At 31.6% G+C, this 130,383-nt stretch overlaps 18 protein-coding genes across 19 annotated transcripts; 9 read left to right on the forward strand and 9 right to left on the reverse strand.

Annotated features, from left to right (window-relative positions):
- Positions 1–5,372: 5,372 nt before the first annotated feature.
- On the reverse strand, positions 5,373–7,187 carry LOC124916444 (histone-lysine N-methyltransferase family member SUVH2-like). The gene has a single exon (XM_047457159.1). The coding sequence runs from the start codon at positions 7,185–7,187 to the stop codon at positions 5,373–5,375; it is 1,815 nt and encodes a 604-aa protein (XP_047313115.1).
- Positions 7,188–21,014: 13,827 nt separating this feature from the next.
- On the forward strand, positions 21,015–21,992 carry LOC124916445 (MYB-like transcription factor EOBII). Its single transcript, XM_047457160.1, has 3 exons — positions 21,015–21,163; positions 21,254–21,383; positions 21,482–21,992. The coding sequence occupies exons 1-3, from the start codon at positions 21,016–21,018 to the stop codon at positions 21,990–21,992; spliced, it is 789 nt and encodes a 262-aa protein (XP_047313116.1). The 5' UTR covers position 21,015.
- Positions 21,210–24,630, reverse strand: LOC124915598 (probable folate-biopterin transporter 8, chloroplastic). The gene is made up of 2 exons (XM_047456354.1): positions 23,784–24,630; positions 21,210–23,696 (listed from the first exon to the last, which is right to left on the reverse strand). Exons 1-2 carry the CDS (start codon positions 24,286–24,288, stop codon positions 22,537–22,539), a joined length of 1,665 nt encoding a protein of 554 aa, XP_047312310.1. The 5' UTR covers positions 24,289–24,630; the 3' UTR covers positions 21,210–22,536.
- A 218-nt stretch (positions 24,631–24,848) lies between these two features.
- Positions 24,849–27,341, reverse strand: LOC124914504 (haloacid dehalogenase-like hydrolase domain-containing protein At2g33255). The gene is made up of 5 exons (XM_047455067.1): positions 26,918–27,341; positions 26,509–26,551; positions 26,049–26,109; positions 25,422–25,556; positions 24,849–25,300 (listed from the first exon to the last, which is right to left on the reverse strand). Exons 1-5 carry the CDS (start codon positions 27,333–27,335, stop codon positions 25,136–25,138), a joined length of 822 nt encoding a protein of 273 aa, XP_047311023.1. The 5' UTR covers positions 27,336–27,341; the 3' UTR covers positions 24,849–25,135.
- Positions 27,342–28,281: 940 nt separating this feature from the next.
- On the forward strand, positions 28,282–35,329 carry LOC124914419 (DEAD-box ATP-dependent RNA helicase 13). The gene is made up of 16 exons (XM_047454961.1): positions 28,282–28,440; positions 29,403–29,626; positions 29,797–30,057; positions 30,273–30,445; positions 30,529–30,726; positions 31,433–31,609; positions 32,023–32,411; positions 32,738–32,918; positions 33,313–33,435; positions 33,559–33,675; positions 33,961–34,065; positions 34,176–34,316; positions 34,406–34,471; positions 34,603–34,764; positions 34,864–34,942; positions 35,049–35,329. The coding sequence occupies exons 2-16, from the start codon at positions 29,464–29,466 to the stop codon at positions 35,111–35,113; spliced, it is 2,400 nt and encodes a 799-aa protein (XP_047310917.1). The 5' UTR covers positions 28,282–28,440; positions 29,403–29,463; the 3' UTR covers positions 35,114–35,329.
- Positions 35,330–35,632: 303 nt separating this feature from the next.
- On the forward strand, positions 35,633–38,498 carry LOC124914050 (carboxyl-terminal-processing peptidase 2, chloroplastic). The gene is made up of 13 exons (XM_047454520.1): positions 35,633–35,815; positions 35,915–36,209; positions 36,288–36,437; positions 36,556–36,638; positions 36,750–36,958; positions 37,062–37,130; positions 37,210–37,328; positions 37,403–37,478; positions 37,562–37,603; positions 37,692–37,800; positions 37,894–37,991; positions 38,065–38,158; positions 38,237–38,498. Exons 1-13 carry the CDS (start codon positions 35,732–35,734, stop codon positions 38,363–38,365), a joined length of 1,557 nt encoding a protein of 518 aa, XP_047310476.1. The 5' UTR covers positions 35,633–35,731; the 3' UTR covers positions 38,366–38,498.
- An 896-nt stretch (positions 38,499–39,394) lies between these two features.
- Positions 39,395–45,685, reverse strand: LOC124915680. The gene is made up of 16 exons (XM_047456443.1): positions 45,445–45,685; positions 44,902–45,039; positions 44,643–44,759; positions 44,462–44,546; positions 43,977–44,085; positions 43,818–43,885; positions 43,608–43,730; positions 43,430–43,532; positions 42,353–42,998; positions 41,928–42,128; positions 41,771–41,831; positions 40,552–40,665; positions 40,347–40,460; positions 40,179–40,265; positions 39,952–40,031; positions 39,395–39,779 (listed from the first exon to the last, which is right to left on the reverse strand). Exons 1-15 carry the CDS (start codon positions 45,516–45,518, stop codon positions 40,005–40,007), a joined length of 2,067 nt encoding a protein of 688 aa, XP_047312399.1. The 5' UTR covers positions 45,519–45,685; the 3' UTR covers positions 39,395–39,779; positions 39,952–40,004.
- Positions 45,686–54,449: 8,764 nt separating this feature from the next.
- LOC124913885 (beta-amylase 1, chloroplastic) lies at positions 54,450–57,165 on the forward strand. The gene is made up of 4 exons (XM_047454318.1): positions 54,450–55,264; positions 55,571–55,781; positions 55,878–55,988; positions 56,081–57,165. Exons 1-4 carry the CDS (start codon positions 54,627–54,629, stop codon positions 56,891–56,893), a joined length of 1,773 nt encoding a protein of 590 aa, XP_047310274.1. The 5' UTR covers positions 54,450–54,626; the 3' UTR covers positions 56,894–57,165.
- A 1,308-nt stretch (positions 57,166–58,473) lies between these two features.
- Positions 58,474–59,334, forward strand: LOC124915536. The gene is made up of 2 exons (XM_047456274.1): positions 58,474–59,146; positions 59,231–59,334. The coding sequence occupies exons 1-2, from the start codon at positions 58,915–58,917 to the stop codon at positions 59,329–59,331; spliced, it is 333 nt and encodes a 110-aa protein (XP_047312230.1). The 5' UTR covers positions 58,474–58,914; the 3' UTR covers positions 59,332–59,334.
- Positions 59,335–59,429: 95 nt separating this feature from the next.
- LOC124916446 (serine incorporator 3-like) lies at positions 59,430–61,140 on the forward strand. The gene is made up of 9 exons (XM_047457161.1): positions 59,430–59,592; positions 59,664–59,688; positions 59,757–59,852; positions 59,955–60,135; positions 60,213–60,286; positions 60,378–60,450; positions 60,543–60,766; positions 60,882–60,955; positions 61,058–61,140. The coding sequence occupies exons 1-9, from the start codon at positions 59,445–59,447 to the stop codon at positions 61,138–61,140; spliced, it is 978 nt and encodes a 325-aa protein (XP_047313117.1). The 5' UTR covers positions 59,430–59,444.
- A 404-nt stretch (positions 61,141–61,544) lies between these two features.
- LOC124915063 (beta-glucuronosyltransferase GlcAT14A) lies at positions 61,545–63,520 on the forward strand. The gene is made up of 4 exons (XM_047455710.1): positions 61,545–62,296; positions 62,436–62,511; positions 62,602–62,717; positions 62,819–63,520. The coding sequence occupies exons 1-4, from the start codon at positions 61,690–61,692 to the stop codon at positions 63,334–63,336; spliced, it is 1,317 nt and encodes a 438-aa protein (XP_047311666.1). The 5' UTR covers positions 61,545–61,689; the 3' UTR covers positions 63,337–63,520.
- A 6,601-nt stretch (positions 63,521–70,121) lies between these two features.
- Positions 70,122–70,493, reverse strand: LOC124916447 (POU domain, class 4, transcription factor 1-like). The gene has a single exon (XM_047457162.1). It carries the CDS (start codon positions 70,491–70,493, stop codon positions 70,122–70,124), a length of 372 nt encoding a protein of 123 aa, XP_047313118.1.
- A 3,691-nt stretch (positions 70,494–74,184) lies between these two features.
- LOC124915565 (probable pectate lyase 8) lies at positions 74,185–78,581 on the reverse strand. 2 transcript variants are annotated; one of them, XM_047456316.1, is made up of 7 exons: positions 78,388–78,581; positions 78,067–78,123; positions 77,319–77,390; positions 75,356–75,998; positions 75,174–75,277; positions 74,945–75,083; positions 74,185–74,853 (listed from the first exon to the last, which is right to left on the reverse strand). In XM_047456316.1, the coding sequence occupies exons 1-7, from the start codon at positions 78,492–78,494 to the stop codon at positions 74,632–74,634; spliced, it is 1,344 nt and encodes a 447-aa protein (XP_047312272.1). In that variant the 5' UTR covers positions 78,495–78,581; the 3' UTR covers positions 74,185–74,631. The 2 variants fall into 2 exon arrangements, with proteins under 2 accessions (XP_047312272.1, XP_047312271.1); XM_047456315.1 differs by having other exon boundaries at positions 78,067–78,126.
- A 12,719-nt stretch (positions 78,582–91,300) lies between these two features.
- Positions 91,301–94,225, forward strand: LOC124916596 (ankyrin repeat domain-containing protein 13C-like). Its single transcript, XM_047457330.1, has 2 exons — positions 91,301–93,550; positions 93,632–94,225. The coding sequence occupies exons 1-2, from the start codon at positions 91,952–91,954 to the stop codon at positions 94,013–94,015; spliced, it is 1,983 nt and encodes a 660-aa protein (XP_047313286.1). The 5' UTR covers positions 91,301–91,951; the 3' UTR covers positions 94,016–94,225.
- A 69-nt stretch (positions 94,226–94,294) lies between these two features.
- LOC124916597 (vesicle-associated membrane protein 722-like) lies at positions 94,295–95,474 on the reverse strand. The gene is made up of 5 exons (XM_047457331.1): positions 95,253–95,474; positions 95,031–95,172; positions 94,827–94,947; positions 94,644–94,706; positions 94,295–94,551 (listed from the first exon to the last, which is right to left on the reverse strand). Exons 1-5 carry the CDS (start codon positions 95,449–95,451, stop codon positions 94,402–94,404), a joined length of 675 nt encoding a protein of 224 aa, XP_047313287.1. The 5' UTR covers positions 95,452–95,474; the 3' UTR covers positions 94,295–94,401.
- Positions 95,475–95,843: 369 nt separating this feature from the next.
- On the reverse strand, positions 95,844–98,958 carry LOC124916448 (cellulose synthase-like protein D1). Its single transcript, XM_047457163.1, has 3 exons — positions 98,588–98,958; positions 98,075–98,504; positions 95,844–97,961 (listed from the first exon to the last, which is right to left on the reverse strand). Exons 1-3 carry the CDS (start codon positions 98,956–98,958, stop codon positions 95,844–95,846), a joined length of 2,919 nt encoding a protein of 972 aa, XP_047313119.1.
- An 8,394-nt stretch (positions 98,959–107,352) lies between these two features.
- LOC124915059 (calmodulin calcium-dependent NAD kinase-like) lies at positions 107,353–110,849 on the forward strand. Its single transcript, XM_047455706.1, has 8 exons — positions 107,353–107,449; positions 107,538–107,791; positions 108,103–108,161; positions 109,461–109,667; positions 109,750–109,879; positions 109,962–110,272; positions 110,336–110,480; positions 110,562–110,849. Exons 1-8 carry the CDS (start codon positions 107,392–107,394, stop codon positions 110,799–110,801), a joined length of 1,404 nt encoding a protein of 467 aa, XP_047311662.1. The 5' UTR covers positions 107,353–107,391; the 3' UTR covers positions 110,802–110,849.
- Positions 110,850–113,793: 2,944 nt separating this feature from the next.
- On the reverse strand, positions 113,794–114,570 carry LOC124916449 (secreted RxLR effector protein 161-like). The gene is made up of 2 exons (XM_047457164.1): positions 114,025–114,570; positions 113,794–113,913 (listed from the first exon to the last, which is right to left on the reverse strand). Exons 1-2 carry the CDS (start codon positions 114,568–114,570, stop codon positions 113,794–113,796), a joined length of 666 nt encoding a protein of 221 aa, XP_047313120.1.
- Between the last annotated feature and the right edge of the window lie 15,813 nt (positions 114,571–130,383).

The raw sequence follows: 130,383 nt of genomic DNA on the forward strand, positions 1-130,383 counted from the left end.
ACAAAAACATGACATGAAGAGAAAAAAATAAAAAATAAAAACGTTAATCAATAGGTTATCGAGCTCTTAAGTTCTGGAGAAGAACGATTAACTCTCCGACGGACTCTACCGGCTTTCCAGAATGAATATCAGAAAACATCATGATAATATAATTATGAATTATACGAATCGGACGGTGACACATGCGACTAACCATAATACAATATTTTTCATGCACATTCCACATATGATCCGTAAGAATTTCACTGTGAATAACGCTTCATCTAAAAAACGAGATTTTAGATGGAATCTTCAACTCCCAAAGGTTGTTCCAACAAAAATTATATGAACTCATCTTAGCGAAAACTTATAACAATGCCCCACAAAAACAAATAATATTTCATTATTATTAAATATTATAAACAATTTTAATTTATGTCGACACATATATTAAACAATTTGAACATTTTTTTTATATTCAACCAATTCCAATATAAAAAATAGGAAATAATATATTAGTTTTAATGGAACTGGATCTAGGAATTCGAGTTAAGGTGAGCTTACAAAAATAATGAGAAAATTATGAATAAAACGAAAGTGAACAAGATAAGTTTGTCTTTTAAAAAAATAGATAAAATATAGTGTATTAAATTAAAAATATTTAAGAGATTAGGGTAATGTACCATTTTGACGTAATATATATATATATATATATATATTTATATTTATATTTATATTGTCGAGCCCTATATATATCAGGCATCAGCCCATGGTTTTAGTGCTCTAACATACAGATCCGTACATTTGCTTAGTAACTCGTGTCGACCTTGATTGTGTTGGTATAGATTGTAAATATAACATATAAAACTTCACACTTCCTTAGTGACTAGTTTTAACCTCAAGTGATGGAATGAGAAATTAACGAGTAACGATACACCACCTCTTTAGTATAACGTAATTGTGTCGTTCTTGATTGTGTTGGTGTGGGTAATAAATATAACATATAAAATGCGCACCTACTTAATGACTATGTGTCTATGTCACAATCTCGATTGTAAAAAAATAAACAACACATATATGACATTACAACAATACAATACGAATACACGTTATGATGACGACACTATCCTATTTGATTTGAAATATGTATTTATTAATATATATTATATATTAAATTTTGATCAAAATATTTAAATAATAAAAATAATTCAAAATATACTTATACGTATATTAATGCCGCATACCTACGTACTTAGTGACTCGTGTTAACCTCGATTATAGAACAAAGAACAATACATTTATAAAATTACTATAGGACACCACAAACATAAAAAAACAATAAGTCTCATTATGACGGTGACACTACTAACACTAACATCAAAATCAAATTAATTTTAAATATGCATTTATGAATATATTATATATAGAAAATCGATCAAAATATATAAAAAAAATAAAATATATAAAAAAATAAAATATATTTATAAATATATTAATACCACACACATACATTCTTAGTAACCCGTGTCAACCTCGATTGTATGAACAATAATGACACATTTATGAAATGGCGACAATACATCACAATGTCAAGATAATAAGACACATTATGATGACTACATTCTTAACGTTTATACCAAAATCACATAATTTAAAATATTATTTATTAATATATAATATATAAAAAATTAGATCAAAATATTTAAAAAAAACTTAATTTGAAATATACTTACAAAAATATTAATATCGTTTATATATATGCTTAGTGACTTGTGTCAACCTCAATTAATAACAAAAACTTACATATTTATAATGTTACAATAAAACACAACAATGTCAAAAGCAAAAACACGCGTTATAATGATCGATAAAAAAATCTTAATTTGAAATATATTTACACATATTAATACCACGCATGTAAACTTACTTACTCGATCGTGTTAACTTTGATTGTAAAATATGGAACAACACATTTATGACATTACAACAGTACGACACAACATCACAAATGAGAAAATACGACGACACTACTAACGTTTACGCCAAAATCGCATTTATATATAAAAAATTATTATATACTTACATATATACTAATATCACGCAAATTAATGGTGACTCGTGTTATGACAAAACGTCAATATAACACAACGTTAATACAAAAAACAATATATTTTAAAATTATATTTAATTTAAAATATGTTTTTATTAATATGTTATATATATAAAATAGATACAAATATAATTATCGCTATATATGAATAATGTGTATCTACTTGTCGATGGTAGAACGAGTAATTAACAAGAAACAATACATTTATGACATGACAATATGACACTACAACGACAAAAGTAAAAGAAACATTATTTGCTAACGCCAACCACATCATCACAATTAATTTAAAATATGTATTCATGAATATATAATAATATAGAAAATTAATTAAATGCTCAATGAATTGTGTCAAACTCAATTATAGAAATGTGAAACAACACATTTATTACATGAGTCATAACGACATTACAACTTAACATTAAAATCAAAAAGACTATGTACACCAAAATGTATTTATTATAAAAAAAAAAATACTTGTAGGTAATACTATGCACCTATTTAGTGAATCTGACAATCTCGAATTTAAAAACAAGTAAAAAGTAAGACAATAAATTTATGACATGATTAAGACAGCACAATGTCAAATTTGAAAAACCAACTACCTAAACTAAAAAAAAATCACATTTAATTTAAAATATATATACTTATGATATACATAAAAAAAATATATATATATAAATAAAACTTAATTTAAAATATACTTACTAATATGATAATATGGAGAACGACAGATTTATCACAATATTAAATTTATAATCTGAAATTTATTTAAGCATCAAATTTATATGAGATTTTTTATGGGATATTTAATTATTTATTTTTAAAATAACATATAATTTTATAAGTTATTTTAAACTCAATGACTTGTTAATTTTTTGAACATGATAATCTACTCTTCTTTTTGAAACATGTAAAATTAGTTATTTGTGGTTGGATGTGATTTATTTATTGATTTTAATTTAAAAAAAATTAGAATACCTCAGCATAATTATGTTATAACAAGAACAATATTTCCAAATCAAAAGAGTAATATAAGATAATTAAAATTATTGTCTACATGAGGATCTAGATGATGTTTAATTTGTTTGATCCACTAACCAATAAACTCCCTGTTACCCATTATCAAACGCACGTTTCCAATAACTGCTTAGGCCTTAGGCATAATATAAATCAAGATCAAATTAAGGAAGAACACGCTGAGGGCCCAAGGGAATAATTCGAAATGATATATTTGACAATAAATTAATTAATTTGATGTTGACCAAATAATTAGGGTGGTCATTAAAGCAACAATATGATTCAGAAAAGTGGTTATATATTCAAGACAAATGCAATATACATAGCTTATAATAAATATTGGAATCCGTTGAAAGATGTCAAATTTACAGCTGCTCGAAATTACGTACATTGGCTGATCAGGTACTGGTAAGGCTTTTTATATATATGGTGTTTTTACTTTTTACTATTTACTATATAATTGGGCTGTCATTTATTATAAAGTAATAATAGCTAATTAACCATTCGCCAGGCCAGGCTTTACTGTCTCGGATTGATGCATGCATGCATACATAAAAGACACGTGTTCCCTCACCATGATCTGCCCTAAACTACTGTCCAATTATATATACATTGATCGATGGATTTAACAGCTATTTTATATTTGTCTTTATGTAACAAATAATGTCAAATCAGAAAAAGAAAGCACATTTTTTTGTTTTTTTTTCAAGGTTAATAGATTTAATAATGAGTCTGCTAAATTCTTATATTTATTATGATTTCAAATTTATAAGATTAATATTTTAATATATATAATGTTTAATGAAACTTAATTAATCGAATCTCAAGCTTTAATGCATTTGAACTTTTGTGTGTGAAAGGAAACAAGAATAGGTGATCATAGGTGTGCTAATATAAAGGTTAACATATGGATCTGTCAATTTATAAATTAACCTATTAATCACTATCATTAAAAACATATTAATTAAAGTAAAATAATATATTAACATACTTTATAATAAACTCTTAAACTGTGGGAAAATTTTGAAATAAAATTTTAAAATAAAAATATATTGAATTCTCCTTAAATATAGATAGCTTTCAAACTTTTTTCAAACAAACAAAATTAACTCGGACTCTTAAAAAATAGTTTTCTTTTAACAATCAAGGAGATAAATGTTCTCATTATTATATATTAAATTTAATTTACTTTTTAGATTATAAAATTCCTAAATTAATGCATCTACATTTTGAATGTCTTTATCTATAAATATAAATACATTTTCAGTTATATATATATTTACAAAGTTTAATTTTAAAATATTTATAATTACAACCTATGGGAGAGTATATGATTTTTAAATTAAGACAGATTAGTTATATTGAAGTTGGATAACATGATAATAATTCTACTTATAGAAAGTACTACTTCCTAAATTGAAAAAGAAGAAAAATTCACATATTCAGACCTATATAAAAAATAAATAAATCAGTTTTGTATGGTTTGAAAAAGAATTTTATTATTTGGTACAAAATAGTAAATAATAAGTAATTAATCTTCCATCTCAACTCTATTCTGTTTTGAGTGTGTAATATTAAGACTACTTATTATTTTTGGTGTTAGATTTAAATTTACTCATATTTATATCATAATATAGATTTTTTTTTAACAAAAATATACCCCAAAAAAACTAATAATAAAAATTCAGGAATAAGTGTTTCTCCTGATTGACCTAATATGGAGTATCCATATTAATTTGATTTAGAAAGAAAGCCTTCATAATCAACAGTTGTATAAATAAACTAAGTAATTAAATCAAGATCACACCATATCAAAGTAGATAGATAGATAGATACAAAAAAAAAAATACATGATACATAAGATTGTTCCATTTAAACCCAAAGAAGAAGAAATTTATCTTAGTCATAAATTTATAAGAAAAAAGGATACAACCACATTTCAGACCAGACCTACAAATTGGAGATGATAACCACTCTTAATAAGCATCTAAAATATTAGTTAAAATAGCTCTATATAGTAATTTAGTAATTGATTTATACTTCTACCAAATTCAAACAAATAGATATAATATTTTTACACAAAATTTTAAGAGTCATAACAATGATTAAAAACTCAAACAAATTGTTAAGAGTACATGTAATAGCAATAACAATAACAATAGCAAATAAATAAAAGACAAATAAAACAAATGAAGTGGTCAAAAGTACCACCAGATACAACCAAAACACGAACAAACACAGAAACATAAGAACTTCATTGATCCTAACCATAAGAGGTCCGGGTCGCTGTTGGTGTCTGAGCCGCACCATAATCAAGACTTAGCTCTCTCAGTGGAGGGATGTTCTCCAATGCAAACAACATAAGGCGTGGATATTTTGAGTTGTTGTGGTCATATAGCACAAACTGTGCCATTAGATTGGGAATCGGACTACGCCTGATATAGGAAGCCAGATTTCTTGATCTTGAAACATCAAGAACAAAGTTCAATGGCAGTGTAGATGGATGTTTTGGGTGGACATAATCAGGTATAATACTCGACAAATTGCCCCATTCCATCCATCTCTTGGGGAACCGATCTGGATGTATCAGATTTTGTCCTCCATTCATTGATAATATCTGGGCTTGCTCCCTTGTGAGAGCGATTCCAGCATATTCGCATATGAAAGACCCGGCTTGAATCGGATCCGGTGACCTAACACCCCAGCCCGTTTCCTTAGACCTGAAAATTTCAAATTTGTATCTCAACCCTCTTTGAGATAAGCGATTTTTGCAATCTGGAGGACAGGGACAACTAGGACCGCATTCAAATATTAAAGGCTTTCCTTTCACCAGAAGTTGCTCATGATTGTATGGAAAATCACCTCCATTTTTCATAGCACAGGCACAATTATCCCTACAGCCATCAACACAACCACAGCCAGTAGTACCGGCCGCTCCAGCACTATGATAAACATCATGAGAAAATAAAGCTCGGGCGATGTAGTGATAAAAAGCTGGTCCTGTATCACCGTCTATTTCGTTAAATAGAGGAACTGGCCTTTTCTCCTTCAGACCAGAAATATCTTGATAATTTTGATATCTAAGAGCTGGTCTCGCAGACAAAGGATCCCTTATAGAAGTACTACCCATTTCAGGTTGACCTTTTTTTCTAACGAGCTTGTACTTCAACACGTACGGATCTGATCTACTCTCGCCCCGCCATTCCTTTTCGATCTCGTACAAACCGTCGTATATAAATATCTTACCGTTTGGACTTCTCTCATTCTTAAATCCCCGAATCACCCTGATTTCAATTCCGTATTGCATACTTTTACAGAGACCAAGCATTCCACCTTTAAGTTCCTGGTTACCTGCAGGTTGCTTACGGCGACCGCCTTTCCCACCTAGGCCTGTGTAGATGATGACGTCACCCGAATCTTCATCACCTTCGTAGCCTCCCCAGAAGATGATACTTGTTGTAACTGGTTCACCATTTGGACTGAGGCTCGCCGGGAGATAATCCAGTCCCGCCTGGGTCTGGCCATGCAATCCCAGGACACATAGTTCCATCCTGTAGAAGAAGATGTCACCGACCTCAACACCGGGAATGGAGCCCACAACTCTTTTGTCACGATTCAGCCATAACCCACTATCCCTCATGAAAGACCCAGCATCTATAGTACTACGATTACGCTTCCGGTTATCTACATCTGAACTTGTCAAATTCCGCAAAGAGCTATACAACATTCTGGTCTTCCTCACCCTATCACGATGGTATCTCTCATCCTCAATTCCTGAAGTTGTGATCCGAACTAGTTCCGAAGACCTTCTCTCCAACTTCTGCCGCTGCCACTTGGGGAAAGCAGTTGGCAAGCGATTTTCCTCCGGAAAATGCACCGGCACCAGCGTGACGACGGACCCGGATTCCTGAAGAAAATGGTGGGTTTGAGGAGGAAGTGATTCATCATAAGGCTCGATCTTAGGTTCCAATTTGGGTACAGTGAGGGTTGGAGCTATGTGGCTACTACTACTGGCGCCAAAGGAAAAGGAAGCGGTGGGAATGAGATTGAGGTCTTGAAATGGAGTTAGGGAAGACATGATGTTACAACAAGTGAAAACCGGAATCTGAAAGAAAAGAAAAGAAAAGAAAGGTTCCTCTCCTCCTCCTCAAAGAACTTCTCGCCGGATGTAAAAGTACTCTATACATGTTCAACATTACATACTTAAATAGACAAATTTGTTTCATTCACTTTGTTTTCTCCGTCCTATTTGTTTGATTCACTCTAAAGAGTAATTAGTACTTATTGATACGATTAGTTTATTTAGAAAAATAATAATACTCATAATATACAAATTTAGATATTTATTTTTTAAACATTAACAGCTACAATTTATTAATAAATAAGATTTTAATTGTAAAATGTATTTATAAAATGAATTCTTTTTTATGTGATAATGCATACACGTGCAATATATTTACATAAAAAAAATTAAAATATAATGTACTATTTTGATTATCTTATTTTATTTTAGGTAACTTATTCTTTTTTAACATACCTATTATTCAAATTTAAATACAAATGTTATATTTTATAGGTTTAATTGATTTAAATATTTTATTTACATAAAAATAAATAAATATAAATACAACTGTAATTAAATAAAAATTTTTAGATTAGATCATGCAATGTCTCAATTGGTTTTTTTTTTTTTTTTGTAACTTATTATTTTCTCAGATTTTTTTACAGACTTATTATTTAGTTTATTTGAATAGAACATTTACATTTTATAGGATTAAGTGATTTAAATATTTTATTTACATATAATTAAATAAATATTCATAAGATGGAATGAAATAATTTTTTTATTAGATTATGAACAATTTTGATTGGTCTGGTTTTCTGTAATTTATTCTTTTGTCTGACATTTTTACAGACTTGTCATACAGTTGATTTGAATACAACTGTTACATATTTATAGGTTTAATTAATTTAAATATTTTATTTTAAAAAAATAAATAAATATGCATACACGTGGAGTTAAATAATTTTTAAGATTAAATTATGCATTTTCTCTATTGATATGTTTACATGATTATAGGTTTAATTGATTTAAATATTTTATTTAAAAAGAATAAATGAATGTGCATACACGTGGAATTAAATAATTTTTTAAAATAAATTATGCACTATCTCGATAGATATGTTTACATGATTATAGGATTAATTAATTTACATATTTTATTTACATAAACGTAAATAAATATGCATACGCATGGAATTATTTTTTTTTATTGTTATTCAATTGATTTGAATATATATAACTATTACATGTTTATAAGTTTAATTGATTTAAATATTTTATTTACATAAAATTAAATATTTGTTTAGATGAAATTATGCACTATCTCTATTGTAATTGAAATATTATTTTTTAAACATTAAATTCTACCATTTTTAATAAATAATAAAAATTAAAAAGGTATATTTTAATTGTAAAATGTATTTATACGCTTTTAATTTTTTGGACAAACTTTCATATTAGATTATTAAAACTTGTTTGATTCAATTTGTTTTCTACTAATAAGTTGTTACAGAGTTAGGACCTCATATTAGGTTTCTTAAATAACTATTTTTCTTTGGGTTTTTAAATAACTGTTTTATAACATAAGTTATTTTAAAAAAAAATAATTGATAATAATTTTAAAGAGTTATAATATTTTTAATAATTTTTAAAAAAAAAATATTAATATATAATGATAAAATAAATATTATAATAATTTAAAATAAAAAATATTTTGTATTTTGTATTATAAATTGAGTGATTCAAGAAAAATAAAGAAATAATGTTGGATTAAATTTGTTTAGTTTGATTATTTAAATAAACTCTACCAACCAAACAAGTTTATTTGAAAAAACTATTACTATTCAGTTTATTTATTTTAAAAAAAAATATTTATTTTAATACTTGAAATTTTATATGTAATCTTATATACATTCATTAACATTTTTATATATTATTTTTTTAACATTAACTAATATATATTTTTATTAAATAATAAATATTGTAAATTATTTTACTATAACATTTTAAAAAGTAAAACAAATGTTGTAAATGTGGGTGAGAAAAATGAAGAAAGATAACATTTTAATTGCAAAATGTATTTATAAAATTAATATTTATTTATTTTTATGTAAAAATGCATACACAAAAAGTTTTTACAAAATCGAACATTATAAATTATATTATTTTATTTGAGCTTTTTTTCTTTAACTAGTTTACTTTTATAGAGTTATTATTAGTTGATTTGAATAAAATTATTACTAGTTGATATATATAATTTATTTATTATTATTGTAATAATATTTAATATATATATATATATATATATATATATATATATATATATATATATATATATATATATATATATATATGATGTTATGTATATTCATTATAAATTTAAATATATTTTTTTTAAATATTAACTATTATAAAATATAAAATCAATTTTTTAATTATGCTCTAAAAATAAAAAAGATTATACTGAAATTAATTATTTGATGCTTCAATTGGGTTTTAACTTTTATCTATGCCTCTTATTCTCTGCACGTAATGTAACTTATTATTCTCTACACAGAAATAGAGTTAATATTTAGTTTATTTGATTATATTGGTTTTAGATTTGATAGCCTTAATTTATGTATTTATTTTATTATTTAATAATATATACATTCATTAATATTTTTATATATTATTTTTTAAAACATTAACGACTTTTAATTTTTTTAAATAATGTTTTAATAAATAATAACTATTTTAATATAACTAATTTAAGGGAACATAAAACTTTTTAAAACTGTAAGCAGCATTTAATTAGAAGAATGTATTTGGTTATATTTATTTTGAAATTAATTATATAATTTTTTTTACAAGTTTCTAAACTTACTTGTTATTTTTTTAATATTATTAAAAATGGTTTAAATTAATAATATTAAATTATTTTTAATTATAATTTATATAAATTTCTTTTATTTATTTTAAAATTATTTTATAATATTGATCTAAATAATTATATAATTTTGGATCATAATTTTATTTTTATATTTGAAATTTAATTAAATATATATTTTCATAAAATAATATGTTTAATAAATAATATTCATTATTATTAAATATTAAAAAGAATTTTAATTTATGTCACATATATTAAACAATTTGAACATTTTTTTTATATTGAAACAATTTCAATATAATAAAAAAACAGGAAATAATATATAAGTTTTAGTCAGAATGTATCCAGAATCCAATATAAAAAACAAAAAATTATGAATAACTTTTAACTTAAAAAAGAATAAAATAAAAATTAGTGTATTTAATTAAAAAAAAATAGAGTTGTAACTAATGTTACATTTTGTAACATAATTAATTATATATATTTATTTATTATTTTTTGGGTGAGATAGACCCGTAAACTTATTTAATACCTCTAGTGTTGTGATATAAAATATATAAAAATTTGCACTTCCTTAGTGACTAGTTTTAGCCTCAAGTAATAGAAAAAAAAACGAGTAAGCACACATTACCACCTCTATACATTGTGTCATTTTTAAATATGATATTTAAACACAGACATATTTAATGATTCATGTCAACATAGACGGTAAAAAAAAATAACGAACATATATGACATTAACAACAATACAACACAATATGAAAAGAGAGAAAACAAGTTATATATTATGACGACACTACTAACACTAACACCAAAATCATATTTGATTTAAAATAAGTATTTATTAATATATATTATATGTAAAAATTTGATCAAAATATTTAAATAATAAAAATAATTCAAAATGTATATTTATATGTATAATAATTAAGACTTTATATTCGAATTATTATTTAGTTGATTTGAATAAAACTGTTACATGTTTATAGGCTTAATTGATTTAAATATTTTATTTACATAAAAATAAATAAATATGCATACACTTGGAATTAAATATTTTTTTAATTAGATTTTGCACTCTCCAATTAGTCTTGTTTTCTATAACTTATTATTTTCTCTGACTATTTTACATATTTATTATAGATAAGTTGATTTGAATACAATAGTTACATATTTATTGATTAAATATTTTATTTATATAAAAAAAAATATGCATACATGTGGAATTAAATATTTAAAAAAAAAAATATAGATTATGCACTATCTTATTGGTCTTGTTTTATGTAACTTATTATTTTTTCTGACTTTTTTTTATTAATTTATTATTAATAAGTTGATTTGAATAAAATTGTTACATGTTTATAGATTAAATATCATTTTTACCTAAAACTAAATAAATATACATACACATGGAATTAAATATTTTTTTAGATTAGATTATGCACTATCTCAATAGGTCTTATTTTTTTGCAACTTATTATTTTTTCTGACTTTTTTACAGATTTATTATTGATCATTTGTTTTGAATACAATGATTACATGTTTATAGATTAAATATTTTATTTACATAAAATAAAATAAATATGCATACAAGTGGAATTAAATATTTTTTTAGATTAAATTATGCACTATCTCAATTGATCTTGTTTTCAGCAACTTATTATTTTCTCAATTTTTTTTACAGATTTATTATTTAGTTTTAGTTGATTTGAATATAACTATTACATGTTTATTGTCTTAATTTATTTAAGTATTTTATGTACATAAAAATAAATAAATTTGCACACACTTGAAATTTTCAATTTTTTAATATTAGATTATGCACTCTGAATTAGTCTTTTTTTTTTTTTTTTTATTGATTAGTTGATTTGAATACAATTATTGCTTAGACTTAATTGATACACGGAAATTAAATTATACACTATCTCAATTGGTCTTTAAAAAAACCTATATCAATTTATCTTGTTTTCTGCAACATATTATTTTCTCGGACTTTTTTACATATTTATCATTTAGTTGATTTGAACACAATTACATGTTTATAGGTTTAATTAATTTAAATATTTTATTTACATCAAACAAAATAAATATGTAATTAAACTAAATAAATATGTATAGATGTGGAATTAAATATTTTTTTAATTAAAATATGTAATATTTAGTTGATTTGAATATAACTATTACATAGGTTTATAGACACTATCTCGAACTCCTATAACTTCTTTTCTTGTACTTTTTTATAAATTTATTATTAAGTTGATTTAAATAACTTATTTATTTTTATACTTATAATAATATTTATACATTCATTACAAATTTAAGTATTCTTTTTTAAACATTAACTATTATAATTTTTAGTAAAGAATAACTATTATAACCTATTTTTAATTGTAAAATTTATTTATAAAATTTATATTTATTATTCTTTATGTAAAAGTGCATACACTTGGGAAATATTTAAATAATTATTTTTAGATTAGATTATGCACTATTTCAATTACTCTTATTTTCGATAACTTATTCTTTTCTCAAATGATTTTTCAAGAGTTATTATTTAGTTGATTTGAATAAAATTGTTAAGTGTTGATACACTTCATTTATTTAAATAATTTATTTATTTTAATACTTGTAATAATTAATATTACATATAATCTTATATACATTCATTATAAATTTAAACATACTTATTTTAAAATATTAACTATTACAATATTTTAATAAATAATAATTATTATAAACTATTTTTAATTTTAAAATATATTTATAAAAAAATTATATAAAATTGCATACATGATTGAATATATTTAAATAATAATTTTTTTACAAACTTGTAGATTAGATTAGGAGCTTGGTTCTTTTTGGTAACTTAATACTTATAATAATATTTAATAAATAATATTGTATACATTCCTTACATTTTTTCAAAATATTAAATATTACAAGTTTTAAATAAATAACAACTATTATAGATTGTTTAAATATAACATTTTAAAATATAAAATCAACATTTGTTATATGGGTTAAAAAGTGAAGAAAGATAATATTTTAATTGTAAAATGTATTTATAAAAATAGTATATAATGTTTTATGAGAAAGTGATTTTTTTATTACAAATTTTGAGATTATATTATGTGTTAATTGAATTGGGTTTATTCCTAACACAATCTTTTACATAGTTAATATTTAGTTCATTAGAATACATATATATTTCTGTTTGATCTTAATTTATTTAAAGTTTTTTTTATTAATTTTAATATCTTATATTATATATTTAATAGTATATACATTCATTAACATTTATATATATAATTTTTAAAACATTAACAATTATAAGTTTTTTAATAAATAATAACTATTTTAAAGAAAAATAAAACATTTTAAAACTTTAATTGAAAAGGTCTAAAAAAGAAGCATTTAATTATAAGAATATATTTGATTATATTTATTTTATGTATAAATTTTATTTTACAAGTTTCTAGATTTACTTGTTATTTTTTTAATATTATTAAAAATGTTTAAAATTAAAATTTTAAATAATACACTTTTGGTTTAAGTTCATTATTTAATATATAAATTATTTTTCAATTATAATTTATATAAATTTATTTTATTTATTATAAATTTATTTTATAATATTGATCTAAATTTTTATATAATTTTGTATCATAATTTTATTTTTTATATTTGAAATTTTAATAAATATATTTTTTCATAAAAGAAAATATGTTTCATAAATAATTTATTATTATTATTATTAAATATTAAAACAATTTCAATTTATTTCGCATGACATTTTTTCTTTAAATTTAACCAATTTCAATATTAAAACAAAAAAGATAATATATATTTGTTTTAGTACTATTATAAATAAAAACATTTACTTAATCATTAATCATTGTCTTATGTAACTCCATTCTAACCTATAATATCGCTTACCAGTCACCACCTTAATTAGTGACTTGTGTTGGCCCCAAGTGTATAAACTAGGACCGACGCATCATCTCTTTAGTAATTCGACATATTGATAGTGTTGTCGTGGATAGTAATATGACAGATAAAACGTGCACTTACTTAGTGACTCGTGTTAAAACGACACATTTACGACTTGCCGACAATATATACAAACGTGAAGAGCAATAACACACATTATAATGACGTCACTATTATCGCTAACACCAAAATCACATCTAATTTAAAAAAATATATATGTATTCATGAATATATATTATATATAAAAAGATGGATCAATATATTTATAAAAAAATGAAATATACTTATAAGTATATATAAAATCGCGCACCTACGATTTGTGTCGATCTCGATTTTAAGAATAGGAAACGACACATCTATGACATTACGACACCACAACGTTAAGAGCAAGAAGACATTATTGCTAACACCAAAATCACATTTGATTGAAAATATGTATTTATTAATATATTATATATATAGGAAATCGATCAAAATAGATATATAAAATAATTTTAAACATACTTACATGCATGCATTATTAGCTACTAGTGTCAACTTCGATGGTAGAACAAAGAACGACACATTTGTGATACTACGACGGTACAACATAACGTTAGGATGACCACACTACGTATTAACGCTAACAACTGAAATCACATTTGATTTAAATTATTTGCTTATGAATATATTTTATATATAAAAAATAATCAAATTATAATAAAAACTTAATTTGAATATATATTTAAAAATATATTAATACAGTTGTCATATTCATATGAGTAACTCTGTCAACCTCGATTATAGGAACAATAAAGGACGCATTTATGACATTACGACAGTTCAACACAATGGTTACAAACAAGAAGATAAAAACAAAAAAAGGATGAATTTATGACATTACGACCGTTCAACCCAGCGCTACAAACAAGAAGACTACACCAAAATTACATTTGATTTAAATTATGTATTTATTAATATGTTTTTATTTATTATATATATATATATTTATAGGTAATATTGTGCACCTAACTATTGACTCTATCAACTTCGAATTTATAAATAAAATAAAAAAAGACAACACATTTATGACATGACAATGTTAAAAATAAAAAACAAACACATTAGGATGGCAATACGAACAAGGCTAACAAAAAAAAATAGATTTAATTTAAAATATATTATATATAGAAAATTAATCAAAATATTAAAAAAATAACTTAATTTTAAATATGCATATAAATATATTAATACCCGCACATGTATGAAATATACTAAATTGTATGAATAAGTAACTAAATGACTAGCACAAGGATAATAAATGAAGATCAAATTAAGGAAGAACATGTTGAGGGGCATAATTTGAAATTTGATGTTGACCAAATAAAGGTGGTCGTTAAAGCAGCATGATTCAGAAAAGTGGTAACATTAATCGATGATACATTTATATATTCAAGATGTGAAATTTACAGCTGCTTGAAATTACATTGGCTGATCAGGTTTTATATATGGTGTTTTACTTTTTACTGTTTACTATATAAGTAATAGCTAATTAACCATTCGCCTGCGCGCTTTACTGTCTCGGAAGCATGCATGCATAGATAAATGACACGTGTTACCTCACCATGATCTGCCCTAAACTGTCCAATTATACATTGATGGATTAACAGCTAATATTTGGCTTTATGTAAGAAAATGAAATAATATCAGTATTTGATCAGATTATGAAGCTTTTTTGTTTTTTTTTCAATATTAGTTATAATAGATTAATAATGAGTCTGCTAAATTCTTATATTAATTCAATTATTATTATGATTTCAAATTTATAAGGTTAATTTTATATACAATTGAAATCTTTTTGTGAAAGGAAACAAGAATATATATATATATATATATATATATATATATATATATATATATATATATATATTAACATACTTTTTAAAAAAGACTAATAAATATATCATCTATTAAACTTCGTGCGAAATTTGAAATAAACTTTTAAAATATAAATATATTGAATTCCCTTTAAATATACATAGTTTTAAAAGTTTGTTCAAACAAACAAAATTAACTCCCGGATCCCTAAATATAAAATAATTTCTAAATAAATATTATTTTCTCTCTTTACATTTTTTTCTCTCTCTTCTAAGTTATTACTTTTTATATAATTTTATTTCCTAGTAATATATATTTTCGTCTTTATCTGTAACTCTATACTTTTATATTTGTCTAAGAATAATACAATTTTACTGAAATTTGTCAGAGAACTTTTTTAATCTTTTATCGCTTTCAATCATACATCTCTTAAGATTGAATTAAAATTGGAATTTAATTAGAAATGAATTTGGAGGTAATTTTAACTTGGTGTTTAATGGTTTAAAAGGTTTGTAAATTAATTTTAAAATGATCGTTTAAATTAAGTATACAAACCTAATAATAATTTTAAACATTTTTTTTTTATAAACAAAAACAGAAGAGTAAAAAAATATATAAATAAAATTTCTTTATCTAAATAAATGTGACCATAAGTAACTAAAAAATGAAAGCCTTTTAAATATTAAATTAAATATAATGGTCAACAAAAACAATAAAATTTTATTTTTGTATTCTATTTTTCAAATAAAACAAAATTTTAAAAATTATTATTTTAAATTATTTTATATATATATATAATCGCAACATTACTATATTTAAAGTTTGAATTAAATTATTGTTTGGTTAATTATAAAAACCCAAAACCCATTAGACTGAAGCCCAGTATTTTGTTTCTTGTTTTGATACTCCAGAAAATCCAGAATCTTTTATTCTTCGAAGGTCCATACGTTATAATTTACAAATTATAAGTTGTAGCTTTAACCCAGTATAGTTGTAAGTCTTCCAATTTCATAAAAAAAAAACTTTTTTTTTTTCATAATTATTGTTATAATTATTTTATTATTTTTGTCGATTTACTTTGATTGATTAGAAACACTGTGACGGATATATGAAGGGCTAAGATGGGATTTCAGCCCATCCGAAAAATAAAACAATTATTATTTAACCAATAAAAATGTAACATTTATCCTAAATATTTATTAATTTAATTTAATATTTTTTATTTAATTAAAAAAATAAGTAAAACTCAAATTATTCATTTAATTTATCCCTAATTTCTCTTTACTCTTTTGAAGTTCATCCCAATTGTTTTCAAGTCTCTTCTTTTTGGTTCTATAGTAAAATAGAGTAATTAAAATTTACAATCCTAATTGAATTTTTTAGAAAGAAAAAAGAAAGAAAGTATATATGGTTGAATATTGAATCAACAATTTGTGATTACAAATATAAAACTTTAAATCTTTACAACTTCTTTAATCTGACATTCTTCATTTCTCTATGATTAATTATTAAAGTTTGAGATTATTTAATATTTAGTTAATAATTGATTGTTATATTTGATTTTTAATATTTGATGACTGATTCTCTTAATAGGTAAATGGTTAATTTTAAATTTATTTGAAATCTAAAGAAATGGATTGATAATTTTAAATGTAAGTCATATTTATAAGATATCAAAGAGATAAATTAAGAGAAAAATAGGTAATTATAATTATAGGTGGATGACGTTGGTATTATTTTTTAAGTTGCTTTAGTACTGTTTAGACGCTGAATTAGGCTGGCTAATTAATTAATTAATTAATTACAATCAATTAACTAGTAGTGGTTGACCTGGTCAAAACGATGTTGTTAGGCATGTTATGTCAAATGAGGTCAAAGATTAAAGTATATATATAAATATATATTATATTTTTTTTAATTAATCATGCACTAATTAATCTCATACGTATGTCCGTAAATTAAAGTACTAAACCATTTTATTAATTAGTTCCCAAAATTATGTCTGTCTAATTAATAATTGTGATCTATTTATTAATTTCAAACAGCTTGTATTAACGATTTCACTATAACTATTGTATTTTTTAAATATATATATTATAGGGATGAAACAAAATAAATAGAACGTAATTAAAAAAAAAGGGAAAATTTAGAAAGATTATATGATTTTTCTGGAAAAAAAAAGAAATTTGTCGAGAATAGAACTCATTACAAATATTATCTTCAGGCTTGACTTATGCCCAATGCAATTTCAACATAAATTTGCAGATGTAATTATATGAATTAATGAAATATTATTGTTTTTCATTTTAAATATATTAATATTTTTGATTCATTATTTTTTTTCTAAAAGAACTATATATATATATATATTTTTTTAATTCTCTTTTAAACAAATTATTGAGTTTGATAGCTTTCCAAAAAATCATATATAATGATTTTTTACATCCAAAATAATATGAAAAAATAAACAAAAAGTTGCATGAATAAAAATGTTATAATAATATGACTACACATTTTTCTGTAATTTTTTTTATTTTAAATTAAATATTCTCAATTTTAGTCTCTTTTATAATAAGAATTCTCTATTTAAATTTTAATATGTTTATTTTTATAAGTAGTGTTTTAGAAATAATTTTTTCTTAGTATTTTAGTGGTCTTTTAAACTCCCATAACAATGAGAATTCAACTCTTTGGAACAAACTTTATATTGTTTGATTCAATTTTATTTATTTATTTATGTCTTCGCTTATCTCATAAGTATTAGTTTAGTACTAATAAATGAATATTGTGCTACATTATTAAATTAAAAAAATCTAATAAGACCTCCCTTAACCATGCATGGTTTTTTAAGTAATTCCATAATATTAGTAATTACGAAGGAGCTAGTTTGATATATTTTTAAAAAAATTCTTATCATATCATGTATTTTAAAAACAATTAATTTATGATAAAAAAAATTAAAATATTTTTATTATATAAAAAACATTTTAGTGATTTAACTCAATAATTCATTGGTTCTTAAATTCAGATTTTTTTTTTCTTTCTTTAAATAACTCAAGATAAAAACAAGCTACTGTTGTATCCTTTTCAACTAAAGCGACAGCTTAGTCAAATCAATATCCAAATATGAGTTTGATTTCCATTAATTGATATATCTTAAATAAATAAGTATAATAATTTGTACTACATATATAATCTCATAATTGATTCATGTATGTGGTTTTGTTGCTTTTTACCTGCCTCATAAATATCTTAGACTTGGCATTTATAATTATCTTAATTAATCTAATCAATCAAACACAATTTATGTGGAGACTTTTATTCAACACGGTTATGGGATCTTTGCATTTTATAGTATCTTAAAAAAAAAACTGTGTTTGGTTAAATAATTATAATAAAAAAATAATCAAATTTAAAATGTTTTTATTTTGTTTGGGACAAAATTGATTATTTATACATCATTTTTTAATATGTATCAGATTTTTTTGGTTCAATTTGATAAATAAAAATTATTGGAAAATGATCTTTTTATTTATTTCGTTGGTCTCGTTTCTTTCAATTGTTTATATTTGAGTTAGTTTAATATTTTGGTATTTAACATCTTGATCAGATTTATTCCTACTGATTTTTTTAATAACTGTAACACGTTTAGTAAGTAATTTGTTGATAATTATAGTTATAATAATTTATAATTTTGAGCTCTTATTATTTGTACCAAATACGAGGCATAATCCTAGTTATTCTTAAGTCCAAATTTGGTTACAACATGAGCTTGAAAAGGCATGCATGTTACAAAAGTTTATACTTTTGAGTTCTTATTTTCTTTTAGCCCAAACACAAACCCTAGTTATCTAAGCCTGGTTTACATTACTTTATTCCTGTTCACTGTTCATCGAAGAAAAGAATATAAGATCAACCTTATAGTAAAAAGTAAATAAAAATGGATCAAACTCTTAACTTCAAAAAATATAATTTCAATTTCTCTGTTTTAAATAAATATGGTTTGCTATATTTTATTTTTTATTTGGATTAATGTCGATAATACTATAGTAAATCCAACAAACTCATGGCTAGATTAGACTTTATAGGCCAATCCAAAAAAAAAAATATAATTAATAAACCTAATAAGTTAAAGTCAATTCAATATGTCAAATTTTATTTTAAATTTATTATCTATAAGAATTCAATCATTTATAAATAAAAAAAATTAATTTATATCTATTAAGTGAATTAATTGATGTAGGTTAAATTAGATAAAAATAAATTTATGACTAATGTTAACCTTTTTACCAACCAAGTTATAATTGCTTCATTATTTGAAATATATCAAAAAAAGATTATTGTAATTTTATTTTATTTGTATTCAAAATATATTAGAAAAAGGGATAGGCTAACTAGCTAGCTAGAAAAAACTTCTAGAAAAAAATGGTAATACTAATTAAATATAGTTATTAATTAATGTTTAATATCCTCTATAATCTCGAAGGTTCTTATCCCAATCTTTTTGAGGGTGACAGCGCAAAAAATAAAAATAAAATAAAAAATATACAAGGTGAGATAACAGCAGGGATTAGTCCGTCATTAGAGAGATAATTATCTCACATGGTTACTTTTTGATAATATCACTAATCCATTCCTTATTTTGCTACAGGAAAAAGAAGAAGAAGCCACCTGTCCCCCTTTCAACCTTAAAACATATATTTAACTTCTTTAATGCCCCAAAATGGCATTAATAAAGCTTAATAAATTAGTATTAAGGATTGTGATTATCTCATTTCCATCACAATAACAAGTAATCAGAAAAAAGGAAACACTTGGTTAAGACCCATTGGTCCTCTAGTGGCTTTCAAGTTTAAAAAATGAACCACCCACTATTATTATATACTATATGAAAATACGGCCAACACTTTATTGGAAGTTTTTAGCAGCAACAAAATCCAACTTATTTCATGATCAAACGAGCCCTATATGCGGTTTGATGACACAAACCATTATTTTGACAATGACATCTTCATGTAGATTATAAATATGGAGAGGGTATCATTCTCTTTGAGTGTGTCAAGGAAATTTGAGGACAAACTAGAAAAAAGAAAGAAAAAAAAAGTGTCTTGTCTTTAGGAGGAAATGGAAGAAGATAAACATTTTAGGTGGGGAGTGATGGAAGAAGGAGGGTGGAGAAAGGGCCCTTGGACTGCTGAAGAAGATGGCCTCCTCATTCAATATGTCAATCTGCATGGTGAAGGAAGATGGAACTCTGTTTGCAAGCTTGCAGGTAAAATCCAAATTTTAAAACTACCCATTCTTTAATCCAAGATTGATTTTATATTATTATAACATCTCTTCATCATCTTTGCAAGAACAGGATTGAAAAGGAATGGGAAGAGTTGCAGGTTGAGGTGGGTGAATTACTTGAGGCCAGACCTTAAGAGAGGACAAATCACCCCACAAGAAGAAACCATAATCTTGGAGCTACATGCTAGGTGGGGAAACAGGTAACAAAAAAAAAAAAAACCAAATAAATAAAAACAAGTTTTGATTATTGGGAAATATTTTATATTACTCAAAACACACTATAATTCCCATTTTACAGATGGTCCACAATAGCAAGAAGTTTGCCTGGTAGAACTGATAACGAGATCAAGAACTATTGGAGGACGCATTTCAAGAAGAAGCCAAAGGCATCCTCCGCAAGTAACATTGACAAGGTGAGAGCACGACTCCTAAAGAAGCAACAATTTCAGCAGCAGCAACAGTTTCAGCAACAACAACTAGCCAATCAAATGAACATTAAGAGGATGATGTTGTTCCTTCTCGACGAAAATGATAACAGATTGGCATATGTACCCAATAAGCAAGACACAACCACCGCCACTTACCAGAACAACACGGTTTTCCAGGAACATGGCCAACAGGAAAACAACATCTTCAATGGCTATTACACAGAAGCAGTAACAGTACCCGAGCCAAGTGGTGAAGGCATCTTGTGGGATGGCTTGTGGGAGCTGAACGATATTCTTGCCAATCAGAACACAACCTTAGGGTGCGACAAAGCTGTTGTCGCTGGCCTGGATACTCCTTTCGAATCCTCTCTTACTTTTTGATCTAATATTTAACTAGAACAAGAAGATTCCAACTCAAGAATGTTTGCCAATATATATCAGATGGTCAGGAAGTCGATTATCTGATGTAATACTACTATTATTGTTTCAAGAAGGTTCTGGTATATCTTGCATCAGCCAAGCATACAAGTATTAATTAAAATAATTAGAAATATATCACATTTGAATAGCTTTTTCGAGTCATAGATCAACTTTCATCTTGAAGAATATACCTTTTGGAATAATTTATAATTTAAGCTGCTGAATTAGATAATTGCTCCTTCCAAAATTTATTTGCAGAAAACCATCCCTCGGCTTCACTCTTTATGCCTTGTGTACATTACCGAAACCATATCCTCATAGCACTCTACCCACTATTGGTTCTCTGTTCACAGATAAAATTACATATTTTGACATGACAAAATTCAAGCGCTAGCGAACATGTCTCAGTCTCACACTTCCCTCTGCCTTCAGTTTGACATGTAAAATGGTTCACTTGAAAGAAGGCCTCCTTCTTTTGTAACTAGTTCAAAAGATGATTCCTTTACTACCTGGCCTTGGATTCTCTTTCTTGTTTGGGGGTATAAATAGAGCCAACAACCATTCTTTTCACCTTCCTCCAATTTCTTCTCGTTCTTACACTTTTCCTTCCTGAAGCCTCTGTCTCATTCACGGGAGGTGACAGGGGGAGCTGATGAATCCATCTTAGAGGTATTAAGGCTGCAATGGATTGAATAACAATCCCAATTGGAAGCATTGAATAATCACCCGATGTTATTCCAAGTAAAGACGCCAATCCAACACCCAAAACCCCACTAAAAATAGACGAGAAACACAATGCTGATGCCAAAAATGACGTAAGAGAACCCTCACAGCCTTGTGGGGCTAAACGTGCGAATAGCACAAAAAAGGGAAGAAGTTTAAATTGGGCAATGGTTTCTGCTAATCCAGAAAAACAAAGCACAAAGACTTTATTTGGAATCCCTAGTTTAACATTTATCTGCTTTACCAGGATAAAGTCAAGTAGAAGAGAAAACGCGTAAAGAGCTTGCACCATGCAAACTAGTTTCCTTGTTGGGATGCTTCTCCAAAATCTCTCGTACAGAAAAGTCACAGACAGAAGCATCAACTGACCAGTGACTTTCGATAGCCCAATAACCGAAGGATCGAGATTTAAGAACTGAGTTTGGTAGCAGAAGATAGAACCGGAGAAGATTGGCACCAAACCAATCGAAGCAACAACCCAAGTTAGAGGCCGTGATACTTTCTCCTCCCTAACCGCTCGAGTGAGGTTCCCATACTGACCCTTGATAATTTCCAACAATGAAGAGGACCCTCTCCGTTCCTTTCTTGAAGGATCAGAAAGACCAAGAGATTGCTCTCTGGTTGTCAAAGTAACTAAAACTTGTGCACAAAGTAATGAAGAGAAAACTAGAAATAAATTATTCGACCGTTGAGTTTTCTGCAAGAAATATCCGCCCAACAAGTTCCCCAGAAGCCCTCCTGCAGCAGAAGCCATGAATGCATAAGATTGGAGAGCGGTTAGTTTATGCTTATGGCCATATTCTGCAACGAGTGCATCATTTGCAACTTCTGTAATGGATGCCCCGACGTTACTCAGAAGTACGCACGCGATAAGACCAGGAAGAGCTTCATGCGCAACTGGGATGAATGTTAATGGCGCCCAAGCTAGTATCTGCAGAACAACTGAATAGAGAAACGAATTATCTAACTAACCAAACTGGATAAGAAAACTGATGAGTTTGATAAATGAATAAAAGAAACGAAACGAACCTCCAATTAGAATATAGGGTATTCGATGACCTACTCCACCAATGTTGACAGCATCAGATAATACACCATAAAGAGGCTTAGCCACCATGGGAAGGTTACCCAAGTTCTGAACAAGCTGTAATGTAGAAGGGGGCATATGAAGATTATGGGACATGTGGAAGTTGAGAACCAGCCAAGGGAAGCCTCTGAAACCTTGTACACAGTACCCAAGTCCACACAAAACCCTCATTTGCTCCCAGTGACCTGTTTTTTCCTCGTAAACCCTGTTTTTCATAATATTGGTGCTGGTGGTGGTGGTGGTGGGAGGAGGAATATGATGAAGTGGTTGTTGTTCCTTAATTGGTTTTATAAAATTAGTTCGTCTGGCTCTTGAGGAGGGATTGCCAATGGGGTTTTTAGGTTCTTGCCGGTTAGAACAAAGGAAAGGTCTCCATGGGTAAGCATGTGGCGGCTTCTGAACAAATGGGTTTACTGAGGTTCCGCAGGAAAGGAATAAAGAATTCATCTTCTGCTTGGCTTGGCTTGGCTGGTTGGTTATAAAGTAACAACTGGGAGGAGGAAGAAGACCCTACTACTGTTATTTCCCTTCGATGATGATGAATGATGATGAAGATGAAGGCTGAGGATGAAATAGAAGAAGAGAGAGAGAGAGAGAGAGAGAGGGGGATGGTCTAGAATTATGGGGAAGAGGGATTTAGACCCGGAGAGAGAAACTCTTTGAGGGTCTAGATGATTGTCTGAAAGCAGATTGGAAGAAGGGCCTACCACCATCGTCATCATCATCAAGTTCAGGAGGCAAACAACAAACAAATGTCCGTATCTGCAAGAAACAAATATTAGATTGAAATGGGACAAGCAAGGAATTGGATCCGGTCTATCAAGATTATATCTGCTTAGATTTTTATTAATTTTCCAATAATCCAATTATTATACAAATAATTAACTTACCTTTTGAAAATAAGAATACAAAATTAACAACATGAGTTTATTACTCCATCCATTGACATCACAATGAGATTGTGTCTGCTCAAAAGAAAACTAATGAAGGAAAACCTTAACACCAAATTGCCTAAAACAAGCAACACAACTTATAAAATAAGACAACAATCTGGTATCTCACCAGTTACAAGAATGGAGAACAGAGTGTCTGACTAGAAAGCATTGAAAGAAAGGAGACAGAGTGAGTGAGAATTCACTCTAATCTCTAACCATTTCAATATCACAATACTACCAAAAGTATGCAGTACATGATACAATATATAAGTAAGAAGTCTAGAATAGAATGGCTGCCTTATCCATTTATCTTGCTTTTACTGTTTTAACTGTCAAAGTCCAGGGAGGGGAGCCTGGGATCACGGATTTAGGTCAAAATTGGCTTCCAATAAGGGATAAATCTCAGCAAGAGAAGACACCTTGTAGTCTGGCTGAAATTCCACCTCGTTGTATTCAGGAGAGTTATACCTCCCCGTTTCATCAAGCAAACATGTAAAGGAACCTGCTCGTTTCCCACAAGCAATCTGCAAAATACTGACACGTTAGTTCAATTCAGTGATAAATGTCTGTAAAGAGATGTCAATTTGCATCAAATTTCAGCGAAACAATCAATGATGTAGGACTAGGAGGAAAAGAAAAGCTCACATCATCTTTCAGGCTGTCACCAATCATCATTACTTCATTCGGCTGAATTTCCCATGCCGAGCAAATATGAAGCAATGGAGCCGGGTCGGGCTTGTATGGACGGAATTCTCTACTTAGTGCTGGAGCAAAAGTAATCTGTTAACAGTTTGCAATTACACTGAGGCCCATGATTATAAGATATATATGTATTTAATATAGCTAGTATACCAATTATGATGCGTGTTTTCACAAACTTCAATATTACTCATATATGTTTTCTTTAACAGTTTTATTTTTGAAACTCAGAATGACACGACAAACTTCAATAAAACTACATTTACTCCTTATTTTCTCAAATTTCTCACAAGCATATACCACCAAATATTAAAAAATGTAAAGTAAGTTTTTCACATATATCATTGCAGCAGAAAATAAAATCCTAACTGAATATCTATTTCAGATTAAATAGCCAACATACTACACATGTGGCTATTACATGATACATGTGCAATCATGTTTATGATATCGTATGGTTTTACTTGTTGGTCAGATGACAGTTAGAAATAGAACCTAAGAAAGATCAGTTTGTAAACAGTAGTAGCATAGATGATGTGAGACACATCAAAGTGTCTAAGTTTCAAAGCTTACCCCAAACCTTGAGTGAAACAAATCAACTGCTTCTTTGACATTGCGAGTAATTAATCCTCTTCTGCCAAGATTTAAGCTTCAGGCATTAGTAATTAACTCTAGTAAACCCAACAAGTCACATATGTCTCTCTATTAGTTTCACTGTAAATTATTTTGCTAAGCACTCAAATCTTCGAAGATATTTCATCAAAGTCAGCAAATACCTTATCTTCAATCATTTATGGGGAAAACCAGTAGATATCTAGGACTCACAGGTGTAGTGGAACTAGCAGAAAAAAGTTGAATATGCATGCTCAACAGAAAGTTAAGGAATAATAAGGGAATCCACTAAAACAAAGTTACCCAATCACACGGAGAAAATACTAAATGGGGGATTCAGTATAAAGTGAGCTCTTTCATCACGAGAACAATGAACTAAGAATGGAAAAGGATATTAAGGAATTAGGGAGAAGAACACTACCTAATATTCCTTGAGTGAAGATATTGATACAGTTCCAATGCACCTGCACCGAAATTAATATATTAAAAGATTAGCCCATATGTGTTAATAAAAAGCTGCTTTCACAACAAAATAATCTGCTAATAGAATATCCGTTTAACCACTATATGTTTAAACCATAATCCCTTCCTATTCCCAATTCCTTTATCAAGAACAGTTTCACCATGACCACCAACCAAAATTGGAGACTGGATGGACCGGAACATGGCTTATACGAGGTGATCATATGTTCTACGATCGAAACACGCACGTTACGTTCTATTACATTTGGATGCATTCTTACAATTTGCAGCAAACTTAAGGGAAAAATAATCAGAATCAGAGAAATAACTTCTATGACGCATTAAGAAGCAAACGTAAAATGTCTAACCGGGCATAATCTGGAGGCGCTCAAGTCCACGTTGCTCGAATTCAGCAATTGCTTCATAGGCTCTACGCTGCTTCTCAGGGCTCCAATTCTCAATATGATGCAAAATGTCGATACCAGCTGGGCTCTTGGACCTGATGGACAAGTACTCCTCTTCACCTAGAACGGCCTTATACATTGCTGGGAAATCGATGACGGGGACGGTTAGGGTTCCGTCCATGTCAAATACTACGCCTCTCAGACGTGCCTTACGGGGAACGTTGGCAGCTGTGGTGAAAGAAGGGAGAGTCGCCATGAACGAAGGAAAGGATGGCGGGAGAAGAGAGAGGACGATGGCTCTGGAGATGAGCGATGGCATTACAGAGGGTACAGAAAGAGTATGTATGGCCAGTGGCCGGGTGAAGAAGACGCCAATACTCATCAAGAATGGCACAATCAATTTTTTGCCTTTTCCAATCAATATTTTTTACTCCTTCCAGATTAACTGTCGTGCTCCAATTTTCATCACCCTTGAAAGTGTGTACCTGGAAGAAGCTAAACCTGTTCTGTACGGAGACCAACTACTGCTTCTTTCCTTTCTTTTTTTACCCTAAATGGTTTAAAAACTGTTTTGCAATGAATAAAGACCTTTTTTTATTTTCATATAAAAAGTTGATTTTGTTGTAACTGTAATATTCTATTGCTTTATTGTTTAAGAAAAAAATGTTTTTTTAAATTTATTTTTGGGTTTTATCAGTTTAAAAAAAAACTTGTTTGTTAATTTTTTTAAAACTAGTTTTTTTAATGTTTCTTGATCAAAACATTTTAAAATTAAATTGTTTTCTCTCTTATAATTTTAAATAATTAAATAAAAAATATTTTAATGGATAAAAAGAGTTATAAAATTGATGAAGTAATAATTAAATTTTAGATAAAAATATTTAAAAAAATTCTAAGAACCCAAAAATCAAACATGCTCCTGAAATATAAAAGCTTATTAACATTTGAGATCAAAGAATATGTTACAACTTTAACAAGTAATTTTTTACAAAAGTTAATTTTAGTGGCTGAAGTTGCATTAATTGTTTAATATTAGCCTCTTGGTTTAAAATATAAACAAACAATTTTTATTTTTTAAACCGGATCCCCACCCGTTTAAGACTCCGCCCATTCTTGCCTTTCCCTTTTTGCCTTCTCCTAATCCGGTTTGTGTTTTTTTCTTAAACGGGTTGAGGGTAAAACCACGGTCAGGCCCAGCCTCTTAAAAATAAGTTTAGGCCCAACAGGCAAGTAGATTCATCACCCACTGCCCAATCTCCCTAAGCCCACTTTTTTTTTTCTTTTTTTTTTGATTTCTTTCCCTTTCATTAACTATAATCGCTCAAGGAGACAGTAGACCTAGACTTCTTCTTTCTTAGTACATCCCAACCATCTTAGGGCGTTCTTCAGTTCTTCTTCTTCTTCTTCTTCTTCAATCCTCAGTGCTTCAGTTCTTCAAGAATTTTTTCAAATTCGACAGCACGGATCAATCTCCGTCCACTCTCCAGGTACCATTTTTTACTCTCACCTATCATTTGATCTGTTTAAGAGTGAGTTTTTTGGCGCCATTATACATAATGCATTGGTTTTCCGGATTGATTTTTGAATCTTTATTATTTTGAACTGTTAGTCTGTAGCCATTTTTGGTTATAATGTTAGTAAATTTAGACTTAGCATGTTAATTATCTTAGTTTATGTAGACTGTTAGTTTAGTTTAGTTTAAAAATGCATAGATAATGCTTTAAAGTTAGATTGTTAGTATGACAATTAGGATTTCGGAACTAGGTTAAATTGTAAATAATGTGCTAGGATAGAGGATTCACAGTTAAGTGAATTTCTCTCACTGTTTTATAGATTTTCTAAATTGTGTTTAATCAATATTGTTTCTGGATATTGTTTCTTTTTGTTGATTTAAAATGTCCACAAAATCAAACAAAATTTGTACAAGATGAGAATCAGTTGTTGGAAAATATACTTAGGACATATTTCAAGAGCTCTTGTTGTGAGTTACATACTTCCCTATTTTTTTTATATTTCCTAATCAAGAATTAAAGAGTAAGAGTTGGTTTATATGAGATCTATAATCCCTGAAAGTTGCATAACAAGGAATAATGAATAGCTTTAGGTGACAGCAATGGTATTATAGTTTCAAAGAATAAGCTATGTATCTAAATCCAGCTTTAGACTACTTAGTACCTTCATGTCTCTCTTTTGTCTGATCATTTGTTGATAATTTACTTGGGAGACATGGAAAATATTGTACTTTTTTTTCTCTATTCCAATGATGAGCAGGTGCTTTTATTGTTTTGCTTATGGTTTTTAAATGTAATAAATTTGCATAGACATGAACAATAATGCATAATGTTTGTTGATGAAACAATTCCAGCCAACAAATTACTCTGTTTTTGTTATCTTAATTAATTATTTTGACATTTAAAAGTTTATATATATATATATATTTTTTATCTAGGGAATCCCTTAACGGCTGGCACTGCTTATAAACCCTGCACGAAGCAAGCTTGAGTGTGTCAATGGCTTCTCAAGTTTCACAGAAGAAGCCCAAGAAGGCAAGCCGGTTCAGGAAAGAATCAGAAGAAATCAAGCTTATTGATTCTCTTAAATGGAACTCTTCTATAGACAAAGACAACGAGGACAATTTCCATCGCTTCATTGGCTCAGACGAATTTGACGGAGGTTAGTTTTATTTAATTTCATTCTTATATCAATCAGTTGATTTACATGGATAATGTTAAGCATGTTTAATTATCTTTTAATCGTTGAGATTGCAAGTCTGTCTTTGAACACTGGGATTATAAGAATCAAGCGATGATTTCTTACGTCAAGTTAATTGTACGAAATTGCAGGCTTTCTGTCACTCGAAGAGATTGATGAATCTGAATATGGATTGAATATTCCTATTCCCAAAAGAGAGAACAAGAAGGAAAAGAAGGATCTGGCTCTCGAGTCGAAGAAAAGGAAGAGAGATGAGGCTGATACAGAATCTGACAATGAAGAGAAGTTGGAGGAGTTGGCTGGAGATATTAAGCCAAAGAAGAAGAAAAAAAATAAGAAGGGAAAAGATAAGAAAAAGAAAGGGCCCGTCGAAAATACAGAGCCCGAGGCTGGTTAGTTCTATATTCTCGGTGTAGATTAGCGCAATTCCTCTTTCAATGTCCATTATGACAAGTGTACTTATTTTCTCTTCACACTTGTTAGCTATTGTTGTGTAAACATGGATTGGATTTTTGTGGTAGGATTTTGCTGTCATTGTCAGCTTCTTCTTCTTGATAGCATTTGGTCTACAAAATGTTTACTTTTGATTGGTAATGACTCCTGACAGATAATGATGATTGCAAAGACAATGGCGAAGAATTAATCAATGAATGGGAATATTATGCATGGAATGAATTGAGACTTCATCCCCTGCTCATGAAATCAATATACCGTCTAGGTTTCAAAGAGCCAACACCAATTCAAAAGTCTTGTATTCCTGCAGCCGCCCATCAAGGAAAGGTTGTTGTAATGTTCCTGAACATGTTACACGGTATTATCATAGCATATTATATGTAAGCCATCCTTGTTGATCTGTCTGACAGGATGTCATTGGTGCTGCGGAAACGGGATCTGGAAAAACACTTGCTTTTGGTTTACCAATTTTGCAGCGGCTCTTAGAAGAACAAGAAAAAGCTGATAATTTCATCGATGAAAAAAGTGAGGATGCTGTCAAAAGAATTCCATCCGAAGGTGTTTTGCGAGCTTTAATTATCACTCCTACCAGGGAGCTTGCGCTTCAGGTTTGTTTTATTGGATTGCATTTGTCCTGAAAAAATTGCTTGGCTTTGTAATTCTTTATGTTATTGTAAGAGACTTTGGTACATAGCTTATTTACGATTACCCTTTTCTCTTGCTATTGAATGTCCAAACTGAACTCATTCCCTCCTCTCAACTCCCATTAACTAAACTACATTTCACATAATGGAAGAAAGAAAAAAGAATGAAAAAAAGACAGATTTTAAGGATCCTTTCTCATTACTGTTTATCGGTGAACTCAGATGACCCAACTAATTGCCTGATTGGCTTATAAATATTTTTTGTATTCTATGACTTCCAAGGAAAAACATGCATAGCCTGCCCTCTTTTTCTTTTCTTTTCTTAAAAAGAAGGGAAAAAGTAAGGAAAGACAGTCATCAAGAGACTTGAACTCAAGGCCTCCTGCTGGATGTCCGCCTGTTGTACCACTGCACCAGTGGAGGCTTATCCAAACACATAAATAAGCTGAGGCTGGGATTTGAACCCCGACCTCGTGTTTACTCGTCCTACTCGGCTACCACCAGGCCAACTCACCATATATCCTGCCCTCTTGAGAAATCCTAGGAACAATTTATTTAGTTGTCACTATCATTCATCATTTTATTTTTATTTTCTGTGCCTGACTTGTGTACAAATGTAATTTTTCTTTCTGTTTCTTTCTTCCTTCTAAATCTTTACATTCTTTTCAAGGTTACTGATCATCTCAAGGAAGTCGCTAAAGCTACCAATTTCAGGGTGGTTCCCATTGTAGGTGGCATGTCAACAGAAAAACAGGAAAGACTTCTGAAATCAAGACCCGAAGTCATTGTTGGAACACCAGGGAGGCTGTGGGAGCTTATGTCTCGTGGAGAGATTCATCTTATTGAGGTAAGTCAGAACGACTTGCTGCATTTTGGCTTCTCCTACACGTCCTCATAAATGCCATAAACCTCTGTTTTGGGATAAGTCGGTTGTACTCTCTGTAGAAGTTCGCCTTTCAACATTCCACTGACTATTTGTGTCAATATTAGTTTGATCTAATTTAATCTTATAGGAGAATTGTTTAATATTCTACATTTCTTTTACTACATTAGCTATACACATAAGTTAACAACTTTTCCCATCAGCCTGTTTTGGCACAATGTTTGTCTTTTATATGCATTAGAACTTCCAAATATTTAAGCAGTACTTTTTTATTACATCCACTTGTGTGTGGCGAGAGTGAGACACAATAACTTAGCTTCTATTGCTCTAGGACTTGTATCCTCTTATTGTCTTTGACTGTTCCTTTGTTCTTACAGTTGCACTCGTTGTCATTCTTTGTGCTGGATGAGGCTGATCGTATGATAGAAAATGGTCACTTTCGCGAGCTACAGTCCATTATAGATATGCTTCCTGCAATAGGTGTCTCAGATGTAAAGCATTCTGAAAGCGGACAAGATTGTAAGACAGTTACAAGCTTCCAGAAGAAGAAAAGGCAAACATTTGTGTTTTCTGCAACTATAGCGTTGTCTGCTGATTTCCGTAAAAAGCTAAAGCATGGGTCAATTGCATCAGATAAGACAAAAATTGATGGGATAAATTCCATTGAAACTCTCTCTGGGAGAGCTGGAATGAGACCAAATGCGGCCATCTTTGATCTAACTAATGAACAGATCGTGGCTAACAAACTGGAGGAGTCGTTTATTGAGTATGTTTTCTTTTCAAACTTTTCTTATATGAGTATGAATTCATGTATTCACTCTTTTTGTCTGTCTTCTTTCATGTGCTCATGTATAATCACATTATATGCATCACTTTTGTTAACGCAAATGCATAGTTCTTTCATTAATACATCTTGAGTTTCACCTAGCAGCGAAGCACCGTGGCTCAGTTTCTTCTACTCGTGAATTAAAACTGTCTGAGGCTATCTCAGTTTTTTAATTTTCTCCACCAAAACTCACTATCTGCTGTCATGTCCTCCCACCCCATGCAAGTTGTTTAACACAGCTCTCTATGCTCATTTTTGCATTTCAGGTGTAAGGAAGAAGAAAAGGATGCCTATTTATACTATATATTAAGAATTCATGGACAAGGGAGAACCATTGTTTTTTGCACTTCAATTGCAGCTGTACGGCATGTTTCTAATTTGCTGCGCATTCTTGGTGTCAATATCTTGACACTTCATGCTCAGATGCAACAGAGAGCTCGTCTAAAGGTTTGTTTGAAAGTTCACATTATTTCATTTTGAACATCTTAGATTGTCTAAGGTAGTATAATTATATAGTGAATGATCTTTGACATAGATCTGTTGGTTAAGACATGAAAGGCATTATAATGTTGCTATAACCTTAGGCCGTATGTCAACTTAAACATGTCATGGTTCTCTTTTACCTTATTTAGCTTGTAAAAAACCTAGAAAATCTAGATAGGAGAGACAGATTTTTGTTTGATAAATCTCAATTAAACAGGTTGGTCCTTGGAATAGAAGGAGGTTAGTCCAATTGTTAAAATGAGAGCTAGATGATACCTTTAAAAAGTTAAACATTAAATCCTACTTATACTATGTAAAGATTTTCCATAGATTTGAAAGATTTCTCCATCTGATGCAGGCAATGGACCGTTTCAGAGGAAATGAGCATGGCATACTTATCGCTACGGATGTTGCAGCCAGAGGTCTTGATATTCCCGGTGTCCGAACCGTTGTTCATTTTCAGCTTCCGCATTCTGCAGAAGTGAATATCTAGAACACTTAAATTCTCGTTTGTTCTTTCAATTTCCTTATCCCTTGACTAATGGGAGATATTACTGGAGTTGTTTGTGCATCATTTCATGCCTCTTTATTTGTATTTTCACAGGTGTACGTCCACAGAAGTGGGAGAACAGCTAGAGCTTTGGCAGATGGATGTAGCATTGCTCTGATTTCACCCAAAGAGGCATCTAAATTTGCTGCTCTATGCAAATCCTTTTCAAAGGTATGATTGTACAGTCAAACCCTGACGTCAGCTTACTTGATTGAACATAATATATCTGAATCTCTGAGGCACAGGCATGTAGAAGTAATAAATTTGAGGAGTTGATATAGCATTCATGTAATTGGAACACATGTAACATTCATTAAGATATAAGTCATTATTAGTGTTCCAATATTTTCTTATACTTTTCAATGAGATGGGAAACATATGGTACTGAAGTAACTCAATAACTGAAATATTAAAGTATTTCATGTGTGTGACAATTGATATTCCTCTTACACCCAGGAAACATTTAGAAGATTTCCAATAGAAGTCTCATACATGCCAGAGGTCAATAAACGGTTGTCTCTTGCGCGTCAGGTTGACAAGATTTCCCGTAAGGAATCTGAGGTAAGTTGATTTAATTAAATACCTACTTTACTTAATAGTTTTTGTAGTCGTAAACCCCAACCACCACCCCATTAAAAAGAAGAGATTATTTTTTTCCCTTTCTTTTTCAGGAAAAAGCGAAGAAAACTTGGTTTGAGAAGAATGCAGAGTCAATTGAACTTGAAATTGAGGACAATGAAAGTGAGGATGAAAAAGTGAGAAATCATAGAAAGAAGAAAGCAACATCTATTCATCTAAAGAAGTTGCAGGAGGTAGATCTCATCCTCTTTGGTTTAAGTTGGATTTTCCCTTTAGTGTAAAAGGTGATGTACATTATTTTCCTCCAAAACAAAACATGCAGGAACTCAATTTGCTAAGTTCAAAGCCACTACAACCAAAATCCTTTTCAAGTCGATATCTGGCCGGGGTAGACTTTCTTCCTAATTTTTAAATATTGACTTTTGACTGATCATATTATCATTGGTACAAAATATACATGTATTTTCTTCCTTATTATATATATGGTGATGAAATGTTTTATGTTTTGATTGAGAGCAGTCTGGTGTATCTCCCCTTCTTCAAAACCAATTTGAAGAACTAGCGAAGCAGAATCGCGAGGACAATAATAATGGAGGGATAAAGAACAATAAAAGAAAACTACTAGTTATGGGTCAGGATTGTGTGGAACCATTGGAAGCACTTAGGAATTCTGGTAAAGAGGTAATAAACTATTATTTCCCAACTTTTTTTCTTTATAATATTAATATAATAATAGGCAGTTTCTTATATTATGGTATTATATCTCCTCTTTCTCTCCAGGTCATGGATCTGAAAGAAATTGCAGAAAAGCGAAGAAACGTTGAGAATTTGAAAAGAAAGAGAAAAGAGGAGAAAAAACGTACTTACTCTTCTGTCTAATGAATGAATGAATGAATACACATATATACATCTGTTTTGCACAATAATAATAACTGATGAACATTTGTTTATTAAATGGTTTATAGGTCTGAATGAACAGAAAAGGAATAAGAAGAAGAAGCTAAAGGAAGAGAATGAGGAGGAAGAGTAATTACCCCCCACCAATCCGGTTATCTGCATAAAAGCTGCATTCCAAAATGTGGAAAATTAACTCCACATTTTCTTTTTGAACGCCATCCATTTTCTTTAAATGCAAAACTCAAGTCATAAAATCTTATTACAAAATTAATATACAGTCAAAAAGAATTTTGTTTTCTTGTATGTTATTTTTATTTTATTTTAAATGTTTACCCAAGATTTAGAGTTAGACCCAAACTTTATTGCATTGTACTGAGTTAAACAAGTTTTATGCTTTACTTGTATGGATGTTAAATTTGTATTAGGTGTTTATAAATTTGTAAATTAAAATCAGATGATAGAAAAATGAGATAACCAAAATAATAATATCCATGTATAATGACTTTACAAAAGTAAGTTCAATTTTATATATTATTATTATACAAACAATATACATTTTAAGAGTTACAGTTGAAACTTGAGAGTGCGTTCTCAGAAAATTAGATTATATAAATAGGGTTCTCTGGTTTTGCAACATAAAGAAAATTATCCAAATCGAGCGGCTGCAAACAGCGCGCCAAAAGGGAGGCTGACTGACTGACTGACTGAGTATAAGGAGCTAAAGCCGGCTGGATTCGTAAAGCGAGACGTCATGCCCCCCGCGATGGAGTTGGTGGCTGTAAGCTGCAGCTCCAATTCTGCATTTTCGTCCATACCTCCTCTTCATCATAATAAGGTAGCATTTCCTCATTCGATTTTTCAATTTTTCAATTTTTACAAACAGAAAGCTGAAGATTTCATTGCGTGCGTTGGATCTTCTTCTTCTTCTTTTTAGGCGCGGCTAAGTGATTTTCTTCCCGTTACTGCTTTGGGAACTCGACTGCGCAGGATTTCTCTGTTTTGTACAAGTTCAATTTACTATTCTTTAGTTTATAGGAGCGGGTTCTCTTGTCAACCGTTGAGAAGACTTCACAAAGGAACTAGATCGCATTGTGGTTTGAGAAGCTCTGACACTAGTGGTCTTCTTTGGAAAGGTTTTAATAAACATGTCCCTGTTCTTTTCGTTCGTATTGTGGTGGGAATGGTGCTGATCATGACTGTTTCCTTTGCTGTTAACAGGACTCCCTCATGTATGTATTATGACTGTTTCTTTACTCATAATGAAAGAAGATTTTCAATTTCATTTTACTTTTTCTATCATTCCACAGGGTCACTTACCGAAGAAAATCTGCTTTTCTTGGAGGCATGGAGAACAATTGACCGTGCATATGTCGATAAAAACTTCAATGGCCAGAACTGGTTCAAATACAGAGAGAATGCATTAAGGAATGAACCAATGAACTCCAGAGAAGAGACTTGTATGTTTTTCTTCTGTTTGCAATCATTTTACATTGGTTAAGTCAAATCCAAATCAAAAGAAACCTTTTTACCCTTTAATTATGTGTACTTTACACTGTAGTATATATTTTCACCCAGATATAGCCATAAAAAAGATGCTTGCAACTCTAGATGATCCCTTCACGAGATTCCTGGAACCTGAGAAGTTCAAAAGCTTGCGGGTATAAGGCAGTCCTTTCCCACCATTTTAATTTTATGCAGTTCTTGATCTGCAGTGTTTGGTATTTTTTTTTGTTTTTCCTAAAATGTCTTCACATACTCGTTGAAGGCAGTCAGGTACACAAAATGCACTTACGGGTGTAGGGCTGTCTATTGGTTATCCTACTGGAGCGGACGATTCCACTACTGGACTGGTAGTGATTTCAACTTCTCCTGGCGGTCCTGCTAAAAAGGCTGGCATTTTAAGTGGCGATGTTATCCTAAATATTGATGATAATAGTACAGATTCCATGACCATATATGATGCAGCCGATCGCTTGCAGTGAGTTTTTCCATGAAATCAACGTTCTCTATAAATCTGTTTTATAGGTTGCTCTATTTTCTTGTCCATGTTCCTCATTAATCATTATGGCTGTGAAACGCAGGGGGCCTGAAGGTAGCGTTGTGGAACTTACTATTTCTAGTGGCCCTCAAATAAAGAAACTATCCTTAACGTATGTTTAATGCACTTCATTTTGTGGCACCTGATGATTTGATCTACAAATTCTAATAGATGTTGTCATTGCTTTCTAGGAGAGAGAAGATTGCACTGAATCCAGTGCAATCCAAATTCTGTGAGATTCCTGGTCGAGGAAATGGTTCTTCTAGAGTAGGATATATCAAACTCACGACATTCAACAAAAATGCTTCGGGTACAGTAAACCTTTCTCTTTAACATCTTTTTGTCAAAAAAATGTATTTTAATTTTTGTACATTCCCCATTTAGTTGCTGTGAAGGAAGCAATTGAAGCACTAAGAAGGAACAACATTGATTCTTTTGTCCTGGACCTTCGAGATAATAGGTGATGCTTCTTTTCCACTAGCTTCCAATTAGAATTTCCTTGGGTGCTTAACACTAAAAGAAAGACTTATGCTGATGCTGCAGTGGTGGTCTTTTTCCAGAAGGAATCGAGATTGCAAAAATTTGGTAAGTTTCAAGGGCAGTTTTTTTTTATTTTAATTTTTAATCTTACAGTCTGTTGTTGTTTCTGATGGGTAAGTTGAATTTGATCCAGGTTGGATAAAGGTGTTATTGTATATATTTGTGATAGCAAAGGTGTTCGTGACATTTACGACACTGATGGAAGCAATGCATTGGCTGCCACTGAGCCACTTGTTGTGTTGGTTAGGCTTCTTTTTGAGTCTGTCTCCATTCATTAAACTTGACGACAGTTGGTTTTATTTTATGGGTCGTATATATGTATTAAAACAACATAGGTTAACAAGGGAACTGCTAGTGCAAGTGAAATCTTAGCTGGTGCATTGAAGGACAATAAACGCGCGGTTCTGTTTGGGGAGCCTACTTATGGGAAAGGGTAAAATTATGTCTTAAATAATAATACAAAATTTTAGATAAGGTTTTCATGTTGTTTGTTTATTAATATGCAGCAAGATTCAGTCGGTTTTCCAGCTTTCAGATGGATCTGGCTTGGCTGTAACTGTTGCTCGTTATGAAACTCCTGCTCATACCGATATTAATAAGGTTTTTTTCTTATTTTATCCGCGAATAAATTATTATTATTATTAATTTATAAAAATGCTGAATGAATCAAATTTGTAGGTGGGTGTAGTTCCAGATCATCCGCTGCCTGCTTCATTTCCAAAGGATAACTGGGATATCTGCAGCTGCCTTCAGGATCCAACATCCAACTGTTACCTCAACAAAGCTGAGCTTTTCTCAAGAAGATGAACAAGACCTGTCTGTCTGTAATGTTTAACAATGTCTGTCTTTGTATTATGTAGATTCAAACCCTTTATTGAATTGTTGTAACTTTGTTTTTATGTAACGAAAACAGTCAGCTTAAAAATTGATTTTGTATTCATTTTAGATTTTCTTTTTGAAGTTTTAAATTGATTTTGGATATGGGTAGAGTGATATGAGTTTTAAATTGCCCAAACCAAACCAAAGCTGGGCCATTGTAATTTTTTTTAACAAATCAAATTATTATTTTTTTTAGCAAATTACAAATATAGTAATAAATAAATAAATATCTGTGAAATATTTAACCATAAAAATGAACTTAATAATATTATATATATATACTGAGACGATTTGGTGGTGAGAATAGATAGAGGCGAAAAGAGGAAGAGATGAAGCCATTGCCGGCGGCGGACTACTTTGGAGAATTCGAAGAAGATCCTAATTCCACGATGGACGTTGATGATTATGACAACCTTGAGATTTTCGGTAACGGATCTATCGCCGTCGACATCAAGTTATCTGATTCCGATTTCTTCAATTCCTTCCAAGACGATTTTGACGACTCCGACATCAATTGAACTTCTTTAACTTGCTTTTACCGGTTTATGTATGTACGTATGTATGCATCGTTTATTATGTAAAATTACATTGGGATATTCATGATGAAACTTCCAAATGTTAGAAATCTTGTTTTGGATTTTTTTGCTCATAAAAAACCAGGAATCGGGATATTGTCAAATTAGGGTTTTTCTGTGAAAGCGAAAAGGAAAATCATGGTTTATTTAGATCATCTCAATATTGGATTATTTTATTTAACGTTTTATAAAATTATCTTAAATGATGAGCATAAGACATGTTTTCAATAGAGATAAAAAATAAAAATTGAATATAGACCCCCAAGCACATGATCCTTGAATTTGTCTTAAAATTTGTACCCTAGCTTCATTTAGAAATATATTTTCTTGTAAAAAAATCAAATTTCATTAACTAAACGGCAATTCAGAAACAAAGCTAAAGTTTAAGTTTGAAACCCAAGAAAATGATTTGTATTGTTGGATGACCAGGGGAGGGTAACTTACAATTTCAAACATTCATTATACAACACTATCTTCCCTCCCATTCTCCACCTTTTCCTAAAAACCCTAACTGGCTTGAAGAGGAGCTCTCTTCCTTAAAGGAAATAATAACCTCTCACCAGAATGTATATATATATATATATATTAGTCACAAAACATCCCCCTTCCTTAAATTCTTCTTGGCAGGGTCACCCTTAAAATGAAATTGCTTACTTCCAAGTTCCAAGCAATCCATCTGTAAGATTTTTTTTCATTCACTATTTTTAATTTTGACAATGTCCAAGATTGATTTGCCCATCACTTGCAACGAGTTCTTGACCTCACCCCTGAAAACATTGAAGACAGAAAATACAAAATCAGAAGAACGTGTTAACTGTAATTCAATTTCATATTTAGCTATTAAACTCAGGAAAAAGTACACCAAGGTGCAGAGTGAGTTGGAAGAAAGCATTTAGGACTTTTAGTAGAGTATTATAAATGACATGAAGAGAAACATACCATTCAATTTAGACTAGCACCTCATGGCATCAGAGCATACCTTAGCTATTTAATTAGCATTCAAGAGCATATCTTGGGCCCTAGAACAGATGATTTTATAGTAACAGACAGCAAGAGCAAACCAGTTAGTTAGCATAGATTATAATTTCTTTAAGCTTACTCATAGCAAAGAACAAAATCATGTCTCATTTTTATCAACTATACTTTTAACCAGAAAAGTGCTATACCTCCACCATGCTCTCATCAATATCGCTTGATCTAGTATCAATTATTCTATGAGATCGTTCACATTGAAGGATGCGCAGCTTCCCTTCCTGCATTATATAGCAGATCAATAAAAATGGTGAAGAATTTTTTTACCTATTTTATACCAGCCAGTCTATATATGTTGTTACCTTTGTTCCATATACAAAGCCATTACCAACCAAGGGATGAAAACAAGCTACATTAACCTCATCCTCTGCACTTGAAAGGACTCTCACGAGTTTCATATCAGAAACTCTATACACCTGAAAAATGATGAAATATTATACATCAACAAGTAAAACTACTAGACAAATATATGTGAGTGTACTACAAAAGGGGGCAATATATGCTTACCTCTAGAATTGTGTATATGGGTATTGTTGTTTCTCCATCAATCACAACACTCTTAAGAAGCGAACTATGACGACGGCCATAAGCCAGTAACAGATGCTCCGACATAGGAGAAAACTGTCAACATAAAACCAAGTGCAGATTTAACAAATGTTCCATAACGTCCTACAAGTAAATATGATTGATATTTAAGTTGATATCAATATATGTTATTTGCCTCAAGTCCAACTAGTAACACCTCAGGTAAATGTAAACCGGACAACATTTATTTCTATACTTGTTTAATCATTTCAAGCTTATTACACAACTTGTGTTGCATCAGTCAAATTGACCATTAGAAGAAAAGGAGAATTGTGAGCTTTACCCTGCATAATGACAAGGACCTCTATAATTATTACACATCTAATCTCTTCATGCATCTCTCTAGCTATCAAATGTTACTACAGATGTACGGTATCATATCTTTTATACATTCAAATAAGAAAAATGCAACACATTTAGCATGACTTATTACAACTAAAGCCAACATGATACTCTGAAATTTTGACCAATAGTATCTCTCCACAATATACTACAAAATAATAAATCAGATCAGGAAATACCAAGAATGGTATATCCACTGTATGACTTCTAAAGTTGAATAGTCCATATGATTGGGGATGTCATTGGGGTAGATCGGAGCAGGGAGTGGACTTACCATCCACATCCCGTTCTACTTCTGGGGATTTTTTTTACTACCATCCACAGTTTATACAATATTCTCAAAAATAATGTTTTTATATGATAAAAATTATCTTAAATATTTGTTTGTTTAGTATAAATAGTTTAGTATGTTAAAAATTCATATTATTATGGAAAAACAGATGAAAATAACCATAAAACTCTTGTAAAATATGAAGAATAAATAAATATACTTGTGATATTATATTTTTATGAGTTTTTGTTTCTGCTCGGAGCGGAGGCGGGTTCAGGAATACAAATACCATCCCGCACATTCCCGGTCAACTACTGGGCAAACCGGGAAACAACCGCCCCAAATCAAATGCAGATGATAGAACACTCACTTTAAATTTGAATTACATAGGAACACGCTGCATGAGCTATTCACTCAGACTCAAGGACGATACTAAAAGTAGAAAGCACGAGAGCTATAGCTATTTTCACTCAGACTCAACGATAGTACTAAAGGTAGCAAGCACGAAAAAGTGCCATAAGTAGTAACCTGAATTGAGGTTAGGCAATGAGCAGCCCTGATAGCCCTTGATACAAGTACGGAACCAAAACTGCATTTCGAAACAGCAAGCAAATAGAGCCTTATTAGAATCATAAAAGAAACTGAAGATAATTTGTATTTGATGCTAACTTGAGTTCCAGCTTACGTTGCTTTCTCGAGGGAGTATATACGAAGCTCATACATGACTTGATGACCCGAAATCGGATGTCTTGTGGGGGATGTTGGAGTCCCGGTTTCCTGGTTGACCTGGTTAAGTGGTCCATGATCAACTTCCGCATGAGGCAACAAGCATGCAACACAAACTGCTAGATATCTTCCACAAGGTGAGAAATGGGCACCCATCTCACTGCAAAAGAATCTCATATCTCAGAAAATTTTGCCGAATAAAATCTGCATCATTCTTAATTTAACAGGTAGTCTGGAAAATTGTTATAAAGATATTGCTCACTGGAATTTGAACATTGAAATGATATTGAGCGAATCAATTTTTTTATTTGATCAGTACTAACTAAGTCATGAACAATGAATGTGGAGTGGCAGAAAGAAGAAAAATACTGCGTGAGATCATACCTACAAAGTACAGCATGTGGTATGGTGAATAAGCATTTCCCAGCATCAAGAGGCGCAAAAGGATTTTTTAAGTCATGATTCCAGATTCTCAGTTTCACAGTACAAGGAAACTCAGAAGCAGCTGCTGCAAGTGTCGTTGCAAGCTCAGAATGAATCCTGCTGACAAAAATTTGAGCATCACTTTCACTCTGTATGATGTTATTAGAAACACGAGTTTCACCAGTTCCAGCTTCAAAGACTGTGACAGAACGAGATGCAAGTTGCCTTGAATCAGATCTTCCATTAAGCCTAGATTGGCCCAAGTTGGATAGCATGCCTACAGGAATGCCTGCAGCATGATTTTCAGGCTGACCAGATGAAGATGAATTTTCATGAGGACCACCAATGGGAAGATGGTTTGTTCCTTGGCCAGCTTGACTTTGGCCAATCAGCCAGCCATGTAAGAATCGCAACTCCCAGTAGGCTGGATCACCGTAAGGAAGAAACTGATTGCTCATCTCTTTAGCATGTGCTCCAGTAGTGTCCATGTCCATTACAGGTTGCGCAACACCATTGTCTATTTCTCCAGACAAAGAATTTGACAGTGGCTCATTTCGTGCAACAGACCCACCAAATTCAAGAGGAGACATTAGAAGTTGATACTGCCCTGATGGAGTAGAATATGTGAGACAAAGGGAGGCATCAGCCTCTACTTTCTGCACTGTACTATACTACTTCAACCAATTGTTTGGTCAAATTCTGCTACTAAAGCAATTGAAGAAAACATATAAATAGAAAAGTACTATGGCCTTGTTTGGTGTGATTATGATTAAGATTTCACTTTTCAGGTGATTTTGTGATGTGAAAATATTTTGAAAATATTAAATCAAAATAAATGTCTGAGAAATATGTGATTTTGTACTACAGATTTTATAATAAATCAAATTAAATGTTAAAACAATATTATTTCACAAAGGAGATGTCAGATTAAATCCAAATCAAGCAATTTTAGAAGAATCAAACTAGTGGATAGATCCAAATCATCTCAGCTCCAACGAGCCCTAGTTATGGTGCAGGCTGTCAAGTTAGAAGAATTACCAGAGTGAGCGTCTGTTAGATATACATTAGGAGGAGAATACTTCAAATAACCAACAGAAGTAGCTGTTGACATAGATGAATCTGATGAATCCAAATCATTGACCTGCAGATCAACAAGATTAAAGGTATACAAAATATTGTGCTTAAGAAAGTGCAAAGAAAAGTAATCATGATTTACCTCAGCAGTTAAAATAAAAGGAGCCGCGTGAGGATGAAAATGGACAGCCCTTAGTGATCGACGTGTCTTCAATACAATAGTGGGTGATGACGTGTCCCCTTTCTTGTAGTACCACATATAAAGCTAACACGGATTCAAAGAGTAAGTTATCATTTATTCCAAAACCGATAATAAGATTTTAATCCATTGCACTCAATGTAAATTCCTCACTTTGTGGCCTGAAGCTACAGCCAGAAGATCCCCTTGAGCATGAAAAGCAATAGATGCAATAGGGCGATCTGGCATGAAGGAGAAGGAGTTGATAAATAAGTTTTTTCTTTTTGTACGGTATCAATGATGACTGTGATGAGAAATTCAAATAAAACTCACAGAAATCGCGTGATCCTGTGCACTCAGCAGTATGCGAGTTCCATATCCGAACTTCATGATCTAAACTTCCACTTGCTAGTATCTCAGGATATAGAGGATGAAATCTAACCTGCAATTCCATCACAAAATTAATTGGTCAGTACTAATTACAATATCCATAGAAAAGAAGTAAACAAAGGCTCCAGGGTTGCTATAGTTTGCAATGACAACCAAACAAACAAGAAAAGTCAACAGGGATAACTGGCTAGTTATATGGTATCTAATGAAGGGTATGAAAAGAATACACGGTTAAAAATGAACCACGAGAATGCAACTTATAAGATGAAGTAACAGGCAGCCAAAAAGCCTACAAACTCTATCTTAGTGGTGCAGAACAATCCAATTGTCCTTGATATCTACTTGCTTATTCTTGAACTTAGTAAGATTGTATGAAATCTGTTTAAATGCGATATGAAAAAAGGAACCCTCTACAAATGCATACTTACCACCCAAGGTGTCCTCCGGTGACCTGTCAAAACCTTTAAGCATCTCCCAGTTTGGTAATCAATTATCTTCACAGTATGATCACCACTGTCAAGCATAAGATAGACCTCAGTTGCAGAAACGAACTTGATAAATTACATACAGATACATTCAAAATATAGATAGAAGGATTAGGGAAACTACTGTGTTGATGCAAGCCACTTCCCATCAGGACTGAAGGCAGCAGCAATAGTTGACCTGGGAGGAGGAAATAGTGGGCAATACTTGGCCGACAAGTGCAGCATTGACTCAGCCTCCAGCCTGATACAAGAGGAAAGATTTTCAAGTTCCAAAACAGAAAAGTGTGAAAATTTTATAAAGTAAAACATCTTCCAGTTTATCACTAGGTCATAAGACATATGATCTTAACAACAAGCAGTACAGAAGGAAGGCAGCAAATTACCACGACTGAAGACCACGTCTTGCATCATTTTTGGCACCACACTTTAACCGAGAGGTATCAACAGATAACTTTTTCGGCAAAAGTCTTGTCTTGGGCGATACCTCCCTTTGCACTAACATCCGAAAGACATTGCTGCCACTGACAAAAGAACATGAATGGAAACAGAGTAAGCAAGACGATCGAAAGAGGAAAATAGATTATGTGGCATTGTCTCCCCTTGTTAACTTATGGACATGGATTAATGTGAAATATTTTTTGTTAAATCAACCTTAAACAGGAATGAGCAATTGGATGCAGATTCCAATCCACCTATTAATGTTACTAAAATTGAAAGTGTTGGGGATCCATATAGAGGGTAGACCTGGCGAATCATTAGGGACTGAATAATTGAAACGATCTCAACGTCCTCCGATACACAAAGGGAACAAATAACAAGAAAGAGAAGAATTCTAGATCTTGACTAGAGATATACATTTAATTAAGAATAAGAAGAAGAAAAATTAAATGAGAAAACAGCGGAATTAGGTAGGGTTGATCTTCCACCTGTGTTTGGAATTCGGATGTTTTGAGGTTGACGCAGCGTTAGGGTCCTCGCTCCAGAGAGATGATGACCTCATGTTACTTGCGAAGCTAAGAAATCACAGGAAGCAAGAACTCCAGCCTCAATTTCGCCCAATTTCTTTAGAGGATCGCTTCCCAGAGGGGGGGTGATGATGAGAATATAATTTCTTGAAAAAATTAGGAGTTCGAGTTCTTCGCCCTCTCTCTAGAGGACTGATGTGTAAAATCTTATAGTTCCCCTTGTTTATTTGAAAATTTAAGATTTTATTAGGTATAAAGTGATTTTAATCAATTTTTAAATCAAACTTTTATTTTCAATTTTTTCTAATAAACATAATTTATTTTTATTTTTAATAATTAATAATAATAGATATTGTAACAAATAAATTCAATATAAAGGGGAAAAAAATATCACAATTGAAATTTATCAAAATAAATAAATAAAACAAGTTTATGATATGAAAATGAAGTCACCTTTTGAAATTGTTTCAGTTGGGTTGTGCGGATAGATTGTGCCAGTTCTGTTGGAAAAAAAAAAATCACAATTGAAATTTATCAAAATAAAAAAAAAAAGTTTAATGATATGAAAATTAAGATTTGGGTTGTGCAGGAATTTCGGGCTTGTGCGTAACTATGTAGTGGGAGTTTTGCGCTAAGATATAGAGAAGATTGTCGGGACCTTGTCTAAATGGACGTTGGGCAGCTAAGTCCGATGAGGTTTCTGGGATCTCAAAGAGATTGTCCAGGATTGTTCAGCCTCTTGTTTGAAGAGGAGGGTTAAGCATTGTGGATTGGAACTATGTAATAGTTAAGGAATAAGATGGAAATTATGTGATTTAATAGTCAATTAAATTCTCCCACTTTACAAGTTATATTTTAAGTTATAACTTATATTTTAAGTTATGCTATTAAAGTGAGTTAATTATAAATTAAACCTAATATCTTACTAAAAAAAGTTATAGGGTTTTTTATTACTAAATTTGAGTCATATTTAAAGAAAACTTCAAATATCTGTCGTCACACGATAATTCACATGAAAATGAGACATCGATTCATAATGTATCTATTTCTTTATGCATTTGTTATTCGTCAAAATTTCACAATAAATATCACTCTAATGATATAATCCTTAATAAAATTTTAGGGGTATAATATAAATGAGAATGGTTAGTTGCAACAATAAAACACTACAAATACGAGCTACCCAAGGTGTATTTAAACCTACCATACAAAAGTGATAACTAATTTATAAGCAGCAATTTTTTTTTAACTTGTATCAACACAAATTGTATAAAGACTACTCAACAAACATATTATAGCAATGCCTGCATAAAACCTAATATCTTGTCTAAATGATAACTCATTAATTTTATTGTATTCTGTATTAAAAATGGTAAAAACAATATAAGCAAATAATTTAAACTGATAAAGACATACTAAAAATAATGAAATTAATAGTATTGTTAGGGAAATTTCAATTGCATGGACCAACTTAGAGTCTAACAAGCACCTCTAATTAAAACATCGTAATTAAGGATGACAATTTAAAATCGTTCTGTAAAAATCGAACTGAATTGTCTCGTTTGAAACGTTTTTTCCCAAAATCGAGCGGAAATGGGGTGGGGATGATATTTGTGTCCCCCGCCCCGAACAGTTTAAACATAATTAAATATATTAAATCACCAATATATTTATTTATTTATTATATTTTATAAGAGTGGTAAGTTTATTTATAATAATATAAAATTTTAATACATTACAATATATATTATATTAAAAACATCGTTTATATAATTTTATTGTATACTTTTTTTAAAAAAAATTATTTTTAAAATTTTATTAACGGTGTCCCGAGGGATTCCCCGAAACCAAACAAAATCGAACGGGACGAAAATGGTAAATGCATTCCCCGCCTCGAACTGCTCCATTGTCATCCCTAATCGTATTATAATATTTATTGAAATATATATATATATATATATATATATATATATATATATATATATATATATATATATATATATATATATGATTTTCACTATTTGTTGTCTTATCCACACAATTAAGTAGATAAATAAAAAAATAGTATGTTATTTGTAAATTTATTTTAAAAAAAAATTCCAACCTACCTGAATAATATTTTTTTTTCTCTTTTATCAATTAAATCACTTAATTTATTAATCAAAATATTAAAATTTTATTTATTTAAAATTTATATCATTATATATTATCCTTTTAAATCATTTAAAAAAATACACTTTTCAAAATTTATACCATACAAAATATTAAAATAATACATATATCTATATATATATATATATAATGATGCTTAATTTTTAAAGTGTCCGGATTGTCGGGTCGAGAGCTGAGCTGTGGTTAATTTGGATATATGTGAGAGTAAACGGATACTTGAGTCGAATTGTGGGTTGACCCGCCCATAAACTTAAAATGGTTAAAAATAAAATTAAAAATGCTATAGGTATGATTTTAACTTGTAACCTAACAAAACAAATACAATCTTTTATCCAACTAAGCTAATAACACTTTATATTTTAAATTCAACCCAAAATTTGATAAACGCGAGACATTTTAACAATATAAGTTCAACTTTTTAACTAACTAATCTATATATATATAAAATGATGCTTAATTTTTAAAGTGTCCGGACCGGGTCGAGAGTTGTGGTTAATTTGGATATATGTGAGAGTAAATGGATATTTGGGTTGACCCGCCCATAAACTTAAAACGGTTAAAAATAAAATTAAAAATGCTATAGGTATGGTTCGAACTTACAACCTAACAAAAACAAGTACAACATTTTAACCAACTAGACTAATAACACTTTATATTTTAAATTTAACCCAAAATTTGATAAACACGTGACATTTTAACAATATAAGTTCAACTTTTTAACTAACTAATCTATATATATAATGATGCTTAATTTTTAAAGTGTCCGGATTGTCGGGTCGAGAGCTGTGGTTAATTTGGATATATGTGAGAGTAAATTGATACTTGGGTCGGATTGTGGGTTGACCCGCCCATAAAAATTTTACCGTAATATTTTTTTTACGGTTTTTTATATTATTACTCGTACAAATGCACGGGATACATGCTAGTTATTCTAATAACTTGAATAAAAAAATAGAAATGGTTAGTTAGCATTAATTGATTGACAATGACTCAATATGGAGAGTTGTTCGTCTTTATTGATAAAAACAATTCAAGAATTTTGTGTAATAGAAAACAAATCAAATAACGATTTGAGATAATATAAATGTGAAGATAAATGTCGACCATGCCCGTCATATGAGGTTGTTGACGGAGATATTGATCTTAATATATATTTTATTTAACTGGCCTCGAAATGAGGTCAATTACTAACATCTTATTTATATATTCATATATATGAACCTCAGCACATTTAGGTTTTCAGGTTTTCAGTAAGGATTATATTTACTGTTCAATTTCTTCATTAATTAAAGATGAGATGTTTTATTGGCTAAAGAAAATGAGATATATCATGAATCATTCCTCTGAAGTAAAATAAACTTTAAATTGTCAATATTCAAAAGAATAAACTTATAAAAGATGGAAAAAAAAGAAGTGAAAAACATTGGTGTCAAGATTTTTCTTAAAATGTTCTTCTAAATTATTTTGCCCATATGATCTACAAAGAGTAAAGCTAACATTTTTAATCTATCAAAACCGATATTTACATGATTCAATTACTTTATGCAGTTTACACTATATATAAAAGGAGGTTATAATTTAAAATTGTATATTTAGCTGCCTCAATTATATGTGTTTATATTTGAGAACAAGGTATCAGTTATTTATACCATTTTTTTGTATGAATATAAATTTGTATATTTTGAAAGTTGACAATTTTTTGTTTATAGAGATATAGGTCTAGCAAAAAAAATAAAATGGAATTATTTAAAATACTAAATGTTATAAAATTGCAATAAAAAAGTCTCTAGATTGTGCTAATTTCGACAAGTCTGACTTTAATAGATCCACCGGCTAAAGACCATCGTCCATTTATTATTATTTATATCAAATTAAATTTAAAATATATTTAAAAAAATTCTAACCAAACAAGTCTGAAGGGCAAAGTCTTGCGTAAAGCAGCCAACAAGCCTCAAAAAGCAAAAAGACAACGCATGAAATTGTTTCAGTCACGGGACTTTTCTCTCTCCTGCACGTGTCCTGAGCTCCCAGCCACACACATTGCCGCCCAAATGGAATTAGGGCACAGACATTATAATGCATTATCTATTTTCTATCTGATTAAGATTAAAAGATTACAAGTTCATTCCCAATATGTAAATAATTTGAATAGGAATGGAGTTCCACAATTTGTAAACGAGAGGGAATGAGTTCTCAGATACATAGACAATTGAAAAAAATTGTTATTTTTAAGTGAACTAATTCTCTTTCTCAAATCTCGTTCTCAATCCTTTTATAAAAAAATTATCAATTTATTTTTAGTTTATTAATAATAGTTTAGTTCTACAATAATATCGTGTTAATATAAAAATATCCCATCCCATTAATTTATTAGTAATAAGGATATTTTTTTTAAGGATGTGTATATTAAAAATGATATATCATTTAAACAAAACGATAAATTATTATATAAAAAAATATAAAAAAAATAAAAATATGAATATAAGTAAAGAATATAAATACGTTACCCAACATATTATCGAGCTCGTAAATATAAAAAAAAATGATTAATTCATTGACCGACTCTACTGATTTTTTCAGAACAAATTTAAAAAAATGTTATAATAATACATGTGAATGATAGTGATAAGAATTAGACGACTACTATAATTAATTGAAGGTTCATTTTTTTATCTAAATAGTTCACCATAAAATAATCGTAACGATAATTCAAAAGGTAAGTATGCCATATAAGGCACCTCAATCCAAACTTTCTAGAAACTATTAAGGGAATCAGACATCACTTAGTGAATCTCAATTATACTTCATAAAAGACTTCAAATACTACATTGAGGAGATGAGCCAACCACCATCACCACTCGTGTTTTACGTCTTTCGAAGAACTATCGCTTTGGCGAATCCCAAGTAAGATACGAATGAATTCATTCAAAGATGATGTGATCATCCTTCGTCTAGGTGGCTACGACATGGTATTGGGCGTCGATTGGATGCGAGACTTAAGTCCCCAAGTTTCTTATCCAACTAAGAATCAGCTACCCCTTGACAATGCACAATTAACTGAGTCGCTAATTACACCTCATTGTGACACATATGACAACGACTTGTCATAATACAACATTTTTTTCATGCATATATAAAAATAAAGCGATATGTTCAAAGTATTCAATTGTTTATGAGAATTCATGCATTAGGCTAATAGGTTTATTAGCCCATTTTCTTTCAGACGGAGATATAATTTCGTTCATATCACCCATAAAACAATTGGTAAGTTCCAAAGACTAGTCTCGTTCTTCATCTCATTATAGAAATCTATTTTAAACTATGACAGAACCGGCCTATAAACCGCCAAAATTACCTAACGGAATTCGTCCTTCCGATTTCTTTATTGAACATTAACCGAGTATTTACCCAAACTAACATCAATTTTCTCATACATGTCTTTGTTCCATGTAACAAGAACTCCACCAGACGCCCCTATAGAATCAAGAATTTTCAACCACACAACTGCCAATTACATAAATCCCTTACAATTTACTAAAATTAATATTTCGAATTTTAATCTCACTAAAACAATTTATGTCAATATCAAGGGGTCCCAATAGTGACTTAATGACTTCTTTCTTCACACCATCATTGATTCCATAAATGTTTCAAATATAATCTTTCTAATCATAGATGAAATATAATTAGAATAACCATTTCTCAACTTCAAAACACGTTTTTCTTTTTGCATATAACCATGCAGTACATCATTTAATTTTTTCAGTTACAACATTGGTAGTTGTTTGACGAAGATGGGTTTATGTGAAAAATATATGACAATGGTGGGATCTCGCACACATTGTGTCACACTTCATTCTCTAATTCAAAGACTTCCCTCAAGATGATTTGTTTTCATTCAATGTCATATTATGTGTCGAAAATTATATTAAGATATTCTCATTGACATCATAATTTGACTTAGAATTCACTAATTCCTCATCGGACCCATCTTGAATTAAACTAGCAATTCAAGATTTTTAATTTCAAGATAAAGAGTTCTAATATGACTAACTTGGATTATGTCTTCCACATGTGGCCAAAATTGATTTTCTACATAATCAATTGCTTCTTGTTTAGACAACAAATCCGAAATATGATTAGTATTGATGACCTCAATTCTTGATACTCCACCACCTGCCAACACTCTCCTTTTTCGACATTCAAGGTGGCTTCGCAACCCGTGGGTTGTGAAGACAAAAACTCGATCTCAACCTCAAGAAAATTGTTGCTTATTTAATTCATCACCAGCCTTCATGGCATCCCTCCTACTCATATCAAATCTCCTCAATTTTTTCATCTCAATAACTAACATGTTAACATCTGCAAATGGTAGCCATATAGATCCAATCAACGTAAAATGATGTTATCACTAACTCTCTCGTTTGCCTAAACAAATTCGATATCTCCAACACATGAAGATTCAATGGGTTTGTTCCCGATGAAAGAGACATGACAATATGACATGCATGTCATATTATCACCTTATACACATGTGTTCCGTTATCAATACAAATGTAATACAAATGTATTACGAGTAACAAATATGCGGATCAGACTAATGCACCCTCATTTTAACTCAATCGGTCTCCTACAATAACTGAGTATCCTCATCAAGCTCAATAAATTCCCCACAACCATTACCGTCCCTACTAAGAAGATCATGATTTCACATATTTGTTGACTTTCCAAACAATTGAATCAATGTACCCTCCATATCTATGTAGGGTCTTATTATGTGTTCGGGCACAACAACTTATGAATTTTCAATATTAACCGACTGACCATCAATGAGTAGTCAGATTCCTTCCTCGACTAATGATCTAATACATTTATCAATTGACATGATAAATATTGTTTTTAAATTTGTTCCATATAGCAACATATCTCATCCAGAATTGAAGTCATTCAAAAAATGCCAACGAATTTAAACTAACGTCTAAAGAACTAAGTGTAACAACTTTAATTGGATCAAGTATATCTAAATCACTATTCTTTTCCGTTCTTTAGTTCCAAGATAGACACAATTATAGGGTATGCCTCCAACGTTTGAAATTTAAAAGATTTGAGTCTAACATAAACCACTTTTGTCCGGTTTACCCAAATAACCCGCCTCCCACTATTACAATGGTCTGAGCTTTAGTTGCACGAGGTTCTAGTTGTACCACTCTAGACCGAGTTTGTCACCTAAGTTGTGTGTCAACCGGCGACCCCTCTCTCCTCTAGTTGTGGAAATGGAGTATAGTTGAAGACCAACTTCTTTTTGGAGTCTTCCCTCTACCATTAATGACATTCATAATACAACACATAACATTCCGGGTCTCGAACGCGTGAGGTGTCCTTAGAGGTGTTTAGAAAGTCGATTAAAGACTGGTGACTAGTGTGACCCTTCGACTCCCCGACCTTCTCACAATGTTTTATGTCGCCTTACTTCAAAAACTTACATTGGATTGTCTATCCACAAATTGGATCGCACGATCCCGTTTGTTGACCATAAAATAGTAGTCCTTAAGAACAACGGGTGCATCAGATAGAGATAGACCTCCAATAACTATTTTGAGAGTATGACTTTATATTTACCATTCTCATTTTCATTTTTTATAAATATTTTTCTTTAAAGTATATTTTTCTTTAAAGTTTACTTCGACACTATCTCTTCACCCGAAAAGAAAATCTTTTAATATATATATATATATATATATTAATAACTATTTTTTTTATAAATATTAAACATTAAATATAAAAAATATTATTATTATAACATTTTCTGAGATTTGTTTTGGAAAGTCAATAAAGTCCGTCCGAGGATAATCGTTCTTTTTGAGAACTTATAATTTCAATAACTTATTAAGTAACTTTATTTTAACTAGCATGTATCCCGTGCATTTGCACGAGTAAACATATAAAAACCGTGAAAAAAATATTACGGTAAATTTTTTATGGGCGGGTCAACCCACAATCCGACCCAAGTATCCATTTACTTTCACATATATCCAAATTAACCACAGCTCTACATCATTATATATATATATATTTAAAAAGTTAAACTTATATTGTTAAAATGTCACGCGTTTATCAAATTTTGGGTTGAATTTAAAATATAAAGTATTATTAGTTTAGTTGGTTAAAATGTTGTACTTGTTTTTGTGAGGTTGCAAGTTCGAGCTATACCTATAGCATTTTTAATTTTATTTTTAACCGTTTTAAGTTTATGAGCGGGTCAACCCACAATCAGACCCAAATATTCATTTACTCTCACATATATCTAAATTAACCACAGCTCTCGACCGATAATCCGGACACTTTAAAAATTAAGCATCATTATATATATGTATATATAGATGTCATTTGTTATTGTTGTTTTTAAATCGTATTTTTTTAATATGTATAGACTTTTAAAAAATATATAAATAATAAAAAAAATTGAATATATTTTAATTTATTCATTAAATATTTAAATATATTTAATTGAAATTATTTTCAAAAATATATTTAGTATAATTTAGCCCTTGTAAGAAGAAGCCGAAAAAAAGAAAAGGAGGGCCTGGAAAGTTCACCCGGAATGGCAAAATCTAGACCGTCCATCGTCACATAGAGCAATCAATGTACGCTGTTGCCTTGTGGGGATGAATTGCAGTGAAACACGTGTAAATGGTATACACGTGGCAAAAGATGGTGCATGGATGATAATAAATGTCCGACGTTATATGGGTAACGTTACGCCTATATAAACCCACGCTATCCTCGTTTCTCGCCTCTCATCGTCATTTCAACGCAATCTTACCAATTTTAATCGATCGATTTGATTTCCAAGAAGATATATAGATCGATCAGTCTTACCATTCCAAATTAATAAATTAATTAAGACGGATCCCAATCAATCCGGATTACTAATATTCCTAGCTAGCTAGCTAGCTGATAGGATATAGGAGATGGCTATGAGTTTGCCACACCAAATTGGAGCACTGTCGGGAACGACAATCGCGGCTTTGGAATCGGGAAACTCGAATGGGGAGCCAGTATCAACGACAGTGAGTGCTCCTGCAGGATGGAGGTCTCCAGCGGCAAGCCTCAAGTGCTCGGTGCGGAGGCATGGGGAGATCGACGGCCGGATTTCTCCTTCTCCGCCTCTGAGTCCTAGAATCGGGGGTATCCGGCCGGATCTGTCAGTGGCGTGCCAGGCGTTGATGCAGGCTTCATCCGCTGCTGCAGTGGAGACCGAGGAAGAGGTTGTGAAGGAGTATACAGAGGGATTTCCCGGTGGAGGAGGCGTGCATGTTAACGGCGAGGGTGTTCCTGTTTTCGTGATGATGCCCTTGGACAGCGTGACGATGGGTAACACGGTTAATAGAAGGAAAGCAATGAATGCGAGTTTGCAGGCGCTAAAGAGCGCCGGGGTTGAAGGAATCATGATGGACGTATGGTGGGGGTTGGTTGAGAGAGAATCGCCTGGGGCTTACAACTGGGGAGGGTATGTGGAACTGTTGGAGATGGCCAAGAAGCATGGCCTCAAGGTTCAGGCAGTAATGTCTTTCCATCAATGCGGTGGGAACGTAGGCGATTCCTGCACGTAAGTATTATATTATTATTATTAATCACTTTTCTCCTGTTTTGTAGAATCATCTTTAATTCCTTAATCGATCATATAGAATCTGTGTGGTCACTATTTCTGCACATAACTTGAAGTATCGATTAGAATGAATGAAACCGAAACTCTAAATGTTTTGAAATATGACCGATCTGAAATTGAATCAGATTCTTTCTTCTTGGATATTTAAGTTGGTTTGTTTTGGGGTTTTTGCTTTTCTTTGGTTCTTCTTATTTGTGGTTTGAAGATTGAGAGCTTGCTTTATGTGATGTATTATTTATGATGCAGTATTCCTCTTCCAAAATGGGTTGTGGAGGAAATGGATAAAGACCAAGACCTCGCCTACACAGATCAATGGGGAAGAAGGAACTACGAATACTTATCTCTTGGCTGCGACACTCTTCCAGTCCTAAAAGGTCGTACCCCTGTTCAGTGTTATGCCGATTTTATGCGATCTTTTAGAGATCAATTTCAGCATCTCCTTGGTGACACTATTGTGGTAATTACTAATCAATTTTGTGCATCTGCTGCTAACTTTGCTCTGTTTGTTTTCCGTTGATGATGATCATGGAGATGCTGTTCTTATTTAATACAGGAAATCCAAGTTGGAATGGGGCCGGCAGGTGAGCTTCGATACCCTTCATATCCCGAGCAAGATGGAACGTGGAAGTTCCCCGGCATCGGAGCATTTCAGTGTTATGACAAGGTATTATAATGCAATTCTGTTTTGTTTTTCTACATGAATTGATGATGATATTGTTGAATGGTAAGAATACTGAAATGATAATAATATTACAGTACATGCTGAGTAGCTTAAAGGCTGCAGCTTCAGCTGCTGATAAAGCAGAATGGGGAAGCACGGGACCAACTGATGCAGGGAGCTATAAGAACTGGCCGGAAGACACGACCTTCTTCCGGAAGGAAGGTGGTGGATGGAACAGCGAATACGGTGAATTCTTCCTCGGCTGGTACTCTCAGATGCTGCTTGACCACGGAGAAAGAATACTGACTTCAGCCAAGTCCATATTCGAAAAGAGCGGCGTAAAAATGTCTGTGAAGGTTGCAGGTATCCATTGGCACTACGGGACACGATCCCACGCACCGGAGCTGACGGCAGGTTACTACAACACGCGTTTCCGCGACGGATACCTCCCAATCGCGCAGATGCTGGGTCGACACGGAGCGGTATTCAACTTCACGTGCATCGAGATGCGCGATCACGAGCAGCCTCAGGACGCCCAGTGCTCTCCAGAGAAGTTGGTGCAGCAAGTTGCGTTGGCGACTAGAGAGGCTCGGGTACCTTTGGCGGGAGAGAACGCGTTGCAGAGATACGACGAGTACGCTCACGAGCAGATCCTAAGAGCGTCGGCGTTGGAAATGTTGGAAGGAGGTGGAGGAGAGGAGATGTGCGCGTTCACATACCTTAGGATGAATCCGGAGCTGTTCCAACCGGAAAACTGGAGGAGGTTTGTGGGTTTTGTGAAGAAAATGAAAGAAGTGGGGAAGAAGGACAGCAATAAGTGCTGGGAGGAAGTTGAGAGAGAGGCGGAGCATTTTGTGCACTTGACTCAACCACTCGTTCAGGAAGCTGCCGTTGCTTTAACGCACTAACTACTTTTGTGCTCTATGCTCCTGCTGCTGCTGCTGGTTCTTCACTTCATTAGAACAAGCTTAAAAAGATAGATTTTGATCAAGGTCATGTAATAAATAATAATAATAATAATAATGTACACTGAATTGAAGAAGATGAAGATTGGTTACAGGAGGAGGAAGTCCCAAATATATATATGTAATGTATTAATACTTATGACAGACAACATTATTGTATATTTTCTCTTTTTCTTTTATGGACAAACTATATATGCATCCTAAATTTGTGTTTATTTTTAGACAATTGAATTGTATGGATATCAGTCTACATAACAGCACGTCGTAATTGTGGTTTAACTGTGCTAAAACATCTTCCTTGATTGAAACTTGAATTAACTTTTGCCTCTCTTTTTTTGTAATACGGCAATTAGCTTCTTATGGCAGGTCCATTAAGCTAGGCCCAAACATAATATTTTCTTTTATGTTGAACAAGAACTAAATTTGTGACATAGGCCTAGAGAAATTGAAGGTATTTGCTTTGATTTGAAGTTTTGAACCATATCAATTGTGGTGGTGGAGTACTTACTTGTTCAATACAAGAATAAGCTTTGATAGATAGTGCATTCTTCGACTCCACAAATTGCTCTACACTTTGGGATGTTAAAATAACTAATTAATAAGTTCAAAACGTGTCCATAAAAATTGATGTACATGGGATGATCGGATGTTAAAATATAATTAATTCCTGCCCACTTTCACCAAACCCAACTATCAAATGTATGTATGTATGGGGTTTGGTTTAGTTTCAAATTCAGACACTTCACTTTACTTACTTGCTCACTCTACAAGACAAACCCAATTATCAAATTTGACAGCACATTTAATCATTTATCACTTAACCCCCCTTCACATCAAATAAAAGCAAAACAAAAAGGATCAATGAGCTAGCTGGACAAAATAACATTATTATATTCATTTTTTAATTAAATACTGATTAATCAGTCAATGTTATAGAATAAACTAATTTATATGTTCCTATAAGAAAGAAATGTACAAAAGTAAGTATGACTAATTCTGAGGTTCAAATTAGATCCACCGTCTTATTTTTTACTCTTATTAAAAACATCACAATTCATAATCAAAGATTTCCTAATTAGTGAATTTCGGTGTAACCTCTTAAAAATAATAATATTTTAATTTATTTACACGTATGAACAATTCCTATTTAAAATAGATTCATTTAATCTCTTACCTTAAAACAAACCCAAACCCTTAGAGTTATTAAAAAAAGTTTCTCGAGCACCGTTCGCAGCCTCATTGCTTCCAACGGTCAGAAAAGATTTCTCCCAAAAACGCGTGAAAGGGGGACCCATTTCACAAAAGCTTTCATCTTTATGAATTACTACTAATAATGAGATTTATGAATGAAGGAACATATTGATTAAAAATTATTAGTTGGTAAATAAATAGCAATGCACAAATCCATGATGCTTAAATAAATAATATTGGAAACAGTAAATTACAAGGAAAAGAAAACAACGAAATCTTCAAATTAATATAGACATATTGTAGAGAAGAAAGGGAAAAGAAACCTCTGGCGGGCATATTTATTTATCTTCAAAATCTATCTTCAAAACCTCTGCAATTGGGGGTGGTGGGTGTTGTTCAATTCCTTTCTTCTTTTCGTTTCTCAACACGTACGATTTTTCACTTGAATTTTACATTTTCTGCAAATGCTATATCAACCCCTTATCAGACTTCAGTAAAGCAATGTCCATGGAGACTTGATGATCTTACCAGCAGCTTCCTTTTCTTTTGGGGCATATCTTGGTTGGTGGGTTGGTGAAGAAAAAAAAGTATTTGATCTCTGCATTAACTTTTATTTTTTCTCTTGGTTGAATGAAGTGTGTTCAATTCTATCGTACCTTTCCATCATATGATCCCATTTCTTTAAGCTCCCAATGTCCTTGGATTTGTCTGTTTCTTAAAAGATCTACTTATATTAAATAACTGGTTTTTGGGATTGGGATTTCCAGAATTGAATGGGTGATTCTACTACTACTACTACTAGTAGTAGGATTAGCAATTCTCAGGTGACACCATGGCAAGAAGTAGAGGGAAGAGTGGAGAGGCATAAGAGCATCAAGGACTGGTCGATACAGAAGAGAAATGCTCTGAGAGCCCGTTATACATATGGCATTATCTTTCTCTTGCAAAATCTAATTGCTTGGTTTGTTCGTGACTATGGCCAAAATTTCTCACCTCAACTCCAATGTATTGTATCTATATATTTCATATATGTATGTTTCAAAAGACCTTGTGATTAAATTACTCAAAACCTCTTTAAAAAAACTGCAGATATAAAATCTTGTGGATCTGAGGGACGCAATTGCATCCATACAGTGGGAGTCCTTCGCGTGAGTTTGGGATGCTTTGTATCTTTCATGCAACTTGTTTAACAAATAAAATCAAGATAAAGCTAGCTCTCTTCTCTTAATTTCCTTATTATTAGTTAGACAATTAAGAAATAAGTAATTATTCCTTGACATATATTCAGATATTTTTCTTTGTAATGACTCTTACAACATGTAATTACACGAGCAAGTTAAACCAGGCCCGCAGCACATGGCATTCTGGATGGTGGTGGTTTAAGTCTGTCATTATCATTTTCTCCATTGCCAGTACCTTATTTCTTCCTCTCCAAATCATCCAATTATATGGTAATACATTCTTCATTAAAACCCTTATATGTGATTGCTTTCTTTGAATAATAAGATAATTTTTGTTGCAGGTGAACTCGCTAGAATTGGTGCAGGGTAAGAAGTTGTATTAATTAAGCTTCTTCCATCTTTTTGTGCCAATATTTACATTTTGGTACATGCAGGATATTTCTTATTCTTCAGCTCATAAGTGTAATTGAGTTTATTACATGGTGGAATAACTATTGGATGCCCGAGGATGATAAGATGAAGAACCAAAGGTGGGTGAGGATTAATTAATTCATAAATAACATTGTTTTGGTTCTTCGAATTCTTTTTTAAAACTGTTTGTTTGATCGATAATATATCTGATGTTATAACAGCAGCAATTGCTTTCTCGGATTGTTTATGTCAACATTATTCTATGTTGCTTCAGTAATTGGGATTGGAATGATGTATTCACTCTACGTCCCCAAATCCTCTTCGTGTACTCTTAACATATTTTTCATAACGTGGACCGCCATCTTGCTTGGTGTCATGATGCTAGTGTCTTTGCATTCAAAGGTAGTTGTTAAAATATTTCATCCAAAATTAAATTTCAGCTCTTCTGTTACTTAAAATTAATGGCTTTATTGTTTTAGGTAAATAGAGGTCTTCTGTCTTCGGGGATCATGGGTTCTTATATTGTTTTCCTCTGTTGGTCTGCCATTAGAAGGTTGGTTGATTGGTTGAAGGTCCATCATGAATGAATCGAACACACTATACTAAACATGTATTGAACTGAAATTGTTGTTTGGTTGTTTCAGTGAGCCAGCAGGCAAGAAATGCAGCCCTCAGAAGGAACATAACAATAAGCACGTTGATTGGACTAATGTCCTGGTAAGATTTGTAATAATAATACTATTTGATTGTTTGTTGAGATTGAGGTTAAGGTGCAAATAATGATAATAGTTTTAGGGGTTGATTGACAGGGATTTCTGATTGCCATATCTGCAATTGTTATGGCAACATTTTCGACTGGGATTGACTCGCAAACATTTCAGTTCCTCAAAGAGGATGATGAGGCGGAAGAGGAGAAGGATGATGATGATATTCCATATGAATATGGATTCTTCCATCTTGTATTCTCCTTAGGAACCATGTACTTTGCAATGCTATTTATCAGTTGGAACCTGGAAAGCTCAACCAACAACAACAAGTGAGATCAATTTCAAAACCAAATTATTAAAAAAAAAAAAAAGACATTTTGTTAGTATAAACAAACAGTACTGGTTAGTTGGTTTTGATACATTTTTATAATTTACTTAAAGGTGGAGCATGGATGTAGGCTGGGCAAGCACTTGGGTCAAAATCGTCAACGAATGGCTTGCTGCCACCATTTACTGTAAGTAGTAACTTTCAATTTCACCATATATATATATATATAATATTTTATGATGAGATGGAAATCTTCTCTCAATTCTTTGGTATTTGTTTTTATTTACAGTGTGGAAACTTATTTACCCTGCTCTGAAACAGACAGGAGTTGAGAATAACCAATTAAGGGAAAGGAGGAGTGTGATGCCTTGATGATGCAACCTTTCTTCTTCTTATTTTTTTTTGTAGTAGTTGTTATAGGATCCATTATTATTATTATAAAATATTAATACACAAATTGTAATCAAGGGTTGAAATAAAGAAAGTGAAAAGAAGTTTGTTTAGCTATGTTTGGCACATTCTTTACTCACATATCACGCAACATGTTTATTTATGTAGTCTAAAAATGATCTGATCTTCATTTGTAGATGAAACTATCTCTTATAAAAAAACATTATTAGAAACAGTTTTGTGTAAAAAGTTTTGAAATAAGAGATGATTATGTTTCATTTATTTAGAAAATAAGAGAGTTACAATTTGTGGTTGAAAAAGAATTAACAGGCGCGTATACAATTAATATTAATAAAGTCTAGTGGATTCTTCTTTCTTTCTTATAATGGGAAGCAAACACCTTTAGAGAGAGAGAGAGAGAGAAAGAGAGAGTCAAGGTTATTAGATCATTTTCATGAACTAATTGGATACTTAATTACATCCAAAGAAGAAGAAGAAGAAGAAGAAGATAATATGAATGAATGAGAAAGTATGATGAGCCAGAAACAAGCACCGGCGGCCACTGCGACAGCCTTCTCCTCCGGCGGTGGTGGTGGTTGTTCGAAAGAGAGACTACCCACCAAAATCTACTGCATTTTGGGTACCGCTCTTTTCGCTCTCATCTTTGCACTCTCCTTCTTCACCTCTTCTCCGCCTCGATTGCGTTCTCCTGATCCATACCTCTTCCCCAACAAACACAACCGCCTCATCATCCGCCGCAATCCCAACGGAGATGATCAATCTCCGCCTCCTCCCCCCTCAATCGCCTACCTTATTTCTGGTTCCAAAGGGGATTCCGATCGGATCCTCCGCCTATTGCTCTCAGTTTACCATCCTAGAAATCATTATCTTCTTCACCTCGACCTCTCCGCTCCACAATTCGAAAGACAGAGTCTGGCTCTAGCTATTCGCTCCATTTCCATTTTCAATGCCGCAGAGAATGTTCATGTCATTGGAAAAGCCGATTTTGTCTATCAAAAGGGATCCACTCCTCTTTCCTCTCTTCTTCACGGCGCTTCCATTCTACTTCGGATTTCTCAGACCTGGGATTGGTTCATAAATCTATCCGCTTCCGATTACCCGCTGGTGACACAAGACGGTCAAACTCTCTCTCTCTCTCTCTCTCTCTCTCTCTCTCTCTCTCTCTCTCTCTCTTTCTCCATTATTGTTTATTATTAGAAGAAAGTATCCTGATTTGTTGTTGTTGTTCTTTCTCTGTTTGTTCGTGGGTATTTCAGATCTTCTTCACATCTTCTCCTATCTGCCAAAGGAGCTTAATTTCGTAAACCATACAAACTACCTTGGCTGGAGAGAGTAGGGATCTTTCCTAAAACAGTAAATTCTAGACTTGATCCATTCAAGTTGACAATTTTACCTAATTTTGGTATGTTGGGATGGATGTAGGTTGAAAAAGTTGAAACCCATAATTGTGGATCCTGGTCTTTATCTTTCAGAGAAAAACGAGATGTTCTATGCAACCCAGAAGCGTGATTTGCCTCAGGCTTACCGCATATTCACCGGTGAGTCCCTTCTTCCCTCCATAGTTTGTATTTATTAGAATGATCTTGATGAAGAACTCGAACACCATGGATGATTTGTGTTTGCTGAAAAAACAAAACAGGTTCTTCCTCTTCAATTCTGAGCCGGAATTTTGTAGAGTATTCGATCCTAGGAACAGAGAATTTACCTAGGATCCTGCTCATGTACTTGTCAAACACACCTTCTTCGGATTCGTTCTATTTCCCAACCATCCTTTGCAACTCTAGGAACTTCAACAGGACAATTATTAACCCTGGTTTGATCCACGCTTCTTTTGATCCCAAACTGGGCAGCCTCCCACTTACAGCATCGGACTTGGATGAGTTAGTGGAGAGTGGAGCTGCCTTTGGGTCGCATTTCAAACCAGACGACCCTGTTCTGGATAGCATAGACAAGGAACTTTTGAATAGAAATCCTGGAATGCAGCCCGTGCCCGGTGGATGGTGTTTAGGCGAATCTGGGAATGATACTACTTGTCACGTATGGGGGGATGCAGATATGTTGAGACCTGGTTCGGGAGCAACAAGGCTGGAGAGGCGCATACTTGGATTACTGTCCAATGGAAATTATCGATCTAGTCAATGTGTTGTGAAAGAATGAACCCATTCTTTTTCTTTTTTTTTGTTCTTCTCATGTATCATAGAATGAATGAATTCATTAGGCTCATTTTTCTGTTCAATTTGACATGTTGTATGTTGAACTGTAAGTTGCCTGATTCCTATTTTTTTTTTATTAATGTAAGAGGGCGCGGAAGCATGAACACTATCTAACAGGACTTTGTGAGGATTTATCTGTTGAATATATGATTTTAATACACAATAAAAGCTCATCCAATCTGAAATATATTATTTGATATTATCATATTTGTAGAAATTTTACAAAGATATATCAGAATCCCTTTGGCATCCATGGTGCTATCTTCTTTATGGAAGATTTGGTGTAACCGAAATAAAGGCCATCTTCAGCAAACTTCATTTGCCAAAATCTCTACTCGGTTTATAGACTGAGACAGACTTGATTGTGCAGTGGTTCCACACAAAAGTTGCAGTGCAAACTTGCTTGATTGTGCAGTGGTTCCACACAAAAGTTGCAGTGCAAACTTGATCAGGACTTGTGACACTCAATATTTCAGTATTTGGAGATTTCAAGGGGAAATCTTTCAAAATATCTTCTCCATTGCTTTGCACTCTATATTGATGAATACAGGCGCTCATCTCCTGGGATGAACTTGAACATAAATAAATGAGCTAAGAAAACACCATAACCTTCTTCATCGGAATCAGCTTAGTCACAATTATGTGCATATCACGAGATTAAGGCTTGGTTCGGTATGAGTTTCAAATACACCGTATCATTCAATTCATTACTCAAAATAATAAAATATTTTATATTTTAAATTATTATTATTATATATTAATATATTTTAAATCTTTTTATCAAAAATATAACATCCAAATAATAAGCCTCTCGTAAGACTGATTGCATCAGTATTCTGTTCAGATATGAAATGAAACTGTCTACTTATTTGTACAGTCTCTACTCCTTAGAACTAAATTCAACAAATCTAAGATTTACTTTCGGGAAGAATGTTAATTTTAGGTATAAAGTTGGATAGAGGTGTCAAATTTATTTATAAAATTGTAAAATTCTATTTATGTATATAAACTTAGAGAATATATCATATTTATCGACTTAACATAAACAAAATTAACAACTTAACATAAACAAAATTAACGACGTTAGTTTTTCACAAGTGTATTTGATGATTAAGATTTTATATTAATTTTTTAATCAAGACATCATCCACGTGTTATGTTCAAAATCTCTCAGCCTCTTTTATTTGCTTTGCTTTCCTTCATAGTAAAGATCTTGAAACTTAAGGCACCGACTGATCCACGACAATCAGAAGCTCATCACCAGTTGTCGATAAGAAGGGCAATTGCAATCCCACATGGAACGTCAAATTCGTCTTACGCGTCGTGGATCCTAATTCACTAAATAAAGCATCAATCGAACCCCTACAAGTGAACCGAGTAGGGTTTGGACGCTAACTGGGAAGAAACGTATCCCAAGCAAGCAACTCAAGCACAACTCGTAAATTTTACACAGTTCAATACTTGAATGATCATCTACAACCCTTGGATTCTCTAATAAACGCTTAGGGTGTGTTTGATGAGAGGGAATTGGAATTGGCATTGAAATTGAAATTCTACTTCCAATTCCATGAGAATTGGCATTGAATTACAATTCAATTCCTATGTTTGGAAAATTATAAAATTGTAATTCAATTCCAATTCCTATGTTTGGGAAAATGATAGAATTGTAATTCAATTCTAATTCCTATATTTGTAAAATAAAATATCGGTTTTAAATTTTTAATTTTTTAAATATGTTTCCACATTTTTGGCACGTTCAAACACGTTTTTGACATGATTAACACATTTTCACATGTTTAACATGTTTTTCACGATTTTGGTATGTTTAACACGTTTTTGACATTTTTAATACGTTTAACATGTTTTTCACACGTTTTAACAACTTTAACACGTTTTTGACACATTTTTAACATGTTTAATACGTTTTTCACACGTTTAACATGTTTTTCACGTTTAACACGTTTTTGGCATGTCTAACACGTTTTACACATTTTTGACACGTTTAACATGTTTTTCACGTTTTGACACATTTAACACGTTTTTCACGTTTAACACGTTTTTCACATTTTCACACGTTAAACATGTTTTTCATGTTTTTGGCACGTTAAACACATTTTTGGCATGTCTAACACGTTTTTCACACGTTTTACATATTTTTGACACGTTTAACATATTTTTCACGTTTAACACGTTTTTCACGCGTTTTAACATGTTTTTCACGTTTTTCACACATTTTTACATGTTTTTCACGTTTTTACACGTTTTTCACAGTTTTCACACGTTTTCACATTTTCACAAGTTTTAACAAGTTTAACACGTTTTTCAAGTTTTTCACACGTTTTAACAAGTTTAACACGTTTTCCACACATTATAACAACTTTAACATGTTTTTCACGTTTTTGGCACGTTTTTAACATGTTTAATATGTTTTTCACACGTTTAATGTGAAAACGTGATAAACGTGTCAAAAACATGTTAAATATGTGAAAAACTTGTTAAACGTGCCAAAATGTAAAAAAAACATGAAAACGTGTCAAAAACGTGTTAAACGTTCCAAACATGTGAAAAACTTGTTAAACGTGCCAAAACGTGAAAAGCGTGTTAAACGTGTCAAAAATATGGTAAACGTGTCAAAAACGTAAACAAATGTGTTAAATATGTCAAAAAAATAAAAAACGTGTTAAACGTGTTAAAAATGTAAAAAAACGTATTAAATATGTCAAAAACGTAAAAACGTGTTAAATGTGTCAAAAACATGTTAAATATGTGAAAAAATTGTTAAATGTGTCAAAACGTGCAAAATGTGCCAAAATGTAAAAAACGTGTTAAATGTGTCAAAACGTGTTAAACGTGTTAAAAACGTGAAAATCATGTTAAACGTGTCAAAACGTGTTAAACATGTCAATGACGTGTTAAACATGTCGATGACATGAAAAACGTATTAAATGTGTCAAAAATGTGTTAAACGTGTCAAGGACGTGAAAAACGTATTAAATGTGTCAAAACATGTTAAACGTGCCAAAAACGTGTTAAACGTGTCAAAAACGTGTTAAACGTATTAAAAACGTGAAAATCATGTTAAACGTGTCAAAAACGTGTTAAATGTGTCAAGGACGTGAAAAACGTATTAAATGTGTCAAAACATGTTAAACGTGTCAAAAATGTGTTAAACGTGTTAAACGTGCCAAAACGTGTTAAACGTGTCAAAAACGTGTTAAACGTATTAAAAACGTGAAAATCATGTTAAACGTGTCAAAAACGTGTTTAATGTGTCAAGGACGTGTTAAACGTGTCAATGACGTGAAAAACATGTTAAATGTGTCAAAAACATGTTAAATGTGTCAAGGACGTGAAAAACGTGTTAAATGTGTCAAAACGTGTTAAACGTGTCAAAAACGTATTAAACGTGCCAAAAATGTGTTAAATGTGTTAAACGTGTCAAAAACATGTTAAAAACGTGAAAATCATGTTAAACGTGTCAAAAACGTGTTAAGCGTGTCAATGACGTGAAAAACGTGTTAAATGTGTCAAAAACGTGTTAAACGTGTCAAGGATGTGAAAAACTTGTTAAATGTATCAAACGTGTCAAAAATGTGTTAAACGTGTCAAAAACGCGTTAAAACGTGAAAATCATGTTAAACGTGTCAAAAACGTGTTTAACGTGTTAAGGACGTGTTAAACGTGTCAAAAACGTGTTTAACATGTCAAGGACGTGTTAAACGTGTCAAGGACGTGAAAAACGTGTTAAATGTGTCAAAAACGTGTTAAGACGTAAAAAACGTGTCAAATGTGTTAAACGTGCCAAAAACGTGTTAAACGTGCCAAAATATGAAAATATATTAAACGTGTGAAAAACGTGTTAAACGTGTTAAAAACATGTTAAACGTGTTTAATGTGTGAAAAGCGTGTTAAACATGTCAAAAACATGAAAAATATATTAATTTGAAATTACAATTCCGACCTAAAAAGATTGGAATTGAGAATTATCAAATTATACTATATTGAATTCCATTGAAATTCTAATTTCAATTCCAATTCTTAATATTAAAGTGTCTATCAAACATAAAAATTGGAATTGGACACTACAATTCCAATTCCAATACCAATTCCAGGGTTATCAAACACACCCTTAGGGATAATCGAAAGAGCGGTATTAAGGAAGGGGATAAATCTCTCTGCAAGGGAAGGAAGATTTGATTGATTAGCCTCTACAGCCTCCTTAGATGTGTTCTTCGGTTTGATAGGCTTCGTTACTGAAATCTGCAAAATGGTTAAGTAACTGAAGGATAGCTTATAGATGTTTTGGAGATTAGACGGCCGGAGTTTGGTTACGGGGTGTGATGATTCAGCAGTGACTTGATCAGCCAGAGACAGTAAGGTGTGTGATGATTCAGCAGTGACTGATCAGCCAGAGACAGTAAGGTGTAGAATCGAAATATGTACGTTGCTAATTTGATCAATAGAGAAAAAAACAAGAATAATGTTGCTCGCAGCTCAAAAGAAAGTTTTTGAACGATGGTTTTCCGGCATAATATCAAATAGCGAGAGCTTATATCATAGTGGCAAACACAGCAATGTTGTTAACCTAAAATGGGGTCAAAGGTTAAAATGTACCTAACTTTTGAAAGATTTTGAATGATGCTTTGTTTAGTTAATTGAACATCGGAGTTGCCCTTCTCTTTTCTTGACGGATCCATGCGGAGCTTGCCTCTATATCGTCAACTCAGCGCATGCGCCGCCTGTTACCGCGATCTGATGGGAAATGAGGTTTACGACGAGGATGACGATTACAACGACCAATCTGAGCTCGGAGGCCACAAGCGAGCGGTTCAATTTTGACGATGTAACCTCCTTCGATACAAATTTAAATGAGATGAGAAACTGCTAGCTGTTAGTCAAGAAATTAGGGAGGAAACTCTGACTGCCCGTGATGAGATGAGAGAGATGCAATCGTCTAGAAAATCGGAAAAATGTATCGTCGTCTGGCCGAGAAACGAGAGAAGAGTGATTTTTGCTGAAGAAGAAATTCAAATGAAAGAGGGTGAGAGATTTTGAACATAAGACGTGGGTGATGTCTTGATTAAAAAATTAATATAAAATCTTAGTCATCAAATATAGGGGTGTTCAATATTTGGTCTGAACCGAATATCCGACCGAATTCGAATTCATCGAATTCGAATAAACCGAATTCGAATTATATTTTCGGTTTTCGAATCGAATTTTAAACCGATTCGAATTCAAATACGGTTTTCGGTTTGGTTTTCGAGTTTAGGTTTTAACTCGAAAACCAAACCGAAAACCGAATTCATTTTTATTATTCATTATTATTATTTATTTTTATTATATAACTTATTACATATTATATATTAAATTATCATGCCCTCTTACTAAATCTCTAAATTAAATTCATAATTCCTCATTCATTTTCCCCTTTCTCTAGCTGTCCACACCTGTCAACCGCCATATATTGTTGTTCTCGACACTGTTTTACTTTCGTCGTTCAATTGTCGAATATATATTGGCGTTAATCACTAAGCTAAGTTTGCATGATTTATATTTTTTTATAATTTAAGTAGATAAGATCTCTTTAACAACTTATTTATTTTGTTAACTCTTTTAAAAAAATTATAAGTATGGGATGTTCTTTATTTGGTCTAAACCGAATATCCGACCGAATTCGAACCGAATTCGAATTCACCGAATTCGAATAAACCGAATTCGAATTTATTCAAATCGGTTCGGTTTATAATTTGTTTAAAAAAAATAAAAATTCAAAGAACCCGAACCGAAAATTCGAAGAACCCAAAAACCGAACCGATGAACACCCCTAATCAAATACACTTGTCAAAAATTAACTCTGTTAATTTTATTTCCAGAAAATTGATAAATATGATACATTTTCCCAAGTTTGTATACATAAATAAAATTTTACAACTTTATAAACAAAGTGTAATAAAATTTTACAACTTTATAAACAAAGTTGACACTTCAATCCTATTTTATACCTAAAATTTACGGTCTCCACTTTCCTATTTATTATATATACTCTATTGACATATAAACAATGAATATATTTGTTAATACTTTGACTTTTGATTGTGAAGACACTAAAACTGTCCATTTTTTATAATAAAAAACACTGTATAATTAATTATTATTTTTTTAACAAATAAAATATTCATTTTAAGTTCAATCTTTTTCGCAATAAACAAACATAATATTCCCATTTTATTTTTCTAAACTTAGAGAACATTTTTTTTCTTTTATTTTACACTCAACTTTTACTAAAACAAACACACTTTTTTTTCTTTTTTTTTTCCCTCAAAAGTAGTTTCAGATTTCACAATATTATTATGTGTTGTTTAAATACATCCCAAAGAGTTCTTACAATAAATTAAGTTTAAAGCTATAACTATGTTTTGATTATTTGACACAAATTGCTTTTGCATGTACTAAAGTAGTCTACTTGCTAATAAGATTCAAGCATAAAGCTGAAGTTTTATTTGATCTTCTTATATGCATGTATGCATGCATATGTAAGATAGATAGATAGATAGGAAGGAAAAATACAACAGTACGTACGTACGTACGTACGTACTTCCACAGTCACTAGCTGAGGATTTTATATATTAAGCAGGAAATTAAGTAACACAAATTAATTATTAATGTCCACTGAAATAAGCTAAGCTAAGCTAATTCAGCAGTATTGATGATGAGAAAAGTACGTAGTTAAGGATGATGAAGTCTGCCTCCAGCAGCTGCTCCTCCGCCAAGTTTGCCCAATCCTCCTAAGCCACCAAGCCCTCCAGCTCCACCACCAGTTCCACCGAGCCCTCCTCCTCCTCCCATGGGTAAGCCAACGAGTGGGATCACTGCTCCAACCCCGGCCGCAGCGCCAACTCCAACGAATCCGCCCACGATGCACTTCTTGTCCTTGAGCTTTAGTGCTGGTTTTTTTGTATTACTAATTTCATCATCATGTGCAGCAATAATAATATTAGTATTATCCTCCCCTGCAGATTTAGTGATCTGCGTCGACTGCTCCTGCTCCTTAATAATATTATCGGGCACATTTCTTGCCGTGGCATGCACTATGATCATTAGTAATGAGATAAGAATTAGACATGATGAGATTAATACACCATACCATTTTGCCATCTCGATCGATCACAATTAATCTCAAATAATGACTAACTATATAGTTATATATATTAATAATATGTGTAAAATAAAATTGCATGAAAATTAAAAGCTTGGTTTGGATGGTATTTATATGTAAATTGTAAGAGGTGATGGACAGTTGTAAAGCATTACTAATCAATTAATGTCCTCAGTTTTAATTCTGCTATGATCAAACTCCCCAACCGCCTCCAATAAAGTTTGTCTTCTTCCAGCTTGCTTGCTTATATAATTAATTAATTAATTAAGAGATATTTTAGCCATGAGCCCATATATGTATATATATAATGCATGTCTCGAGAACAGTCAACAGTATGATATTAATTATTTGAGGTTCCTAGCTAGCTAGCTAAATAAATAAATAAATAAATTGGAGTTAGGTGGGAGCTATATATTATAGCACACGAAAAACAATGTATTTTAATTACAAATCTCACATAGTATTCTCCGTCATCTGAAATTTTAATTCTCCCAAGTCCCAACACCCATGCAAATTTGGGAGCTTTAAATTAGGTTTTCCATTCAAGCCTGATCAAACCTTATTAAATGCATTTTCTTTTTCACATAAATGCATGTCATATTTATTATTTAGAGTCAACACTGAAAGGTACTTTAAACTTTATGAAAACCAAAATAATTCATTAATCTAATTAATAAATTAATCATCACAAATTAGCTAGAAACTTCTGTCTATTATTGAGTTGAAGTTATTTACTATATTAAATTTAATATTTAATTAGAAGTAGGCTAAAAATAAAACTCCAGATTAATTGATTTATAAGATGTTTTCTAGGAAAAAAAAAAAGATAGATAGACAAGATTGTAGTAGCTAGATTTAATATGAATAAACTTTTGAAGTTTTAAGAACATATTTGACTTTAGAAAAAGTTTATTTTTATTTGCGTGTATAAAAAAATAGTTTAAATTAATTTTATAATTTTACAGGAGGGTAATTAAATAGTTAAATTTATTTATATTTTAGGATTTTATAAAAATAAAGTGAATTTATATCATCACTTACTCAATAAATGAAAAACTAATTTTTTTTACAAAGATAATAATAATAATAATTGATTTATAAAAGATGATGACATGGTTGATGAATATTTTGATTGTTTATTTTAATTTTAAAAAATTAAAAGAATAATTAATATTATTTGCTTAAAAATAATTTATATTGCTCTACCACTAAATAATTGATTCCAGAAGGACCAAAACATATATATATATATATATATATATATATATTTTATTACTAGAGGCCTGTAATTAATGGGCAGCCCAAACCAGCTTTTGTGTATTGCATTTGCTATTTCTTGTAAGAAACTAAAGTTTGTTGTTACTAAGAGAATTGAGCCCAAGACCACAATGCCTACACAGACTCTATTCATTTTTTATTTTATTTTTCAATTATTTGATCCATAAAATTGTACCTATTAATTTTTTTACTAGACACAGATAATTCACTCACAAATACTGTGGCTAACCTTTCTAAAATTGGTTTTCTTAACAATTTTTTGACTTGTAACCTTAATGAAAAGTTTAATTGTTAGTTATTAATGAAATATAATTTTTTTATTTGAAAAAATACATATATGATTTTATTACTTGAATTGTAATTCTCACTTTACAATTTATTTTATTTTTAGGAATCAGAATATGTTGACACATACCATGGTGAAAAATATTAGAATTTTTTAAAAATAAAAAAGAATTATTAGTATTTTAATTTAAATTACTTAAATTAAATGTAACTATAAAAAGCATGTAAATGTTGCAAATAAAAAACGGTGGTGATTTTAATATTTTTTTAAGACAGGTTGTGGTAGCAGTCTATTTGTTGCTATTTCTTTCTGGGCCATGAGGCCCATTAGAAGGATATGTATCACAACAATTATATTGAAAAATATAAAAATGAAAAGGATGATATTTTTAAAAAAAATGACAATGTGATTTTATTTAGAATTCTGAAATTAGTCTTATAGTTGATTTGTTTTTGTATAATGATAAATGTAAATTAAATTAAACTTTTTTTCTTTATTTAAAAATACAAAAAAGAATATAATGAGTTAATTAACTAAAAATGGTTCTAAAAGAGGTATGAGGTCCCAACCTACTAATAAGTTAAGTACTGGATGAAAAGAAACCTGTCCAGGATGAGCAACCAAGCTGAAAGAAAGAAGTGTTGGTGAAATGAAAACAAGATTGTGTAAATTGTAACATGTAATGGAGTTTGAAGCTAGCTAGGATAAGACTGAAAATTGTTTCCAATTCAATGAAGGCCAATTAGCATGTACACCTATAAACAATAAACAATAATGCAAGTTTGGACTATTTATTGGATCCGATCCATCCAACGGATGAAATAACACCTTACTAGGTTAGGTACGTATGTACGTACGTTTGTTTGATCAAAAGCAGAAACTGGCACGCACAGTACTACTACTACTACTGTTACTTAATAATTATAGAATGTATATCATATATGAATGAATGGACGATGATGATGATGATGATGGGATTGAAGATCTAAAGTGGGATGTTGTTAATAGGCGGAGGAGTCGAAAGAGGAAAAAATGGGTCCTTAATTGAGAGTGACATTTCTCCAGTTATGTTAATGGTGTGTGGACAAGAGTTACTGTTTGTTTCATGATCGAGTAAATAAATAAGAAGCCCATATCAATCCATCCATCCATGTGCAAGTTGAGGTGTGGTATATATATATATTGTCATTTATTTAAGATGGTGGATAATTCATTCATCCTCTTTGAGTGGATGTGGGAGACTCATCCGTCGATCAAGAAGAGTATGAGGAAGAGGAAGAAGAAGGGATCGATCTACACTCTCACATGGCAGATGGGTCCCTTTTTTTTTTTTTTTTTTTTTTAAAGTTGAATCCAAAAACTTGACAATTCATCACATTCACATCGCACATGATATCCCCCTCCCCCATTGTCTGCACTGATAGTTACTGCTTGCTTTCTTTCTGGGGGGTGCAGGGTCGACTCAAAATTTACCATTTTTATTTCATCTATGAACCAACATAATTAATTACTTAGCCCAATCGCATCTCCCATCTCATCATTGAGAGAGAAACCCTCCATCAGATCAGGATCAGCTAGCCTAGCTTCAACAATTACCCACTAATGACGGAATTTTATCTAATTAATTAGTTAGACATATTTATATGGATGGTGCTAGCTTTTAATTAGTTGTTGGCAGCACATGCTAAAGTAATGACACGGCAAAAAGAAATATCTGCTCAACATATATAATAAATAATTAATGAAAGAAAGGGACACAAATAATTAAAAGCATCATCAATATTACATTGACAAAGCACCACCACCACTCACCACTCACCAGCAACAACAAAGTATTTTACCAAAACAGATATGAATATATGGCTGCCTGCCTACTCTTCTATATTCTCATTAATTTATATGTATAATAACAGTCATTCATTCATAGTTAATTATTATTATTATTATTATTACTATATATATGTTATTTTAAGGAGTGCAGCCCACTTCCAATTATATAATATGCTTTCAAAATTAATTAATATGCTTTGATACTCATGAATCACTAATTAAATCCTATGAGATTGAGAAGCAATAAACATATATAAATTATACTAAAAAAAAGGATAAGAAAATTAACTTTTAAGGAGGTAGGGTACAAGAAGAAGAATAGCAATAAACATGGATTGAGGAAGGGTAGAAACAACAACAATAATAATAATATACTGAAACCAACAACACTTCAGCTAGCTAGCTAACTCTACACAGTTGCAAAGGTCTTCATGAGTTGAAGCTCGTGCCGAGGTTGCGCAGCAGATCTCAATTGTTTGAAGAGACGATCATGGATCATTGATGATCGATGCGGATGGAGAGGAGAGGAGATGTGAGGACATACAAATGTCATTTTGTTTGCTTGCTTCCTTCCTTCCTTCCTTGTTTGGTGAATGGTGATATAATAATAAGGTAAAAAATAAAATAAAAATCATTCTTTTGTTTGTTTCTTAATTTGTTTGGATTGAATTCTTCTAGCTAGCTAGCTAGCATTGTCTTCCCCTGCGGCATAAAAGAGCACCGGAATTGGCAGTAATGGTGCCGACCATGGAAGAAGACTTGGCTCCCAAACTAGAGGCTCTAGCATAGCTTGCTGAAGCTCCTGCACCCGATGGAATAAAATACGCCCCATTTAGAAGAAGGTCCCCTTCTGATCTCCAATTCCATCCCTTCCATCGGCTATGAGCCGTGTCCACTCTTTTAGTCACCTGTTTTTGTTTTTGTTTTTTTAATATCAATTATTAGAAAGTGATCCAAATCAATTAAATTAATTAGCTATCTATCTATCTAGAGACCTACCTCCTTGGCAAAAGGATTGAATGGAGCAAGGTATCTATTGGCCTGGCTGTTGATTGTGGGTTCAGCACTTCCACCTATAGCATACATTTCCCAATGAGTGTAGTCGTTGTTTACGACGTGGAAGTATCCATGTCTACACCTGCATGCAACCACACCACACCAATTCGATTCCATTCCATTTTTAATTATATATATATATATATATTTGCAGCAGAGATCAAACAAATACCTCGGCATTCTCTGGATAAGACCCTCTCCGAAATGGTTGTAAGCGATAGTCACTTGCATAAGCTTGTCTCTAGTATAGGAATCACTATGACCCAACAGCATTACCTATATATATATTCGATCAAACATCTTAATTAGTTCTTCTTCGATCATATTCTAAATTAAAACTTAAAACAAACAAACCTCATTGTGGTGGGTGAAGTAGTTATTGGAGACAGTAATCGCGGTTGAACCCATCACAGCATCAACAAGCCCGTCAGCACAGTTAGATAGAGAATTATGATCAACCCAAATGTGACTCGACCCGAATATGGAAATGGCATCCCCATCTGCTATAGTCCTCCACCCAAAATGTGTAGGAGAACTCCTAACCATGGCATTACCTGTAGGCTTGCAGTCATGGATATGAAGCCCATGAATTATCACATTAGTGATGAACTGAATTGTAATGCAGGCGCCATTTGCAATGTGAACATTGACCCCACGGCCGTCTATTGTCTTGAAGCTGTTCATGATCAGTTCCTGTTTCAGAATGATCACCATGTCCCGGTTGAACACAATCCACAGGGGCTCTTCCTGGATGACTGCATGACGGAGTGTTCCGGGTCGGGGATTGACGGGATCGTCATGGCCCGGGTCTGTAACCACGTAGTAGCGCCCATCACGTCCTCCAATGGCATTCCGGCCAAACCCGATCCCACAGTCTGCCAACCGCTTACGGTTACGTTGCCAGTTGGGGTCACAGCGCCAGCAGTCATCAATTGGGTTTCCTGTTCCGCATGAGAAATACCCTAAATTCCTCCTCTCCGTGCTGTTCTTAATGCTCCTGCGCGCTCAATCGATCAAAATTACACATTATTAATTCAAGATTAATCCACATCTCTCTGTTATCAGAAATATTACTTGTTTGTCATTAGCATTCATGATTAACATGTTATCTAATTAATTACATTCATAGATAATAATAATAATAATATACTTCAAGTGTGTCGGTGACGTTACTGTTTTCTCACTTTTAATATCCGTGGGATTAGGATACCTATCCTATCCTCTCATCTCATCTCATGCAAGGACAAAGTCGGTCACTGAAGACATCTTGGCCAAATTTCCTATATTCAATTATTGGGGAGACAAGCCAACATGCTGCATACTTTTCTTCTTTCTTTTTTTATATCCGTCCATGGCAAAAGAGAACCCAATACTAAATGTACATATATGCTGATAAGACGAGTAGTATTTCAATTAGGCTTTAAATTTTCTTTTTCCTAGCGTTTGACCCACTTTATAATTGTAAAAGCTATTTGATGGTGATTACAACTATTCTGGAAAGTATGAGTGAAATGACAGTAATGCTAAAGGGGCAGTGGTTCCATTAATAATGTAATGTGGTATGATTATGAAGGAAGGGTATATGTCCTATTGGTTATGGGTATCGAGAGTGCTTATGGGCATCAGAATAAGTCTGAAATTTCATTCGACTGCAATGGCATGTGGAAAAAATAATCATATTCAGGAAATATGAATTGTCAGGAAATAAATATAAGGATAAAATAGTGGTCAAAGGGTAGAACGAAATACCAGTTTGACTGTTAAAAAAGAGAATGGGTGTCATTAAAAGTCAGCAAACTATTCAATGTTGATGTACAAGTACTATATAAATATACTGTTAAGTATTCTTAAATTTGAAGTTAATTTTAGCAACTTAACTGTTCTTGAAGGCGCCATTGATTTTTAACCACACACATCAACTTTCATAATGTCAAAGAATTAGATACCAATTATGTTTGTTCACTTTTATTATTATTATTATTCATTATCAAGCATTCGATATTTATATCAGATTATTATAGATATACATTATAATACAAGTTGGTAAGAAAAATTAGTATGTTAGACAAAGAAAACACTCTTTATTTCAAAGGAGTAAAGACACAAAGACCCCTTTTATGTAGGCCTGCAATCAAAAGTCTGGCTCGTAAAATGGCTGGATAAAAAATGCATTACCCACAAAATTCCGCCATCATCAATAAATGCTAGAACAAGTTTTGGTCTAGAAATCAGTCAGATGCTAGCTAGCATCGTATGCTCTCTTCTTTTTCATTGTTTTGTTATAGATGGTTCATCAGAAAGGAAGAGAGAGACTCACATCATAACCATGGATGCGACCTCCTCTGGATCCTGCACAGCTTTCTCATTCAAGGCTTCGATCTCTCGTAACCTAAAATAGAAAGAAACTGTCAGGTTGTGAGAATTGAGAAAGAAATCAATTCCCGACAGTGACAAATCCCACACAGTGACTGTCAATCAAGGTCATTTATCGAACCAATTCATAATTCGTCGGTCCATTCACCAACACAAATAATCCAGTTGGGATAGTTTTCTTAAAGGCGTACGCAATCCGTTAAAAGTATTTCTCAGGTAGCAAAAATTTACTTTTACCGACTCACAAAAGGTGAAAATGGTTGTACAGTAATGTATGTAAAAAGTTATAAAAAAAAAAGAAGAAGAGAGAGATTGGGAATGGCGCGTACTTTACTGCAAGTTGATATAATATATCAATGCAGGAAGAAGGAGAAAGAGCAGTTTAACGTGGAAGGCCACTCAACTGAATACCGTTAAGCCGTGAACAGCTTAAAAAAAAAAAAAAGTGTTTCTTCAATAGAGGGAAATGTGAAAAGGTGAACATAAAACTGAAAAAGTATATAGATAGATAGATGAAATGAGTCGTAGATTCAAAGCGACAAGTAATAGAATGACAAATTAGTAACCTATAGTCGCCGTTTTAATCAACATTTGATAAATTTCCAGATCTGACAGAATTTTGTATCTCAAGTTCGGCAGATGGATAAACATGAATGCATAACAGTAGAAAAGGTCTTAATAATATTACGCACCTGTTCGTCGCCATTGTTGTGTTCTCAGAGGTCTGCAACTCCTCCTCTGTTTCACCACTTCTGAAATAGAACAGAACATATAAGGTAATAACAATGAAAAATGTGACAGAAACAACTGCAAAATTGAGAAATTAACTTTTTCTATCCATCATGAACATCGATGAGATCTGGATAAAACCGTTTCACGATACAATTCGAAGCAGCGTTTGGTTTAGAAACATGTGAATAGTGAGCAAAGGGGTACGAAATGCAGTAAACTGACATTTTCAAAATTGTAAGCTAAGAGAGAGAGAGAGAGAGAGAGAGAGCTAGAAGATGTACATTGAAGCGGAGATGCCTTTGTGTAGTCCTCCTATTGCAATGGCTGGTACAATCAGCACTAGAAGAAACAATGAACACACAGAAACGAGCTTCCTGGAGATCACCATGGCCGGTTACTCGTTTTGGAGGAGGAAAAGAGAAGGAGAGTGGTTATGGAAAAAACGAATCAGAGAGTCTCGGAGCTGCTCCAAAGGGGCAGGCAACGGCCACTTTATAATGGGAAAGAAAGATGATGATGATGATGATGATAGCTGCAACCGGAAGCTATGGATTAAACGTAACGTCCGTTAATTTCAGCTATGCTTTCTCATCCTACTCATTTTTTAATCACCTTTCTTAACCAGTTAACCGCTCTTCTTTTTTACATTTTGATTAGGAGAAGACTCAACTCAACATTTTAATAATAATAATAATAATATATTCAATGAATGTTTAAAACTGGGAATAATTATTTTATGTAATTTATTTGACTCGAAATTAGCTTCTCATTATTATTATTAAGTGAATATTTAGTTAGTCATAAATATGTTATACTTAGTAGTACCACCGACGACACTGTTGCTGCAACAACGCGTAGTCACGTGTATACTTTTTTCCTATTATACCCTTGGTTATCTTGTTATTTACAATTGTGACCATACAACTAAACGGGGTTCAGGACACGTCAGAAATCCGTGACAGAGTCCTGGTGTAGGACCCGGTATACTCAGTACGGACATTCCAAAATCAAAGCTGAAGAAGAATCAGAAGATTGATTTTGTAAATTAAAAACAACTCTGTTAAATAATCTATTATTATAAAATCATTAATTAACGCGTTATACCGAAATTCTAGGCGGAGCTCACTCAAGCTTACCTTTTTTTTCCTCCTGAAGGCATGTTTCACAAAATTATCTGTTTTTAGTATGATATATGTTTATTTATTAGGCCTGAAACTTTTTCAGTAAGAATTTTTTTAAATGAGTGAATAACTCTATATAAATCATATATTATTTAACTATTCTTTTATTAATTATATCAACCAATTTATTATTTGAAATATTAAAATATTCTTTATTTTAAAATTTTATTTTTATTTTATTTATATATATCAATATATTTAAATTTTTTTTACTAAAAATAATAATTATTTTCTTAAAATTATTATTCATCATTTAATTTTTCTCCCTCTAATTTGTTTTTCCTTCTTATTTTATTTTATTGAGATGAATGAACATATTTAGTAGTATTCCAACTCATTTTTATTATTTATAATATTATTATTATTATTATTATTAAAAATTTGGCACTACCCTAACCTTAGTTTTGTTTACCCTAACCTTAGTTTTGTTTAAGCATTTTTGAACAAGCATTCATTTTATATATATATATATATATATATATATATATATATATATATATATATATATATATATATATATATATATATATATATATATATATATATATATATATATATATATATATAAATGTATTTTGGTGATGTTTTTCTAATTTTTATGCTTACAATTAATAACTAAGGAAAAAATTTCACAAAGTGGTCCGATAAAAAGAGTCGACCTAATAAACTAAAATGTCACGGGTTTGATTCTGACTATAAACTTATGAATATAATCGATAAAGTGTCATTCTAGTTCTCTTTAATTAACAAAAAAAAATGAAAAATGTATAATCGATTTGAAAGTTCACTAATTTGTAGGATTTTCGTTTTTATTAAATTATTGGTGTTCATGATTTTAAATTTTTGATTTGTTCTGATATATTTTTAGTTTTATTGTATTTAAATAATTACTCTCATTTCACATTGTATATACTGATATACAACTTTAAAAAAATAATGATGAAGGGAGAAGGGTTTGCATTAGAAAAAACAAATTTGATTAATGGATACTTTATTTATAATTTATATTAAAATGGAATGCCCTTAATGGCGTAGAGGATGTTATATTAAAATTATAACTTCCAAACTGAGTAAAATCACAATTCACATCATAATCCATATTTCACGCCCGTAAACATTTAACTTGCCTCTTAAGTCTATCCTCCAATTTTATGGAGAATAATTAATAACCAAGCAACATTATTATTATTATTATTACTATTAATATTACTATCTTGTTAAAACAAATTGGTACATTAAAAAAAAAAATTGATGGTTTAGAAAATCGATTAATTATTCAATAGTCCAAAACGCTATTATTTTTAAAATAATATTATATTTAATTATGTATAAAAAATATCACATTAAAATTTTTTATACTTAAAATAATATAATTTTTGTTTATATATAAAAATATCAAATAAAAGTAAGTAATTGTGTATTTATTATTATTATTATTATTATTTAATTTTGAAAAATAAACATAGTTAAATTTAAATAAATTTTTAGTTATAATTTTTCATTATCATATTTTAAAATATAATAAAGAAATTAAAATTTTAATAACTTTTTATAAAATTGAAGGGTGAAAGAAAAATATATATTAAAATTTATAATTGGCTATCCATTTTGTAACTGATGAAGGTAGATATTATTATACCTCTTATAAAGTATAAGTTATACCTAAATAATAATGTATACATAAATATTAATTATCAAACAACCATTATAATTTATAGTAAGTATAATTATACTTTATCTACATTATTATATCCCGTAGTATCAAACATAGCCTAAAGTATAACTATATAACTTCAAGATAATATAGATATAAAAAAATACTAAACAATGATATTAGTTTACCCTCACAGTTATATATACTTCTAGAATCCCAACCAAACATAAACATAAACATAGTATTATTTGATGGAAAATATTGCCTAACTAGTAAGTAGTAGCTAGCTAGCTACCTAAAAATTAATTGATCAATGAATTAATTGATGTACATCTCATATATACGAGTTTTGCTCTTTTACGAGAACATATGCGAGGCTGGAATACCAAAAAACTCTTTTAAATAAATGATTTAGTATATTTTGTTTTAGTTAATTTATTTTTTGAAAGTATAAAATAATATATAAGAATTTATTAAGTTGTTAGATGGAAGGTGGGAAAAATTAAAGATTATAATTTGAGGGAAGAACATAATTGTGTTATTATATAATATAATATAATATAATATAATATAATATATAGAAGACAAATTAATGTTGTGGTGGATGCGATAGTTGATCAAACTAATTCACAGGCTGTGATTATGCAAGTTTTGCCACCAACCTCTCACATGGAATTTAATATACTCTATGACTTATTTATAATTTATTTTTTAGTTGTGGTTATCTCTCACCTATCTAAAAAATAATAAAATTATTTTGTGAAATAATAAATAAACAACAGAATCCAACTCATAAATATATACAAGTCATTTATATATATATCCAAGACATTTGCTATCAGGTGACAAAAAATGTCAGATTTTATTTGGATATGATATTGATACGTGGGTATGGTCAATTATTATATATTCTTTATTAATTAATTAATAATAATATTGCATAAAATAAAAGAGAGAAAAAGCGAAGTCTTGATTAATTTTTCTTTTTGAGTTAGATGGGCGACGGCAGGCAGGCAATGGACCAAGCATGTGTTGTATGCTCCCATCCCATGTGCACTCAGCTTCTTACGAACTAGTTAAATACCCAAATGCACATATATGATCAAACTATATATTTGATTACTTATTTTTTTTCTTCATTTTCATACAAAATTATAAATAGATAAATACAAACAATTAATCATTATTCAAGTCGTTTTAATGAATGTTTTTTCCTTAAAAAGAGTTATATTGAAGTTATTGAAAGAAACATAATTGATCGTGAATAAATTACGTACTACTACTTACTTTTCACATTAATGATGCATGGTAGGCAACTTAATTACCAATTATAATGCCAGCAAATTAAATCATATCTAGCAATAGAACAACATTAATTAACCATAGGTTAGAGTCTTGTCTAAAAACCTTGATCCATACACATAAATTTTGAATCATTTGAATTTGGACAGAAACTTGTGACCAAAAATATATGATCAGTAGATAAATGGGATGATTAATTAATTAAGATGTTTTTAGTAATTTTTTTCTTTCTTTCTTTTGTATGTAAAGATATGTCATGCAGAGGCTTGTCCAGGGTTAGGCGAACTAGCAGCAGCGGCTTAATCCCCCACCTCCTTTGGGCTCCTAATTTAGAAAATAATTTTTTTAAAAAATATTTGAACCCGTAACTTTAATGTTATTATAACATTTAGCAACTAAACTATATTATTTTTTAAAAAACTAAATACAAAACTATTATAAGCTATTACATGTTTTTAATATAAAATACAAGTTAAATTAAAAACAAGCATAATTTTTTTCTTCGTTTTAAAACACCAACAAAATTAGGACCTGCCCCCCTGGTCGTACTTGGTATGACAACTATAAATTGTACTTCATTTGTTTTTGTTTGACGGTATAATATATATATATATATATATATATATATATATATATATATGGCATTATTAATTATTTTTTAAAAAATAGCATAATATTAGGAATCATACTTTTGAAAAGTAGTAGTTAAAACTTAAAAGATTAATATATAAGAACCAACATGCATATGTGAATTGTGAAGCGTAGAGAGATCGGTGCATTTAATTAATTAATATTAATATTTGTTGCGGACACTCTATATACAGCTAGCTTTAACTAGTGTAATGGTGTTTGTGTTGTTGCGAGGCCGCCAAGTCACTCCTGCTTTGCTTTTGCTTGCTTAATATATATAGAATTGGAGAAAAATCTATTTTTTTAAAATTAATTATCATTAATTCAGAATTATATATATATATATATATATATATATATATATATATATATATATATATATATATATATATATATATATATATATATATATATATATATATATATATATATATAATATTTTTGTAAAATAACATTAAATTTATAATAACTAAAATGAACAAAAAAAATCAATAAATATGTAACTTTTCAATAAAAATTATTTCAAATGATTCGTACCAATGAGAAACCCAACAATCCAAAACAGTATCGAAAAAATTTATACCAAATATAAAATTGTTCTTAATCGAGGTGAAAATGTGTGCAAAATTATAATTAATAACATAAATGTGGTAAAAAGAAGTGATAAATTAACTCATATAAATGATGGGATGAAATATCAATTTTAACACCTTTTCATTGAATAACAACTCCATATTTGATAATTTCAATTAGTCTCTTTTACAATTAGTCTCTTTTACTGCTAAGTAAGAAACGGATACGAACTCGAAAAATGATCATTAAGACAATGAAAATAAATAAACAGTAAACAACGCAACAACAAGTGAGAGTAATATTTAGATTATAAAAATTCGATATAAAAAATTATTAAACTAAACAATATGTCGCACAAAACAAAATTTGATACCAACTCAAATTTGAATTATCGATAAAAACACGAATCATCATCGTATACTAAATTAGTCATATAGACAAAAAAATAAATAAATAAATAAATAAATAAATAAAAAATTAATGAGAGTTTTTTTTTAAAAAAAAAACACCTTATCAAAATTTTATTACAAACAAGTTATTTTGATTTTTGAGAAGAATCTGTTACTTCATTTCCTTCTCTATCATCCTACATTCTATCATAATACGCAGGACCCGACCATCCACATCTCTTAATTTTATATATTATTCCTTTTATTAATTACGTAAATTTTTTTTTTCCAAACTAAATAATTAAAATTCATTTTATTTGAAAAAACAAATAAAATTAATTGTGATACAATACCCCAAATCACATGTTCCTTCATATGAAGCCGATTGAAACTAATATTATAGATTTATTATTGTAAGAAATGATATACCTCTACTATTATAAAATCAAAATTTAAAATCAAAATTAAATTAGATATATTTGTTGTCTGTTTAACACTTTTATTACTTGAATTATATATCCTAATAGATTATCTCATATAAAAGTGAGAAAAATCAATATTTTGATAAATAATTTAAATATAGAATCAATAAAGTGATGATTAATTGGATGGTAGAGGATTTCATTATGGCAGAGGAATCTACATATCATATTCCATTATTTATTTTAAATAATAAGAAATTAAGGTGTATATTATAATTATTACTTATAAGAATTGGATTATTTGAGAATAGTTTTAAATAACTTATTTTTGATATATATACTTTTATTAAAGAAGCCCAAATTAAAATATAATATAAAACAAATTATTTATTTGACAACGTCCAGTTAGAGTCTTATATATATATATACTTAGGAATAAGTGACCTTAATTAATTTGTAGGTACGGGGGCGGGTCTAATTAAAAAACCCGGTTTGATGGATCAAAATGGGGAGGGAGTGGAGGACCCAATCATATAATTCATATATATATATATGTTCACCAATCTCTCTCCCCGCTTATTTAGGAATCAAAATTTATTGATTCATCTCATCTATATATAGAACTACACTATAATTTTCTACTGGGGGGAATATTATTATTATTATTTAATTATAATGAATAACATATCAAGGCATCTAAGTTGTATTTTTAACGGTAAATTAAACTCTCATTTATAAAATTATGAATTTGAATATAAATTGAAGTACTACACTAAAATATAATAATATAACTTTCTTTTTTTTTTGTTCAAGTAAATAAAATTTATACCGCACAACGAAACTTAATAAAAGGCATAATCATTATTATTATTATGTCAAATGTAGAGGGGTAGTTCAATGCAACATAAATAAGCCATTATTGTTGTTAATAATGTTGTGATTTTGACTTTTTGAACACAAATTGAGTGGTAAGAAAACAGCTCATTTCTCCATTATTTTACTTTTGTTTTCTCACCCTTAATCAAATTTTATGATGAGATACTAATTCATATTTGACTTAAGTTTCAGCCGACCGGTAAATGACAAATGGAAAAAAGTGAATAATGTTCACTTTAATTCATTGATTCCCCAAATTAGGAAATCAAACGAGCCATAATTGTAATGTATAATAATAATAATAATTAATTGGTCGGTAGAGTGATTGGCGGTGACAGACAGACAGACAGTTAATGAATAATTTACACACCACCCATCCCCATGTGATGGATGATATGTACGGTCAGTCACGATCCTAACGGAACAACACACAGCCGTTTCCTTATCCACTTCTCTCTCTCTATATCACCTGACCTGATCTAACATCCGTGGATCACTTTGTACCACTTACCAATACAATTTTTTTTTTTTTATATATATATAATAAAAGTCATTTTAAAAACAACTACATAGAAACATGCTTTTAGAAAAATAAATAAAAAGTCACACAAACATATAAATAGTAATAAAAACATAAACACCCGGCTTTATAAATTATCAAGTTAATAGATCTTTATAAAATTAATGCATCTTATTAATTTTAATTTGATATTAAATATATATCAAATTAGTGTAACTCAATATTTTGAGATCTCCACTTAATTAATCAGATAAGATGCTTATATATAGCTTATTGATTATTCAACAAACTGTCAAATTTTATAATTCAATACCAATTCCCAGCCAATTAATTTTTTTTTTTTAGAGATATGAATCTCTTTCTTTCATTGCTCACTAATCACTATTTTGGGTTTTGTCACTCCACCTATTTGGTGTGGGCTAGGCCCTCTATTTGGTAAAAGGCATTATTCCAGAATCCATTGTTTAAGTTGTTTTTTAGGCAGCCCAAACAATTCTTCCACATTGATGGCCATCTCTCAGACCATAGATCTCATTATTGAGACTGCTGAGTACTCTCACTCATAACTTGGGCTTAAATCTTGGCCCATTACATCAGTTTATTTGTTTATATTTGTCTTGCCAGAATAAAACTTGGATAGAGATTATAAGGTAAGTTTAATGTTTGGTGAACAAAAATAATAATTTATATTATTGAGATAAAGTATTCCTAAAGACATTTACTCCTCAAATAAAACAAGTTAGAAAACATTGCATTTAAATATCATCAATTAGAGAATGTTTCTAACTAAATTATAATATTATTGATTTTTTTAAAGGAGGTTCTAAATTAAAGTGGATAGTCAGTGTGATTAGTATTAATTTTTAAAAATTAATATTGTAGCCCCGAGAACGGTTCCCTTCGCAGCTTAGTACGTGTTAGGTGATGTGTGGCAATACAGGGAGAAGTCATAAGGTGGCTCGAAGTTCGATGCGTTTCAACCTTAATTCCGGTGTCAAACATCTTTTAAAATGAAACATTTAGTTTTTTTAAAAATACATGGGATCTTTAGAAATTAATTATGTAAAAATAATTATTTATTTATTCAAATTTTAATAATCTGGGGACCAAATAATAATTTGATTAAAACCCGATTTAAATTAATTAAACTTAATTAATTTAAAATATTATTTATTTGAAAATAGAGTCGCCAAATGATTTTAGAAAAATTAATAAAAATGGTATACATGTACAAACATATTTTATATCAGAGTTTCTATTAGGGGTTCGATTTTTGGTAACGCTAAAAAAAGGGCTTTCACGCTATGTCTTTCTCGCACGCCTTATAGCGGTTTTATTTTTTAAACAAAATTCTAGTTATACAAAATTTATTTATAACTTTTATTTTTTAATTAGTAGTTTGGAGTTATAAACAAGAATATGTTTATATTGCGTAAGTAATTGTACAAAATTGTTTAAAAGGGCGTACATCCGATTGCGTTAATATTAAACTGAGTAACAACCCTCAAAAATATCATAAAAATATTAGAATTTCAAAATAAATCCAAACGGAGCCTTAGCCAAAATATTGATTTGTGAACCATCTCGAAAATATTAAAATATCATTTTCTAACCTTTCGAGATTATTTGAAAATGTATTCGGGTTTCAAAATTATAAAAATAATTTTGAATTTTGAAAATTGGAACCAAATAAGCCTTAAGACCGGAGTCCTAGGGTCCGGGTCCGATTTGACAGATCTGGGCTCGGATGGGCTCGGTCTAAACTGGGGTGGTCTAGACTAGGGCTCGAGAGCATGGGTCCATGGATCAGAAAGCTTAGTTCTGGGTATCAGAGGCTCGGTCTCAAACTCAAACTCCTCGGTCTCGAACTCAAACTCCTCGGTCCTAAGTCTGGGAGGCTCGCTCCCAAGACTTAGTTTGTTCGATCCTAGGTGTGGGAGACTCGGTCCCAAGTCTAGCTATATCGTTCGTGGGACTTAGGAGGCCCAGTCCCAAGTTAGACCTCTCGGTCCGAGGTTGGAAACCTCGGTCGAATTCATCGGTCTTGAGTCTCGGTCCTAACTCAAGAACACATACACATGTACTTTGTCTCGATCCTAACTCAAGAACATTGGTCCTTAGTCCTGGTCCGAACTGAAAATCCTCGGTCCTATTTCTCGGTCCCAGTTCTATAGGACTCGGTCTTCGGGGACTGAGTGTTCTTGAATTGGTCAAGAATTGAAGAAGCTATAACATTTGATATAGATAATAGAATCATGATCTATAAGTTGTAGATGATTCATATGATTATGGGAAAAAAAAACCCTAACCCTAATCATGATCAATCGATCTTTACAAAGATCAATTTCTAAAAACCATTTTAAAGTCAAATTTTGGGATCTTTTGAATTAGACCATTTCACGGACTGATTTTTGTTCCATTAGTTTTGAAATGATAAACATAGTTGAACACAACTAAAATAAGAACATCATAACATCACTATAACAATTTTTGAAGATGAAATCAAAATTCATTTTTTCCAAAAACACAGTTGGATCAAACATGACCGGGATGATGTTATAAACATTTGAAAATCAGTTTTCCCAAAAAAAAACATCTGGAAATCATCCTAACATGTTTACAAACATGTTGAGTAGCTATTTGAATAAAAAATTTAAGAATAAAGCTTAAGAACATGAATTTTACAAATCCATATTTTGAATTCAAATTTTTATTTTTTTAGTTTAAGGTTGATTTGATCAAAACTCTTTCAACATAAAGTTCATATAACAACTAAAGATTGAATCTAAATAAAGAAATTATACAATTAGACCCTAGAACAGATCAAACCGATCAAATTAGAAAAAAAAATCTAATTTTCAATAATTTTCAATCACAATTTGAATTACAAGGGATCTAGATGCTTACCAAAAGTTGGAGAACACTCCTATTAGCTGTTTGAAGCTTTCCAGAAGCCTGGATCAAAGCTGGGATCGCCAGAGATGGTTTTCACAAAAATTAGTTTTTGACCAAATCTGAAATCTTTGATTTATGTTGTGATATGTGTGGATTGTTTTAATGGATTAATAGAGGATCACTTAGAGGGTATTTATATCCTTGTTAGGTCGGTCGAGGAAGCTGAATTCAAGTTCAATTTGATGATTTGAAATTCTATCCTATTAGTGGTAGCCTAGTTCTAGGGTAAGGTGTCGATCCTAGTTATAGGGCTAATGATCACGAGGATCAGACGAGCAAGTAGGAAGAAAAATGAAGGGATAAAGTGGAGAAATGACGAAGCTATCCCTTCTAGAAGAAATGCCGGAGTTCGTCGCGGCCTACTGTAGTTCGCGAAGAAGACGATCAAAACGACGCCGTTTTGATATGTATAAAACGCTATGTTGGCGTTTTGTGGCGTTCCGTTTGTGTCCGGGCGGCTGGGCTAACGGGCGTCAGCGTCCCGTTAGTTGATTCCATGTGGCTCAGGCGCGCTTTGGCTTTGTTACATCTGGCTGCGTGGATGATTTCTCGGCGCTAGATGAAAATTCAGCGTTGATTCAATGGTTTGGGATCCGATTTCAACAATTAAACATAATTATCAGTTTAATTTTTAATAAAAAGTTATTTAAAATCGAATTTTAACTAAAAAAATTTTTTTCCACCAAAAATTCAAAAAAAAATATATTTAATAACATAATCAAAATTATGTTTATTATTTTTATGTTGGTATATTTTGGGTATTTATTTAATTGTTTTAAGTCATAAATTAAATATAATTTATTTTTAAAAATCATAATTAAATAGTTTTAACTCTTCTTAGAGTTAATTTAAGTAAAATAAATATAATATTTTAATTTTAATTTTTTTTTTAATTTTTTTTTTAAATTAAGATTTAATTATTAAAAACTCATTTTTAAGTTGTTTTGAATATAAAAATTCAAAATATTATTATAAACTTGGGTATATCAAATTTTCATGTTTACAAAAATTAAATAAAATAATATTATTCATTTATAAATGAAATATATATTTGTGACAACCTACTTTTATTTATTTTTGTTTACAAGTTTTAGTTAGTATTAATATGTAATAGATTAATAATTTGGGCATGCGGTCAGTTAGTTATTTGTTTGTTTCAGAAAGAGGTATATCATCCATGTGTGATGTGTCGGATTATTAATTATTTCAATCTAATTATTGCATGCTTATATTACTATTTTATTTTTGTTAAAGAGAATATATTATAAACTCTTCTCTCATATAATATACTGTTTTTTATTTTTATTATTTTAAAGGCTTAATAGTGTGTACAAAGAAAAAATTGATGTTTCATTTTCTTTTTAAAATTTTGAGTGATTTGTTTATTTTACAAATTTGAGTGAATGTTGACAAAGGCCCAAATGAAAGATTTAGGCCCATGGTCCCCACACCTAGCTCTATAATAACACAGATCCCATTTGAACACTTTTATAGCTTGATTTGAGTATGAGAAAAATTAATTTAATTGAATAAAATTAAAATAAATAAATATATAGTAGTATAAATTAATTAAATAATATTGTATTTTATATTGATATTTATTCTATTCTTGATCAACAATTGTACTTTAGTGGTTGAATATAAGAAACTTATGAACACAAATTTATGAGACTGGGTTTTAGCGTCTTGGGTATAATTTAAAAATAAAATATTGGTATCTACTTTTATAGGTTTTTTTGAAGTAAAATTTCTTGAATTGGGTTAATTTTAATAGCTTGTAATTTTTTGTAGGGACTAGGGACTTAATTAGATTATATATTTAAGCAAATCACACACCTATGAATAGCCTGGCACCTTTAAATATAAATACATTTAAAAGATTAGAGAGGTCACGTGGGCTCCTAATCCCCCATTAAAACACTATTAGACAATAAACCCTCTTTCGTTATTATTAATTTTTTTATATATATAAAAAAAACATTTTAGACCAAAACAAAGAAACTATAATAAAATAAATCTCATGATAGAGACATAGGAATTCAGTTATAGGTTCACATGCAAAACAACCATCTATTTTAACCTTTTCTATCTTCTTTTTCTAATAAAAAAGTAAAAAGTTTGTACTTGAATTTGGGCCCAAATTTTGAAGTTTTATTTTTATTAGTAAAACCAATTTATTGAAAGACACCCATCTAAATTTTGAAACCTAACAATTTTAACTTCAAAGGTGTTTTTTAATACCCCTACCATTAAGATGTGGGTCAAATTAAGACCTTTTTAAAAGATAAAAAAAGTCTATATAGAAATCAACTGAAATATGTATTTATTTTAATTAAAAGAAACAATTTAGACGGGGAATTGCCGCTGATTCTCCCCTCAAATTTCCACCAAAATTCACTCATCATCGTTCCCTGGCTGGCGGGTCCGGCCTCCCTCCCTCCCTCCCCCTTCTTTCTCTCTCTATATCTATTATATATATATATATATATATATATAAATATATGGAAGCCAAAATAAAGAGGATAAGTATCATACGTCTCTCTCTTTCTTGCTTGGTTGGTCGCTGCTCTGTTATTCCATTTTGGTGGTTATTCCTTTTCAGTATAAACAGTTTTGCCATTGCCTTTCATTGTGGGGTTTTCTGATATACTTTCCCTCCCTTTCTTTCTTTCTTTCTTTCTTCTACTCCCTTCCTTTCCTTTGATTCTGCCTCCCTCTGCAACTTGAATGAATCCACCTTTTCTTAACCTATTTATTTCTTCTTCTTATAATTATATGGGTTTTAGAATATAAAACGATTTCTTTTCACTCCTCACATATATATGTTGTATGTTCTTGGGGGTTCTGATCTGGATCTCTCCTTTCTTTCTTTCTTTCTTTCTTTCTTTTGAGGGCTCCTCCTAATTGTTTCACTATCTGATTCCTGCATATCACAAAAAAGCACAAAAGTGATTTCGGAAGAAGAAGAAGAAGAAGATGAGATTCTCTTGATCTTTTGCTTTTGGGCCCCTTAAGAAGAAGACTCTACCTTTAGTTTCCGATATAGCTGTAACTGGCCTGGTCTATGCTGTTCTCTTGCACCTATCATCCTGCTGTATTTGAAGAAACTGGGTCCAACTCGATTTCTCCTATTATTATTATTAATCTCTAGCTAGGTGGGGGCATCTTTTATTTCGTAACCCACACCCTCAACTACTGGATCTCTTCCGTATGTATGTATGGTAACATAATTCAGTGATATGGATATAGTTAAATCTCGTTTCTTGGTTTTGAATGACTGAATTTTGAAAACTAGGGTTGACTCTCTCTCTCTCTCTCTCTCTCTATCTAGTCTTCTTGAGGCATGACGACGACGACGACGAGTATCGATGTTTCCAAGTATGCCCATAGCCCTGTACACAAAGCCATAATCACCAAAGACTATGTCAGTCTCAGGAAGATACTCAACGCCCTCCCCAAGTTCTCTGATCCGGCTGAGATTCGAACCGAAGCAGCTTCACTCGCCGAGGAAGATAAAGCAGATGTCATCTCTTCAGTCATCGACAGGCGTGACGTACCTAACCGCGACACCCCTCTTCATTTAGCTGTCAAGCTTGGAGAAGAGTCTGCAACTGAGATGCTCATGATCGCAGGTGCCGATTGGAGTTTGCAGAATGAACTCGGTTGGAGTGCTCTCCAGGAAGCTATATGCAATCGTGAGGAATCCATTGTAAAAATTATTGTTCGCCATTACCAGCCCTTGGCTTGGGCCAAATGGTGCAGAAGGCTGCCCCGTTTGATCGCAACAATGAGGAGGATGCGCGATTTCTACATGGAAATCACATTCCACTTTGAGAGCTCCGTTATTCCTTTCATATCAAGGATCGCACCTTCCGACACTTACAAGATTTGGAAGAGGGGTGCAAATTTGAGAGCCGATATGACTTTGGCTGGATTCGACGGGTTCAAGATACAGAGAGCGGACCAGAGCATTCTTTTTCTGGGAGACGGGTCCGAAGATGATAAGGAAAGACTCCCTCCTGGAACTCTGTGCATGATATCTCATAAAGACAAGGAAGTGATGAATGCCCTGGATGGTGCCGGGGCTCAGGCCACCGAAACAGAGGTGCAACAAGAGGTGGCGGCTATGTCTCAAACAAATATAATCAGGCCTGGAATTGACGTCACTCAAGCGGTTCTTCTTCCACAGTTGACATGGAGACGTCAGGAGAAGACAGAACTGGTGGGTGTTTGGAAGTCCAAGGTTTACGACATGCATAATGTTGTCGTGAGCATCAAATCCCGTAAGGTACCAGGGGCTATGACAGATGAGGAGTTCTTCTCGTCTTGCAGTGAAAACGAGACTGAGAGTGAGGAGGAGGAGCGGCAGCTTAATGATATTTTGACGGAAGAAGAGAGGAAACAACTCGAGGTTGCGTTAAAGTTTGATTCTTCGGATGTAAGCAATGCTGAGAATGGAGATGGATTTGTGGGGCATCGCCATAGTTGTTATGAAGCAAGAGATATACCTATTGAGGAGGATGTGGATCATGCATGTAGTAGCAGTAGTAGTAGTAGTATGCAGGAAAAGAAAGGGTGGTTTGGCGGTTGGAGAAGACGAGATCCCAAGAATAACAAAGGGGGGCAAATAAGGAATGTCCCACCAAGAAACTCTCTTTGTGTTGAAGAGAAAATTAGCATCGACCTTCTCGGGGATTCCCCTCCACCGGCCTCACCCTCTTCAAACGCTGGCGGAGGTGGAAAGAATAAACACAAAGAGGGAAACCGTGAAAACGAGTATAAGAAAGGACTAAGGCCGGTTCTTTGGCTTTCCTCAGATTTCCCATTAAGAACAGAAGAGCTCCTGCCGTTGCTGGACATTCTAGCTAACAAGGTGAAAGCCATTCGTAGGTTGAGGGAGCTTCTTACAACTAAGCTTCCATTGGATACCTTTCCAGTTAAGGTATACAAAAAAATGATATTGTATATTGAATGTTTATTTACATCTATTTCTATTAAAATGATAATATATACTTTCTTTTAGGTTGCTATTCCAGTGGTTCCAACTATTAAAGTGTTGGTTACATTCACAAAGTTTGAGGAATTACAACCAATTGACGATGATGAGGAAGAGTTCTCAACCCCTCCATCGAGCCCGAGTGCTGCAGAGCGTATAAGCCCAACGAGGTTATCGCATTCGTCAGGGTCGTCGTGGTTTCAATGGATAAAGGCACCTTATCAACGGACAATGACTTCTTCAGGTGGTGGTGGTGCCGGTTCAAGCAATAGAATAGAGATAATTCAAGACCCTTTTGCAATCCCTCAGGACTACACATGGGTGACAGCCGAAGCAAAGAAAAAGAGGATACAAGAGAAGAACAAGTCCAAGAAAAACAAAGGTCAGAAGAATCAGGAAACCAAACTTTGATTTTGAAATACTGTTTCATGATCTATCTATCTATTCATCAATGCAACAACAACAACAGTTGTAGAAAAAGAAAAATAGGAGGGAGGGAATTCATATTTGATTAGCTTTAAATTTGTTACATTGTGGGGGGTTAGGTATAATTGAAGGTGGAGTTTTGTGTTGGAAATTGTTACATTAAATTTTATTATAGGCTTTCTTCTACTACTACTACTACTAAAATGATGGTTTCATGAGATCATTCAATCAATTGGTTGTTGATCATGATGCTTCCAGATGAGATGGATGAATTAAAAATTCATATAATAAAATGGAATGGAATGAATGATATTCAAATAAGATGTGTTATACATAATATGATTACAAGGAAGGAACTAAACAAGGCCGAGTTATTTGAGACATCTGACTCCTCCACAGGCCGAGAAGAAAATAATGAGAAATAGAGCAATCAAGATACCAAGAACAATCAATTTAATCTTCATATTCTGCATCCACATCTTCCTCCTGATCTGGGTACCGCCCCTCCTGTACTCATCTGCCTGAAAAATCAAGTTAGAAACAAAAGGTTGAGAAAGACAAACCCTGAATTTTTTTAATCATGTATCGCATACATATAAAAATACAAACCAACCTGTGTACGCAGGTCTTCTGTTTTATCAACTAACACATCAACTTTTTCTCCGCGCTCAATAACCTGCACATATGATTGATCATCGAAACACCAAACAGTGAGCTAGCAAAAGAAACAACCTTACTTATAACAATAACAATGGGTGCTTGACCTCCTGCCTGTCTGCCTTAATTACTAAATTACCTTTACAATGTTTTCCATCATGACACCTTTAACTTCAGTAACTTGAGCTTTCACTTTGGAAAGCTTGCTAATTTCTTCAGGATGCTCCACACAATATTTCATCTGAACTTTCATTTTAGGCCTGCATCAGAGTTCATTAATTAATCACTTTTGATTACTACTAATTGTACAAGAAAGGAAAGGAAAGGAAAGAAGATGAGATACCCAAAATCTTTGTTCAAACTATTGGCGACAGCAGTTGCAGCTTTCCCTCCACCATATCTCTCATTGAAGTCATCCCTAATCCTCTCCAGAAACGCAATTGGAAGCTGTCGTCCAACAGATTCAACCGCCACAACACAATAAGCTACAACAACAAAATTGGATCAGTTACACATATATCATCATGATACATATGAAGAGGATTTTAAAAGTGATGGTACTTACTGAAGCCATTCTCAGCAAGGTAGTTGAAGCTATAGCCATTGGTATTGTAAGTGAACTTGTTATTGCTAGCAGGGAGCTTCTGAAGACATTGGAAGGCGATGGTGGAGAAATTTCCGGTGATTTCAGAATACTCTGCCAGGATCACCGTTCCTCGCGCCACGAAGCTGTAGATCAAAGACTGTTGTTGCCCACCCGCCATTCTATAATTAGTTCTACAACAGAGAATTAGCAAGAGATAATATATAACAGAGAAAGGAGCTTGCTTGCTTGGTTGGTTGCATAGAAGAAACATCGCCAGTCAACTAATGACTACTTCAGAATTCATGCATACATACATAGGAACTCGTCAATTACGCGCTTCATTGAAAATGTACAAGTCCTCCGCTTCTAGAATCTCATTCATTCAATTCATCTTTTTTCTAATAAACAAAGTAAACAATTTCAACTTTGTACATAAAAAATGAATGTCATATAATAAATAGGTAAAAATGACATAAGCAAACTGCCAGCATGCGCCGCTTAGTTTGAGTAATTAAGAAAAAAAAAAAAAAAGGAAATTATTATTATAATAATAATAATAATGAATTATTATTATATATCTATATTTCCAGTACTGGTGGTGGTATTCCCGGTTGGGGGACTAATGGAAATCCACAAAAGAGAGATGGTAATGGAAAGAAGGCCGGCCCAGACATATATAATGGTGGGTACTCTTCCTTTCCTTCCCATCAATCCCTTGGCAAATGGATACATGTGACTCAGCACCCAGAAGCTGAAGAACAGCCCACCAAACAGCTTGTTCCACTGAGGAATCACACTGTACACCGTCCTCGCGATCGCCATCACCACCGCCGCTAAGTTCACCACTATTATCGTCAGAGGAACTATGAACAAACTGGTCCATTTCACAAGATACAGCTCTGCGTATGCATCGTTCTCGTCTTCCCCCAGCGACTTGCTAGTCAGCTTGAACGATATCTCAATCCCAGCTATCACCTTCAACAGGCCCTGTATAACCGCCACCAGATGCGCGCTGCTGCCTCCGATCACCCAAAACTGCTCGTTTCTCCACCACTCCTCCAATGCGATCCCCGACCATTTCACCTCCAGCAGGGATATAAGTATCAGTGTCACCGTTATGGTGAGCAGGTAGCTAAGGAAGGACACGTTCAGCCCTTGTACGATGAACTGTCCGGAGAAGAGGGAAAGAGCCGGTAGGAAGCAGTACACCACCAGGAACAGGGATGTGAAAGGGTAGACACCCACGTTGAAGTAAGCCACGCGTTGCAGGAACATAAGCCGTTTGGTGGCGAGAAGAGGGTTGTTTTTGGAGAAGAAGATCTCAACGGATCCGGTGGCCCATCGGAGGACTTGGTGAAGCCGGTCGGTGAGGTTTATAGGTGCCGATCCACGGAAAGCATCTCTCTTGGTGACGCAATAGACGGATCTCCACCCACGGTTGTGCATTCGGTAACCCGTCACCACATCTTCCGTGACCGATCCGTAAATCCAGCCAATCCTGTCCCCCCATTCCGTCTTATCCTCGTACCAGCAAGAGACGACGGCAACAGCCTCGGCGACAGTAGGAGCGTCAAGAGGGGTACGTGGCGCAAGAAGGGCGCCGGGAGCTCGGCCGTTCTTCACTGAAATGTGATCGGCCAATGGACGTCCTTGAAACTCAGCGACGGCTATGGACTCCACAAACATATTGGAGTTACCAAATCTAACCGGCAGGTTCAAATCGGGATGGTCGGCTAAGGGTTGGGCGTCCTCGAAGTCTTGATCGGAAGACTGTCTTGTAATTTCAGGCGCTTTGGTTTTGTTCTGGCCGAAGATTCCCAAGTACTCGTTTGCCCGCGGTGGATGGAAGCCGTAGAGTGCGTAACGTCGGAACATGGTGCCGGTTCCGACGTAGACTGGACCTTGGAGACCGTCGAGGGCTCTCATGTTACCGTCGAAAAAGACGGTATTGTGGTTAGCGTAGCGATCGGAGGGATCGATCCCTTCGAATCTCTGTGGGAATTGAATATAGCAAATTCTGTCCCCGCCGCGATCCATCATGAAGCACATTCCTTCTCGTATAGCCATGCAGTTGTATATGTAATGATCACAATCTAGGTTGAGTATGAAAGGTCCGTTGGAGAGTATAGCGGATGCCCTGACTAAGGCATTCATGGCTCCGGCCTTCTTGTTATGGTCATAGCCAGGTCTTTTCTCACGCGAAACGTATGCAAACATTGGAAGCCTTATATCGATTCCGGTGAAGTCCAATGTCTTCTCATCGGGCTGTCCCATTACGGGATCGTGATCAGGAACCTTGCTCATTACCTGCAAGATACCGGCATGGTCGCTCTTGAAGTGGTCGGCAATTGGTTCAAACCAAGCGCCGGGCCAATGCGTTCCGTCAGCCATCCAAGTTGCCTTATTATAACTGACGGGCTCTGACGGCGGCTCTCCTCCGTTCTTCTCTTGGGCAAGCTGTTTTTCCTTCTTTAATTCCCTCGAGTTGTACATCTTACACCTTCTGTGTATTACGTCGGTGAGACCATTGGTCCGCACTTTGAACTCGTCGTATTCTCTTTTGATCCAACGCCTGTCTTTTACAAAATCAAGGCGCTTCTTGTTCTTTGTAGGATCCGTCTTGAGGTTAAAGTAGCTGTCAGGATTTCTGGGTTCGATGTCGTGTTTACGGCAGAAGGGCACCCATAACTGTAAAAAAAAAAAACAGATGATATGAAAATATGGTATTACTAAACCACCAATAGTGTTATTGATTACTACTAAACTACTAGTAGTACGGACCTAGAAACGAACGAACGAACCTCGGCGAACCTGACGGCCTCGGCCATGGCTTCGAATGTGAAGATGGCACCGCCGTCGTCAGAAATATAGATGGATAATTTCTCGACGGGATACTCGATGGCGAGGATGGATAGGAGGGTATTGGCGGTGACGAGAGGCGGCTCCTTGTCAGGATCGGCGGTGGAAATGAAGACGTCGACTCCGGGGAGGTCGGATCGGCCTTCGGGGTTGGAGGAGGTGGGCGACTCGAACTTTTCTACGAGGGCGGGAAGATCGGTTTGGCGGTTGACTGGATTGAGCTTTGGGAGAATGTCGAGGACCCATGAGAATGCGAACCAGATCTCGCAGATGACAGACATTGCCCATAACCACATGGCGTCGGGATTAGGGTTCTGAATCCTCCATCCCAAGAAGAAGAGGAGCACCACCAGACGGATAACTATCATTACTCTGCAGTTGTTGTTGTTGTGATTATTATTTAATAAAAAAAGGGGGCAAGCATTATAATTAATTAGTACATGTCCACCACCTACCTGTAAGGGCTTAGAACTTCAGGAGGAACCTTGACTTTCCTAGTGAGGGGCTTCCATGGTTTGTCCATGAAATCAGACATGCGCATTCCCTCTCCACCATACGAGTCTCCTCCTCCGCCGCCGTCATCTTCCCAATATGCATTCCCGATCCCATATTTTCCTTTAGTCTCAAACAACCACCTGTTATGATCAAAATCCCCCGTCTGGGTTCTCATCAGCATCGATTTTGTATTACCCGTCTTCATGACCGATAACCTCCGCTCAAGCTTCCCGGACGCGCTCCCTCCTCCTCCGTCGTCGTCTTCACGTGATCTCGCCCTTTCCATCCCGGTGGTGGCACGGTTCTTGGACCCGTCAGTCTTATCCGGCATGTGTAATTAATTATTAATGTAAAACAAAATCGTCACAAGAGTCTCTGTACTATCGTTCGTCGTCGTCGTGGTGTCTCTCTGGATAGGCTGATGAAGTTGACGCCTTGGGGTGGTATATGGGATGATTATTGGGACATACTAAGGGTGGTGGTGGTGGTGGTAGTAGTGGTAGAGCATTATTGTAGGCTAGGGTTGAGAGGATATTGCATTATTATTGAATTGTTGAGAAAAAGAATGATGGAAATGGAGAATTTGGGTCTCTCCTGTGCATGTTCAAATTCGTGTTTGGTTACTAGGAGAGAAACAAATGGGGCTAACTTTAGATTACCCACTTTTTAATGGTCAATAACTTACTTGCCTCCGCCACTTTCTCTTCCTCCCTCCTCCTCCAAGGATTCCACATTCTCTCGCTTTTCACACTTAAAAACAAACATTTATTCTCTAAAATAATAATAAGATCAACAAAATTAAATTAATTTAGAATGTTAAGTTACAGTTTAATTTGGGAAACTTCCCTAAATAAGCATTTCACAAGATTTATTCTCATCCAATCGCAGCAGAGTGGAGCGTGTATTGGGTTAACTGACCTCTTTTTCGATGCTATTCATATCATAAATATTGTTGCCCGGCCAACCTGATGATTTGGCTATAGTTGGGATTCGGTTCTATACAATTATTTGTTTCTTTTTTTTAGAATAATATAAAAATATAATATATATATTTGGTTAGGATTGTTCTTATTAATAACTATTATACTTATGCACAAATATAAAACAATTATATATATATATATATATATATATATATATATATATATATATATATATATATATATATATATATATATATATATATATATATATATATATATATATATATATATATATATCGATGTGTGTCTTAATATATAAGGTGGGACAAATAATTCTCCTAAATCATAATTAACTTATTCATATTAAAAAAAAGTTTCAACATTAATAATGTCTACATAATTATATTTTTAAACTACAAAAATACTATGACTCGATTGTTCACATTTAATTATTGATTTATATTTAGTTGCACAATATTTAATGTGAAAATAATATTTTAAAAAAAAGTATTTCATCATTTAAAGTAATAATAATATATATATAGAATAAATAATTCAATATTTCATTTTATATTTAATCTTAATTTTAAATTTAACCGATTCAAATATTATGGACGAATCAACCCGCAAATTAACAACTTGACTCATTTATTCTAATAAACGGGTTGTAGGCTGTGGTGCGAGACTCAGTTGTTTAAAAAAATGTGTTTATATATTAATGAAATATGTGAAGTATAGTGAGGGAAAATAATCTATGATTTCTTAATTTGGTGCTTGATTATTTAAAATAATTCTAACTTAATCATTTCACTCACTTTTTAATAATTATACCACTTAATTTATTAATTATATATATAGATTAATTAAATATTAAAATAATTTCTAATTCTAAACTCGACAAAAAAACTATAACGCCAAAAATCGACAATTTCTAAAAAGAGGTTTTTAAACTCGATAATAGTACCCTATAACTCAATTTTTTCTCGAGTCTGTAGTGAGACGAGAAACCAAAATAGTAGACGTGACGACTATAGTGCATTTAAAATTGTCGAATTGGACTTTGACTTCTTTAGAGTCGCCACATAATTTAATTCTAAAAAAATTATGAAAGAAAATATTTTGTGTGTTTAAACGCGTTTTAGAGATTATGTTATTAGGTTCAATGTTTAGTTACACGTGAGAAAAAGCCGTAGCGTTATATCTCATGTGTTCATCAAATGATGATATCTACTTTAAATTCTAAGTCATTTAAAAGAATATTATTTTATACCTATTCATTTATTTCATCTTAAAATATGCATCTAAATGTGATTATAATTCTAAACATTTATCTAGTTTTGGTATTAATATGTCCCTAAAGCATGCATTTATGTTATTGTTCTTTGTCATAAACCTAAAATATTAAGAAAATTACAAGTACTTGTAAGTTCGAGAAATGATACCTATAAAATATTTTAGTTTAAAAATAAAATAAAATCCTTTCTCCAATTATTAGTGTTTTGTTTTAGTCAGAAATAATAATTTTTTTGGTGTTTTATATATTTTTTGGAATTTTCAAAAATTAATTAAAACAGTTAAATGCACAAAAGAAAACAAATATTAAAATAGGAAGGCAAACAGGCACTTGGCCACCTAGCAAACCGATCGGGCAGACGGATTTGAGCACGAATTGGTGGTTTTGGATGTGAGTGCAAGGGCGTCGTTGTTCGTGTCAGGACACATGTGGGAGACTAGAATTGGAGCTTTGACCTTGGAAAGGGAAGGTAGGTCCCGAGGTCAAATCCCAAGAGTTGCATTTATTTATTTTTACTTTCTGAAAAGCGCTGAGGGGTTAAGTTTTAGGTATGGTGCATATTAAAAAGAAATGTGCGATTGTATAGTGGTTCGAGGCTTGGGCCTAATGGCACGAGTTGGGAAGTAGGTCCCTGATTTGATTCCTAGGAAACATCCTTTATTATTGTTTTTGGGTCGGAAACTAGAAAATTTCTCGGTCTACCGGCTCAAGATTTCTTGGTCAGGCTCAAGAACCAAACTAGAACCAAGTTTAAGAAAACTTTTTTTTTTTTGTTTTTCTTGGCCTTGAATTAGCCCTTCTTATTCTTAATCTATAACATAAAACCAAATAAAACATTCCAAATCCAAATAAAAATGATAATCTAAACATATAAATTGTTTTTTTTAAACAACCTAACATGTCTTTTTTTTAAATAGAAGCTTAACTCGTTTACTAAACACATAGGATAAACACATAAGATGTTCGTAAAAGACATTTAGAGCATGCCCAACACATCTAGATTAGTTATGATTTTCTCAACCATGGGTCAACTCCTTCTCATTCTTAATCTATAACATAAAACCAAATAAAGCATTTCAAATCCAAACAAAAAATCATAGCTAATTTAAACACAGAAATGGTTTTTTTAAACAAGTTAACATGTCCTTTTTAAATAGAAGCTTGGCTCTTTTTTAAACACACAAGGATGTTCCTAAAAGGTACTTAGAGTGGTCCAAAACATTAATTATAAATGAGACATAATCAAAAGCTCAATAACAACACATGTACAACTGAAACTTGTATTTTTTGAAATAGGTTTTTTGATTCTAAGTTGATTTAAACATCCCAAACTATTTAGAATCATTACATAACATGTATATAAGTAGACTAAAACATAATACTAATTAAACGAAAGAATGCATGAACACAAAAATAACATTTTTAATAAATTAGATTTGAAAATTTATAACAAATTACATGATGAATCGAAAAGAGTTAACAAATTACCCAAATGAGGTGCTATAACCGAGCCCTCTAATTTCAAAAAGTCAAAATTAGAAAAAGATTCAAAATCCAATAATGGTGATTTTTGATTTCTCTCATCTCTAGCTTTGATCATTCACCCTAAATGATGGGTTAAGGACAGCCCGCCTCGATCACTACACAACCCAAATTTGTGGGTTTCCCAAAGATGGTCCGAAAGAGACCAATCCCTCCTGCCCGAGTCCCTAGTTTTGTGTAGCTAGAGTCTTAGGGTAAATGATCGCCCGTGCAATTGCAATCATTTTCCTTGTCTACAAATGTCCGTTTTAGATTTTCCAAAAAAAAACTCCTTTCATTAGTCTGTTGCAGCGTCCGGCCGTGTGTTCCACGTTCCCGCGTCACCAACTAGCGTCTCACATCCGTTGACCCTTTCACACCCATTGCCTTGGGCCTTCCGCTCGGACCATGCCTGGATGCTTATGTCGCGCATGGGTCCATGTCTTTTGATCCGGATCTGCCTTAGGTGTACGAGTTTATGCATGCGCCTGTTTGACATGCTTTTATATATATATTATAAAACACAAAATTAATTAAATATATAAGAATAATTTTTAATCCATTTAATTTATTTGATTTATTTGTATTATTATTATTTTTAAAATTTAAAATTTTAATTATAAATTTAAGGGGTAAAATATGGATACCTACACTTATTTTTACCTATATACGTTAATTGTATTACTCACCAATTTAAAACTATAAATAATTTATATATATATTTTTTTTTGTTTGAATTTAAAACTTAGTATAACCTTATCCAAACCGTATTAACTCATTTTATTTGAGTTACTATAAGTTAATAATTGGTAATAGAATATTATTAATAATATTATAATATATATATGTTTTTATATTACTAAATGACTGCAACTTGACATTATTATATACGTGCTTGATTACTGGTTGTGGCATCGTGGGTCTTGTGGCCAATTGTACTATTTCATATTATACACTATATTATATTTATTTATTTTGGTAACTTTTTTTTTTCAATTTTTTCAATTATTTTTAAATATGCTATTAGGATTTATATGAAATAATATTTTTAAATATACTTAAGTAGGTATATATTGACAAATATAATAACATCTCTTCATTTAAATTCAGTTCAACTCCTATATGTTTTTGCTCACCATGTCATTTTATTGGTGTTTAATTACTTGAATAAAATTTAAATTATTTAATTAGATTAAATTATTAAGATATATATTTTTAAATAAACAAATAAAATTTAATAGATTTGAGATCATCAAATAATTAGTTTTCTATTTTAATATTTTTTATTAATAAATAAAGAAAAATAAAAACAAGATTAAGAACAAAACAAACCAGAATAATATTTTACATACACCATTCTACCCAGTCCTATTTCAGAGATTTAATTATACTATTGTCTACTGGTACAACATGTCCTATGCAAATAATTTTTTTTAGTTATATTAATAATTTTTATATTAAAAAATATTATAATATTTTTTTTTAAATATAAATAATAAATAAATATATTAGTGATCTATTTATTTATTTATTTATTTGTTTATTTATGTGTTTATTAGTGCTGAATGAGAGCACAAGTCACAAATACCATCTCAGTTCTCAGTCAACAATCACCGATCAAACTAGAAAAAATAGTTTAAAAGAATAATTCGAATAAAAGATTGCCTAAACAATTATAAATTTATTAGAAACACAGGCTAAAACCTTAGTATATTCTATGTTTAGTTTTGGGCTAATACACAACAATTAAAGTTTTGATTTTAAATTTGGTCCTTATATTTGACATTTTGATACTATCTAGTCTTTTTAGCATAAAAAATTACTACTTTTTAAAACAGTTTTTTTTGAAAATTTATGATGTCAATTGGAATTTAACTTTCAAACTAGTCACGTCCTAACTGTAATTACAAAGCAATTTCTTGAGTTGTTCATGGACAAAAATTAAAGAAAAGAAAGATAAGCCAAATTAATTTTGTAACGGTTCAATCTCTAAATATTATTATATATATATATATATATATATATATATATATATATATATATAATTTTTTTTTTTATCACACTGCGGTCATTATGACTCTAAAAAAATACAGTTCAGGACATCAAGAAAGAAATGAGATCTGTAGAGATGAATTGCAAATTCTACACCAAGAAAATGGATAAGAAGGAAAAGCTAGATCATATATAAAAACAAACTATTTATTTGGTTAAGGTGACATGGAAAATGTAAATTTTGTATGGGCACTCTATTTTATAGAGTAATATCAAATTCAAGATGCGACAGATAGACAAACAAACAAACAAACAGGGTGCTGCGTATAAAATAATTAATCATACTTTAAGAATGAATTTCAAATTCGTTCATATTTTAAATTTTATACCAGAATATTGTAGTTATCGTTTATACTCCAAATACTATAATTTACACAATCTAATTAAAATTTCATAACAAATGGTGTCTCAACTCATAGTCCCCAGAAATAATATATAATTCACCCTTAGTAATCAAGCTTCACAAGATTTAGGCATTGTTCTCTAAAATCATTTAAGATACTAAACTTCTCATAGATATCAATTGGAATATATAATATAGTACCTAACTAGCTTTATAATTTTACTAAATATTTTGTAACTCCAAAACCTAATTAATTTTTTTTTATCAGTTATAATTAATGAACATTCAGGTATATTTTTATAGACATAGATAAATAAATTAAGTTCATGAGAATTGATCATTTCGTTAAAGTTAAATTATTATTATGAATGTCCAGTGTTTATTTAACTTTTATCGAACCGAAATTAATCTAACAACTATTATTAAATTTATTAATATATATTTAATTTTAAAAAAAATCAAAAGCATTCTTCAATAAAATATTAAAATTTTTATTTAAAATAAATTAAAAAAATATTTAATATGAAATGAAGTGAGAGAAAATTTATTTAATTATATTTCAGTTACTTTAAAGATCAACCAAATATTTCAAAAGATCTTGCAGCAAAATAAAATAATAAAAAAACTCATTTGAATAAAAGGTATTAGCTGGAAAACTGCTTACCTAGTGAGATTATTTTAATCTAAATCATCGACACACCACCTAATAATTGGAGTTATTAAAATAATCATGCAATTTGCCTCATTTGAAAATACATTAAAATAAACATGTTTTTGTTTATGTCCAGTTATAAAATAATAAATTTAACAAGTGATTCCAAGTAATTTTAATTCTAATTGACTTTAAATAACTAAATACTTTAACTTTTTTATTCCTTTGTTAAAAAAAAAATGTAAACTAGTTAATGGTCTTAAACAATTAAAATTAGCCGCTCATTTCTCAAAGGAAAATTATATATTATAATTGTTAAAAATATCAAATAATTTGAAGTCAAACAGAACCTAGACTTGCGCAGCATATGCTCATTAAAATAACAATTAAAGACCAAAGGTCGAGTTTGATTTTGAGGGTTAGATTAGATTAAATTAATTTATTGTTTGAGTAAAGAAAATATTAACATATTTTTATTGTAATCACAAATTTGTTGTTAATTACATTTATATTATTTAGAAAAAAAATATTTTTAATTTTCAATAATAATTTAATAGATCTTAGTTATTGTGTTGACAAACTTTTAATTTGAAAATTGTGGAGAAAACTTGTAGATGTCAACATTACATTTTTTTATTGCATTTATTTTTAATTGTGTGTGGCTTATTAGTATCTTTATTAGGATTTCTTATTTTTGATAAATATATTATAATATTTACGAATTTATTTGACTATAATATCAACTTTTCAAAATTTTGTATTCATAAGCTGTTTATATTTTTCTTAGTTAATGATGAAAGTTAATATATATTATAAATATTATTAAAAATTTGAGATATTATATTAATATTATTATATTAGTTTTTATATACACATAATTTAATATTTATAAATTGAATATAATATATATAACTTTATATATGATATCATACAATACAAATTTTTGTTTCTTCCCTAAATTATATCATAAACTTTTTTTTAAACACTTTCTTTGTTAACTAATATTTCTAACCTGAGATAATATTATAAAACATAAATAAATTAATAAATGTTTCTAATTTAAATTATCAGAGTTTTATCTCAATTCCACTTGCATTGTTTTCAAATTGGACAAATGTGGTACACCCAGTTTGTAGAACATCATCCACACACTTTTATACAAATGTCCACCAATTTTAATTTCTTTTTGTTTGTACCACCTTTTCTTCTATTTTTTGAAATAATTAATTTAGTGACAGTTTTTTTTTTTTAAAAAAAAGGAAATTATAAAATGTTTGTAGCATTAATTAAAATAAACAAAATCTTAACCAATTAATTCCACAATTCAACTAATCCAAATATAGTCTTAATAATTTTAAAGAATTTGGAATATTTAAACAAATATTTTAATAAAGTTGAATTATATATATTTTATATTTATAAAAGAATAATTATTGAGTTTATAATTAGTTAGTTTAAAGATCGATGTTGGGTAATATCTTAGGAGCGAATAAAAAAATAAGTATTATAAAAAAAGAAAATAGGAAACATGGGTATTTGTGGAATGGAGTCAATGGACCCATAATAAGTGATTAGAATATATAAAAAATAATTAATTAATGCAAGATGAAACAAGGGGATTTATAAATTGTCCGGTTGAGTTATTTTAATCATTTTAAACAAATTAAATATTATATATATATAAAAAATCATTTACTTTTCAAAATTATGATCCATCCATCGTTAAATTATTTTTAAATTTTAGTTTTTTAAATAACTTGATACCGAACGAGGCAAGGACAGGTAATATATGATATAAGAGCTGGTCGACCCTCTCTCTCTCTCTGTCTTTCTCTTTTCTTAAAATAGATGAGAAATCAATAAGCTCAAAAGTTCTTCCTTCTTTCATTCATTCCTTGTTTGTGTACGTACGTACAATTTACAACCTCCACTGGAAAATGACAGAGAAGACCGGAGACCACAAGAGGCTCATCCCCCGGATGGTTAGAACCGAATCCGGCCGCGTTGCTAAGATCGAGAGGTTCTCCAACTATGTTGGTAATTGATTATCTTCTATCTCTCATGATGGTCGGCCGGCCGGATCTATCTATCTATATTTCATATATGTTTGTTTGTTTGTTTACAGCAAGACACTTAGGGTTTGAAGATGCAAATCACGAGTGTCCTCAACTCAGCAAGTTGGTAGATGAGTATATGAAGAATTCTAAGGAAACAGAAGGAAGCATATACGAGTATTTTGACAAAGCAGAACAACAACAACAACAACAAGAAGAAGAAACAGCAGAATCCTTGTATGTCAAGTTGTTGGAGGAGTTGGATCGATGCATTCTATCCTATTTTGCATACCATTGGACTCAGGCTCCAAACATCATTAGCCAGGTCCACTTTCCACTTTGCTCCCTTATTTATTTGTTAAGGTCATTAGTTATCCTAGCTAGCTGCCTATAATATATATAAACTGTTGTTGTTTGGTCAATTTTATTTATTTGGTTTTGTTTATATTCTATCTCATTAATATTCAGGTCTCTTTTTAGTTTTTATGTAGCTTACAAATTTTCTTATTTATAAAATTATTCTAGTTCAACTTTAAAAATTAACTAGTATAAATATTTATTTATTTATTTAGGAACTGATACAATTTAAAAATGAACGTTATTAATTATCATGGAAAAATACTGCTATATATATAGGTGTTGAACGTTGACTCTGAACAGAAGAAATGGAAGAACTTAGTAATGGCAGCAACAAGGTAACAACTCATCAACCCTTTTTGGTGAAAACTTATTATTAAATAATATAATTTTATTTAAAGAAATAAATATTATATATGGTTTAATTTTCAGTTAGATTTAGACCGATTTAATTAGATGATGATTAGGGTTTTTAAAATAAACTTTGAATTGTTTAAAAAAAAAATTGATTAGTGTGAATATTTAGAAGCTAGTTTTTTTTTAATAATTAATTGATAAAAAAGAGTTTTAAAATATATATTTTTAAATAAAGATGAAAATTAAAATGGTCAGCAATTATTTTTTTAAGACTGATCACCATCATCATCATTGATATGAGAGAAAAAAATGAAAAAAGAAACAGAACGCTGTGTGATATTGTACGATTTGTCATTTATTTTCGAAGTTTAATTTATAAAATAAGTATTATATTCTAATTTAAATATAATCTAATTAAATATTATTTATTATCAAATTATTTAATTAAAATAATTTTTTATTTAAACAATATTTTTATTATATAATAATAATATTTTAAATACTTTAGAAAAAAACCTCTCTCCTTCAAAAAAAAATCTTTTTGAAATGTTTTTTACCGCTACTTAAATTAATGCTGGTAAAAGCAGGGTCAGCAAAGTTCTCTACTAACATATAAATTTGTGCCGCATAACAATGCGACGCTAAAAAACTTACTAACACATAGATTTGTGCCGGTAAGTTACCTATAGGCCGCTAAAAAGATTTACCGACGTATATGTTTGTGCTGGTAAGTGTCAACTTTATGTCGTTAAAAAGAATTACCGACTCATAAATTTATGCCAGTAAATGATAACTATACGCCGCTATGATTTCACTGACATATCAATTTGTGCGGTTTACAGTAAATCTATTAAAACGTTTTTCATATTTTACTGTTAAAATAATATTTAAAGTAAAAATTATAAATTATTGTAATCAAAATTATATTTCAATAATTATATTTAGTAAAAATATTAAGGGTAATAATATATAAAGATAAAAATAAAATAGTTTAAAAAAATAAAATAAGATGTGTTTTAATATTTTAATTGATGAATTAAGTGAGGTAATAAATGAGAAATAATAAACTAAAATTATTTTAAAAACCTTATAATGAATGCCTATATTAAAAATTTCATTTAAATCAAATCTGGTCATATATCTAAGTAATTTTTAATTATTTAAAATTACTATAAAATAAAAGTTTTTTTTAATAGAATTTAGAATTAATAGTTGGAATATACTAATAATGTAATTTGGCAAAAGAATAGTTGTATGTAATGTAATTTGATTAAATGCAGGAAACAAAGATTTGCAAAAGTGACAAAGGAACTAAAGATAACAAGAATGTTCTCAACTTTGGTGGATGAAATGAAAGCTATTGGAGAATCAAATTGTACCGAAGTCATGGTTCCTGTGGCTCACAGTCAGAGAAGTCCGGTCCTCCTCTTCATGGGCGGTGGAATGGGAGCAGGAAAAAGCACAGTCCTTAAAGACATTAAAAATGAGTCAGTTTAATTTATTAATTTATTAAACTCATCTTAATTAGAATATAATTGTCTGAATGATATATATATAATATTATTGCAGGCCATTTTGGTCTGGGGCGGCTGGGAATGCCGTGATGGTAGAGGCAGATGCTTTTAAGGAGACAGATGTTATTTATCAAGCTCTCAACTCTAAGGGTCACCACCAGGATATGCTTTCAACTTCTGAATTGGTTTGTATTTTTAACTTGTTGGTTGTGTTAGTGTGAGTTGCTTTATATATTTATATCTCAATTTGGGTTTGGTGGTTAACAGGTGCACCAGTCTTCCACAAATGCTGCATCATCTCTCCTTGTCACTGCTCTCAACGAAGGGCGTGACGTGATCATGGACGGTACCCTCTCATGGGAGCCATTTGTTCAACAAACAATAGCCATGGTCCGTAATGTTCATAAATGTCGCTACCACATGGGGGTTGGGTATGAAGTCAAACAAGACGGCACAATTATAGAGAATTACTGGGAAGCAGAAGAAGAAAACAAAGAAGAACCGATGAGAAAACCATACAGAATCGAACTTGTTGGGGTGATATGTGACGCATATTTGGCTGTCGTTAGAGGCATAAGGTAAACAATTCAATCTAGAGAATTAATTAATAAAGATGAAAATCAAACAAAATTGTTTTATAGGAGAGCCATACACACCGGAAGAGCAGTGAGAGTCAAGTCCCAATTGAAATCACACAAGAGATTTGCATCTGCTTTCCCTATATATTGTGAGTTGGTTGACAATGCCAGGCTTTATTGCACCAACGGCATGGGTGTTCCTCCAAGGGTAATCATATCGCTAGCTAATAATGGATCATCTATACATTACATTGGTATTAACTACTTCTAAAATGTTATTGAATTGCAGTTGATAGCATGGAAAGACGTTGGGAGCAGACTGCTGGTTGATCCAGAAGAGATAAAATGCTTGAATTTGTTAACAACAATGAATGACGAAGCTGATTCTATTGATGAGCTTTTTCAAGAGCCAAATCCATTAATGGATTCTGGTTCTGTATGGAAAGACATTGTCATGCTTCCTTCCAGGGATAGTGTCCAACTTAACCTCAAGTTAGCCATTATGAACATTGAGAAGATCAAGCACTAGTAAATTATCTACTCAATACTATTTTCTCTTGTTTCATATTAATTAAACTGCTATTCTACTTTCACTTATTTATGTCTTGATTTTCTTAATATCATTTTGTTCATGAAATGTTGTGGGATTAAAACTACTTTTATTTAATTAAACTTTGTTTTTTTTTTCTTTCTTTTGAATGTATGTCACACATTTATTATTTGTAGACATGCTGTTTTATTTCTACTTTCTATATATAGTATTAATAAATAAAAATAACATGATGTTCATAAATTTAGGAATATTTCACCAAATTTAAATTCCTAAATGCTCTAATGCTCTAATAAACCCTAAACCCTAAATAAACAACATTTCATTCCATAATAATGCATATAATCTAAATCCATATATAAATTTAATTTGAAAGTCAATTTCAAATTATCTTTATAAATAATGATTTGTAACTTGAATATATATATATTTTAAATGATACATGTAATGATATTATGAAATATATAATCGTTTAAACATAATAATAAAGCATAACATTTGAAGAAAAAAAATCAAACAAATATTAAAAATTTAACATGGGTGGAGATCTTCCAAAAATGGCAATGAACTCTCCGACAGAATTTGTCGACTTCCCAAAACAAACCTCATATAATGTCAAAATGATATAACATCGTGAGTGATCTGTAACGGTCGTTTGAGATTGTTGAAGGTTCTACGATTTTCTCAAGACAAATTATCCACCAAAAAATAAAAGGGATATAACTCAATTATTTCAGATCCGTAAATCTAGTCGCCTCAATCCCAATAGTTTCCGACATAGTCTAGTGAATACCAGTAATGCCCCCAAAAGACTCTAAATACCAGCGACACCCTTACAATGTAAAAGAAGATGAGGGGTCGTCTCCACCTTCTTAAGACACAAACAACATCGACTAACTAAGATATATAAGAACCTCGTGCAGACATCTATTATCAGTTAGAATATCACCGTGGATTGTACTCTGCCCCCCAAAAAGATGTTAGTGGGATTCCTAGACTCCTATAATTTCTCCCAATGCAACTCAGTTGGAACAACTCTATCAAAAAGAGAATAACAATGTTTCACATGAAACTCATTCAAATCTCTCCGAACCCCAACTGATAAAATCGGATCCAAGGCCTAGGCCTCCGGTCCTAAGGCCTGTTTGGTTTCACTTTTCAAAATCCAAATTATTTTTGTAACTTTGGAACCCCAATCCATTTTCTAAAAATTCTAAGAGTTGGAAAATGATTTCAAAATATTTTCGGGATGTTTTCTAAGAAAATATTTTGACTATAGACTTGTTTGACGTTTATTTCTAAACTATAATACCCTTAAAAATGACTGATATATTCTCGAGATATAATCCTCTCTAGTGATCATCAGCAACATGTACCAGCATTTAAATATTGTTGTTTCAATATTTTAAATAATGTTAAAACTTAGAACCATGACTATGACCAGAAAAATAATCAATTAAAATTCAACTGTTATACAACCAATTTTTAAAAACCAAATTTATAAAGTAGACCATTTTTTAACGGATACGAAGAATATATAACGAAAGCCTTTTCTTGAGAATCATCAAACTTCGAACCAAAACGACACTCTGGTGTAAAATACGCTTGTACACGTACAATATTTTATTGATTTTTCTAAAATCAATTGGCGACATGTTTTCATATAAATAATATTTTTTTAAATTAATTATGTTTAATTAATTTAAATCGGATTTCATAAAAATCAAATCGTCATTTGATTAACACAAATCCCCATATTATTAAAATTTGAATAAAATGAATTATTTTTATATAATTAGTTTTACAAACGGTCAGACATTATCAAAATCTTTTAAAACAATATTTTATTTTAAAACGATACTTGACACGCAAACTAATTAGGTTGAAACATCAAACCTCGAGCCACTCCACGCCCGCGACGCACTGCTGCGGGATTCCCAAGGGTTACAAGCTTGGACATAGACATCGCGTTTTGAAAATTCCCAATTTTATACTTTGTTCCGGATTAAAAAAAACAAACTTAGCGAGTCTCTAGAGAGACCTGTGCGAGTTTGAGTATCGTTCTTCGGTTGAACGACATAGTCGTTTTTAGTATCGCTCCTCAGCTTAGTGAAATATTTATATGTGAATTAGCATCGCTCCTCTATATATTTAGTGAAATGTTCGTTTCAAGTATTGCTCCTCATTTTAGTGAATAATCCAATATGAAATAGAACATCGCTCCTCTGTTTAGCGAAATGTTCTTTTCAAGTATCGCTCCCCAGTTTAGCGAAATACTTAATATAAAATAGGATATCGGTCTTTTATTTAGCGAAATGTTTGTTTCAAGTATCAATTTAGCAAAATACTTGATATAAATGAATATTGCTCATCTGTTTAGCAAAATATTCATTTTAAATATCACTCCTCGGTTTAGCGAAATACTTATATATGAATTTAATATATTATATTATAATGTTATAATATTATGCCCTATTTATTATAATTTTGTAATTGTGATGTATGCGATAGAAGCTAATGCTTTTAAAGAAACAAATCTAATATTTATAGTGCTTCAGTCTCATTTATGAGGATATGTTAGAGAGTTCTAAATTGGTAATTTGTGTAAGCTGATGCATAACAATAGTATAAGTGCACAAATCTTCTTCTAATGCGGTAAATAAATTATTTGTGGAGTCTCTTAATAATGGCAATGATATTGTTGTGCGGAATGCAAAAAAATGATGAACAATGAAGTGTGGAAATAAACAGATGAAGAGAGATTTCTAATTGTCAAAAGATAAAGATAAAACAGATTACAGCAAAAGAAATAAACTACGACTATAAAAATGCTGAAAACAAGAAACGTAAATACTAACTTAATTTTGCATAACTGTAGAATTAAATGTGATATTAATTCCTATACTAAAGGCAGATCGTTACAAATCTCCACCTTGCCTTAGTATCACCCAACAAGAAGAGCCTGATCAAACTACTTCCAACTGTCAACATTTAGCAGGTCCAAACAATGGGTGAATTTGTTAAGTGGAACCGGCTTCGTGAACATGTCAGCAGAATTATGATGTGTGCTGATCTTCTTCACTTTGATTCTCTTCTTAGTACGAAGAAAATGATAACGAACATCAATATGTTTGGTTCTATCATGATGCACTTGATCTTTGGCCAAACAAATAGCACTTAAGCTATCACAAAAAACAATTGCCTGATCATGATGGATACCAAGGTCACTGATTAATCTTTTCAACCATATACCTTCCTTGGCTACTTCAGTTAGCGCCATATACTCAGCCTCAGTAGTGGACAACGTCACTGTCGACTGTAATGTTGCCTTCCAACTAACCACAGAGTCACCAAGGGTGTAAACATAACCAGTCATTGATCTTCTACCATCGATATCTGCAGCATAATCTGAGTCAGAATAACCAGTTACGAGACACTGGTTATTACTCCCATAAATGAGACCAACATCGGATGTGCTTCTCAGATAGCGAAATATTCTCTTTACCGCTTGCCAGTGTTCTTTACCAGGTCGAGACATAAACCTGCTAACAACACTAACTGAATACGCAATATCAGGTCTAGTGCATACCATGACATATATTAAACTACCCACCGCACTAGCATACGGTACATTAGACATGTATAACTTCTCAGCTTCAGACTGGGGTGCGAATGCAGACAAATGATCAGTAACAGCTGCAGGAGTATTGAGAGCCTTTGCTGTACTCATCCCAAAACGAGACAACATTTTCAAAATATAACTCTTCTGTGAAAGAAATAGCTTCTTTTGAACTCGATCTCTTACTATTTCCATGCCCAGAATTTTTCGTGCTCCACCTAGATCTTTCATATCAAACTCAGAACTAAGAAGGTCTTTCAGCTTTTGAATCTCCGACATCTTCTTGGCTGCGATTAACATGTCGTCTACATACATGAGTAAATAAATCAAAGAACCATCACTGGCTTTGTTGTGATAGACACAACAATCATATGCACTCCTATTGTAACCATGTTCAATCATGAAATTGTCAAACCGCTTATACCACTGTCGAGGAGACTGTTTAAGTCCATACAAAGAATTCTTCAGACTACAAACATGTGTTTCCTTACCAGGAACAAGAAATCCTTCAGGCTGACTCACCAGTATATCCTCTTCAATCTCACCATGTAAGAAAGCCGTCTTCACGTCTAATTGCTCGAGTTCCAGATCCTGATGTGCTACTATAGCTAGTAGTACCCTGATAGAAGTGTGTCGGACTACAGGTGAGAATATCTCATTGTAGTCTACGCCTTCCTTTTGACTGAATCCCTTTGCAACTAATCGTGCTTTATATCTGGTCCCTTCAGCATTAGAGGTTCCATCTTTCCTTTTGAAAATCCATTTACACCCAATGACTCTTCTTCCCTTAGGTAAAGTAACCAGCTCCCATGTATTATTCTTGTGAAGTGATTCCATCTCCTCACACATGACAGCAATCCATTACGCAAAATCAACACCATTAACAGCTTCATTGTAAGAAGATGGCTCGTTATGTATGACATCTTCAGCTACCTGAAGTGCATAACTTACCATTTCTTCAATATCATTTATAGAGGGACTGATTGTCCTACTTCCAGGACCAGTTGAGATCTTTCTTCCCTCGATTGAATGAATTAACCTGTCAGGAGCTTTAACTTGCCTTCTAGGTCGTGTTGTAATGTCAAATTGACTTTTAGGTGCTCCAAATTGATAAACTTCCTCAGATGGCTTATCAGTATCGTGTGTCATGTCAGTTGTCCCTTGAACTGGAGCCACCTCAAGCTCCACCTGTTTCTCGGTATTATTAGTTTCTCCAGAAAGTGATGGCTTGATAGAGGAGTTAAGTATAAACTTCTCATTAAAGGTGACATCCCTTCTGAGGATTACTCTACCTTTAGAAAATGACCAGATTCTATATCCCTTGACTCCATCTCCATAGCCCATGAAAATACCCAGTTTTGCCATTGGTTCCAACTTTCCTTCATTAACATGATAGTAAGATGTGCACCCAAATACTTTCAAATGAGAATAATCAACGACATTACCAGACCATACCTCATAAGGGATTCTGCAATCAATCCCAGTGTGTGGTGCACGATTTATCAGATAGCAAGCTGTTAAGACAGCCTCGCTCCAGTACTTTCTAGTCAATCCCGCATTAGAGAGCATGCTTCTAACTCTCTCTAACAATGTTTGATTCACCCTTTCTGCTACACCATTCTGCTGTGGTGTACCTCGGACAGTGTGATGTCTTGCAATCCCCATATCCCTGCAGAACTCATTAAACTCAGATGAACAGAATTCAAGCCCATTATCTGTTCGCAGCCTCTTAACCTTCTTTCCAGTTTGATTCTCCACCAGTGCCTTCCAATGTTTGAAGGTCTTAAATACCTCGCTCTTATGTCTCAGAAGATACAACCAGGTCATCCTTGAGTAATCATCTATGAATGTTACAAAATAGCTATAACCTCCTATACTTTCAACTTGAGCAGGACCCCAACAATCAGAGTGAATATAATCCAGTGTGCCCTTAGTTTTGTGAACTCCCTTACTGAACTTGCGGCGATGTTTTTTTCCCAAAAATGCAGTGTTCACACAACTCAAGGTTGGTAACCTTGTGGCCAGATAGAAGATCTCGTTTGGACAGAATTTGCATCCCCCTCTCCCCCATATGTCCAAGTCGCATATGCCACAACTTGGTTACATCAGGGTGCCGATTCACAGATTTGGATGCGACCGCAGCGGAACCTGTCAGCGTCTTACCTTGTAGTATATACAAGGTATTTTGTTTAATACCTTTCAGTATTATTTTTGAACCTTTACTGATGCACAATGTTCCTTCTTCACCGCTAAACTTGAAACCTTTAACATCTAAAATGCCTAAAGATATTAAGTTCTTCTTCAGTTGAGGAACATGCTGAACGCTAGTTAGGGTCCGTATCTTACCATCATCAGTAAAAATTTTGATAGTCCCAATACCCACCGTTTTATATATGGCATCATTTCCCATGACAACGTTTCCACCATCATAATCTTCATAGGTATTGAACCATTCTTTGTTCGGACTCATATGATATGAACACCCTGAATCCAACACCCACGTATCAATAGGGTGTAGAGAAGCGTTAGCTACAAGGGCAATGTCCTCCTCCGAATCGGTGTCTCTGTCTTTATGTGCTATCGCAGCCGTAAAATATTTGCCCCTTTTCTTAGGAAAATTATTATTCCAGTGACCAGGTTCTTTACAATAATTGCAGATGTCTTTAGCATTAGGGCCCTTAGCTTTGTATTTCTGATCTTTCTTCTTTCCAGACCCTTTGTAGTTGACTGTGCTGGCAATCAACCCATATGCTTGATTGTCTACAATTTCACCGCTCGCCTTTTGACGCAGTTCTCTAGTATGAAGTGCTGACCGAACTTCCTCTAGAGTTACAGAGTCTTTACCCACAACGAACGATTGAACAAAATTTTCAAACGAGTTGGGTAAAGATACCAACAGAATTAATGCAGCATCTTCATCTTCGATCTTAACATCTATATTTCTCTATTCAAGTAATATAGTGTTTAACTTATCAAGATGTTCACGAAGAGACTTACCTTCAAGCATACGAAGACTGAACAGACGTTGCTTCAATAACAACTTGTTAGTTAGTGACTTTGTCATGTACAAAGCCTCTAATTTCGACCACAGACCGATTGCGGTATCTTCATCTGATACCTCAGTAATCACTTCATCAGCCAGACAGAGTAAAATCGTTGAGTGTGCCTTCTCTTCCAAGACCTCAAGCTCAATAGTGATTTTACCAGAGGAAGACTCCTTTGCAGGACCTGCAACTATCTTCGCCTTTTCCTTCGACAATGGTTCCCAGACGCCTTGTTGTTTAAGCAAGGCTCGCATTTTGATCTGCCATAGACCAAAACTGTTTCGCCCTGTGAATTTTTTGATTTTCAGATTCATTGAAGACATTCTCTCGCCAGAAAACAAATAGTGATAATCTGATCGGATCTAACCCGCTCTGATACCAATTGTTGTGCGGAATGCAAGAAAATGATGAACAATGAAGTGTGTAAATAAACAGATGAAGAGAGATTTCTAATTGTCAAAAGATAAAGATAAAACAGATTACAGCAAAAGAAATAAACTACGACTATAAAAATGCTGAAAACAAGAAACGTAAATACTAACTTAATTTTGCATAACTGTAGAATTAAATGTGATATTAATTCCTATACTAAAGGCAGATCGTTACAGATATTATAATAGACGAACACTCTTGTCGGGAAACTATTAAAATTGTAAGAAATGTCCTTAAGTATGATTACCGCGTAGGCAAGGGTATAAGGAAAACGAGGACGGAAGTGTTCTAGAAAATTATCGAGACATGGTAGAAGGGCACACTAAAAAAGAGAAACCATACGAAATTGATCTTATTTGGGGTGATTTACGATGCTTATCTTGTTGCAAACCGCGACATAAGGTATTTATTTCATTTTATATTAAATATATCTTATCAATTAAATTTGTTTGTAGGAGGGCTATAGAGACAAAAAGAGCCGTAAAGGTGAAAGCACAACTTAAGTCACATAAAAATATATTGTCGCGGGTGAAGTTTCAAGGTAATTAATTAGTTTAAGTCAATATTTATTTTTAGTTATATGATTATTTATTATAGAATAAATATTAATATTGTTGATTGGTAGTTGACAGGGAGGAAAGACGGTCAGAATGAATTGAATACAGACTCGGCCGGTCTATAATGTTTAAAATTGCTAATGAGAACAAGTTTACTCCATTGACAGTCTTTTCCCGGGTCAAATTTATTTGAAGAACATGTTGTGTGTGGAAAGATTTGGTGATATTTTCAGCGAGATTTGCTTACCAAATATATCTCAAATCAGACCTTCTGAATATCGAGAAATTAGAAGGATTATAGGTGTTTTGGATTGTTTTAACCATTAAGCAAAATTACTGGATTATAACTTCGGACGATTAATGACTTTGTGTGTATGGTTAATTTTAATTAGTGACTTTGCGTTTGGTTAATTTTAATTAATTACTTGTTATCTTATCTCAAGGTTAGTTTTAGAATGATGGTGAATTGAGATTTGTTTATTATTAAATTTTACTGTTTTATATTGATTTTTAGATGAATTATTACTTAGCATATTAATTGGAAGATCGATGCACTTTGTCTTTGCTGTAAACAAACAATTGCAAAGGAAGATATAAATAAATCATGGCCATGAGATAGAAATGAATGAAATGTGGGGTTTCTTACCAACATATATAATTGGAGAATTTCTCGATCTTATCGATTCTCATTTGTTTTAAGAAAGAGGAGTCTAGCTCGGGCTCTTATTATATATCCATGTCTTTCTTGAAGTCTACGGCCTCTTTTTTTTAATCTTACATTAATTAATTCTTTTTTATATATTTTATTTACTCTCTACGTAAATATATTAAAGCTAAGCTTGTTTTATCTTGGTATCCGATCGTTTTAGGTTCAATTTTTTTAATTATTTTAAAATTGCTACGTTACGATATCTGATAAGCATAATAATGACAATGCTAAAAAATATTTCATTTAAATATGACAAACTAACCACACTACCTCAAATATTTGTTTTAACAATAATTTTATTAATGTTATGTTAGAAAATATATAAAAAATAAAAACCAATATTTGTTTAATAAATTAAAATTTTCGACTTTAATGTATCAACTTAGTTTAAAGATGTTTAGATTATTTTAATTGCAGACGTGATGAGTTTATTATTTATCAAACTAAGATTTCCCAACAGTTATTGTGCATTCGACACTACGGACACTAAATGGATAAATATATAAATTTTTGATGCCTCTTTTTTAAGACGGATCCGCGACGTCTTTTGGAATCATTATTCGGGATCATATGGTCAACCTTCTCAAAATCTTTTATCATAACTTCAGATGTCATAACTCTGATAGGTGGCGGCCATAGAAATTAGTCATACGATGTGACCGAGACAAAAATGTCTTTTCGAGTCAAACGTCAAAAGTGTAGTCTTTGTGAATTTTGATACACCAAAAGAGAATCATTTGTGCCTCGAAATTGTTATACAAAACATTAAGCAAATTATGTCTTGTCACCGCATTTTAAGTTTAGTTCATCATTTATTACTTGCAAAATTTATTTTGTTATCATTTTTGTTTGATATTTCAAAATCTTAAGAAATACTTTTGTAATAAAATTATATTTTTTTAAGTTATTGGAAGGTAAATTAACAATATAAGAAATGTCTTAAAACATTTTTTAAATGTACTTTTTTTGAAACCACTTCTCATTAGCCGGCCCGAGGGGTAGGCAGCTTAGGCTAGGGTCTAGGACCAAAAAGGGGCCCATTTTTTTTTTATATATGCTAGGTAATAGTAAGGATTTTTAGTTTCTTATTCTTTAATTTTTTTTATTATGTTAGATTTTTTGGCCCATGGCTCTATAGCCCAAATAGAGAAACAAACTAACACTATCAGAATAAAAAAAAAAGATGGCCCCTTTTTGGTCCTAGGCCCTAGGCCGTATCCTAGGCTTCCTACCCCTCCGGGTCGGGCCGGGCCTACTTACATTCAAGATGAAATCCACCTAACGTCTTGATTGTACTTTTGACTTTTCCGATCTACGAGTATGTTCAACTGAATTCGAAACATTATTCACAATTGTTTGTAGATTTTTTTGTCCCGACACTAAGATGATCTTTAAACGTAACAATCTCATTATTTGCATTATCAATGTCTTTATGTGAGTTTGTTACTTTCCATCATTGCATAAATATTATATGACTTTCTCTATTTTTATTTTTGAATTTCTAATTTTTTTTTTAAATATCTTATTTGGGTATTTATTTACCAGAAACAATATTTTATATTATATTTTAATTATATATATATTAACAAATTTAATAACATTTAGTTTTTCAAATTTTTTATTTTTTTAATTTTAGTCTAAGTTTTTAAATCATATTCACTATGTCATTTTATTGGGTTGTTAATTACTTTAAATAAATTTGGATTATAAAGTTAAAATATTTGAGAAGGAATAAAATTTAAATTATTAAATTAAATTAAATTATTAAGTTAAATAAATAAATTTTAATAGAGTTGAGTTCATCAAATAATTAGTCTTCTATCTTAATATAATATAATATTTTTTATTAATAAATGAAGAAAGAAAATAAAAACAAGATTAAAAACAAAACAAACCTCTGAATAATAGTTTACATACACCACTAGTCTACCATGTCATATGCAAATAATTTTTTTTATTATGTGGTTAAATTAATAATGTTTTATATAAAATATAATATATTAAAAAATTAATTTTTGTATTCTATAAAAAAATATATATATATATATTAGTGATGGTAGACATATCTACATTTAATACCATAATATTGTAATTTAATCTTAAACTAATTTAAATAAACCAAACAAATTAAAATGAGATTTATTTGATTAATTTGTTTGTATGATAGTCCTTTATTTTTGCAGAAAAAAGAAAAGGAATATCAAACAAAGCCGAATCTTTCATTTGCCTTCTTTTTCTCTCACATATGACAGCTAACAAGTACGAAGAACACGCCTAAAACAAGGAACACGCCTAACACGCCTAAAGCAAGGAACGCGCCTAAAGCAAGGCTTTCCTTTTTCCTGTGACGCTATATATATGTTCTCTCTCCGAAGAAGAGTAAACATGAACAACATCTGTTCTTCTTTTTCCAAGTTAGGAATATCTCTCAAGAGAATTCTCTGTAAGGGAGGAACTTGTTAAATGGAGGGATTCTTTGAAGAGCTAGACAAGAAGGTTAATATTACAGTTAAGGTAATAAAATTATTCCGAAGAACACAGCTCTTTTATTGGAGTAGAGAGTTTTCAGTGCTACAATAGTATAAATTTATTCTTATATATATGTATATGTTTAAATTAATTATAGTTTTTTTTACCGACAATTAGGATTTAATGATACAAATGATACATAATTAAATCGGAATCATAGAAGAAAAAATACTAGAATATCTAATATCTAGTAATGAAGAGCCAAAGTACATCTACAAATTAGGAATCCTCTCTCAAGGGAATTCAAAGGTTAATATTACAGTTCAAAGGTTATCTAATATCTTGTTAAATGGAGGGACTCTTTGAAGAGCTGGACAAGAATGAAGAGCTGGACAAGAAGGTTAATATTACAGTTCAAAGGTAATAAAATTATTCCCATAATCCTAAGTGAAGAACACAGCTCTTTTATTGGAGTAGGGAGTTTTCAATGCTACGTAAGACAATTAGGATTTAACAGCTCTTTTATTGGAGTAGGGAGTTTTCAGTGCTACGTAATACAATTAGGATTTAATGATGCAAATGAGTGCAAAACACTATGCACTTTAGCTAGTTTGTACATAATTAAATCGGAAGGCATGGAAGAAAAAATACTAGAATATCTAATTTCTAGTAATGAAGAGCCAAAGCATATCTATAAAATTCTACAAAAACAAATATCATCAATCATTCTAACTCAGTACTATTTAATTTAATTATTATAATTAAATATATTTTTAATAATATATATATAACTAATTTATTAATATTATTATTACACAATTGTTGAATGAAGATGATAAAAATAAGAAGTTGAAAGAGTTAGTATTAAAAGCTAACAGGTAATTATAAAATATATATTTAATTTATATCAAACCTTAATTTAATCAATTATGTTTTTTTAAGTTAATGAATTAGTTTTTTTTATGAAAGAAAGATTTAATACAGTCAAAAAATTAAACGAGACAAAAAAAGGTTTTTCTACTAATGATGAAAATTAATAAATCATTAACACTTCAATGACATTAAGAAATGATTCTCCCAAAATCATTTTCATTCGCTGTTCCTCCTCATAGTTGGATGTACTTGTGACTAAGAATGACAATTTGAAACCGCCCGCGAAAACCGAACCGAATTGTCCCATTTGGGACGTTTTTTCTCCGAAACCGAACGAGGATGGGGCGAGGATGGTATTTGTGTCCCCCGCCCCGACCCGCCCCAATTTCACCCCGATTCTACCCCGAACACCAGAAACATAATTAAATATATTAAATCACCAATATATTTATTTATTCACTATATTTTATAAGAGTAATAAGGTTATTTCTTTATAATAATATAAAATTTTAATATATTACAATATATATTATATTAAAAAAATCGTTTATATAGTTTTATTGTATAATTTTTATTTGTTTTTTTTTTAAATTATTAATGGTGCCTCGCGGGATTTCCCGAAACCGAAAAAAACCGAACGGGGCAAGAATGATATTAAAAAAATCCCCGAAATTAAAACGGGGCGAGGATGGTAAATACAATCCTCGCCCCGAATCACCCCATTGTCATAGTGACTTTCCATCGGGTGTAGAATCATCGATCGCTACTCCTCACAATCGGATGTAGCAGCGACTTTCCATCGAATGCATGATCAACAACAATTAACTCTCCATCGGTGGTAAGCGCCAACATACTTAGCCAACAATGGGAGATTAGCTATCGGGTGGAAAAACATAAGCCTAAGGGATTCTATAGGTTAGATGCCCCGGAAAATGAGCCAAGGCATTCCATCGCTCGGTCAGATGAAAACCAACAACAACAACCATCGAGCAGAACTCCCTCATGGTCGGAAGTGACGAGAAACTTTGTTAGTGATTAAGTCCATTGGTCGGAAGAGAAACAACACCAGTAGTAGACGGGTATCCTCCTCTCACGGTCAAAAGTGACAGGAAACTTAGTTAGCGGCTAAGTTCCTCAGTCATGTGGCAACCACCAACAGGCGGATGAAGAAAACGCCAAAAAATCCTTTAAAGAAGCTCTAAGAAGAAAACGAGGCACGTGGTATAACCATCGGGTGAATTTAGCTAGCCAGCAGCTACCTCCCACAGTCAGAAGTGTCGGCAAACCTAGGAGTGAGAAAAATTAAAGGTATATAAAAAATACCGTATCACAATATATCGAAAATATCGATTTTTAAGGTATACCGAAAAAATGTAACGTATGATACTGATACCGAAATTATTTGTACGATAAAAGTATGAGATTTTTAAAATTTTGGTAAATCGAGATATACCGAAATAGTATTTATAAGTTAATATATATATATAATATATATATTTATATAATATTTATAAGGAAATAATTAAATATATTTGATATTAATTTAATTATAGAAATATAATTTTTGAATAATATGAAAATATAATTATACTAAAATATTATTCAATATATGCAATCTCTACCTTACCGATAAGATTGATTTTTTTAAGTTAATATGTTATTTAGGTATTAAATGTATAATACCGATACCGTACCGAAATTAAGGTATACCAAAATCAAGGTAAGGTAAATTTATGAATTTTTTGTATACTGAAATTAAGGTATATCGAAATTAAGGTATACCGAAATTAAGGTAAGGTAATGTATGCATTTTTTGAATACATAAATTTTCGATAAGGTATAAGGTATGGATAAAATATTAATGTATACTGTACCGACTCATCCCTAGGCAAACCTAGCTAGACGTTAAATCTGGCTAGTTTCCTTGGTTGCGCGCATGGGCAGTAGTAGGGAGCGTTGTAAGAGCCGCTACAAGTGCTGAAGGCTTTTGAAGAAAGCGCTTGGAAGCCCGCCGAAGATTTAAGTCGGTCAAATGCCTCTCCTGCTCGCGTAGCTGGTTCTTCCGCTCATCTGCTGGCTTCCATCCCGGATGTATGCATCGTTTATTTCTAACTAAATGATGGACAATATTTGTCCCAAACCCAAATTCTATTTATTCTATTTTATATTAAATATATTTTATCATTTAAATTTGTTTGCATGAGGGTCATAGATACAAAAAAGAGTCGTAAGAGTGAAAACACAACTTAAATCACATAAACAATTTGCAGCTGTTTTTGAAAAATATTAATTATTAATGGACGTTGTGAAGTTTTTCTGCAGCAACGCCGTGGGTGAAGTTTCAAACGTAATTAATTATAACTTAAGTCAATATTTATCTTTAGTTATATGATTATTTATTCTATAATGTTAATGTTAATGTTGTTGATTTGTAGTTGTTAGAATTGAAAGATGATCAGAATAAATTGAATATAGATCTAGAGGGTCTACAATGTTTAAAATTGCTAAGGACTATGAATAATCAGACTGACTCCATCAACGGTCTTTTCCAAGGGCCAAACTCATTCAAAGAGCCAAGTCGTGTATGGAAATATTCGGTGATGTATTAACGAGATTTAGATTTAAGACATTTCTTAATATCTTAAACAACACTAGTAAAAATTGGATTTTAACCGACATATTTTTTCGAAAAATATATAAATTTATCTATATAAATATCGAAAGGAATAAATCTTCCGTAAATAAGAAGATATACTGATAGGTGCACAAAATAGGTCGATAATGTCATGCAATACCGACAGATTTGACTCCTTCCAAAAATCGCATAAAAATTGGAGGGGAAATGCAGAATTATTTGGACTAATTCTGTCAATTTTGGCCTTTTCCACAAAACATAATTTTTTTAAGGTTTAGGGTTTTTCCGAAGATATATGCCGAAAGATTTAGAATAAATCTATTGGTTTGGCTCATTCCAAAAAACATAAAAAAAATTCTAAGTGTTGGACTTTTATTGGAGTAAAGATTTAGACTGATTCTTTCGGTTTTGGCCTCTTCCAAAAACATAAAAAAAAATCTTAGTGTTACCTTTTTCTAAAGAGATTATGTCGAAAGATTTAGACTAAATCTATCGGTTTGGCTTCCAAAAATAGAAGAAAAAATTATAAGTGTTGGCTTTTTTCTAAATGGGATATGCCGAAATATTTAGACTAAATTTGTCGGTTTAGGCCCCCTTCCAAAAAAAGAAATATTTTCTAAGTGTTCGAGTTTTTTCTGAAGCGGATATTCCAAAAGATTTAGACTAAATCTGTTGTTTTTTACTTTTTTTCAAAAAACAAAAGAAAAAAAAATTAAATGTTGGCTTTTAAAAATCATAAAAAAATTATATTTATTATATTTTATATTAAATATATCTTATCATTTAAATTTGTTTGCATGAGGGCCATAGAGACAAAAGGAGTCGTAAGGGTGAAAGCACAGCTTAAGTCACATAAATAATTTGTAGCTGTTTTTGAAAAACATTCATTATTAATGAACGTTATGAAGTTTTTCTGCAGCAACGCCGTTGGTGAAGTTCCAAACGTAATTAATTATAATTTATGTCAATATTTATCTTTAGTTATATGATTATTTATTCTATAATATTAATGTTGTTGAATTATAGATGTTAGAATGGAAGGACGATCGGAATAAATTGAATACAGATCTAGAGGGTCTACAATGTTTAAAATTGCTAAGGACTATGAATGATCAAACTGACTCCATCAACGGTCTTTTCCAAGGGCCAAACTCATTCAAAGAGTCAGGTTGTGTGTGGAAAGATTCGGTGATGTATTCAACGATATTTGCTTACCAAATATATATCTCAAATCAGCCATTCGGAATATTGAGAAATTGGAAAGATAATAGGTATTTTAGACTGTTTTAACCATCAAACAATTCTACTGGATTATAACTTCAGACGAATAATAACTTTGTTGTTTGTTTGGTTAATTTTAATTAACAAATTTTAAATATATTTTTTACAGTCTTTTCTTAAAACTTGAAAGATTTAGATTTAAGACGTTTCTTAATATCTTAAACAACACTAGTAAAAATTGGATTTTAACCGACCAACAAATATATAAATTTGTCTGTATTATCGAAAGGAATAAATCTTCCGTAAATAAGAAGATATATCGATAGGTGCACAAAATATTTCGGTATTGTTATGCAATACGACAAATTTGGCTCCTTCCAAAAACTGTATAAAAATTGGAAGGGAAATGCGGAATGATTTGGACTAATTCTGTCAATTTTGGCCTCTTCCACAAAACATAATTTTTTTTTCTAAGTGTTGGGTTTTTTCTGGAGGGGATATGCCGACAAATTTAGACTAAATCAGTCGGATTTGGCAATTCAAAAAAATAGAAAAAAAATTCTAAGTGTTGGGCTTTTCTGGAGGGGGTATGCCGATAGATTTAGACTAAATATGTCGGTTTTACCCATTCCAAAAAACAGAAGAAAAAAATACAAGTGTTTGGCTTTTTCCGAAGATATATGCTAAAAGATTTAGACTAAATTTGTCGGGTTGGTCCCTTCCAAAAAACAGAAAAAAAAATTAAGTGTTGGGCTTTTTATGGAGTGAATATTTCGAAAGATTTAGACTGGTTTTTTAGGTTTTGGCTCCTTCCAAAAAACATAACAAAAATTCTAAATGTTAGGCTTTTTCTAGAGATGATATGTCGGAAGATTTAGATTAAATCTATCGTTTGGCCCCTTCCAAAAATAGAAAAAAAAAATCTAAGTGTTGGCTTTTTCTGAATAGGATATGCCGAAAGATTTAGACTAAATTTGTAGGTTTATGCCCCATTCCAAAAAAAAGAAATAATTTATAAGTGTTTGACTTTTTCTGAATGGAATATTTCGAAAGATTTAAACTAAATTTGTCGTTTTTGTCTTCTTCAAAAAACAGAAAAAAAAATCTAAATGTTGTGCTTTTTCAGGAGGGAATATGCCGAAATCTGTCGGTTTTGACCCTTCCAAAAAACATAAAAAAATTATTGATTATATTTTATATTAAATATATCTTATCATTTAAATTTGTTTGCATTAGGACTAAAGAGACAAAAAGAGCTGTAAGGTTGAAAACACAACTTAAGTCACATATATAATTTGTAGCTGTTTTTGAAAAACATTCATTTTTAATGGACGTTGTGAAGTTTTTCTGCAACAACGTTGTTGTGGGTGAAAATCTAAAGATAATTAATTATAATTTAAATCAATATTTATCTTTAGTTATATTATTATCTATTCTATAATGTTAATGTTGTTGATTTGTAGTTGTTAGGATTGAAAGACGGTCAGAATAAATTGAATATAGATCTAGAAGGTATATAATGTTTAAAATTGTTAAGGAATATGTCTGACTCCATCGACGGTCTTTTCCAAGGGTCAAACTCATTCAAAGAGCCATGTTGTGTGTGGAAAGATTCGGTGATGTATTCAACGAGATTTGCTTACCAAATATATCTCAAATCAGTCATTCGAAATATCGAGAAATTGGAAAGATAATAGGTATTTTGGACTGTTTTAACCATTGATCAATTCTATTGGATTATAACTTCGGACGATTAATGACTTTGTTGTTTGTTTGGTTAATTTTAATTAGCGAATTTTAAATATATTTTTTGCACAACATTTTTCTTTAAACTTGAAAGGTTTTAATTTAAGACGTTTCTTAATGTCTTAAAAAACACTAGTAAAACTTGGATTTTAACCGATATATTTTTCCGACAAATATATAAATTTCTCTGTATAAATATCGAAATGAACAAATCTTTTAAAAATAAGAACATATACCGATAGGTGCACAAAATATGTCGGTATTGTCATGCAATGCCGACAAATTTATTTTGGCTCCTTCCAAAAAAACATAAAAATTTAAGGGGAAATGCCGAAAGATTTGGATTAATTCTACCAGTTTTGGCCTTCCAAAAAATATAAATTTATTTTCCAAGTGTTGAGTTTTTTTCTAGAAGGTTTATGCTGACGATTTTGGTTCCATCCAAACAACAGAAAAAAAAATTGAAGTGTTAAGCTTTTCTGTAGAGGATATGCCAAAAGATTTATATTAAACTTTTCAGTTTTGGCCGCTTCCACAAAATAGAAAAAAAAATCTTAGTGTTTGACTTTTTCTGGTGGGGGTATGTCGGAAGATTTAAACTAAATCTGTCGGTTTTGGCCCTTCCAAAAATAGAAAAAATTCTAAATGTTAGGCTTTTTCTGGAAAGAGTATGCCAAAAAATTTAGACTGAATCTGTCGGTTTTGTCCAATCCAAAAAATAATTTTTTTTTTTCAAATGCTGTCTTTTTCTGGTGGGGATATGCTGAAAGATTTAGACTAAATTAGTCGGTTTATGCGTTTTCCAAAAAACCGAAAAAAAATTATAAGTGTTATATTTTTTTTAGGGAATATGCTGAAAGATTTAGACTAAATCTGTCGGTTTTAGCCCTTTAAAAGACAAAAAAAACTCTAAGTCTTGGGCTTTTTTAGGATGGGATATGCCGACATATTTACACTAAATCTGTTAGTTTTGACCCCTTTCAAAAACGGAAAGGTGAAGAGGTGGCACGGTCGCGGCACACGAAGCGTGGAAGGCAAAGAGGTGGCACGTTCGCGTCTCGTGATGGCACGGTCGCGGCACGCTTATTTTAAGATCTGTTAGGTTTTTAATTCACTTGCAATTTTCATTATGTTTATAGTTAGTTTATATTGAAAAATGAGTTTGGTGTGTGGATGTTGATACAAATTAATTCATTTATTTTGTTATATATTTATATGATTATTAGTTACAATAACCAGTAGCATTCCCTGACTTATTTTTTGTTGTTATAATTCTAAAATACTTAAATTTAAAAGTTTAAGTGGAGTGAATATTGGTTATTACAAACCGATGTTGATTTTGATTTAATTTTTTCATACAGACTTCAACAATTTAGTCGCAACCGAAACACTACTAGATTATTATTGTTATTGAAAAAAATGGAGAGAAAGAGTTTGAAATAACTCTTGATAGTTGTGACACTCTAAATACACAATTAAATGACCAATTTACACACGAACAACATCCTCAATTACCAAACACAAGTCTTTTATAATAATAATTAAAGACAACAAAAAACAAGCATAATTTAAAGAGAAAATGACTGATGAATAAACTAAAGTATAACCAAATTAAGCCATGGACTTGAAAGCCATGACTATGACTTCTTGCATAATGGCATGCTTAACCAATCTCCATGTTGTCTTCTCTAATGCAAGCCCAACCATTGCAGACCGTCGCGTGACAAACGTGTCGTCGCGTAACGATTGTGCCGTCTCTTTGCCTTCCACAATTCGTGTGTCGCGATTGTGTTGTCGTGTCTTCGCCTTCTACGTTTTGTGTGCCGCGACCGTGCTACGAGTGTGTTGCCGCCTTTGTGAATTGTTCATTATAAATGGTATGGTTGCGTCTAGCGACGGCACGATCGTCTCGCGACCATAACATTTATAATGAACAATTGCATATATCAAGAAACAAACAAATATACATAAATAAAACAAAACAAACTATTTCATGTTATCAAAACTATACAAACAACAAATACTGTATCAAAACATAATAGAAGTATACCATTAACCTCCATTGTGCTCGTGCTCATGGTTGTGTCGTTGTGTCCAAAAGGAGCACCATCGGCTCGATCGCTCATGGTTTTCTTCGTCGTTGTGTGGTTGTCTTCGTCGTTGTGTGTCGTTATGTCCATCATTGGGATTCCGTTTTCGTCGTTCGCCATTTAGGGTTTGAGTTTAGAGAGAAGGAAAAGAAAACCGGGAAGAGAG

This window comes from Impatiens glandulifera, chromosome 9 (assembly GCF_907164915.1).
Source record: "Impatiens glandulifera chromosome 9, dImpGla2.1, whole genome shotgun sequence".
Classification (NCBI taxonomy): Eukaryota; Viridiplantae; Streptophyta; class Magnoliopsida; order Ericales; family Balsaminaceae; genus Impatiens; species Impatiens glandulifera.

Bases quoted from the DNA above. Each gene is read 5' to 3' on its own strand.
- LOC124916448 (XM_047457163.1), bottom strand. From the start codon at position 98,958: ATGCCGGATAAGACTGACGGGTCCAAGAACCGTGCCACCACCGGGATG. The intron at 98,505-98,587 runs GTAGGTGGTGGA...CAACAACTGCAG, and splicing joins GAAGTTCTAAGCCCTTACAG to AGTAATGATAGTTATCCGTC. The intron at 97,962-98,074 runs GTTCGTTCGTTC...TTTTTTTTACAG, and splicing joins AGGCCGTCAGGTTCGCCGAG to TTATGGGTGCCCTTCTGCCG.
- LOC124916596 (XM_047457330.1), top strand. From the start codon at position 91,952: ATGACGACGACGACGACGAGTATCGATGTTTCCAAGTATGCCCATAGC. The intron at 93,551-93,631 runs GTATACAAAAAA...ACTTTCTTTTAG, and splicing joins TGGATACCTTTCCAGTTAAG to GTTGCTATTCCAGTGGTTCC.
- LOC124914050 (XM_047454520.1), top strand. From the start codon at position 35,732: ATGCCCCCCGCGATGGAGTTGGTGGCTGTAAGCTGCAGCTCCAATTCT. The intron at 35,816-35,914 runs GTAGCATTTCCT...TCTTCTTTTTAG, and splicing joins CTCCTCTTCATCATAATAAG to GCGCGGCTAAGTGATTTTCT. The intron at 37,329-37,402 runs GTACAGTAAACC...TTCCCCATTTAG, and splicing joins ATTCAACAAAAATGCTTCGG to TTGCTGTGAAGGAAGCAATT.
- LOC124915680 (XM_047456443.1), bottom strand. From the start codon at position 45,518: ATGAGGTCATCATCTCTCTGGAGCGAGGACCCTAACGCTGCGTCAACC. The intron at 44,547-44,642 runs GTAGTTTCCCTA...TATGCTTGACAG, and splicing joins AAGTGGCTTGCATCAACACA to TGGTGATCATACTGTGAAGA. The intron at 40,666-41,770 runs GTTACTACTTAT...TTATGTTGACAG, and splicing joins ATTGCCTAACCTCAATTCAG to TTTTCTCCTATGTCGGAGCA.
- LOC124916444 (XM_047457159.1), bottom strand. From the start codon at position 7,187: ATGTCTTCCCTAACTCCATTTCAAGACCTCAATCTCATTCCCACCGCT.
- LOC124916447 (XM_047457162.1), bottom strand. From the start codon at position 70,493: ATGATCATAGTGCATGCCACGGCAAGAAATGTGCCCGATAATATTATT.
- LOC124913885 (XM_047454318.1), top strand. From the start codon at position 54,627: ATGGCTATGAGTTTGCCACACCAAATTGGAGCACTGTCGGGAACGACA. The intron at 55,265-55,570 runs GTAAGTATTATA...TTTATGATGCAG, and splicing joins AACGTAGGCGATTCCTGCAC to TATTCCTCTTCCAAAATGGG. The intron at 55,989-56,080 runs GTATTATAATGC...ATAATATTACAG, and splicing joins CATTTCAGTGTTATGACAAG to TACATGCTGAGTAGCTTAAA.
- LOC124915565 (XM_047456315.1), bottom strand. From the start codon at position 78,494: ATGGTGATCTCCAGGAAGCTCGTTTCTGTGTGTTCATTGTTTCTTCTA. The intron at 78,127-78,387 runs GTACATCTTCTA...GTTCTATTTCAG, and splicing joins AAAGGCATCTCCGCTTCAAT to AAGTGGTGAAACAGAGGAGG. The intron at 75,084-75,173 runs GTATTTGTTTGA...GGTTGCATGCAG, and splicing joins CTTATCCAGAGAATGCCGAG to GTGTAGACATGGATACTTCC.
- LOC124915059 (XM_047455706.1), top strand. From the start codon at position 107,392: ATGGTTAGAACCGAATCCGGCCGCGTTGCTAAGATCGAGAGGTTCTCC. The intron at 109,880-109,961 runs GTTTGTATTTTT...GGTGGTTAACAG, and splicing joins TGCTTTCAACTTCTGAATTG to GTGCACCAGTCTTCCACAAA. The intron at 110,273-110,335 runs GTAAACAATTCA...ATTGTTTTATAG, and splicing joins GCTGTCGTTAGAGGCATAAG to GAGAGCCATACACACCGGAA.
- LOC124916445 (XM_047457160.1), top strand. From the start codon at position 21,016: ATGGAAGAAGATAAACATTTTAGGTGGGGAGTGATGGAAGAAGGAGGG. The intron at 21,164-21,253 runs GTAAAATCCAAA...TTGCAAGAACAG, and splicing joins CTCTGTTTGCAAGCTTGCAG to GATTGAAAAGGAATGGGAAG. The intron at 21,384-21,481 runs GTAACAAAAAAA...CCCATTTTACAG, and splicing joins CATGCTAGGTGGGGAAACAG to ATGGTCCACAATAGCAAGAA.
- LOC124916597 (XM_047457331.1), bottom strand. From the start codon at position 95,451: ATGGCGGGTGGGCAACAACAGTCTTTGATCTACAGCTTCGTGGCGCGA. The intron at 94,948-95,030 runs GTATCTCATCTT...ACTCTGATGCAG, and splicing joins AGTTTGAACAAAGATTTTGG to GCCTAAAATGAAAGTTCAGA. The intron at 94,552-94,643 runs GTTGGTTTGTAT...TTGATTTTTCAG, and splicing joins CAGAAGACCTGCGTACACAG to GCAGATGAGTACAGGAGGGG.
- LOC124915063 (XM_047455710.1), top strand. From the start codon at position 61,690: ATGATGAGCCAGAAACAAGCACCGGCGGCCACTGCGACAGCCTTCTCC. The intron at 62,297-62,435 runs GTCAAACTCTCT...TGGGTATTTCAG, and splicing joins CCCGCTGGTGACACAAGACG to ATCTTCTTCACATCTTCTCC. The intron at 62,512-62,601 runs GTAGGGATCTTT...GGATGGATGTAG, and splicing joins AACTACCTTGGCTGGAGAGA to GTTGAAAAAGTTGAAACCCA.
- LOC124914419 (XM_047454961.1), top strand. From the start codon at position 29,464: ATGGCTTCTCAAGTTTCACAGAAGAAGCCCAAGAAGGCAAGCCGGTTC. The intron at 30,727-31,432 runs GTTTGTTTTATT...ATTCTTTTCAAG, and splicing joins CCAGGGAGCTTGCGCTTCAG to GTTACTGATCATCTCAAGGA. The intron at 32,412-32,737 runs GTATGTTTTCTT...TTTGCATTTCAG, and splicing joins CTGGAGGAGTCGTTTATTGA to GTGTAAGGAAGAAGAAAAGG.
- LOC124916446 (XM_047457161.1), top strand. From the start codon at position 59,445: ATGACTCTTACAACATGTAATTACACGAGCAAGTTAAACCAGGCCCGC. The intron at 60,287-60,377 runs GTTGGTTGATTG...TGGTTGTTTCAG, and splicing joins TGTTGGTCTGCCATTAGAAG to TGAGCCAGCAGGCAAGAAAT. The intron at 60,767-60,881 runs CAAGTGAGATCA...ATTTACTTAAAG, and splicing joins GAAAGCTCAACCAACAACAA to GTGGAGCATGGATGTAGGCT.
- LOC124915598 (XM_047456354.1), bottom strand. From the start codon at position 24,288: ATGAATTCTTTATTCCTTTCCTGCGGAACCTCAGTAAACCCATTTGTT. The intron at 23,697-23,783 runs GTTCGTTTCGTT...TTCTCTATTCAG, and splicing joins ACCCTATATTCTAATTGGAG to TTGTTCTGCAGATACTAGCT.
- LOC124914504 (XM_047455067.1), bottom strand. From the start codon at position 27,335: ATGAGTATTGGCGTCTTCTTCACCCGGCCACTGGCCATACATACTCTT. The intron at 26,110-26,508 runs GTAGTGTTCTTC...AAATCTTGGCAG, and splicing joins CTTCACTCAAGGAATATTAG to AAGAGGATTAATTACTCGCA. The intron at 25,557-26,048 runs GTAAGCTTTGAA...AACTGTTAACAG, and splicing joins TGTTTCACTCAAGGTTTGGG to ATTACTTTTGCTCCAGCACT.
- LOC124916449 (XM_047457164.1), bottom strand. From the start codon at position 114,570: ATGTTGTCTCGTTTTGGGATGAGTACAGCAAAGGCTCTCAATACTCCT. The intron at 113,914-114,024 runs GCAATTGTTTTT...CGTACTAAGAAG, and splicing joins TTGGTATCCATCATGATCAG to AGAATCAAAGTGAAGAAGAT.
- LOC124915536 (XM_047456274.1), top strand. From the start codon at position 58,915: ATGGGTGATTCTACTACTACTACTACTAGTAGTAGGATTAGCAATTCT. The intron at 59,147-59,230 runs GTATTGTATCTA...AAAAAACTGCAG, and splicing joins TTTCTCACCTCAACTCCAAT to ATATAAAATCTTGTGGATCT.